Source organism: Candoia aspera, chromosome 2, assembly GCF_035149785.1.
Source record: "Candoia aspera isolate rCanAsp1 chromosome 2, rCanAsp1.hap2, whole genome shotgun sequence".
Lineage (NCBI taxonomy): Eukaryota > Metazoa > Chordata > Lepidosauria > Squamata > Boidae > Candoia > Candoia aspera.
Genome location: NC_086154.1, coordinates 157,306,890 through 157,411,577, shown reverse-complemented (window position 1 = coordinate 157,411,577; position 104,688 = coordinate 157,306,890). Strand labels below are relative to the sequence as shown.

At 46.7% G+C, this 104,688-nt stretch overlaps 1 protein-coding gene, 2 long non-coding RNA genes and 1 pseudogene across 3 annotated transcripts; all 4 read left to right on the top strand.

The window, feature by feature from the left end:
• Window positions 1-42,544: 42,544 nt before the first annotated feature.
• Window positions 42,545-48,259, top strand: LOC134491063 (uncharacterized). Its single transcript, XR_010067276.1, has 4 exons — window positions 42,545-42,621; window positions 44,564-44,699; window positions 46,732-46,846; window positions 47,970-48,259. It is a non-coding gene; the product is annotated as an uncharacterized LOC134491063 (long non-coding RNA).
• Window positions 48,260-49,300: 1,041 nt separating this feature from the next.
• Window positions 49,301-83,307, top strand: LOC134490147 (alpha-1-macroglobulin-like; annotated as a pseudogene).
• A 1,319-nt stretch (window positions 83,308-84,626) lies between these two features.
• Window positions 84,627-95,482, top strand: LOC134491061 (ovostatin-like). The gene is made up of 5 exons (XM_063294567.1): window positions 84,627-84,696; window positions 85,343-85,508; window positions 86,716-86,936; window positions 90,282-90,497; window positions 95,392-95,482. Exons 2-5 carry the CDS (start codon window positions 85,364-85,366, stop codon window positions 95,407-95,409), a joined length of 600 nt encoding a protein of 199 aa, XP_063150637.1. The 5' UTR covers window positions 84,627-84,696; window positions 85,343-85,363; the 3' UTR covers window positions 95,410-95,482.
• Window positions 95,483-95,940: 458 nt separating this feature from the next.
• Window positions 95,941-104,264, top strand: LOC134492485 (uncharacterized). Its single transcript, XR_010067445.1, has 3 exons — window positions 95,941-96,013; window positions 99,632-99,705; window positions 104,114-104,264. It is a non-coding gene; the product is annotated as an uncharacterized LOC134492485 (long non-coding RNA).
• The last annotated feature ends 424 nt before the right edge of the window (window positions 104,265-104,688 follow it).

Sequence of the window (104,688 nt, the reverse complement as noted above, 5' to 3'; positions counted from 1 at the left end):
AGGTAGCAAAAGAAAGTAAGTTTCTACACATAATGCACAGTTTAAATACAAAAATCCCTAATGCTATTCTAACTATAGCTAAATAACTTTCAGCCTTGCTTGAGGTAAGTTCCTCATCCAGGACTCCAGCCGACTCCCTCCAAAAAGACACCCAAAACAGTTCCCATCCAAACCAGACAGAACCCCCTTCTTTTCCTTTATTGACCCTCAGGGGTCAGGTGACCTCTGGGCACACCAGGGCTGGCTTTTGATTTAAAGGGCCAGCTGCTTCCCACTACACCCACCCCTTCTTTTTAAGATGAGACTGGCAGTTTGGGAGACTGGTCTCCAATACCCATGCCTCATCCTGAAGGGTCCAGAACTTTTTCTCTGCCAAGTTCGCATGTCCACTACACATAGGCAAACATCATTTAAGGAAGATTTAACATACAGGTAGTCTTCAGGTTACGACAGCAATTGGGACCGGGATTGCTGTTGCTAGGTGATGTGGTCGTAATATGCAACATCATGTGATTGCATTGCTTAGTGATGACTATCTGGGCAGTCCTAGTTGCCATCATAACTGAAAAATGAGTGGGTCGTTAAGTGGGAAGCAGCAGGAGTCCCAGGTAAGGTGCATTGGGGTACCGTGTGGGGGTGCCATGTGGGGATGGGGGAGGCCAGGGGAGGCCCTGGCAGGCACAGCACAGGCTGTGCATGAGCAAAGGGAGGCCAGGGAAAGCAGGGCACCACACCACACAAGCCCAAGGAGGCCAAGGGGGACTTACTGGAGTGGCTTACAACCTTCCCTTACTGACTTGCCCATTGACTTTGCTTGTGGGAAGACGGCAGGGAAGATTGCAAATGGCGACCACGTGACTGAGGGGTGCTCCCACCATTATAAATGCAAGCTGGTTGCCAAGTGCCTGAATCATGATCATGTGACCGCAGAGGTGGTGCAATGGCGGGAACTTTGAGGACAGTTTGTAAGTACCACTCGTTCAGCACCACTGCAACTTCAAACAGTCGCTGAATGAGTTGTCAGTAAGTGAGGATACCTGTATTTGGTGGCATCTTGGCCAAGCATGACTCCAGGGGTGGAGGTATGGCTGTGTTTATCTGTGAGTCTCTGGTGGCCTTTAGGGGCAGTGCCCCAGGCATAACCAGATATGAGATTCTCTTTGTGATGTTGGGTGTGATGGGAGGGCTGACATTGGGCCACAGAGATCACCTGGGTTTGCTGCTTGCTTACCTTCTTCCCTGCAGCATACAGTGCCACCCCCTGAGCTCCTCAAGTCCGTGGCCGAGTTGGCAGTGGAGTTCCCCAGGCTTGTGGTCCTGGGGGACTTCAACCTACCTTCTTTGGGCCCAGGGTCAGAAATGGCTCAGAAGTTCATGACCACCTTATTAACTGTCCAGCGCACAGTGGAAATCTCACATACCAGATCTGGTTTATGTCTTGGGGCATGGGTGTAGTGGTCTTGGTTAGGGGAAGCTAACATCATTCCCTTGTCATGCCATCTTGGTCCTGGATTTCGTCATGCCAACCCCCCACCGCACATGCACACTACAGGGGGGTGGACCCTATTTGATCAGCCTGTCCCAGGTGGCTGATGGGCCCAATTGGGTTTCAGAAGGAGCTTCGAGTTTTGCCTGAAGCTTTGGTCCATTGTTCATTTGAGGCCTTGGTCACTGCTTGGAATGAATATGTGGTCGGGATTCTCGACTAGGTTGCGTCTGTGCGGACTCTCTGTTCATGGATCTCATAGACTCCTTGGTTTATTGAGTTGATAAAGCAACACAAGAGATGCCTAGAGCACTGTTGGCGAAAGACAAAGAGCGGAGCTGAGCTAACACAGGTAAGAGCCTTTATTAGGATTTATCTTGTGGCCGTAAGGGTGGTAAAGCAATTGTACTTCTCTGCTCTTTTTGCATCTGCAGATAGCCAGCCAGCAGCCCTGTTTTGAGTGACCAGGTCCCTCCTGGGGAAGGAAGAGCCATGGGAGCATTTGCAGAGTCACTGTGAATAATATTCTCACCATCTGTCAGACAAAGTCACATGCCTTTGCTTGGAGTTAGATGCCAGCTGGGCAGGTCCAGTGGAAGTGACTGAGACACATCTGAACTCAGTTGTCTTGGAGGGGTTTAAGCTGGTTGATCCTGAGGAAGTGGACAGAGTCATTGCACCTTTGAGATCAGCTACCTGTGTTCTAGACCCATGCACACCTGGCTGGTTAAGGCCTCCCAGGAGGTGGCATGTGGTTGGGTCCATGCGGTGGTTAATGCCTCGAGGGAGCAGGTGGCGCGCCCCCTTCTCAAGAGGCTATCATTGGATCCAACCATGTTGGGTAATTTACGTCCAGTCTCCAAACTTTCCTTTTGGGGGAAGGCTGTTGAGGGGATGGTTGTGGTTGGCTTTCAGCTGCAGAGGGCCCTGCATGAAGCAAATTATCTGGACCCTTTTCAGTCTGGGTTCCGGCCAGGGTATAGTATGGAAATGGCATTGGTCGCCCTTGTGGACAACCTTTGAAGGGCTTGGGACAGAGGTGGTGCAGCTGTCCTGGATCTCTTATTTGCTTCCAATACCAGTGACCATGGTATCCTTCTGGCCTGGCTTTGGGGGTTGGGAGTGGGAAGCACTGTTTTGTAGTGGTTCTCCTCCTTCCTCTGTGGCCTGTACCAGTCAGTGTTGGTGGGAAAGAAGAGGTCCAACGTGGGTGCCTCTTGCCACTCCTTTTTAACATAATGAAATTTCTGGGTAAGGTCATCCAACGGCACAGGGTGTGGTATCATTAGTATGCAGATGATACCCAGTTATACATCTCCACCCCTGGCTAGGCAGGTGATGATGTTTTGGTGCTGACATAGTGCCTGCAGGCTGTGAGGGTCTGGATAGGAAGGAACTGTCCTTGGCTCAACCCTAGAACGACAAAGTAGCTTTGGGTTTTTTACCCCAAGCCTAGTGATATTTCATCTTTCTTGATGGGGTAGCACTTCTCCAGACAGAGCTGGTATGCAATTTGGGGATTCTCCTGGACTTGTGGCTCCTGCTCAAGGAGCAGGTGGAAGCCATGCCTGGTGGGGGCTTTGCACAATTGGTCTTATGTACCAACTGCTGGACTGGGAGGCCTTGCTCACAGTCAACCATGCCTTGGTCACTTCCTAGTTGGACTATTGCAATGTTCTCTACCTGTGTCTGCCCTTGAAAACCACCCAGAAATTGGTTCCGAATACATCAGCTCATGCAGTATTGAGTGCCACTCAGTTTGCCCATGCTACACCAAGAATGAATATCTTTGTTAAGGTCTTTGACCAGCCCCTACAATAAAAGAAAATGTTTTAACAATTTGTTGTCAAGAAAAAGAAAAACAATAAAACAGTGAAAAAATATGTCTAATTAAAAGTTTTGCGGAATTGTATAACTTGATAAAAATATTTGGCCATCTGGTGTGTGAGTGTAGAGTCAGCATCCCTTAAAAATAAACAAACATAAAATCTGTCAGTATGACTCTCAAATTTAGAGAGGATTGGGGAGATTGGAACACATCTTGGGGCATCATAAATAGGACACCGAAGGAGGACATGGGCAAGAGTTTCTACCTCCCTGGATCCACAAGGGCAAAGTCTCTGTGAATAAGGAGTCCCATGAAATCTTCCTTCCAGCAGTGCTGAAGGGAGGGCATCAAAGGCCTGTCTATATTTGCTTAAAGTTAGATTGTATAGATACCCTGCAATAGAGGGTTTGCAGCTCTCTAGAATTTGACGATAGAATTCGGGAGCACTGGTAATATCATTTTGGTGATCAATATCCCTAATTCTTTATTTTAATAATGATTTGGCCTTCTCCAGGGTTAATTGGCCTAAATATTCAGGAGAGAGGCCAAGACTGCAAAGTTCTTTTATACAGGCACTGTGCCAACGAGATTGGTAGCTGTCTGCCAACAGCAGAGGTGTCAGCCTGTAGGGCCAAACATGATTTTGAGTCCTGAAGTTAGAATCCTGATCCAGACCTGAGCCTTAATACTTGGCACGTTAGCTTGAAGCCTCAAAACTGCATTGGGGGTGCATTTTGGGTAGCAAACGAAGACCTAAGGAAATTTGATTGGATGGTTTCATAAGCTCTTAGGTTTGTATATGGGCGAAGTTGTATCCCATATAGTAGTTGGGCAACTGTTTTGGCCATGAACCGCTGGTATGTAATTTGCCCCTGTAGCCTGTAAAATGTTATTATCGCCTGTGAGCTCCTTTTTGTGCAACAGAAGTGCAGTAGAAGTGGCATAATTTACCTAGGCTGTTAATTTCCTAGAGGCCTGAAATACTATGCCCACGGATTTAAAACATTTAACTTGTTCTAATTCATGGGAGTCAATTGTCCACTTTTGCCTTTGTCTTTTATTAGAAAAAACTAGGACTTTAGATTTGTCACAATTGATTATTAATTGTTCCTCATTACAGTAGCATGCCAGGGTTCTTAGTGCCCATTGCTGTGTGAGCTGGGTCCAAGTTTCTTTCTGGGTGCAATTCAAGGTGCTGGTTATTACCTTTAAAGTCCTATATGGCACAGGACCAGTTATTTGCAGGACTGCCTCTCCCTGAAATTATCTACCCATCCCACTAGGTCAGATAGAGTGGGCACGCTCCAGGTCCCTTCCCTCAAATGCTGCCATCTAGTGGGACCTAGGAAGTGTGCCTTTTCCACAGCAGCCCCTGCCCTATGGAACAACCTCCCCCACTTGAGATCCAGCAGGCCCCCGCCCTCTTAGCTCTCTGGAAAGGCATTAAGAGCTGGCTTTTCCCCCAGGCACTGGGAAAGCAAGGTTGGAGCCTGTTGTGTTGAAATGTGTATGTAGGCAGATTCTTCATAGAAAGCAATGGGTCTAATCGATCTTTATTCATTTGCATGGCCCAGCAGTTCACCAGCTTAACAGTGTATTTTGTCCTCTGTTCTTTCCAGATAGTAAACAGCTTTGTAATAAACTTATCCTCCTTGCTATCATAGATATGTTTCTCCTGAACAACACAGAGAAATCTGTAAGGCTTTGGTTACAGGATTCTTCATCACGCTGACAACTATGCAACCTGACATGGAGAATTCCTGCGCAGCACCCAAAGAGAAAATGGTACAGGGGGAAGGACTTTGTGCAGAGAGTGATGCCAATCAGTAAGGGTCTACATTTTAGCTGGGCTGCTGACCATGTAAAAAATGTGAGTTGCTCACGATCCCTATTTATCAAGACCCTTCCATTCCTTGTCCTCTGCCCTTCTTGTCCTGGAACAGGAAAGGCAATAGTGTAGGGAATCTATTTGAAGCTTCAGAGTATAATTGCTGTTTCTGACAGGGTTGAGTCTTTGTGTCCTCAATCCATCTTCTCCACTTAGCTTTTTTCTATCTTCTGGGGGCCCTCATGGTATTGTTGTCCCACCGTAAGCACTTCCTGTGTCTGATTCAAGAATACCCATTTTCCCTGATGTGCAGTTTTACCTCTAGCCCCTCACTTTTCTTCCAGGATGGCAACTAGCTTGCACTTATAGCATGTATAGTTATCTTCAGAGAGGAAAACAAACATGGTACCTGACCTGCAGGTACAGGAGATAATCCCTCCATCTCTGATGAAGAACAAAACAAACAGCAATTCCTTCCCTATCAAACTTCTGTTGGCTCTCTTTGTTTGCTCACTCAGGACAGGAAGTTCTGCTTTGAAATTTTGCAGTGAATCAACGAGGTTCAGATATAGAACATGCAGTTCTGTTCTATCACATCACCACCAGTGTTCATTAATATAATACCTACAAGGGACTAAGGAATGACTTTGTTGTGCTTTCCTTCTATATCTTTTAAGGGTCTATATAGCTTTGTTGCTTTGATTCAACAGGGCAAATCTCATTTTTTTAAAAATAAGTTCTAGGTCAGTGACGGCAAACCTATGACATGTGTGTCAAAGGTGACACGCCATGACGTTTTGGGTGACACGCCAGCATTCACCAATACCTGACAACAACTATTCTTTCTATTTGGGTTACCAAAGAAACTGAACGAACAAAAGGCACTGCAGTTCCTCCACCCACCTATCTTCCCCCCAGTCCCTGCCCTTTGGCCGCCCTGCACCCTGCCTTGCAGGGCAGCAAGCAGCCCCAGAACCATGCAGCTCTGGGGCTGCTTGCCACACCCCTGGAAGCCTCAGCTGCCCCAGCCCACTCCCAGCCACAGTCACCCTCGCCACCTCTGTGACCCCTGCTGCCCTGCCCAGCTCACCTGGCCATCTTCTTGTTCCCTCTTGTGTGAAGCCAGTTCCTGCAGAAGCTGCTTGCAATTTGCTTCTCCAGGAACCGGCTTTGCACGAGGGAGCAATACCAATTATTATTATTGTTATTGCCCCTTAGTGCAAAGCTGGCTCCTAGAGAAGCCACTTGCAGTTTGTGCAAAGGGGCATGCCTTGGCACAAAGGGGCACCTCTGAGTGAAGTGGCGTGCTTTTGCTGGCTTAGTGCAAAGCTGGTTCCTGGAGAAGCCGCTTGCAATTTGCACGGAACTTCAGAAAGGCTGGTGCAGGGAACAGGGAGAGTAAGCAGCTGGGGAGTGAATGCTGCCACTTTATGTAATTATTTGACATTTCTTTATATAATAGCACCACACATGATTGTATTGTATTTTTTTTAAAAATAAATGAATATGTAAAAAATCGTTTCTCTTTTGTTCGGACGGGGGGTATGTGACACGCCAGCAGAGTCAAGTTAGGCATTTTCTGAATTTTTGACCTTTTGAGCCCAAAAGGTTTGCCATCACTGTTCTAGTTCAACAAACACAAGAGAGCTAAAAGGAAGCTCTTCTCATTTATCGAGCCTTTGGGTTAGTTTTGAAATAAATAACTATGTGATACAGGGAAGACTTTAAGTAATGAATAGAAGGGGTAGTCCCTAGAAGATGAGACTGCAAAATATATATGCAAATTTTAAAAAATAAGCAGGGAATTCAGTCCCCTGCAACAGAAACCATTACATAGAAGATTTCATAATGAAGAACAAATGATAAACAACTAGGGGAAGAAGTAGTGCAGCTTGAGACCGGAAATAGAAAGAACATCAGTTCACATAAAATTGATTTTATAGTCTACAACTTTTATTAAAAACAGTTGGGGGAAGGGTCAATAAAATTATCTTGTTATAAACTTGACATAAAACCTGTCATACAGGTACTGTCAGGGTCAGTCTCGCTTCGCAATAAGACACAGACTCACTTAATGGGTATTAAGGATTTCTGGTTTATTGGAATGATAGCTGACAGAACGAAAAACGGGAACAGGGGTGGTGGTGTGGAGGTGCCCCTTTTATACCCTCTTGTAGTGCCCCGGGCTCCTCCACCCTGCATTGTCCCAATCCCTCTTGATGGGACCCTTGATGGCTGCCTGGGCGTTTTCCCGGTGTCCCCCTTTGTCCCCCGGATTCGGTTGTGTCCTCCAGGGCACCAGGTGCGGCTTATCTCCGTTCTTCCGACGTCCTTCTTTTCAGCTGTCTATGGGTCCGTGGGCGTGGGTGCTTTCGGGTGCTTGTGTTAATCCCTGGTTTAATTATCTCCTTCCTCTATTTCTTAATGATCATGATCTACGTTGTGAGGCTCTTTGTGCCTTGCAACGAGGTCATGACAGGTACTTATATACAGTACAGTATATAATAAACAGATGCACCACTAACTAACATAAGACAGTTATGGGCCAAATTTAATTTAATACATATTTACCTTGCCTTTCTTCATTTATGTTCACAGTTTCACCACAATAATGTTTTTAAACTATTCCTCCTGCACCCCTTTTACGACAGAAATAGCTGGGATGAGGAAACAGGAGCATAGCAGCTGCCAAATTATCCAACAAAGAGCTCACAAACAACGCCCCCCCCCAAAAAAAACTGATCATACACAAAATATGTATTGGTTCAGGGAACCAAATATGTCACTGAATATTTATACTAAGCTCCTGACTTCAAAGCTTAGTGTACATTGTTCTAATTTTCATATAGTAAATGTCCATGGAAAACATTCCTTTCCTGACACGATTTTCCTCTTTCTATCAAACCTCAGACAAGATTTAGGAGGGTTCTGACAAGCTGGAACAAAGGGCAAGATAAATTGCAGTAGTACTTCTCAAATGTGAAGTACTCATTTGAGTAGGAAAAATCAAGGAATACAGGAGACCATATTGGGCAGCAGCACATGTGAAAAGAATTTGGTTGTCTTTTGGCCCCTGCAAGTGCTCTAGTACAGTAATGAATTCCTCACACAGAAGCAGATGCTATAGCAATAGATTCCTACGTGAAGCAGAGATTGAACTAGATCAGCCTTTCTCAACCTTTTGACCCTGGGGGAACCCTTGAAATATTTTTCAGGCCTCAAGGAACCTCTGCACATTCAGGCTCAGATATAGGCCAGGAGTTACAAAATTATTATATTTGTTTCATGGGTAGGCCTGTATATATATTTGCATTAACGGTGTTCTTAAACTGAAAATAAAGAATGAAACTTACTTCTGTAATGTGAAATTGCCTGAATTTGAAATAATTTTTTAAATAAATCATGATCTCCCAGGGAACCTCTAGTGACCTCTTGCAGAACCCTGGTTGAGAAATCCTGGTCTAGATGGTCTGCAATGTCTTGTCCAAGTCTTATATTCTATGAAAGATACATAGATGCTTTTCAAATACTAATATTTTGCACAAATCAAAAATAATTAAGATGGTGCCAAGTATTTTTAACTTAGGTATTCAGCTGAGAACATGCATTCACTGTAGCCAAATTGCTGGAAAATACTTGTTTAGGTAAGTAAGTTTTTGCTGTCCTTCACCTGACTATCCTCAACTACCTTTGCCTAACCAGCATCACAGGCAGTTATTAAGAGGCTTACAAGCATTCAGTATGATGATGTTGTTGACAAAATTGAAGAACAAAGGTAAATGATGCTGAAAATAAGTACATGGACATAGTTCTTGATATTTATAAAAAATGAACCTAAAACATAACCCATAAAAAGTATCTATTTTAAAATCAACCATCCACGGAAAATTTCATATACCTATAAATTCCTTTAGAACTGGAAAGGATGGATAGCATTGCCAAACTAAACTAGTTTGACTGTTTTTTTCCCCCTGAAATGTTTTCTTTCTTGCAATCTTTTCTGCACAAATCACAACCAGACATGCATGGTTGGGTAGCAGAAATTTCCTTCTCTTTTGATAGTGTCATGCGCTGCCTACCTCTGAATAACGTTCAGACACTGGTTTGCAAAGCAGGCTCTGGTTTATTTCAGGGTAGGTACAACGTTGGTAGAAAAAAGCTGAGAGTGACAGGAGCGCGCCGGTGCGGGGTTTAAATACCCCGCGCCGGTCAGCGCCCCCTCGCTCTCGGTCACGTCACCCCCCTTTGTCCCATGCGTTGCCCTGCCATTGGTTGAGGGTTTCCAGGATCGCCCATCCTCAGGTTTTCATTCTTCTGCTGATTGCTTTCAGCTGGGCGATCCCCGTTGTATTGCCGCTGATGGCTTGGGTGGCTCCGTGATCCGTTTAGCTATTGTTTGTTAGCCGTTAGTCGTTGTGGGTTGATGGCTACTTAACTTGTACCCCTTCACCTATTTCCTTGTCATTGTCATGAGTGCCATTGCGCTGATGACTTTAGCTCAACGGCACTCATGACATACTGCCCCCTTTCCGAATAGTGTTCTCCCCCGGGTTTCTGGGTTTTCCCCATGGAGCTGTCAAAAGGCCCTTTTTTTTTTTTTTTTTTTTCAAAGTTCCCGCCGGAGTAGTTGTCGCCCCTCCCTTTGCTCCTCCCTCTACCACGTGCCTTCCCAGGGTGTGTCCATGGTGCGCACGCTCGGGTTCTGACCTGGCGTGCGCATGCTCCAGCCACACCCTGTTTGTTTGGCTCAGTTCGGCGAGGCGAGAGGCGTGGCTGGTCGGGTGCTTCTCAGCTCCAGGTAGGGCCCTTCTTTTCTTATTTAGAGTGCGTCGCCTTTGTTGTGTCTCTTGGGCGTTGCCCCCAGGTTGCCCTGTTGACTTGCTTGCCACTCCCCCGCGGCCGGGGGGCGGGGGGAGGGTGCTGGCGATCGTTTGTCACCACCCCGTGGGCCCGGGGCGGGGGGAGTGAGTCCCGGGGGGGGGAAGGTCCACCCAAGTCGCGGGCTTGGGGGGGGCCCTTTCCCTTGGGGCACGGGAGGCGGGGGGAGGCCTGCGGGGGGGGGTTTGGTTTTGCTGACCTTGGTTGCGGTTTGTCGGGGTATGCCCGGTGAAATGCTCTGGTCAGGTCAGGCGCGTTAACGTTGTGCGCCGCCACCCATTCCGGGTGGGGGAAGTGTTTCCACCTGACCAGATAGTGTAGGGTTCCTCGTTGCTTGCGGGAGTCGAGGATGTCCCTTATCTCGAAGTGGTGTTGCCCGTCGATCATGAGCGGTGCGGGCTGTGGCGTGCTTGGGTGCCATCGGGAGGTGGTTGCCGGTTTTAGGAGGCTGGTGTGGAACACCGGGTGGAGCCTCCGGAGGTTGTGTGGCAGGTCCAGGCGTATTGCTACCGGGTTCACTATTTGCGTGACTCGGAACGGCCCGATGTACTTAGGCCCCAGTTTTTTCGAGGGTTGGGTTGACTTTAGGAACTTGGTGGAGAGATAGGCCATATCCCCCGCCTGGAACGTCGGTTGTAGGCGCCGGTGCTTGTCGGCCTGCTCTTTGTAAGCAGCCTGTGCCTCCTTTAGCGCCGCCGTGATTACTGGCCATGCTTCCGCAATCTTCCGTCCCCAGTCGCTGGCGTCCACCTGGGGTTCCGGGGGTTGAGGTAGCTCCGGGATGGGGACGAAGTCGCGCCCCGAGACTACTTCGAACGGGGTTTTCCCCGTGCTCGTGTGGACGGCGTTATTGTATGCGACTTCGGCGAACGGGAGCAGTTCAGCCCAGTCGTCTTGGTGGTAGTTCGTATATGATCGTATAAATTGCTCTAAGGTGGCATTAAGAACCTCAGTGGCTCCGTCCGTCTGCGGATGCCAAGCCGTAGATAGGGCCTGTTGGGTCCCCGTCAGCTTCAGGAAGGCCCGCCAGAATTTGGAGGTGAACTGTGTGCCCCTGTCGGTCACCACACGTGCGGGACATCCGTGTAGCCTGTACACGTGGATGAGGAAGAGTTTGGCTAGTTGTTGTGAGGATGGGACCGACGTGCAGGGGATGAAGTGGGCCTGCTTTGAGAAGTAGTCCTTCACCACCCAAATAGCCGTTTTCCTCTGGCTGGGTGGGAGGTCCACTATAAAATCCATAGAGATTTCCTCCCATGGGCGGGAGGGTTCTGCCACCCGTTGCAGTAGCCCCGCGGGTTTGCCTGGTGCCCGTTTGGCCCTAGCGCACGTTGGGCAGGACGCCACGTAGGTTTTTACGTCTCGCCTGAGCGCGGGCCACCAGAATTGGCGCCGTGTGAGGTGTAGGGTCTTGAGGAACCCAAAGTGTCCCGCTTGCTTGGCGTCGTGTGACCTATGCAAGATCGCCTGGCGTTGCGAGTCCGGGACGTAGATTCTGCCTTCCCCCCATGCTAGGTCTTGCGCCATCGTTACCTTGTCGGGGTTTGCCAGGAACCAGGGGTCGGTTTTGAGGGCGGCGGCGAGGTCCTTGCGCATTCCCCCTGGTAGTTGCGGTTGGCTTCTTTCCGTCGCCGGTTGTCCCGCCGTCGGCTGCGCCGTAGTGTCGAGCTGCCTCCGTGCGCCGCTTCGGGTGGTCACGGCCATCCCCAGTTGCGAGGCGGATAGGACCGTCCCAATGGTGTCCGGGGCGGGGTCTTCGTCTTGGGGCAGCCGGGAGAGGGCGTCGGCCAGGAAGTTCTTCTTGCCCGGCATGAACTTCAGTTGGAAATCAAAGCGGCTGAAGAATTGGGCCCATCGGACCTGTTTTGGGCTAAGGCGTCTAGGCGTTCGTAGGGCCTCGAGGTTCCGGTGGTCCGTCCAGACCTCGAATGGTTGGGTGGCTCCCTCGAGTAGGTGTCGCCACGTCTCTAGTGCCGATTTCACCGCGAAGGCTTCTTTCTCCCAGACGTGCCATCGCCTCTCTGTCTCGGAGAACTTCCTTGACAGGTAGGCGCATGGTTTCAGGAGCCCCGTGGAGTCTTTTTGTAGCAGGATGGCTCCCAGGGAGAAGTCTGAGGCGTCGGCTTGGACCACGAACGGCCGTTCTGGGTCCGGGTGCGCGAGGATTGGCTCCGTCGTGAACAGCGCTTTCAGCTTGTCGAATGCGGTCTGGCACGCGGGAGTCCAATTCAGCACTGTGCCTGGGTTCTTGGCGCGTCGGGTGTCCCCCACCCCTTTGGTTTTGAGGAGGTCCGTTAAGGGGAGGGCTATCTCAGCGAACCCCCGGGAGAATGACCTGTAGAAATTCGCGAATCCCAGGAAGCTCTGTAGTTGCCGTCTGTTGCGGGGCCGCTCCCAGTTTAGCACCGCTTCGACTTTTGCGGGGTCCATTTCGATGCCGTCCCCGGAGATTCGATACCCCAAATAGTCTAGGCGCTCTTTGTGAAACTCGCACTTTGTAGGCTTTGCATAGAGCTGCGCCCTTCTGAGCTTGTCGAGGACTTGCCTGACTAAGGTTACGTGTTCCTCGTGCGTTTTTGTGTAAATGAGGACGTCGTCGATGTAGACCAGGACCCCTTTAAACAGATGTTCATGCAGTACCTCATTGATGAGCTGCATGAACACCCCAGGGGCCCCCGCGAGTCCGAAGGGCAGTACCTTGTACTGGAACGCGCCTAGGGGGCAGTTAAACGCCGTCTTCCATTCGTCCCCCTCCCTGATTCGGATGCGATAGTACGCCTCGCGAAGGTCCAATTTGGAAAAGACTTTGCCCGTGGACAGGTGGGCGAGCATGTCCTTCACCAGGGGTAAGGGGTATTTGTTGGACAGGGAAGCCGCGTTTAGGCCCCGGTAGTCGGTGCAGAGCCGTAGGGTCCCGTCTTTCTTCTCCCGGAATAAGACGGGGGCTCCGACCGGTGAGCATGCTGGCTCTATGAATCCCCTGTCTAGGTTTTTATCGATGAACTCCCGGAGGGTTGCCATCTCCTTCGGGGTCATCGAATAAATCTTTGGTCTAGGTAAGGGGACGTCGGGCAGTAGGTCAATCCGGCAATCCGTCTTGCGGTGGGGGGGTAGTTGGTCGGCTTCTGCCTCTCCGAAGACTTCGGAGAAGTCGGCGTATTGTTCTGGTAGGTCTGCTGTGGTAGCGGCATTGTCTTGTGTGGTCGCCTCCGCTCGTCCTACCGTGGGGTTGCTTTTGCCAGCTGGTACTGGTGCTCGATACTCGCCGTCGCCGAATGTGAAGGTGCGGGTCGCCCAGTTGATCCGCGGGTTGTTTTTCGCGAGCCATGGCATCCCCAGGACTGCAATGGGCCGTCCGATGGGCGTGACTACGAACGATGTGCGCTCGGTGTGAGTGCCCATTTGCAGGGTGACCGGCTCGGTTTGTAGCGTGGCTGGTTTCCCTCCCGCTGTAGAGCCGTCCAGCTGGTGGAATGCCAGCGGCGTGGGGAGGGGGAAGCAGCGGAGGTCGAGTTTGGCGACTAGGTCTGGGTGGATGAGGTTTTTTGAGCACCCCGAGTCCACTAGTGCCGCGGCCGTGGTGGCTCCGTTGCCGGCAGAGAGTTGAATTGCTGCCAATATTACGGAGCTTTTGTCGTTTCGTTGAGGTGGTCCACGTTGTTGTCCCACCGCCTGCCTCGCCACGCGTCTCAGAGCAAGCGGGGAGCATTTCCCGCCGGCTGGTCGGGGTCGGTATTGTCCTCTTCCCCCCAGTAAGCGTCCCAGCCCTCTTCCGGTGTCGCTGTGGCCACGGTCATTCGGCGGTGAGGGGGCGGCCCCGGGTTGGGTGGTTTGGGGCTAATTTTCGGGGCGGGCTTGGGCGCGCTGGTCGGCGGTCGGTTGGCGAAGCAATCCGCCGTCTTGTGCCCTAATTTGCCACACCTCCCGCAGGGCTCCCGGTTGAACTTCTTTTTTGGGTATATGGGGCCGGCCATCCCCCCGTGTGGTGCGGGTACCTTTTTCCCGACATAGTTTGTGTCTTCCGTGGTTGTCATCAGGAAGGTGCGGTGCGCGTGTTCGGCTTTCCCCGCGAGGTGGATCCACCCGTGTAACGTTTCTGGGTCGTCGCGGTAGAGGGCCCATTGGAGAACGTCGCGGTTGAGCCCCCTTTTGAAGATTTCCAGCAGGGTGGTCTCAGACCAGTCGCAGACCTTTCCCGCGAGGGCTTTGAACTCCAGGGCGTAGTCAGGGACCGTGCGTGTGCCCTGTTTAAGTCTCTGGAGTGCGCTTTTCGCCCGTACTTTAGCTAGGGGGTCTTCGAAGTAGGTTTTCATCTCTTTGATGAAAGCAGGGAAGGTGGCGAGGGCGGGGGAGCTGGACTCGTACAGTTGGACGTACCAGTCCGCCGCCCTGTCTTGGAGTTTGATCGCCACGGCGGCGATCTTGTCGGCCTCGGAGTCATAGGAGTGTCCGTGCCTCCCCATGAACTCCCTAGCGTTGGTCACGAAAAACGAGAGTTTTGAGGGGGTCCCATCGAAGAAGATGGGGAAGTCCTTTGGGGCCCGGGCGTTTTGTGCGGCCCCGCCTCTCGCTTCCCGGGGTGTGGTGTCGGCCGCCTGTGCCGTCTGCTGGCTCTCCGCTGGCCCGTGTGGGTTCGGTGCTTCGCTCGGGGTGTGGGCTTGTGCGGGGACGTCGTTGGGTGGCGCGGGGGGCATGAGCGCCTGGAGCATGGTCCGGAGTTCCGTCAGCTGAGCCCGCATGGCCGCGAGTTCAGCTCGTGCCTCCTCGTCCACAGCCCGCGCCGCCGCTGGGGCCGGTTCCGTTGGCGCGTCCTCGGGGGTGGGTTGCCGGTGGGGTTCATCGTCCCTCCGCCGCGGGTCCGCTTCCTCCTCCGTCTGATGGGTGTCTCCGTCGTCCTCCTCCGTGTCGAGCATCGTGGGGCTGTCGCTCCACGCCCGTTGCTGGGGTGCGATGTGGGGCGCGGGGTCCTCCGCTGGTTTCGGAAGTCGTGCTGCTCCCTCCCGCGGTCGGGTTGCCTCCGTCGCCATCTCCCCTTGGGGTTGGAGCTGAGGCTCGGGTCGGGTGGGGTGGGCGTCCATGGCTCCGGGAGTCCGCGGTGCCTCTGGCCTCGGTCGGTCCTCCTCTGTCTCTTGCCGCGCGGCTCGCCCTCCTTGCCCGCGTCGTTCCGGCCTCATCTTGCTGGTCTTCTCGCCGTCTACTCCTCCCGCGGCTCGTTGTCGTCCGGTGGGGCTCGGCGAGGCTGAGTTTATGACTCTCAGCTTTATGTCATGCGCTGCCTACCTCTGAATAACGTTCAGACACTGGTTTGCAAAGCAGGCTCTGGTTTATTTCAGGGTAGGTACAACGTTGGTAGAAAAAAGCTGAGAGTGACAGGAGCGCGCCGGTGCGGGGTTTAAATACCCCGCGCCGGTCAGCGCCCCCTCGCTCTCGGTCACGTCACCCCCCTTTGTCCCATGCGTTGCCCTGCCATTGGTTGAGGGTTTCCAGGATCGCCCATCCTCAGGTTTTCATTCTTCTGCTGATTGCTTTCAGCTGGGCGATCCCCGTTGTATTGCCGCTGATGGCTTGGGTGGCTCCGTGATCCGTTTAGCTATTGTTTGTTAGCCGTTAGTCGTTGTGGGTTGATGGCTACTTAACTTGTACCCCTTCACCTATTTCCTTGTCATTGTCATGAGTGCCATTGCGCTGATGACTTTAGCTCAACGGCACTCATGACAGATAGGTTCAAAGAGTTATCGGGGGGGGGCGAGACTGAGGATGGACTTCTTGTTTGCTGGGGTTATAAACGTCTTACAAGTAGTCAGAGAGGGACAGGGAGCCTGTTCTCCTGTGGAAGGCAGGTCCAAGGTGTATAAGGATAACAAAGAAGCAGACATCCCAACAGGGAAGACTCTGCTAGCTTTATGCCTACTCGCATCATTCTTGGCTATGATGTGGCTGCAAAGTTTTCTTAGCACACTTCTCTTTCATTTTAGCAGAGTTGCAGCAGATGGACAGAGAGAGCAGTAAGATGCAACCCATTTTAATTATGCTTTTTTATTTTTAGCCTGCCCTTGAACAGTTGGCGCTGCTCCAACGTCTATTGTTGAATTTTGAACAATATTGTTGAAAATTAGCTTAGGATCAGACTGTTATTTCAAGTGAGATGTACAGAGGGTTGTTCTAACTTTAATAATTGGTTAGAGTGATTTTATTTTATCCCAAGTAGAATGCTGTGAGGTTTTATCAAAAAGTCAAGTAGTCAGCTACAGAAGTATAGACAGTTTACTTACATTTACCAGTGGTATAACCTTTCTGTTGGCAGGAAGGTTTTCACACCTGACAATGTCAAAGTGTACCTGCTGAAACTCCTTTAATTGTACAGTTCTTAAAGGTGCATAATAAGTCCTTGTGCTAGATTAGGATAAGGGAAAAGAGAAGCTAATATCTTTGATCTGTGGATGAATAACTTCAACCTGAATATTTCTCTTTGTGGTAACTAATATGATCCAGGGTTTTTCATGAATATGAAAGCAAACCTGAAAATGAAAAATTTATCATAAGAAGATTATAAGCCTTTTAAACAGACTGACATGGTTCTTTCTCTGGGATTTCATAGGCAGTACCTCTTAGTAGTCCTTCCGTCTTGCATGGCAATGCCCCAAATACTGTATGTATACATCTTTTCAACTTCAATGAGTCCATAAATCTGAACGCTGTTTTGGAATACAAAGGGCAGAACACCAGTATTTTGACAGAACACGGGATAGGACAGAACTTCTTCAAATGCCACAGCTTCCTTGTAAATCTTTATTTCTTTACAGTTAACCAGAGAAGAGAAGTAAGGAAAAATGAAATTATAGCACCTAGGAGGAGGCGGAGCAAGAAAGGATAATTTAGCAAGAAGAGAAAATCTGGCAAAGAGATGATAACTTTTAATTACTAGCATTTAAGGTATTAAATGTATTTTGCTCAATAATCCTTAGAAGAAACTATGAAAGCTACCAAATTGCATCTGTAGAGCTGAAGCTGAGGGAAAGGAGACTTGGTCCGTCAATGAATTCCTGCAACAAGAATTTTCCAACCAATGGTTTTACTTCTTCACTGTCCTAGCTTATAACTCATTGTTTTAGCTACTGCACTACTAAATGCCTCACTATCCATAATAGTGCAAGAATAAGAGAATCAAGGGAATATTTTACTCCAGAGAAGAAATACCAGTAAGAATGCTGGAATTCCCATTTATATAGGTGGGAATTGGCATATGTTGTGTGCAAACTAGATGCAAGACCAGGCCTCCACAGCATACAGCTGGTGAGCCACAGGCGGCCCATCAAACAGCCCTGCACAGACTTCGTTTTTAAAAAAGTCAGTAAATTTGCCACCACCCTGAAAGACGCGCTGCCAAGTGCTTCCAACATCTCCAGGTCTCACCAACACTGCCAGCTCCAGTGCTGCCACCATTCCACAAGCCACCGAAAAGCCAGGTATTCTTTTGCAGCCTGTGATGATTTTTAATTTACATTGTGGCCCTTTTCATTCTATAAATTTTGCAGGCCTGTGTGCCCTGGGTGTTCAAAAGAGTGAAAGAAATGCAAAATACGTAGGCAGTGGACTGGGGACAGCAGAACTATGGGCCTATGGTAGGAAGTCTGAAAGGGCTCCTTTTAAGCTATCTATTTTGCTAGATGATGCTTAGAAGTCACAGAATTTGCACATTTATCATAGAAATATCAGCAATGCAAGATTTGGCTCAAGAACAAGCAAGAAACAAGAATAAAGAGAACAAAACTACTTCGGTAAAGAGGATGACAGTGTGTTGCATCTTTCAGCACTATACCTATATGAAAGCTGCCTTTGAATCTTTCAAAGTACAAGTCTGACCTAATATATTTTGGCCCTTGGAATCTAATATCCAAATGGCATCCTCTATATTAATTGACTCAACCCACCAAAATGGGTTCTATTTAGAAACAGAATTCTACAAGAATGGAATTTATAGTATTTGTTTTAATTATTAGATTTATGTTCAGAAGCTAAAAGTTTGTGTTTGTGGCACTCCTTCCTTGTTCCCAATAACAACAACCCTGCAAAGTAGGTTGGGCTGGCCCAAAATCACCCAGGAAGGTTCCATGGCAGAGGACGGACTTGAACTGATCTCCCCAATGCCTGACCAATATCTTAACTTTTACTGTAATCCTTGTTCATTTCAGTGGGGCTAGTGCCTGATTATGGGTGGACTCTTGCAAAAGATGTCTAGAAACCACAGTAAAAATACTTAAGTAATGAAGCCTGCCTCGTCATTGGTTGGTTTTCTCCCAACAGATCCCTTCTGCTAGCTCCAACCCTCTGGCTTTCACCCTCATGTCTATCAATGGAGTTTATAACAATATGTTGGTGAGGAGAGCCATTGCTATACAGAACAGAGGCAGTATTGTCTTTATCCAAACAGACAAACCCGTCTACAAGTCTGGACAGAAGGGCTGAGTAAGGGTCATTTCTGTACAAAGAGGCTCACAATCCTTTTATTTATTTTCATCCATTTTCAGAATAGTCTAATATTGCAACTAAAGAAACAGGGCAAGAACTGGATACGCAGCAGAGATCCAGGCCTGGAAAGGGAGACCTTTTTGTAAAGAGACCTCTTCCCTTTCTGAAGAACTCTGGAGAGGGAAGGGATAGAGGAAAGCAGCTCTAGAGCCAGGGGTCCTGGGTTTATATTTGCCCTCAGGAATGGAAATTAACTGCTTCTGCTCTCTAAATGTCTCTCTTACTATGTGGCAAATTCCTCAGATCCAGCTTTGTAAATAACCACATAGATCTGTCCTAAGCTTCAGTGCACTTATCAACATGGTACTTGTTATAGTCTCTGAATGGCAACTACAGTTTTAAGCATGAACACCAGGTACTACAGCTCCCTACCACCAACAGTTCTGATAGCTAAGGGTTGCCTGTAATGTGTCCGTAAACCTTCCTGCTGCTCCTGAGACATTTTTAGAAACCATTAGAAGGGATTATGTGATGCAGCAAAAATCCATCTCTTTTGTGTATGTAGGAATAAATATACTGTAGGTCAGTGTGCCCAGAGGCTCCCTTAAAGGCAGACTTTCGAGTCATTTCTGCATACAGGTACTGACCCTGATGAAGTGATAGCATGAATTGCTTTAACATCATAGAATGTCACTATATGAGTTGGAAGTGAAGCCAATTTAGTGGCCTGCTAGAACCACTGAAATGGAGCAGAGCTTAACACAGCTTAGAAGCTGGGACAGAAAAAAAATTATCTTAGATAGCTTCAATGAGCATGCCAGAGAAACACAGGTTATTGCTCTTACACATTCAGCCCTCCCAAGCATAAAGAATTGCACACTTAGACACACTAGGTTTAGAAATAAAAAGCTTACTGACTTTATTCGTTGTTGCTTCTGCTACATCCATCTTGGTGGAAAAAGATGAAGTTCCTTTGTTCTTCTTTTCTTACTAATTACATAGTTTGCCCTACACTCAGCCCTACAGCTGCCAAGAGCTGTGTGGAAGAAAGGGGCAGAATCCCTCATCAAGGCCCAAGCACATGGCCCTGATGAAGAGAGCAGCATCCATGCAGCATCCATGCTGCCTCCTCTTGGGTGGACAAGAGAAAGAGAGAAAGAGGAAGTGGGAGTGGCAAACAAACAGCTTCCTCAGAATTGCCTTGTGGGACAACTTAATTTACATGAGGCATGCTGGATTTGCCAAAACCTCCAACAGGAAGGACTTTATTGTCCATTTGGTCTGACCTCCTGCTCAAGGCAGGAATTCACTAACCCAAAAGGTTAATCCAGCCATTTGAAAATCTCCAGCAAGGGAGGTAACTACCACTGTTCGAGGCAAAACATCAGGAAATTCCTCATAATAGTTGGCCTCAACTTCCTTTAATTTCAGACGATTGCTCCTTATCATGCTCTCAGTTTCCAGAGAACAAGAATGCTCTCTCTTGCCTCTCTCTCCCTCATTCTTCTCTTTGTGTGCCCAGCTTCTCTTCTCTTCTAAATGTTCCCAGCTCATTTAGCTGGTCCTCACAGGGTTTGGTTTGATCCTCCTATGAATGTGGAGAAACAAGAAATCCATCCATGTTCTGTTTTGGTAAAGATGAGGAGTGATCAGTAGCATGCAAAGTTCACTCCTATTCTTTCTATGCACCTGTTTGGTCTTGTGGGATTCAGGCAGGATCAGGTATGAGCGTACACTAGGAAGATAACGTTGCTTCTCTGAAATTGCAGTCTCCTTTTGGGCCTTGTGGGTCTTTTTATAGTCCCCACTATGCCATTCATGCTAGGCAGACTCTGAACAGAAGTGTCAAACCTGAATGGGTAAGGCAACCAAACTACTTGAAAACAACCAGTTTTAATAGGGTAAGGCATACATTAAGAGCAACCTTAGCCCTGAAAACATGTTTTTCCTAACTGAATCCAATATGAAATGCTTCCCTGACCCATAAAAATCCCTTGGTACGCTGCCCAGGTTTATTTGAAGATCCTGTTCCTAAGCCACAGAGAGATGTTAGTTATACAAATAAAAGCTATAAAATCCTGTATCAGTACCAACAGTCTGGGTATCTTGACAAAGTATCAGAGATGAATAGGAGCTGTCTGTTGGATAAGGAAAGAAGGAGGAGGAGGAGGAGGAGGAGGAGGAGGAGGAGGAAGAGGAGAAGAAGAAGAAGAAGAAGAAGAAGAAGAAGAAGAAGAAGAAGATAGAAATAAGTATTAAAAGGGCTGATCATGATTTGAACATAAAAGGAAGTGGGCAGGTAACTCACAAACATTTCAAAATTCAGTGTGTTCCACAAAGCCATTATTGGTGCAAGTGGTCATGTGAGTCAACGTTATGTGAATGCGAATGCAGATCCAGCCATTAGATCTCATTCTATCATTATATTATTAGAATAATAAAAGCTGAACGACCGTGTTGCTTGGTAGGAAAAATAAACACTGCATTTCCCCCAAATAATTCTGTTTTCTTTTTCAGTGCTCTTTCGAGTTGTTGCTTTGGATACACACTTCAGACCAGTTCCTGAGATTGTAAGTATATGCCAGGAAGAAAAAAAATGCTAAAAAAGAGGCATCCTTATTTACTGGTAAATTTTAGCATTTATTTAATCAGATCTAACCCCCTGAGAGAGAGAGATGTAGATATATATACATATAGCTGTTGACCAAGAAGGCGAAACAAGTACCCCCAAATGTGCTAATAATAATGAGTGCTGGGGGTACAGCAGCATTTTTGCTTTGGGGCTAAAAGTTGAATTGCAGCATTTTCCACAGCAGGAAAGCAATTGTCAATCACTTCCCCTCCAGTGGACAGGTCCAGTACTGTGCTACTACATCTTTTTTCCAGTCACCTTCAAGTGTAACAAAGGAAAATGTATCAGGCAAAACAGGGAGGAGCACTCAAGGGAAGAGAGTACTTTAATAGGGAAGAGAGTACTTTAAAACCCCACCAGGAAGACCTCAGCGGTCACATTTATGATGAAAGAGAGTGAATACAGAAAGACAAGGTCTGTTTCCTTGCTCCAAAAATTGTTGCCAACCCATTCTGACAATGGGGTAACCAAGTACTATGAATAAGCCCTAAATGTCTCTGCTTGATCAAATCTGATCAAAGCACTCTATCTGAGTGAAAACTGAAGTGGTTATGTTTATGCATGCCTCAGAGTGTAATTCTCTGAGAAGTGAAATAAACTTTATTCTTGCTAGAAAGACAGTGAATAAACTAAAATTGTGGCAGAGAGAATAAAGTATCTGGGCCTAAATAAGGGAATAAAAGAAATAACATTTGTCTTCTGGAAACCTATAAAGATTTGAATTTTTTAAACTCTGGGTTAATTATGATTTCATTAATACATTTGGCCATTTATGAGATAGCATAATTCTATGTAGCTGATTGCTTGGAGAAAAGCATATATTTAATGTTGTCTTCAGTGCCACTCAGTTACATTAAATCTGGCATTTTACTGCAGTATTTTGGCAACAAAAAGTGCTAACAGATGACTGGCTTTTAAGTTTGCTTATTGCCAGCAAAGTATTCTCACTTTTTTTCTACCATAATTGGAACCTGAGTTGCATTCTTTTTTATAAACTGTATAACAAAGCCAGCATATGCAGTTTTCATAGAGAATTGGGGCGGAAAAGGTTTCCTTGAAGATTTGACCATGAGAAAATCTGATGCTCAAGTTTTAAAAGTTGTCAGTGTCAAAAGCATGCATCCTAATAAACTTTGATTTTTCATTCATCTTTCAGTACCCATTAATTACCATCCAGGTAAGAGACTGTTTCTTTGTTTTTAGCTATATTGTATTATGCTTATTGTGCTGACGTTGACTGGCTTGGGACCAAATCAAGAAACAAATAGATGCAACATGAAATGCATCACTTAAACATTTCAGGATTAAAATAAAAGATTAATAAGTACGTGAACAAAAGAAATGTGCAAAAAGGAGGTTTAACTCTTCCTTACCCCATCATGGTTCTTAATGAAAAACATCCCTACCCTATGCTTCTTTTAGCTAAAAACTATCCTCTTTGGTGGCTCTGAGAATTGTAGTCTAAGTGCTGTCAAACTCAAATAGAAACGGGGGCCACTAAACTGTACGTAGGGATCCCTGCTGTCTGCATAATCTTAGAAAACCACACATTTATATATTTTTATTAATATATCAATACATTAAAATATGATGGGAATACCTGACATAACTAATACATAAAAAAGAAATGTATTATTATGCATTTCACTATTTGTTTTCAGTATTTATGTGTATTTATATATATTTGTGTATATATATAAATACATAGAGCCAGTTTGGTGTACAGTAATGGTTGAGGCACCAGGCTAGAAACTAGGAGTCCAGGAGTTTTACTCCCACCTTAGGCACGAAGCCAGCTGGGGGACCTTGGGACTGTCCTTCTCTCTCAGCCCTAGGAAAGAGGCAATGGAAAACCATTTATGAAAATCTTGCCAGGAAAACTGCAGGGGCTTGTCCAGGCAGTCGCCAGGAGTCAAAAACTGACTCAAAGGCACAAATAGACATATAGAGATAGACAGACAGATCCCCACCACCCCACTCTGAGCTTCCTCCTGGCCTATTATCAAATTATCTCCTCACCTCTTATTCTCACTTACCACCTTCCTGCAATGTTCCCTCTAACTTCTGATGTCCCATTTGCAGAAAAAAAAAATGTTTTGTACAGCTTTTCCCAAGCCATGTACAAATTTGTGCACCATATGAGTAAATTGCAAATACATGTAATGGTGACGTGTTAAAATATTTATGTATTTCTTAGTTAAAGTACAGAAACTAGAATACAATAGTATGTCACATACACTCTTAAAAGTTGTGTCTTCAAGTCATCCTGAACACCAGACAACTGCCCCTGCACTTTTCTTGGCAGCATTTTTCAGAAGTGACTTGGCAGTTCTTTCTTCCTGGGGCTGACTGGCCCAAGGTCACCCAGCTGGCTTCATGCCCAAGGCAGGCCTAGAACTCACCCATTCCTGGATTCTAATCTAACCTTAACTACTATACTAAACTGGCTCCACATATACAGGTTTACAGATTACAGTATAATATAAACTCACTAGTCGCTGATAACTTCAGTCAATATTTTGTAAGCATTTAAAATTCTTTCTTTCCTTGGAATTTGATATTGTAATGAAAGATTTTTTAAAAAAACAAGAAAAAAGAAAGCATTATACAAAAAAACATTTAGATCATCCCCTCTTTTTCGTTTTCTCCCCTCCCCACAATTCTTTCCTTCTTCTCTGGATATATTCTGAACTTATCTAAACTTCAATTGCTATTAATTTAAACATTGAAAATTTTATAAAGTTAACAATGATTATGAGCCCTCTGCAGCCTGAAACTCAACAGATATTAATTAAACCTCTTTTGGAGGGAGAAGAAAAATGAATGCAACCTGTTTTAGAGAGAGGTGCTCTTTGGTATGCTGGAGGCTCTGGGGTCCGGAGCAGGTTGGCTACCACTGCAACGCTGGCTGGCTGGCTGCCTGCTGCCTGGGGAAAAGCACAAGTTCGCAGCCTGAACTTCTTGTAGCAGCAAGGTCACTTGGTGCTGCTGCAGTTCGGACAGAGAGGGAATTCTGGTCGCATGGTGCGCCGAGGCAGCTCCGAGCTATCTTTGCTGCTGTGATAAAGCTTAGGCAGCGAGCTTGGGCAGGGCTCCCCATGAGTCACGAACCTGGAGTTTGTGTGATTGGTGACTAAATTTATTATTGTTTCAGTTTAAAATGTAATATTGTGTATGTTTTTTTATATTTGTATTTTCTTAAATATTACTCAGTTGCATTTTAAACTGATTCGGGCTGCGCTCAGGAGTGTTGTGGGCCGCAATCAGCAGATAGTAAAGGTAAAGGTTTCCCTTGACATGAAGTCCAGTCGTGTCCGACCCTAGGGGGCAGTGCTCATCTCCGTTTCAAAGCCGAAGAGCCGGCGTTTGTCCGTAGACACTTCCTCCATGGTCATGTGGCTGGCATGACTACACGGAACGCCGTTACCTGCCCGCCGAAGCGGTACCTATTAATCTACTCACATTTGCATGTTTTCGAACTGCTAGGTTGGCAGGAGTGCTAGGTTGGCAGGAGACAAAAGCTTTATTTACTTCTAAATCATTGGCTATTTTCTGCTACAGAAATCAGTTAGCATGTGTATTTATTTGCATAATAATTAACAGTCAGAAAATTTGATTTAAATACTTTTTCTTGGGTATTCTAAGTCAACTCTTACAGGATACTGAATGGCAAGAATTCTGCTCTTGCAAGGGAGATTGTGGCTGGATGCTGGATCCGGGCCAATGTAATCTCTACGGAGCAAAGGAGAGATTATTGAGATCATCCATGTGACTCTAGACAGCCACTACTCGTGAATAGACTGCGGAAACCGCCATTTTACAGTCAGCCTTTGAGTGGCTGGGAGTCAGGATTACATCAAGCTCACACTTGCAAAATACCCTTACAGACATTAAGCTTGACTGAGCCTTATATCTTAATACTTTTTTGGATTAATTTTTTAAATTTGTTATATACTGGAGAGATTAAGACTCTTCAGACTGGCAAGGTCTGTGTTCATTGGGTGAGTCTCTGCCTCCTTAAAAGACAATGGTGTAAATTTGATTTTAAATGTTTTGAAAATACATGATTTTTCTGGACTGTGCAGCAAAAGGGCACTTAGTATAAGGATTTTGGAAAGTTAATAATAGATTAAGGGGCCAGAGGGATTTGGAATTATAGTTTTGAATTAATTGGAAGATATCTTCTCACAGGAAAATGTCAATTGCTTTGGGGGGGGGGGTTATGATAAGGATACCTTGAAAATTGGACATTGCAGGGAGCCAGAGGATAAAGTAAATGCAGCAGAAATCCTTAGCACAAACTTTTGAATACCTCTTAGCTGAGTTACTGGACATAATGGATCAATCACTTGAGAAACTGGACAGAGCATGCTCTAATTAAGTTGTAAAACAAGAACAAGTTGCAATGGACGGCTCTGAAATTAATTTGAAGGGGGATTTAAATGTAATGCAAATGGATCTGATGGATGACTTATTCCCTAAAGAAGATGAACAGATACCAAACCAGGAAATTGATCTGGATAATTTTTTTCTTCTGGATATACAAAAGAGCTCTGCTAAAGTTTGGAAAGACATTTTTAGAAGTAACAAACAAAATGGACCTACAAAGAAGTTACCTAATGGGCATACAAAAGAAATCTGTTAAAGTTCTGAAGGATTTTTGCCTGGATACACAGATGACCAGCAAATTACCTCTGGGACTTTTCTTGAAGGGATTAAAGAATAATTTTAAAAATATATTTACAGATTGCTGGAAGAATAAAAGTGACCTCAAGAAAGGAGGTTTTTTGTTTTTTTTTAAATGACAGAATCTGAAACACCTATTAAGACATATATAGTAAAGGTAAAGGTTTCCCTTGACATGAAGTCCAGTCGTGCCCGACTCTAGGGGGCGGTGCTCATCTCCGTTTCAAAGCCGAAGAGCCGGCGTTTGTCCGTAGACACTTCTGTGGTCACGTGGCCAGCATGACTACACGGAACGCCATTACCTGCCCGCCAAAGCGGTACCTATTAATCTACTCACATTTGCATGTTTTCGAACTGCTAGGTTGGCAGGAGCTGGGACTAGCAACGGGCGCTCACCCTGCCACGCGGATTCGAACCGACGACCTTCCGATCGGCAAGCTCGACAGCTCAGCAGTTTAACCCGCGTCATAGTAGTGGAGAAATATCGTTCATGCTATTCTAATAGAATATCCAGCAATAAGAAAAAAAATCCATGTTAGGGTAAATAAGAAATCTAGGATATAACTACTTGTCTTTCAGATCTGCTTGAAAGGGAAGAAAATTATTTGACTCCTTGCCTTTCTTAAATCAGGGATAGTGAGCTTAAATGAAATGCCATTCATTTAGCTCCATGTGAATTGGAGTCCCCTGCTTCTTGCATAAGAGTAAATGCTTCCATTCCACCTTTCCATGCAAAGGGGATAAGTCATTTTGATTGGAACCTCATCTGACAGAGAAAGGCAATGGATTCAAGCTTCCCAATCGTTATTGCCGTTCCAATTCAGATCAGTTATCACACATTTACTCTTTACTTTTAAATTGCTCATTTACTTTTAAATTGCTAATTAATCAAATGCTAATCTAGGTTGTTCTTGAAAAAGGATACTCTGAAGTTCTTTTTTTTTTAATCAGACATTAATTAGTATTACCTAGAACCAATTTATGCTTATAGTATTGTATAGGTTGTAGGTGTGCTTATTTTCTTCTCATTCCTTTTTTTCTTTTTTCTTTTCCAATAATTTTATTAAGAATTATATTAAACAGATAAAACTAGTAAAAGGACCTAATACAAAGACACATTAAAAAGAGAAAAAAATTAGTGCAGAAAAAAAGTCCTCCCAAAAGGGAAAGAAGAAGAAACTTCCCCCTTCATCCCCAGCAAGTATATTCAACACTGACAACTTACAACCAAATACATCTTAATTTCATACCTCAGCCCATTTTCTCGTCTCTGTCATGTTCACTGATTCAATGTAGTTTGTACATCGTAACGTTTCACATGCCATGGCGCTGACGTGCGTTTCTGTTTGGGAGGGAGCTGCTGTGAGACCTTGTACCAAGCTCTGTATGTGAAATCAGGACAATGGAATGTGTTTGGGTTATGTTCTCTGCTCAAGGACTTTTCCCATCAGACCATCAGAAACCGTTAGGAGTGCCTGGGATTGTGGACTTGGGAAGATTCTACGGGGGGAGGGATTTCATTTGCACCGGGGGGTTTTAGTTTGCATTTGGCGTGCTTTTATCATTCTCAGCTTTCTCTGTGACCCTGCATGCTGTTCTTTAATAAATCAGATATCTTTGAACTCCTACTTATGAGTCTGATGATGTTTTAGAATAGGCAATCATTACAATCTTCAAGTCTGCAGCTCTCCTTATTAATCAGCAAAGGTCCAGTAAAAATTAATGGAAATACCTGACAACATAAGTACAGAATCACCCTTTCCATTTAATCAAAATCCTCCTAATCCCTCTCTTTAGTAATCAAAATCTAATCCCAACTAACAATTAAACATTAAAAAAATTAAAGACTATTCAACATTATCAGAGATAGGAACCCCTTATTTACATATCAAAAATCATAACATAGAGGTTGCAAACTAATCCATTAGACCCAGTTAAACATTTCCAAAAAGAACTATCCATTATCCACTATTTCCCAGTTAGCAACTTCTCCACTTAGCAGCCAAGTTGTTGATCCCAATTAGGATCATTAAGTGAGAACTGCCTGTACATATTCAGATGTCTGTGTGCAATGCCTTAAAGCAGCCATGCCTTTTCCTGGAATTACATGGCTCCTATTTCTGCAGTCCCAAGAAAAGATGCAGCTGTTTAAAGACATTGCAAACAGGTGCTTCTGCAAACTTCAAAGCATATTTTGCAGATTAATGGCCCTAGACAACATCATGTTAAGAGGGGATAAAATTGGAGTTGCCACGTTTTTTGATACCATTAAAATTCACCAGTGAGTAACAGTTCAGATTGCTGATCTTCATTTTGCCAAATCTAAGCAACCTAGATTGGATCTTTTTCTTTGTGTCTGAACTTGCTTTCATTCTCCCTTTCCAGGATCCTCACAGAAATCAAATATCTCCGTGGACAAATGTTACATCTGAGGTTTACATTGTCCAGCCGTTTTTCACATTAGTTTTAGAGCCGATTTTAGGAATCTACCAAATCACTGTGCAGAAGAAATCAGGGACCAAGATCTCCCATTCTTTCACTGTGGATGAATATGGTAAATATCTGTAGTTTCTGATTTCTAAGATTTTAAAACTACGAAGATATGATTTGTTAGGAATTTAAGGTGGTTAATTTCCCAGGCCTTTGAAGAGGAAAGGCCAGGTACAAAAATCCCATATGGATTTTTCCCCATGTGGATGGAGGAGAAGGTAGTTGTCATCATCATAACATAACATCATAACATCAGGGCGCTGGTACACCCCCTCATCAAGAAGCCATCACTGGACCCTACTGTACCAGACAATTTTTGTCCAGTCTCCCACCTCCCCTTCTTAGGGAAGGTGGTTGAGAAAATGGAGGTGTTGCAGCTCCGGAAGGTTCTGGATAAAACAGGTTATCTAGACCCCTTTCAGTCAGGTTTCAGGCCCAGATATGGGATGGAAATGGCATTGGTTGTGCTTATGGATGATCTCTGGAGGGAGCAGGATGGGGGTAGTGCATCCATCCTTGCTCTTCTTGACCTCTCAGCAGCTTTCAATACCATCGACCATGGTATTGAAAGGTGACGACTGGGGAAGGCAATGGCAAACCACCCCGCTATAGTCTGCCAAGAAAACATTGCGAAAGCGGCATCCCCCCAAAGGTTCAGACATGACTTGGTGCTTGCACAGGGGAGCTTTCACCTTTCACACACATTGTTTGTTTATATACTGTATTTTATATATTGTAATTAATTAATTAATTAATTAATTAATTTCTATCCCGCCTTTATTATTATTTTTATAAATAACTCAAGGCGGCAAACATACCTCATATTCCTTCCTCCTCCTATTTTCCCCACAACAACAACCCTGTGAGGTGGGTTGGGCTGAGAGAGAGTGACTGGCCCAAGGTCACTCAGCCGGCTTTCATGCCTAAGGCGGGACTAGAACTCACCGTCTCCTGCTTTCTAGCCTGTTGCCTTAACCACTAGACCAAACTGACTCTCTACAATTATATTGTATGTTTAGTGTTTTATTGATTATTTTATTGTAAACTGCCCAGAGTCCCTCTGGTGGGAGAGATGGGTGGTGAGAAATTTGAGATAGATAGATAGATAGATAGATAGATAGATAGATAGATAGATAGATAGATAGATAGATAGATAGATAGATAGATAGATAATCACAGCTGAGGAAAGAAATTCGTAGAGCCAATTGCTAGTCCTTCATGATGAAAACTAACAGTAATGTAAGGAAGATAAGGGAAGGAATGGTGTTCGAGTCCTCTGTTTATGAAACCATTTGATAGCTAGTTTTAGCTTGTGACTAACTAACTAACTGACTAACTAACTAAATATGGAGCAATACTACAGAAGGGGGATTCCATATTGTGGACAGGTAACATGAGAATTGGATATGTCCCAGGCTAAATGGTTGTTTCAAGAGATACTGAATATGCCTCAACTACCAAAGGTGCTCCAGGAAAACCTATAAATGGTTGAGTAATGGAATTAGATGCTCTATTGAAACTTTAGCTATATTTGAATGAAATGGGGGGGGGGAGCGTCCAGGAAAAGTATTTTCAGCATTAGCATGGAGATGTGTTTAGCTTTTAGGGCTTTCTGCGAATCCTCAAGTTGTTGCTAGATTTTTAAAAACTTATTGTGAATTTGAGAACTTCGTAGCATGATAACAGAGAATGTGAGCATCAAATTTGAAAATCCCCAAGTTAAATCCCAGTCCATTTTCACAGTAGTGATTTATACCATTTTGCTTTATTTATGGAAGTCTTTGTATTCATAGCAAAGCCCAGTTTTACTGCGGCAATATAAAATCTGTCTTCATTCATTGTCACAGCAATGGCTGGATGAAGCTGTAAGATACTATAATGTACCAGGCTAGAATCCAGGACACTGAGAGTTCTAGTCCCACTTTAGGCATGAAAGCCGGCTGGGTGACCTTGGGCCAGTCACACTCTCTCAGCCCAACTCACCTCACATGGTTGTTGTTGTGAGGAAAATAAGAGGAGGAAGGAGTATTAGGTATGTTTGCCACCTTGAGTTATTTATAAAAATAATAAAGGTGGGATTAAAAATTTTTTTAAAAAAAAGACCCCTATGTCAGGCATTATTATTTTTTCTTCAGCAGGTAACATGTAAATAATACTGATTTCCTTTAGAGAGCTATTGTTAAGGGTAGCTATGATTGTTGTTTATTCGTTTAGTCGCTTCCGACTCTTCGTGACTTCATGGACCAGCCCACGCCAGAGCTTCCTGTTGGTCGTCAACACCCCCAGCTCCCCCAGGGACGAGTCCGTCACCTCTAGAATATCATCCATCCACCTTGCCCTTGGTTGGCCCCTCTTCCTTTTGCCCTCCATTCTCCCTAGCATCAGCATCTTCTCCAAGGTGTCCTGTCTTCTGAAGTATTTCAGTTTTGCCTTTAATATCATTCCCTCAAGTGAGCAGTCTGGCTTTATTTCCTGGAGGATGGACTGGTTTGATCTTCTTGCAGTCCAAGGCACTCTCAGAATTTTCCTCCAACACCACAGTTCCAAAGCATCGATCTTCCTTCTCTCAGCCTTCCTTATGGTCCAGCTCTCACAGCCATATGTTACTAAGGGGAGCACCATTGCTTTAACTATGCGGACCTTTGTTGTCAGTGTGATGTCTCTGCTCTTAACTATTTTATCGAGATTTGTCATTGCCCTTCTCCCAAGGATGTAGCTATGATACTAAATGTTATAGTTGTAAATATAAAAGCAGTTAATTATACATGCCTAATTACAAAGTGTTGTGGGATCAGAAGTTAGTTTCTGATGTCTCTGTGGTTTTCCTTTCTCTTTAGTTGAAACTGGTTGATGTTGATAACTCTCCCATTGCAAACGAGGTCATCCAACTATTACTTTTTACTCTTTTTGCTTTTTTAATTTCTTTTAGTTTGTATTAGTTTTTACTATTGCAATTATAAACTTTAATAAAATTATTTAGAAAATACTGGGAAATATATTGATTTTTACAAGATGATCTGTTCATTCCCCTCCCCTTCCCTACAGCTAATATATAAACCCAACAAAAATTGCAACAGTGATGGCTGGATAATACCATACTATCCAGAGGCCTTTTATTCAGTCCAACACTTCTACTCCAGGACAGAGAGTTTCATAAAGATACAACGGGTCTTTGAAGATCTGCCTTGTGACCAGTTCAGACTACTCAAAGTGTGCTATATCCTGAACAATATCTCAAAGTCACCCCAAAACTTAAAAGGAAGGAGGACAGCAACCTTCTACTACTTGGTAAGAACCAAACCTCTGCCCAGTTTTTCTTAGGGCGTTTACTAGGGTTGAAACACATGACTACAAGCGAACAAAAAGAACAAAGAAATTTCAGCAGCACGGTACCAACATCTTAAAGGTTGTTGTGGATCCTGAGAAAGAAGCTAAATGTTTATTAAGTTACTGACTTGCTTTAGTGAAATCTTCGAGAAGTAAGATAATTTTATCATCTTATGTAAATTTGGAGATTCCCCATAGCTGAGAAACCCTACCTCAATTTCTTTACTGTTTCTATTTCAACAGTGACTGAAGATTAACAGATTTCCACTGTTCAGTGCCTTCACTGTTTTATGTACTGTTTTATTAAAAAAGTTTTCTTTTTATGTTGACAAACACCAAACATACATATCTAGATTAAAAAAAACTCCACCCATGTTAGTCTTTTAAAGCAAAAATAAAGCCAACAACAACAACAACAACAACAACATAAATAAATAAATAAATAAATAAATAAGAGTTATTTGGACTGACATGGCTACTTCATTAGAAACAACATTTTCTGTTGTTTATTTATTATCACTAGCTCAGTAATTCCATCTCCCACACTAAAGCAATTCTACCCTTCTGTCTCTAACTTCCCTTCTGTCTCTAACTCATTGTTTCTGCCCTGTTAACGCTGCCATACCAATAACTGAGCATATGTAAAATGCTTCTCTCTCAGAACCATACCACATACATCTGATGGACTGTAATTCACAAAAACTTAAATGATAATAACATTGACAAATATCTGACAAAGTTTCTATTTCACATTACTGTTCGCCTTAGCACTCCTTTCCTCTAGCCCTTGCCATGGTTACCTCTAGGCACGTGCCACTGACTTCAGTGGTACCTGGCTGTGGATAGTCAGCAGGGTAAGCAGTCCTACCTGGGATACTTACCACTGAATTTTGCAGTAATGGGAGGACAAATGGCAACTTCTAAAGCATATATACTGCAAGATTTATGTGTTTACCATCATTCCTCCATTTCTATGCACTAAATAAGGATTTACTGAGCAAAAGAGAAAAATGTCAATGCGGGCATTATAAAGAGCTTCTGTTTTCAGGCTTAATATGAGCTCTTGCTATGTGCATGTTTTAATGAGCAGCAATCCTCTTACTTTTTTCATTTTAGCTTCTTCTTCTTGTTTACAGGTATTGGTAAAGAACAAAATTGTCCATTTCAACACGTACACTGTCTCCCTTGGTCATGGTAAGCATTACTGTGCTGAACTTAGGCTTCAATCTTACACCCACTTACCTAGGAGTCAGCCTCGCTAGTCAGGCAGTGCACAGGACTGAGATTATTCATTTTCAATATGAAAACCATCATTTTGAACTGCAAAATAGCCCACCTCATCACTCTGTGCCCCTTTATGTTTCACATTTTCTGCAGCAGTTCATAGTAATTATTTCCCCATCCTGTTTCTGATTTGCTTTCATCATCATCTTAATTGAAAACAAGGATGGATCAATGTGCCACAAAGACTACAGACTTCTTTGTGAACAACTCTTAACCTCTGGGGCCTTTTCCCCAATGCCTGCTTGTTGCGACTTGAGCATATTCATTCACACACATTTATTCTCATAGGAAACCCTTAGGCTAAGAGTCCTGGAGAGGGAAGGATGGAGTGTTTTTCTTCAGAAGCATTTTTTTTTCCTTCTGAGGTCTTCCAGTCTTTCTTTCAATATACAGTTGCTGAATTTTTCACCTGGGAGAAAGGAAAAGATGAGCAACCATCAGAAAGTGAGAGCAGGTTTGAAATAGTGACAGGCCTTCTTGAGGTAGGCAGTGCCTGCCTTGATTCAACTCCCAATGGCAAGGGTTCAGCAAAGATACTTTCAGAGCAGGGGATTCATTCTTGACCCTTTCATATTTGAATGGACATTACCATTTTTAACAGCCATTGTGGGGAATGGATGCTTCTGCATATCTCCTTGCTGTGCTTGTGTTGCTGTGTGCTGCAGATCTGAGTGTGTACCAATGACCCCTTTTTAAAGCCAATTACTATGTACCAATATGTATACAAATCTGGGAAATCCTTAAGAAAGTTCTCATTTGATGCCTTCTGTCAAAAGATTGGCAAAAATGAGGAATACAAAACTTGTTTGAGAAATTCATCCTCCTAATTTGGTCAATGTGAAATATTTTTCAGTTTTTATGCCAATAAATCTAAAAATGATGAGTCAGAATATATGAAGCTATGAATGAAGCTTTATGCTACATTGCAATCTTGGCAATTAATTTTACTTCTGTTATACTCTGTTTCTAGTGTTTATATACTGCATATGCTTATTGGCTATTGACTTTCAAAATTTAAGATTTTTAAGCATTTGGAAGCCACCTTGGGAACCCTTTGATTTGAAGGATGCTGTATGAATTTATAGAATAAATAAATGTTTGCTTTTGCACTGCAGGTCATGTTTCTTATCTGATCACTAACAGTGATTGGCAAGTTTTCCTCCACCCTCCCAACTTGCTTTGGATTTGTTCAAAAATGTCATTGATCAACAATCAGAAAATATTGAGCCAACCAGAATAAGATACAAAACTCAGGCTGTCTGCTGAGTCCTACTTTCTCCTCCATGACCGGTTCCGAAGGCTCCTTCAGTATCCGACTCCACGTCACTCCAAGCCTGGCTCCAGTTGCCACGCTGCTAGTCTACACTCTTCATCCAGAGAGGGAGGTGGTTGCTACTACTGCCAGGTTCCAGATAGAAAAGTGCTTCAAAAATAAGGCCAGATAAACACAGTGAAACAGGAATAACAACACAGATAAGTCAAGCTAGACTATTATGAACACAGTCCACATAGAACTGAGGGAAAGATGGAATTTAGCCGCCAAGTTAAATGTCCGCTTCTAGTGCACATTGCAGGTTCTTTGGGGTCTTGTATAGAAACACAACATCTGCTAAAATGTTCCTGTTTGCTTTTGTTTCCGTTCTGCTTTATGCTGATACATTTCTGTTTCTTTCTTCTGTTTTGTTCCACCTCAGAATAAGAATCTTCATTTCCTCTGTGGAAGAAATCAGTTGTTCTACAGAAATTCTATGGGAAGAATTCTATGGTCCATGCCGGAACCATAGGACAAGTGTCTCTTGTGGTTCTCTAATCATAATCACTTGAACTCCAGACCAGAAACAGCCATTCACTGTGGTTCATTCTCTGTTTCCAGAACAGTGACCCATCTAAGGGATGAAACCCATTTATTTTCCCCCTCCACTTTCATATTTGGCTATCAAAAAAGCTTGGACTGATAAAGGCAATAAAATCTATGTGGTACAATAGACTAGAGCAGTTGCATAAATCAGATAGATGGTAAAAATAGTAGTGGAGAGAGGAATATCCAAACCTTTCTTCCCTTCATATGCCTTTTGTCACACTTCCTGTCTGAGACAGAAAGAAGAGTCCATCATTCCGTTATTTGGAATTCTATGGATAATAAGATAAATTCCTACCATGACTTCTATTCAATTCCAGGTGAATCTTCGGTCTTCTGAGAAGCAAGCTCTCCCAGCTTCAAAAGTCAGACTTCATATTAAAGCTGCTGATAGTTCTTACTGTGCCCTGCGAGCTGTGGATCAGAGTGTCCTTCTCGTGAGACCAGAGACAGAACTGTCAGCTGAAAGTGTAAGCACTGACTGCTTTGTCTTTGTCAGGCCGTGTCTGATCCTGCACACTTAATAACAGAGAAGATACACAGTTCTGATATCTCACATGACTCATTATTATCCTAGGCTTGTGCAGTTCTTGAAGGGATATATTAAGAGCCAGATTGTCATGTTTCCCATTTCAATGTTCTGTTAACATTGTAACGTTTCACATGTCAATTCATTTTCCGTGTCCATTCACTCTGCTCGTTCAGGGTTTTTCCATTCCTCCGCCCTCCGTTGTTTTGGAGCTTTGGAATGTGTGTTTGGGTTTGCGATCCTGTTCAAGGTTACTTTCCCAGGCGTGTGTAACGGTTTCTCGCACCTGGGAGGGGGTGCGTACTGACGGGTGCTTGGGGCGGGACTAGCTTGCAGGCAAAGCTTTTAAGTTTGTATTTGGCGCGCTTTTGCTCATTCTCAGCTTTCTCTGTATTTGCATACTATTCCTTTAATAAATCAGTTATCTTTAAGCCCGAGCTTGTGAGACTGAGTATTTGGGATTAGGCAACCATTACACAGATTTGCTCTCTCTAAAGCCCAATTCATCCCAGTTTGTTCAGATGGTAAATTTTAGCCTTTGGGATGGGGGCATTGTGTGAATGTGTATCTGTTTGGCCTGATTATAACAAGGCTTTGCCTTTTTCCTTCCTTAGGTCTACAGTCTGATCCCCCATGATACATTTGGCTATTACTTCAATGGGCTCAACCTAGAAAATGACCCCAAAGAGCCGTGCATTCCATCTGACAACATGTCATGCGCTGCCTGCCTCTGAATAACGCTCAGACACTGGTTCGTGGATCAGGCTCTGATTTATTCAAGGTGCGGTACAGCTGGAAAGAAAAAAGCTGAGAGTGGCAGGAGCGCGCCGGTGCGGGGTTCAAATACCCCGCGCCGGTCAGCGCCCCCTCACTCGCGGTCACGTCACCCCCCTTTGTCCAATACGTTGCCCTGCCGGTGGGTGAGGGGTGCCGGGATCGCCCATCGTCCGGTTCTCCATTCCTCTGCTGATTGCTATCGCTGGGCGATCTCCGTGGTATTGGCGCTGATGGCTTGGGTGTGCTCCGTGATCTGCTTAGTTATTGTTTGTTGGCCGTTTAGTCGTTGGTGTTAATGGTTGCTTATCTTGCGCCCCTTCACCTATCTCCTTGCCCTTGTCATGTGTGCCCTTGCGCTGATGACTTTAGCTCAAGGGCACTCATGACATACTGCCCCCTTTCCGAATAGTGCTCCCCCCCCGGTTTTCTGGGTTTTTTCCATGGAGCTGCAAAAGCGCCACTTTTTTTTTTTTTTTTTTTTTTTTTTTTTTGAAGTTCCCGCCGGAGCGGTTGTCGCCCCTCCCTTTGCTCTTCCCCCTACCACGTGCCTTCCCAAGGAGTGTCCCTTTTGCGCATGCTCGGGTCCTGTCCTGGCGTGCGCATGCTCCAGCCACACCCCGTTTGTTTGGCTCAGTTCGGTGCGGAGAGAGGCGTGGCTGGTCGGGTGCGTCTCAGCCCCAGGTAGGGTTCTTCTTTTCCCTTTTTTAAAGTGCGTTGCCTTTGTTGTGTCTCGTGGGCGTTGCCCCCGGGTTGCTTTGCTTGCCACTCCCTTGCGGCCGGGGGGGGCGGGGGGAGGGCGCCGGCGGCCGTTTGTCCCCACCCCGTGGCCCCAGGGCGGGGGGAGTGAGTCCCGGGGGGGGGAGGTCCACCCAAGTCGCGGGCTTGGGGAGGGCCCTTTCCCTTGGGGCACGGGAGGCGGGGGGGGGCCTGCGGGGCGGTTTTTTGGCTTGCTGACCTTGGTTGCGGTTTGTCGGGGTATGCCCGGTGAAATGCTCTGGTCAGGTCGGGCGCGTTAACGTTGTGCGCCGCCACCCATTCCGGGTGGGGGAAGTGTTTCCACCTGACCAGGTAGTGTAGCGTTCCTCGTTGCGTGCGGGAGTCGATAATGTCCCTTATCTCGAAGTGGTGTTGCCCGTCGATCATCACCGGTGCGGGCTGCGGCGTGCTTGGGTGCCATCGGGAGGTTGTTGCCGGTTTCAGGAGGCTGGTGTGGAACACCGGGTGGAGTCTCCGGAGGTTGTGTGGCAGGTCCAGGCGTATTGCTACCGGGTTCACTTTTTGCGTGACTCGGAACGGGCCGATGTACTTAGGCCCCAGTTTTTTCGAGGGTTGGGTTGACTTTAGGAACTTGGTAGATAGGTAGGCCATATCCCCCGGTTGAAACGTTGGTTGTTGGCGCCGGTGTTTGTCGGCCTGCTCTTTGTAGGCTGCCTGTGCGTCCTGCAGCGCCGCCGTGATTACTGGCCATGCTTCCGCGATCTTCCGTCCCCATTCGCCAGCGTCCACCTGGGGCTCCGGGGGTCGAGGCAACTCCGGTATGGGGACGAAGTCACGCCCCGAGACTACCTCGAACGGAGTTTTCCCCGTGCTCGTGTGGACGGCGTTGTTGTATGCGACTTCGGCGAACGGGAGCAGTTCCGCCCAGTCGTCTTGGTGGTAGTTAGTATATGATCGTATGAATTGTTCTAAGGTGGCATTAAGAACCTCTGTGGCTCCGTCCGTTTGCGGATGCCAAGCCGTAGATAGGGCCTGTTGGGTCCCCGTCAGCTTCAGGAAGGCCCGCCAGAATTTAGAGGTGAACTGTGTGCCCCTGTCGGTCACCACACGTGCGGGACATCCGTGTAGCCTGTACACGTGGATGAGGAAGAGTTTGGCTAGCTGTTGTGCGGATGGGACCGACGTGCAGGGGATGAAGTGGGCCTGCTTTGAGAAGTAGTCCTTCACCACCCAAATGGCCGTTTTCTTCTGGCTGGGTGGGAGGTCCACTATAAAATCCATAGAGATTTCCTCCCATGGGCGGGAGGGTTCTGCCACCCGTTGCAATAGCCCCGCGGGTTTGCCTGGTGCCCGTTTGGCCCTAGCGCACGTTGGGCAGGACGCCACGTAGGTTTTTACGTCTCGCCTGAGCGCGGGCCACCAGAATTGGCGCCGTGTTAGGTGTAGGGTCTTGAGGAACCCAAAGTGTCCCGCTTGCTTGGCGTCGTGTGACCTATGCAAGATCGCCTGGCGTTGCGAGTCCGGGACGTAGATTCTGCCTTCCCCCCATGCCAGGTCTTGCGCCATTGTTACCTTGTCGGGGTTTGCCAGGAACCAGGGGTCGGTTTTGAGGGCGGCGGCGAGGTCCGTGCGCATTCCCCCTGGTAGTTGCGGTTGCCTTCTTTCCGTCGCCGGTTGTCCCGCCGTCGGCTGCGCCGTAGCGTCGAGCTGCCTCCGTGCGCCGCTTCGGGTGGTCACGGCCATCCCCAGTTGCGAGGCGGATAGGACCGTCCCAATGGTGTCTGGGGCGGGCTCTTCGTCTTGGGGCAGCCGGGAGAGGGCGTCGGCCAGGAAGTTCTTCTTGCCCGGCATGAACTTCAGCTGGAAATCAAAGCGGCTGAAGAATTGGGCCCATCGGACCTGTTTTGGGCTAAGGCGTCTAGGCGTTCGTAGGGCCTCGAGGTTCCGGTGGTCCGTCCAGACCTCGAATGGTTGGGTGGCTCCCTCGAGTAGGTGACGCCATGTCTCTAGTGCCGATTTCACCGCGAAGGCTTCTTTCTCCCAGACGTGCCATCGCCTCTCTGTCTCGGAGAACTTCCTTGACAGGTAGGCGCATGGTTTCAGGAGCCCCGTGGAGTCTTTTTGTAGCAGGATGGCTCCCAGGGAGAAGTCTGAGGCGTCGGCTTGGACCACGAACGGCCGTTCTGGGTCCGGGTGCGCGAGGATTGGCTCCGTCGTGAACAGCGCTTTCAGCTTGTCGAATGCGGTCTGGCACGCGGGAGTCCAATTCAGCACTGTGCCTGGGTTCTTGGCGCGTCGGGTGTCCCCCACCCCTTTGGTTTTGAGGAGGTCCGTTAAGGGGAGGGCTATCTCAGCGAACCCCCGGGCGAAGGACCTGTAGAAATTCGCGAATCCCAGGAAGCTCTGTAGTTGCCGTCTGTTGCGGGGCCGCTCCCAGTTCAGCACCGCTTCGACTTTTGCGGGGTCCATTTCGATGCCGTCCCCGGAGATTCGATACCCCAAATAGTCTAGGCGCTCTTTGTGAAACTCGCACTTTGTGGGCTTTGCATAGAGCTGCGCCCTTCTGAGCTTGTCGAGGACTTGCCTGACTAAGGTTACGTGTTCCTCGTATGTTTTTGTGTAAATAAGGACGTCGTCGATGTAGACCAGGACCCCTTTAAACAGATGTTCATGCAGTACCTCATTGATGAGCTGCATGAACACCCCAGGGGCCCCCGCGAGTCCGAAGGGCAGTACCTTGTACTGGAAAGCGCCTAGGGGGCAGTTGAACGCCGTCTTCCATTCGTCCCCCTCCCTGATTCGGATGCGATAGTACGCCTCGCGCAGGTCCAATTTGGAAAAGACTTTGCCCGTGGACAGGTGGGCGAGCATGTCCTTCACCAGGGGTAAGGGGTATTTGTTGGACAGGGAAGCCGCGTTTAGGCCCCGGTAGTCGGTACAGAGCCGTAGGGTCCCGTCTTTCTTCTCCCGGAATAAGACGGGGGCTCCGACCGGTGAGCATGCTGGCTCTATAAATCCCCTGTCTAGGTTTTTATCGATGAACTCCCGGAGGGTTGCCATCTCCTTCGGGGTCATCGAATAGATCTTTGGTCTAGGTAGGGGGACGTCGGGCAGTAGGTCGATTCGGCAATCCGTCTTGCGGTGGGGGGGTAGTTGGTCTGCCTCTGCTTCTCCGAAGACCTCGGAGAAGTCGGCGTATTGTTCCGGTAGGTCTGCAGTGGTAGCGGCGTTGTCTTGTGTGGTCGCCTCCGCTCGTCCTACCGTGGGGTTGCTTTTGCCAGCTGGTACTGGTGCTCGATACTCGCCGTCGCCGAATGTGAAGGTGCGGGTCGCCCAGTTGATCCGCGGGTTGTTTTTCGCGAGCCATGGCATCCCCAGGACTGCAATGGGCCGTCCGATGGGCGTGACTACGAACGATGTGCGCTCGGTGTGAGTGCCCATTTGCAGGGTGACCGGCTCGGTTTGTAGCGTGGCTGGTTTCCCTCCCGCTGTGGAGCCGTCCAGCTGGTGGAATGCTAGCGGCGTGGGGAGGGGGAAGCAGCGGAGGTCGAGTTTGGCGACCAGGTCGGGGTGGATGAGGTTTTTTGAGCACCCCGAGTCCACAAGTGCCGCGGCCGCGGTGGCTCCGTTGCCGGCAGAGATTTTAATTGCTGCCATAATTACGGGGCTTTCGTCGTTTCGTCGAGGTGGTCCGCGCTGCTGTCCCACCGCCTGCCTCGCCACGCGTTTCAGGGCAAGCGGGGAGCGTTTCCCGCCGGCTGGTCGGGATCTGCGTTGTCCTCTTCCCCCCAGGAAGCATCCCAGCCCTCCTCTGGTGTCGCTGCGGCCACGGTCATTCGGCGGTGAGGGGGCGGCCCCAGGTTGGGTTGTCTGGGGCTAATTTTCGGGGTGGGTTTGGGCGCGCTGGTCGGCGGTCGGTTGGCGAAGCAGTCCACCGTCTTGTGCCCTAATTTGCCGCACCTCCCGCAAGGCTCCCGGTTGAAGTTCTTTTTTCGGTACATGGGGCCGGCCATTCCCCCGTGTGGTGCGGGTACCTTTTTCTCGGCATATTTTGTGTCTTCTGCGGTTGTCATGAGGAAGGTGCGGTGCGCGTGTTCGGCTTTCCCCGCGAGGTGGATCCACCCGTGTAGCGTTTCTGGGTCGTCGCGGTAGAGGGCCCATTGGAGTACGTCGCGGTTGAGCCCCCTTTTGAACATTTCCACCAGGGTGGTCTCGGACCAGTCGCAGACCTTCCCCGCGAGGGCTTTGAACTCCAGGGCGTAGTCAGGGACCGTGCGTGTGCCCTGTTTGAGTCTTTGGAGTGTGCTTTTCGCCCTTACTTTGGCTAGGGGGTCTTCAAAGTAGTTCTTCAGTTCATTGATGAAAGCCGGGAAGGTGGCGAGGGCGGGGGAGCTGGACTCGTACAGTTGGACGTACCAGTCCGCCGCCCTGTCTTGGAGTTTGATCGCCACGGCGGCGATCTTGTCGGCCTCGGAGTCATAGGAATGTCCGTGCCTCCCCATGAACTCCCTAGCGTTTGTCACAAAAAACGAGAGTTTTGTGGGGGTCCCATCGAAGAAGATGGGGAAGTCCTTTGGGGCCCGGGCGTTTTGTGCGGCCCCGCCTCTCGCTTCTCGGGGTGTGGTGTCGGCCGCCTGTGCCGTCTGCTGGCCCTCCGCTGGCCCGTGTGGGTTCGATGCTTCGCTCGGGGTGTGGGCTTGTGCGGGGACGTCGTTGGGTGGCGCGGGGGGCATAAGCGCCTGGAGCATGGTCCGGAGTTCCGTCAGCTGAGCCCGCATGGCCGCGAGTTCAGCTCGTGCCTCCTCGTCCACAGCCCGCGCCGCCGCTGGGGCCGGTTCCGTTGGCGCGTCCTCGGGGGTGGGTTGCCGGCGGGGTTCATCGTCCCTCTGCCGCGGGTCCGCTTCCTCCGCCGTCTGATGGGTGTCTCCGTCGTCCTCCTCCGTGTCGAGCGCCGTGGGGCTGTCGCTCCACGCCCGTTGCTGGGGTGCGATGTGGGGCGCGGGGTCCTCCGCTGGTTTCGGAAGTCGTGCTGCTCCCTCCCGCGGTCGGGTTGCCTCCGTCGCCATCTCCCCTTGGGGTTGGAGCTGAGGCTCGGGTCGGGTTGGGTGGGCGTCCATGGCTCCGGGAGTCCGCGGTGCCTCTGGCCTCGGTCGGTCCTCCTCTGCCTCTTGCCGCGCGGCTCGCCCTCCTTGCCCGCGCCGTTCCGGCCTCATCTTGCTGGTCTTCTCGCCGTCTACTCCTCCCGCGGCTCGTTGTCGTCCGGTGGGGCTCGGCGAGGCTGAGTTTATGACTCTCAGCTTTATGTCATGCGCTGCCTGCCTCTGAATAACGCTCAGACACTGGTTCGTGGATCAGGCTCTGATTTATTCAAGGTGCGGTACAGCTGGAAAGAAAAAAGCTGAGAGTGGCAGGAGCGCGCCGGTGCGGGGTTCAAATACCCCGCGCCGGTCAGCGCCCCCTCACTCGCGGTCACGTCACCCCCCTTTGTCCAATACGTTGCCCTGCCGGTGGGTGAGGGGTGCCGGGATCGCCCATCGTCCGGTTCTCCATTCCTCTGCTGATTGCTATCGCTGGGCGATCTCCGTGGTATTGGCGCTGATGGCTTGGGTGTGCTCCGTGATCTGCTTAGTTATTGTTTGTTGGCCGTTTAGTCGTTGGTGTTAATGGTTGCTTATCTTGCGCCCCTTCACCTATCTCCTTGCCCTTGTCATGTGTGCCCTTGCGCTGATGACTTTAGCTCAAGGGCACTCATGACACAACATTTTTTATAATGGCTTGTTTTATGTTCCTGCTGCCATCAATTATGGCCCAGATGCCTATGAACTTATAAGAGTAAGTTTCCCCCTTTTCTTTTTTTAGCAATGATAGAAAATAAATCTTTAATATTCTCCATTGTCAAAAGGGGATTTTTAGATGAAATTATTCATAGCAATATTCTATGGATACATAAAAGTAAAAACAGTTACATGATCTAAATAGTTTTGATTACAAAGCAAGACAGTAGAACACATTTCTGTAAAAAGAAAGAAATGGGTATCTTTAGAACAAAGAGCATCAGGTGATTCATATATAGGAGTATTGTACGATTTAATCACATGAGTTACAGAAGTACTGGGGTCAGTAGGCTATGGATACTAAGGCACTAATTCTTCAGTAAAGAATTAAGAGCAATTAAAGATAGTATTATATGTGTGAAAATTACCTTGTACTAGGGAGGAATTCTAACTTTGAGAGTACCTCTCCTCTTAAGGGCATCTAGGTAGGTCTGATAAAGTGAAGTGAATAATGACAAGAGGGAACGCTAGGGGATAGGTGGCTCTCATGTCTAATCAATGGGTATGCAGATTGTGCCATTCCCTCTGAAACAGCAGGTACATTTGTCACTTGTAGTAGTCTCAGAGGTGAGAACTGTCTGTTACAAGCTTTGGCTGGTTTGCAGGCTGCAACCATTTTTAAATGGGGATAGTTGCTTCAGTACTCCATGCTCAGATGAATTGCTTATATTGTTCATTGGCTGCCCTTGAAAATGACTCAGCATCTTCAGGAAACACATAATCTGGCTGTCAGAATTGCAACTGGTATGCCAGTTGCCATGCTTTAAGGCTCTTCTGTAAAAACCTTATATTAATGGAACAACAAGAAAGAGAGGCTGCTGCTGCCATGTGGATATAACCCCCATGCTAACTGGAGGGTGTCCTGAATTCAGGAGCTGGTCTACACCAAGGGCCCTCTTCAGCTCTTATTATTTCCTATAAAGAAAAACCCAGCCTTTCACCATACCACAGTGAACTTGTGTGGGGGGGGATATCTTGAAAGACAGTGATCAGTGAAAACAGGGGAGAGAGCATTTCTGCAACAGTGCACCATAGCCAATTGATGGGAGGTGTTTGCCTAAAATGAACAGCAGGGGAAACAGGCGGTACTGTTTGAGCCAGCACCAGTCAGAAAATTCTACTTTTGACATACAGTTGGAAAAGATGAAGGGAAGGAGGTTGCTTCCTGATAGGCTGGGCACATTACATACTTCTGCCTTTGAAAAATGGTCAGTGGCCTGGATTCATGTTAGAACAAAGGTGAGGGTTGCCCTCTTTCTCCTCCGTCATCATCAATCCCTTCTTCCCAATTTTTTTGTCATGCTCACCTTTTATCTTCCTCCTATCCCCACCCCCCCAAAGGCATCCTAAACCTCTTCTTGCTGTACTTTAAACTTCTCTTTCCCCTCTTCCACTTGATCTCTTCTTTTTTGTTTTTCCTTTTTAATCCCCTGGAAAACCTCCTCTCTTCCTAATCTTTTCCCACAAAAACCTCTTTGCAATAAACTCTAACTTTGTAATGCTACTAGCAATTTCATGGAACACAAACTCCCTGTGGTTAACAATAATTTTTCATTCTGGTAGACCAGGCATTTTTAAAAGGCTGATATGGTATTTTAATTTATTTGGCTTACCACATCTTTTGCTGTTACTGTAAACTATTAATGATTACATGTTTTTATTACTTTTCTTATATGTTATGTGACCGTTTTTATACATAGCTGCATATGGGTTGCTGATGTTAATTAACAAGTTTTTTAATGTTACTAATGAATTTTTAGACAATGGCCATAAGGTTTCTATTTGTTTTTATTGAACTTTTTTGATAGTTTTATGGTACTGATATTGGAAGCCACCTCAGAGGAGTTAATACTGTAAAGGTAAAAAGTGGGAGAGAAGGAGTCTAATTATGATAATAGTACTGTATAAGAGCACCCTTCATATCTTTCTTTATTTTGAAGAATTCAGGTATAAAGTTTGTAACCAATTCTCGGATACAACAACCAGTTTTATGTTCAAGCACACGCTTTCCATCTTCAGTTTCTCTTGAAACAGTTGGACGCTTCCCTGCAACTACAGCTGGTCCTTCCTTTGCAGGTAAATTGAGGCTACAAGGAACTACAGTCCTGCAGAAGAGGGGGAAAACAAGACTACAGCAGCAGCAGTCAGGGAAAAGAAGAGTACTGCTGTATTATATGGGCACGGAAGAGAATTGTCACAGGGAGAGAAAAATATCAGATGCCTTGATTCCTCTCTAATACTGTAATGGGAAAGTTGGCTCAAAGTTTTAATTTGAGTGTAGTAAGAGAAACCAACATTTAAGCTACATTTATAGACTTCCTTACCTAGCAGTTAGTGCCACAGAACACAGTCAGGCTAGTTTGTTGGTATATTTCGGGTAGCAATTTAATGAAGTTTTCTTTAAATCTGAATAATAACAGTAATAATTAATTCCAGGCTAACCATACATTGGACTGCCTTCTCTCACGAAACTCCAGATTTCTTAAACACCATGGGAACCATGAGCTGTTCCTCCAGGACTTTTGTAGCTTAGAAATCATTTCCCCAAGTATCTTTAGATTTATTTATTTATTGCTGATTCCTGATGTTCTTATTAGTACCTTTTGATTTCTGAAATTCAGAGATGACTTTGGCTAACAAAATTACTACTCTTGATTACTTCTGCCTCATAGAACCAACTAATGCTGTTGCTGATTTGAAGATAGAGCCAGTGTGGTGATGGACTGTGATTAAAGTGTTGGATTGGGGCTGGGAAAATACAGGTCCCAGCCCCCCTGTTTGACTTAGTGCCAGTCACTTTCTCTCAGCCTAACCAACCTTACCAGGTTATTCTGGTGAAGGTAAAGTAAAGTATATAAGCTGCCTTAGACTTCTTAGAGGAAAGATAGGGTATAATTGTAATACATAAAATAGAGTAGATTAGATTAGATCCTGATTTGAGCAGAGTAATAGTTAGCATGCCAGTGGCAGAATCATAGAGTTGGAATTGACCTCAGAGGTAATTTAGTCCAACCCCCTGCTTGGATCTGTTAAAGCATTTTGGACAGATGGCTGTATAACCTCTGTTTGAAGACCTTCGGTGAACATGCCACTTTACAAGGCAACCTGTTCTGCTGGTTGACAGGTCTTACTATCAGGAAATTTCTCCAACTATCAAATCCAGGTATTTAAACAGAGGCTGAATGGCCACTTGCTGAGGACTGTAGGAGTGGATTCCTGCACTGGGAGGGGTTATACTCAATGATCTCTGTGGTCTCTTCCAAACCTTACATATAGTCATTGATTGTATGATTCATAAGAAAGTATTGTGGTCTTGCACCAGTAACAACCTATTGATCTTGAAGAGCAACAAAGATGATAAGTGGTCTGGAGGCTAAATCCTATGAAGAACAACTAAAGGAACTAGGTATGTTTAGCTTATTGAAGAGAAGACTGAGGGGAGACATGATAGCAGTCTTCCAATACTTGAAGGGCTGCCACAGGGAAGAGGGCATCAATCTATTCTCCATAGCACCTGAGGGTAGGACAAGAAGCAATGGGTGAAAGCTCTTCAGAGGGAGATCCAACCTGGAAATAAGGAGGAATTTCCTGACAGTGAGAACTATTAAGCAGTGGAACAGCTGGCCTCCCAGAGCTGTGGGTGCTCCATTGCTGGAGGTTTTCAAGAAAAGATTGGACAACCATTTGTTTGAGATGGTATGAGGACTCCTGCCTTGGGCAGGGGGTTGGACTAGAAGACCTCCAAGGTCCCTTCCAGCCCCATGATTCTATTATTCTGTTATTTTGATTAACTCCATCTATACCTGCTCATTGCTCAGTGAGACTATAAATAAACAAGGCTTTGTCTATGAAGAGAGTGGCAGCCCTGTGTCACTCCCTCCCTTGCAACTTCCTTCCAGGCAGCCAGTGGCCATTATGCCAAACAATATCTTCCTCATCTGTTGGATTACAGAGCGTTGACTGGCAGTCCAAATGGGTTAGGAGTAGGAAGGCAATCAAGAAAAAAGAAGTGTTTCCCCACAGAACAAATAATTACACCATAGAGAGGAGCTGTTTCCTGCCATTTTACAAATCCACATAATTTAATACATTTTTCTCTTTTTTTTAGAACCTGTTCCTCCTCCACCACCAAGTCCTGGAGATGTAATTGAAGATCATGTTATTGTTGAAACTATTTGAAAGTTGATGCCATAAACTTGGATTTGGGACATTATTCCTCTCAAGTGAGCTGCTAACAATCATGCCTTTTTAGAAGAAGTTGATACCTGCAGATTCTGCAGAGCACAATTAATGTCTACTTGCTACTTTCTTGGGATAGTTTCATATCATGAGGAGCATTCACTTCTGCATAACCATTTTGGGGCATGGGGGATAATATGCCAGCAGTGGGTGAGACCAGAGCTGCATTCTCTATCACCCCCTTCTTCCCTTTCCCTCAGCCTCTTTAGCACAGTGCAGAACCACAGTGAAGTAATGGTGTCAGAAAGATCCACATCTACTCATCTCCTCTTCTGTAGCTCCCTTTCCCCTATTTTCTAGCTGTTTTTCAACCTCTCAGTTGTAGGAGCAAAGGGACTAGAGGATATGGGAACGGGGACAGAAACCAGGGCTGAAGCAAGTTGCTAAGGAGAAGTTGGCAGGCTGGGGGAGAGGGTTGGCAAGAGGCCTCAAGCCCATAGCCCAGAGCGAGGTTCTACTTCCTTTCCTGACGGAGTTCTCTAAGTGATGCCACTGGCACATAGCTTCCCACAGCAGTGGCAATTCTTCCAGCTAACATGTGAGTCATTTTTAATTTTTGCCTAAAACATTCAATCACTTTGAAATGGTAAAAAGCCATTTGAAAGGGTTAGAAACCAAACCAAACAATCTGCATGTCTCTCATTTACCAAGTTAAGAGTATGTTGCTTTTGGAGGTAATCTTAGTCTTTGGATTCGTATCATAATCTGGAAAAATCTGCTGTTTTATGTAAAGCATAGAAGACTTTCTCTGGGCCCTTTTTGTCAATCTCTGCACAGGTTCATGTTTCTTCCTCTGCAGCCCTAAAGTAGGATTGCAGTGTTGCAGTTCCAAGGATCACTGTTGCTGATATGCATCTAGCTCCTTTTATTCCCAATTTCTTTTAGCTAAAGGGAACAATGGCTTCTGTTTTGCTCCAAGCAAGCAGAAAGGCCATGGAGCAGGAAGCACAAAATGAAAATGTCTCCTGCTCCAGAGAGGAAAGTTAAAAGCAAAGTGTCATTCCTTCTCTCAAAAGCATGAAAAATATGGCCATGAATAGAAAAAGTCATTGTTCTCAGTCCTGTGGCCACAAATTAAAAAGGTATCTTTTTCCTTTCACTTACTAGTTCAACTGGCCACGCTGACCTCACCTACATTGTCCCTGATACAATCTTGGAGTGGAAAGCCAATGCCTTCTGTGTGGCCAAGGAGACTGGGTTTGGCATCTCAGAGCCTGCATCCCTGATAGCCTTCCAGCCATTCTTTGTGGATCTGACACTGCCATACTCCATCGTTAGAGGGGAAGACTTCCTCCTTAAAGCTGTTATTTTTAACTATCTGGACAGATGCATCCAGGGACATTCTCACACTACCGCTTTGTTCTCCTTGCTGGCTGAAACTGTTAGGATGGATCAGATGGGAAAGCTGCACCCCTTCAAGGGCTATGGACTACAGCTATCGCCGTTCTGGCTGGGTTCGTGGGTGATGGAATCTTATCACATCTAGAGGACCATCGATGTGTCCTTTGTTCCTGGAATAGAATCTTGCTCATTATTTCTCTCCCAGATTTCAGCTATATGGCCAGAAATAGAAAAAGTATATATTTTATTGAAATAAACAGAATAACTATAACATACTGGATCAGTTTAACTTACAGAACTTCCCTGGACTCCCGGGAACTGTTGTACCCAAAGCACCCAGCTCCTCCCCTCCAGCCTCTGCTATGATTTCCAGAGTTCCTTAATTAGAGGAACTAGAGTGATAAAACAGTTGATTTAATGCTCTGTTTAAAATATTGTAAAGCAATATGTCCCTTTAATTGTATGACATTGCAATTCTGTACATATCTATGAGAGCTTTGGATTCAATTTTGGAAAAGGTGTTCTGGAACATGCAACTGCACAAATGCAGTTCCTGTTCATGATTCATTAAAGAAACCATACCATTTTCCAAAGTTGCATATGAAAACCTCCTCGCAATCATCTTAGAAACAGATATGGCTGCTTTAATGAGTTATAGACAGGTGCTACATTTGCATTTCAAAGCATTATGTCTGAATGAAATTAAATCAAGTTTTTATTATGGTCAAAGAGCAGCATAAGGAAGGGGGGTACAGTCAGTTAAAAGCATAAAAAATACATTAAAGTCTAAAAATATAATATAAAAAGCTAATATATATATAAAGTCTAAAAGAAACCTAAAAGGAGGGGTAGGAGCATTAAATGGGTGTAGGAAAGCATAAAGGTTAGTATGTGACAGACCACATCTGTCAGATTAAAGAGCACTGTAATATGATGAATTAAGGCTAGTTTATGGCACCGATCATCTTCTGAGGAATTTAAGTGCTGCTGCACAGAACCTGGTGACATTATATGTTGTAGCAGGGTTGATATCTGACAGCAGCAGGGAGGTGTAAAATTGTCCTGTGCGCCCTGGGTATTTATACCGTAACGGTAAGATGAGGCTAGTATGGATGTCTCTGTAATACAGGCACTGGAGGAGCACGTGCTCTGTTGTTTCCATGTGACGAGAGTCACGGGCATCGTCTCTCTGGGTAAGGAATCTTCCTGTATAGGCCTTCAAGGACAGCTGAGGGGAGGGCATGACATCGTGCCAGAGTAAAGGCCCTCTGATGGTTAGGTACCTCGAGTTTACTTAAGCGTGTCACAGGGGAAGCAGGGTACCTGCTGGATTCACTGGCAATAAAGTCTGGGGACCTGGCTAGGTCCAATTGGCACTCTGTGTCTGCTACACGCTGTTTAATGAGTGCTTTGGCCTGATCATATTCCATGCTGAGTAGAAGACCTGGAGAGAAGCCCAGGGATGAGATCTTAGTTGCCACTGCCTGTTTCCATGTGGGCTGAAAGTCATCCCTCATTGTTAATGGGGCAAGGCCAAGGGGAAAAAAAGGATAATTCTTTCGATTCTTTAGCCACTTGGAGTTTTTATTTTTTACTCTTATTTATATTATTTATTACTGTAATTTTATACTGTATATTTTATTTATTGTGTGATTGTTGTTTTAATTAATTATTGTAAACCGCCCAGAGTCCCCTGATGGGAGGAGGACAAATTGGATAAATAAAATAAAATAAAATAAAATAAGTAAATAATCTGAGCCAATAGTTGAATATAGTCACCTACACTCTAGCCCCCATTTTCATGAGGCCTGTCTCTAGTCTCTGGGTGGCATTAGAGACACATTTTGGGACTTGAAAGGCCGATCTTAGAAATTTGGATTGAACAACCTCTAATGGTATAAAATTGGAGAAGGGGCCCAGCTGGGCACCATAAAGAAGTTGTGCTATTGGCTTGGTATCAGATAATTTAAGTGCTGCAGGTATACAATGGCCACCTCTTGTCTTGAGGATTTTTTTTTAAAAAAATCAACCTCTTACCCCAATTTTAACCATGCTCAATCTTGTGGCCATCTGTGGGCCTTTTGGCAAATGCTATGATTTTAGTTTTCTGATAATTCAGTTCTTCTTCCTTGGAGTACTGTGTTAGTGCTGTCAGTGCTCTTTTAAGCCAATAGGTGTTCTTGAAAGTATTGGTGCATCATCTGCATAGAGAAGAACAAAGATATGTCTTCCAGCAAGTTTTTGGGCGTGAAAATTTGCTTTGTGGAGATGGCCCACCATGGAGCTGATACAGAATTTGAATAGGAGAGGGGCCAATATATAGCCTGACTTGATGCTTCTCAGTTCCAGTGGCACTAGTGAGATGACACTGGGGTTACATCTTACTTTGAGTGAGGCCCCTTCATGAAGCATACCTATTAAATAAAGTAAACATTGGTCAATTGAGGAGGCCTCCAGTTTTTCCCATAGTTTGGCTCGGGATATGAAATCAAAAGCTGCTTTGAAGTCTATGAAGGTGGCATAAAGGGAGGTTGTGTTGTGGGAGGAGTATTTTTCAATGAGATGTTGGAGTACTGGGAATTGATCAATGGTAGATTGGCCTTCCCTAAAGCCGGCTTGCTCCTCTGCAGGTGTACTTCCTTGTTCCAGTCAATCCTGGAATTTCCACTGTAGATGTCTTGCATAAAGTGTGCTGATTGTGTTGAGGAGGCTGATTGGTCTGTAATTAGCAGGATCATCCTTTCCCCCTTTTTTATATATAGGGACATTGATCACAAGCCCCCAATCCTTGGGAACTCAGCCATTAGGTGTTGATGCAGGTTAAAAAGTGAGGCCAGAGTGAAGGATGAATGGAATCCAAAGCATTGCAGAACCCTATTGTTAGTTCTAAGCTGTTAGTTCCACAGAGTGGGTATCTCCTAGTAAGCAGTGTAAGACTGCAACCTGAATTAGATTTTTTTAATCGTATTTTGATTTATTCTCAATGCACACTTGTGTAAGTGGTTGGATGTAAATTGTATGCGAAGTACAGACCATGAACATGTTCAATAACTTCATGGTTAATAAAATGAAACTGAAATATTGTCTTCTTGATTTGCCACAAGGCACCTTTCTTGTACCATTAATTCCACAAATTATCGGTTTTGCCTGGCAGTTTTTTTGTTTTTACCTTATTTTCCAGGCCAAGAGTTTCAATTAAATATTATCATATGTTTAACTTAAGATCTGCTAGATGCATAATGTGAAAGGCTTTCTATAATTATGAATAAATAATTCCTCATATAGGAATTGGTAACATTTTATTGTTCGTAGAGATTTCAAAGAAATCTACAGAATCTTAAATTAAATTTTCCCTTTTTTTTCAAAATCTGTACAAATGGAATGTAAGACAAGAATGCAATTTCTTACTAAGTCAGGATCCGGGAAATATTCTATCATTTTAGATTCATTACAATAAAAATGTCATTAGATCTAATGTGTGTTTCATTTGTGGGGCTCTGTACTACAATATATGGGGAATGGGAGTTAAGTCTTCGTTAACATTCTGTTTTCTCCTGTTTTTAGGTCACTGCCTCTCTAGCACGGTCCCTGGATTTTCAGGCCCAGCTTATATCACCTGTGGGTGATGATGAAGACTCTGTGTGTGGCAATGAGAGGAAGACCTACATTTGGAATATCATCACTGAAAAACTTGGTAAATCCTCCCCCCCCTTCCTTCTTAAATGAAGACAGGTTACACATTACTGAAGTGATACTTGTTTTCTGAAAGGGTTTTCCCTTGGTGGTGTCTGAGTAACACAAATCTGAAGCACGGAAGACTAAAAGAGATTCCATTGATGAATCCATTCAAGCTTTATGCTTTGGTGAGATAAACCTCAAATGTTGTATAGGTAGACTTGCATCACCCTAAAGAGAATGAAAAAAAAATCCAGTGACTTTCTCTTGTATGATTTTTATATGTAGTATTTATGGAAAAACAACTAATTCAGAACTCAAATGTAGTGGCTTTTTTTGTGGGTGTTTTTGGTGGGGAGGGTTTTTTTTTGGTAATTTTCAAACTCTATTTCAAAGAATTCTAGAGTTCTCTGAAAGCAAATCAGATGCTGCTTGGTGTCATGACTGAGATGCTGCACACATGTTTTCCCCTCCAATTTTATTCTCACAACAGACTGTGAAGTAGGTTAGACTGAGAGATACTGTAGTTAAGCCCAAGTCACCTAGTGAGACTCATAGCTAAGTGGGGCTTGAATGGTCTCTCCAGGGCTAGTTCGACATGCTAACTACCTTTACACCACTGTAAAGGGCAGCTTGCCAACCAGGATCCATCTTTTCCTTCCATTTTGGTTTCCTTGAAATATGGTAGGATGTTTGAAAACCAGATAATGGACTGTCAGTTCAACCAATTTCAGCTGCTGCTACTTGTTTGGAAATAATGTAAATATTAGCCTCCAGTTTGCAAATGCAATTTATTTTAAATTTGACAAAACTCTTACAAGATTGTTTGTGCAACAGTGTTTTATAGACTCTTCCACAATAATGAACTTTTATCAGCAAACAACATCTGTGATAAATCAAACTGTGGAAATATTTGGTAAGAAAATCTCTTAGGAATTAGATGAGGATAATTCTGAGTAAGGTCCACCTCAGAGCAGTGCAGTTCATTCCCTACCTCCTCCTCGTCTTGCTGCACTGTTGTGATCTTGAGGGACTTGCTCCTGAAGCATGAATTCTCAACCCCAGGACTCTGGGCATGCAACCTGGTAAAGCTCCAAGGGCTGCCTTCCCCATTCCTTAGCCACACAGCTTAAAGCTTCTTTCCAGCTACTTTCCCATTACTGCTGTTTTGCCACCATGATTAGTTGCCTTCTCCTGCTTAAGATACCACACCTGCACTGACTGCTAGATGGCAGCAAAGCCTAGGCAAAAAGCCTTTCTCCCTGCACCAAATTAAGTGAGGAGCAAACAAAAAGTTCTACTTGGCCCAGCCTGTGTTTGTACGGCACAGCTGTAAAGGGGAGCTCCAAGAAAGATGGACCAAACCAGCAGCAGGGGAGGATGACCTTATGAAGGCTGCTTCTGTGCCTTCTGTAGATGCACATTAGCATCCCAGATGTTAGAGCCCTCCAGATACAGGGCTGCACCTCCTTGCCCTTCAAGGAAGAATTTACAGCACAGAAGAAATTGTACTTCCTTTCTTCTGGTTTTTTGCTTTCAGGTGATGTGGTCTTCTCTGTTACTGCTGAAGCTCCGCAAACGAGTGCAGCTTGTGGGAATGGAACATCAGGGGGCCTGGATGTGGGGTGAAAGGACACCTTGATCAGGACCTTGCTAGTGGAGGTAAACTTGAAAGACTTGCCTTGAAAAGGTACTCTAAAAGTATCACTAAAGAGAAAATGATGATCCCTCTCATAATAGCTTATGAAATGATTCACTTGTAGCCTCCAATCTGATGGTGGCTCCTTTATGCAATAGTAGCTTATGTTTTCCTTGTGCAACACTGGCCACACCAGGAGAACTGGATGCTTTTTTTTCTTCCGCAAGTCTGATTTTTTTTTTTACATGTAATTTTTATTCTGCCTCGTTTTAATGAAGGAAAGCAACATTATTTATTTATTTATTTATTTATCGTATGGCAGCACATCATACATATTACAAATATATTATATTAAAAAATGGGAATATAAAAAGGTACAGTATATAAAAATTTATAACTAAAAACAAACATTGAGATTACAAATACAGTCTTTTGCAGCATCAGTTGCCATCAGGAAATCAGCAAAGTTCCCATCGTAGGCTCTAGTCTTACATTCTTGTATTATGTGTTTAACAGTCACAGTACCTTACCTCATTTATATAGGGAATCTGCACACCTGCCATGAAGGGAGGCAACAGACAGGATCAAATTGTACGCCGTTCAGGTTAGGGAAATTATAGAAATAGCTACTGTTCATTGACACTATTATAGTCTTTAATTGTAGCCCTAACCCACGTGGGCAAGAGCACAGCATCTGCAACTCCGTCAAGCAGCTGCCTCTTTTCCCAGGATTGTATGGCTCTGTTTTTGCAGATGCCAGGAAAAGACCCATTTGGTTTAGGGAGTTGCAACCACCATCTACTCTGAAGCATCGTTTTGCTTTCAGATCCAAAGCACTGCAGAGACTTAACAGAAACATTAAACTGTGCAGACATAGATTGGAACTAAACAACAACAAAAATTATTTTGATTTTCTAAATGGCCCTGCAAAGAGTGCATTCATCTTACTCCAATAATTAATTTGTATGGTATTCTCTTACAATGCGGTGCAAACATGTGGCCTGCCAGCATCTTTTTGTGGCACCTAAGAATGGGTGGTGGAGGAAAATTCTGAGAGTGCCTTGGACTGCAAGAAGATCAAGCCAGTCCATCCTCCAGGAAATAAAGCCAGACTGCTCACTTGAGGGAATGATATTAAAGACAAAACTGAAATACTTTGGCCACATAATGAGAAGACAGGACACCCTGGAGAAGATGCTGATGCTAGGGAGAGTGGAGGGCAAAAGGAAGAGGGGCTGACCAAGGGCAAGATGAATGGATGATATTCTAGAGGTGACGGACTCGTCCCTGGGGGAGCTGGGGGTGTTGACGACCGACAGGAAGCTCTGGCGTGGGCTGGTCCATGAAGTCATGAAGAGTCGGAAGCGACTAAACGAATAAACAACAAACAAGAATGGGTGGTATCAAAGAATTCTGCCTCTTTTTTTTTGCATGGCAGGTATTTTTTGGCATTCTAAAAGGCAAGAAGGATGCCTTAACTCTTGCAGAACCTTAAGCTTAAGGCCTCCATTTCCCCTCTTAACTTATTTTCTAAATAAGGCCTTAGTTTCCTTGGGGGCCTTCCACATTTCATGTGACCCACTGATCAATGGAAGTTGCATACCCCTGTCATTTGAGAAATGTCAGGTTTATTTCTTTTCAGTGATCCAATTATATATACTTAATGTATTGCTAATCCTTAAAGATCATATGGACATATTGCAAATAAATCTCTTGAAATTTATGTGCTGTCATGTTGCTGCCATTTATTCAGTACATTTTTTGTGAGAGAATTATTTGATAGCTTTTTGCACCAACAACGTGAATGAATTAATAATTACAAATATGCACACTGAGTGTATTCATTTTCTGTCCAATAGGGTTGTACAAATCTTTTGAAAGGGTTGCTTCAGAAGTTTTATCAGCTGTGCGAACTCTGTGTGAAGGACATGCTGCTCTGCTGTTTGTATCTTGCTTTTCTGGTATAATTTGTTTATATAGGTTGCCTTAGAGAGAGAAATTATGTTGTTGTTGTTTGTTTTCACTGATTCATTGTGAACTTTTATTTAGTGTTTCTTACACTTTTTTCCCTCAGGACCCCTTTTAAAAATTATGGAGGACCGCAAAAGAGCTTTTGTTTGTATGGGTTATATTTATCAATATTTACCATACTAAAAATTAAAATTGATGCATTTGCTGCCATTACCTCTTCCCACGATTGATGGGGTTTTAATATTGTATTATTTTTCAACATAGGCTGGCAAATAATTTTGATTTTGTGGACCCCTGAGAGGCCCACACTTTAAGAAACACTGCTCTAATCCATACCGCTTTATGCTTCTTCTTTAATTCTCGATGTATTTGCCTGTCCTTTAGCCTCTGCTAGACTAAACAGCTGCTTCATTCCCTCTTTTTATTCCCTTTTCATTCTGCCAAATCACTCCGTTTTAAAAAAAAAAATCCACTGTTTTATTTCTCTATTTCTGGCTTCTACTCAGAACGATCTGAGTAAAGGTGCTGGCTTTGAGACTACAAGTAGTCCTCATTCAGCGACAACACTTAGGACTGGCAACTTGGTCGTTAAATGAAGCAGTGGCTAAGTAAAACTGTAACTGTGCTTATGATCTTCCTGCAGGTTTCCTTTGCTTTGCAGAGCTGCAAAGGTCATAAATGCAAGGATTGGTCCTAAAGTTACTTCTTCATCACCATCATAACTGCAAACATTCGCTAAGCGAGGCAGTCACTAAACAAGGACTACCTGTATTGCATAAAATAAGGACTATTTCTTTATATACTGTATTACAGAATCATAGGAATGGAGGGATCTATTTAGGCTACTGAGTTCAACCACTTTTCCAGTGCAGGAATCTAAAATAAAGAATCCCAACAGTAAAGGAGTGTTAAGAGATTGAACCACCTCCCTGGGTAACCAGTTCCACTGTTGAACTGCTTTTACCATTAGGATTTTTTTCTAACTTACATTCAGATTTTGCGTTTGTGCTTGGTTAGAGTTTCACTTTATTCTGCTTTGGTCAGACCTCACCTTGAGTATTGTGCTGCCTTCAAGGTAACTGATTGCTAATTGAATGTGAGTCACTTTCACTTAATAAGCAGTTACAATCCCCAAATCTTTCCAGTAAATAATTTTACCAGACAAACTTCCTGGATATTTTTTCAAAGTTCCAGTCTAATGAAAGAGAGATCAGACCTGTAATTTGGCACCCTGCATCCATAACAGAGTATGCGTGTGAAGTCTTGGTTTTGGAGACCCTGAGATTTCCATTCCACAGTGTCATTTTCATAAGAGACTAACCTTTCAAATGAGTCATGCCAAAGCTGCTAGCTGAGAAAAACAAGTGATGAAAGCATAGTAGATTCTTCAATCTTGTATTGTTTTGCTGTTTTTATATTGTTTTTAACTATTTGTGAGCTGCCCAGTCATATATTGAGATGGGCGGCTATATAAATGAGAGAGAGGGAGGGAGGGAGAGAGATCTTTATGAAGACCTTACATTTTAAACAATTTTTGAAAGATCTTATTTTTAAGTTATTGTAGGACATTGCCTTAGCACAGCTTTTGTATAGGCCCTTTGCTGGATAACTGCGGGGGCTCTCAGTTCCTCATCCCTGCAAAGAAAATATTTAAACAAACTATTGCATGAAACCTTGAAGTCATCCAGCTGACATGTTAAAGGGTTGAACTATCCCTCTTATTTTCAACCCGTGCTGCTAAAAAAGGAAATACAAAAGCAAAAAAACCCAGCAACAGCCATTCTGATACTTTCATATTATATCCCACATCCCACCCATGGATGAACTTTTATCAAACCAAAAAGCCTTTAAATTTAAATCAGTATTGAATCAAATCATGCTAGATTCAGATGTCAAATCTGAATCAAATCTTGGCTGATTTGCACATTGTCATGAGTGCCGTTGAGCTAAAGTCATCAGCGCAATGGCACTCATGACAATGACAAGGAAATAAGTGAAGGGGCACAAGTTAAGTAGCCATCAACCCACAACGACTAACGGCTAACAAACAATAGCTAAACGAATCACGGAGCCACCCAAGCCATCAGCGGCAATACAACGGGGATCGCCCAGCTGAAAGCAATCAGCAGAAGAATGGAAACCTGAGGATGGGCGATCCCGGAAACCCTCAACCAATGGCAGGGCAACGCATGGGACAAAGGGGGGTGACGTGACCGAGAGCGAGGGGGCGCTGACCGGCGCGGGGTATTTAAACCCCGCACCGGCGCGCTCCTGTCACTCTCAGCTTTTTTCTACCAACGTTGTACCTGCCCTGAAATAAACCAGAACCTGATTTGCAAACCAGCGTCTGAACGTTATTCAGAGGTAGGCAGCGCATGACATAAAGCTGAGAGTCATAAACTCAGCCTCGCCGAGCCCCACCGGACGACAACGAGCCGCGGGAGGAGTAGACGGCGAGAAGACCAGCAAGATGAGGCCGGAACGGCGCGGGCAAGGAGGGCGAGCCGCGCGGCAAGAGACAGAGGAGGACCGACCGAGGCCAGAGGCACCGCGGACTCCCGGAGCCATGGACGCCCACCCCACCCGACCCGAGCCTCAGCTCCAACCCCAAGGGGAGATGGCGACGGAGGCAACCCGACCGCGGGAGGGAGCAGCACGACTTCCGAAACCAGCGGAGGACCCCGCGCCCCACATCGCACCCCAGCAACGGGCGTGGAGCGACAGCCCCACGGTGCTCAACTCGGAGGAGGACGACGGAGACACCCATCAGACGGAGGAGGAAGCGGACCCGCGGCGGAGGGACGATGAACCCCACCGGCAACCCACCCCCGAGGACGCGCCAACGGAACCGGCCCCAGCGGCGGCGCGGGCTGTGGACGAGGAGGCACGAGCTGAACTCGCGGCCATGCGGGCTCAGCTGACGGAACTCCGGACCATGCTCCAGGCGCTTATGCCCCCCGCGCCACCCAACGACGTCCCCGCACAAGCCCACACCCCGAGCGAAGCACCGAACCCACACGGGCCAGCGGAGAGCCAGCAGACGGCACAGGCGGCCGACACCACACCCCGGGAAGCGAGAGGCGGGGCCGCACAAAACGCCCGGGCCCCAAAGGACTTCCCCATCTTCTTCGATGGGACCCCCTCAAAACTCTCGTTTTTCGTTACCAACGCTAGGGAGTTCATGGGGAGGCACGGACACTCCTATGACTCCGAGGCCGACAAGATCGCCGCCGTGGCGATCAAACTCCAAGACAGGGCGGCGGACTGGTACGTCCAACTGTACGAGTCCAGCTCCCCCGCCCTCGCCACCTTCCCTGCTTTCATCAAAGAGATGAAAAACTACTTCGAAGACCCCCTAGCTAAAGTACGGGCGAAAAGCGCACTCCAGAGACTTAAACAGGGCACACGCACGGTCCCTGACTACGCCCTGGAGTTCAAAGCCCTCGCGGGAAAGGTCTGCGACTGGTCTGAGACCACCCTGCTGGAAATCTTCAAAAGGGGGCTCAACCGCGACGTTCTCCAATGGGCCCTCTACCGCGACGACCCAGAAACGTTACACGGGTGGATCCACCTCGCGGGGAAAGCCGAACACGCGCACCGCACCTTCCTTATGACAACCACGGAAGACACAAACTATGTCGGGAAAAAGGTACCCGCACCACACGGGGGGATGGCCGGCCCCATATACCCAAAAAAGAAGTTCAACCGGGAGCCCTGCGGGAGGTGTGGCAAATTAGGGCACAAGACGGCGGATTGCTTCGCCAACCGACCGCCGACCAGCGCGCCCAAGCCCGCCCCGAAAATTAGCCCCAAACCACCCAACCCGGGGCCGCCCCCTCACCGCCGAATGACCGTGGCCACAGCGACACCGGAAGAGGGCTGGGACGCTTACTGGGGGGAAGAGGACAATACCGACCCCGACCAGCCGGCGGGAAATGCTCCCCGCTTGCTCTGAGACGCGTGGCGAGGCAGGCGGTGGGACAGCAACGCGGACCACCTCAACGAAACGACAAAAGCTCCGTAATATGGGCAGCAATCCAACTCTCTGCCGGCAACGGAGCCACCACGGCCGCGGCACTAGTGGACTCGGGGTGCTCAAAAAACCTCATCCACCCCGACCTAGTCGCCAAACTCGACCTCCGCTGCTTCCCCCTCCCCACGCCGCTGGCATTCCACCAGCTGGACGGCTCTACAGCGGGAGGGAAACCAGCCACGCTACAAACCGAGCCGGTCACCCTGCAAATGGGCACTCACACCGAGCGCACATCGTTCGTAGTCACGCCCATTGGACGGCCCATTGCAGTCCTGGGGATGCCATGGCTCGCGAAAAACAACCCGCGGATCAACTGGGCGACCCGCACCTTCACATTCGGCGACGGCGAGTATCGAGCACCAGTACCAGCTGGCAAAAGCAACCCCACGGTAGGACGAGCGGAGGCGACCACACAAGACAACGCCGCTACCACAGCAGACCTACCAGAACAATACGCCGACTTCTCCGAGGTCTTCGGAGAGGCAGAGGCAGACCAACTACCCCCCCACCGCAAGACGGATTGCCGGATCGACCTACTGCCCGACGTCCCCCTACCTAGACCAAAGATCTATTCGATGACCCCGAAGGAGATGGCAACCCTCCGGGAGTTCATCGATAAAAACCTAGACAGGGGATTCATAGAGCCAGCATGCTCACCGGTCGGAGCCCCCGTCTTATTCCGGGAGAAGAAAGACGGGACCCTACGGCTCTGCACCGACTACCGGGGCCTAAACGCGGCTTCCCTGTCCAACAAATACCCCTTACCCCTGGTGAAGGACATGCTCGCCCACCTGTCCACGGGCAAAGTCTTTTCCAAATTGGACCTTCGCGAGGCGTACTATCGCATCCGAATCAGGGAGGGGGACGAATGGAAGACGGCGTTTAACTGCCCCCTAGGCGCCTTCCAGTACAAGGTACTGCCCTTCGGACTCGCGGGGGCCCCTGGGGTGTTCATGCAGCTCATCAATGAGGTACTGCATGAACATCTGTTTAAAGGGGTCCTGGTCTACATCGACGACGTCCTCATTTACACAAAAACACACGAGGAACACGTAACCTTAGTCAGGCAAGTCCTCGACAAGCTCAGAAGGGCGCAGCTCTATGCAAAGCCTACAAAGTGCGAGTTTCACAAAGAGCGGCTAGACTATTTGGGGTATCGAATCTCCGGGGACGGCATCGAAATGGACCCCGCAAAAGTCGAAGCGGTGCTAAACTGGGAGCGGCCCCGCAACAGACGGCAACTACAGAGCTTCCTGGGATTCGCGAATTTCTACAGGTCCTTCGCCCGGGGGTTCGCTGAGATAGCCCTCCCCTTAACGGACCTCCTCAAAACCAAAGGGGTGGGGGACACCCGACGCGCCAAGAACCCAGGCACAGTGCTGAATTGGACTCCCGCGTGCCAGACCGCATTCGACAAGCTGAAAGCGCTGTTCACGACGGAGCCAATCCTCGCGCACCCGGACCCAGAACGGCCGTTCGTGGTCCAAGCCGACGCCTCAGACTTCTCCCTGGGAGCCATCCTGCTACAAAAAGACTCCACGGGGCTCCTGAAACCATGCGCCTACCTGTCAAGGAAGTTCTCCGAGACAGAGAGGCGATGGCACGTCTGGGAGAAAGAAGCCTTCGCGGTGAAATCGGCACTAGAGACATGGCGTCACCTACTCGAGGGAGCCACCCAACCATTCGAGGTCTGGACGGACCACCGGAACCTCAAGGCCCTACGAACGCCTAGACGCCTTAGCCCAAAACAGGTCCGATGGGCCCAATTCTTCAGCCGCTTTGACTTCCAGCTGAAGTTCATGCCGGGCAAGAAGAACTTCCTGGCCGACGCCCTATCCCGGCTGCCCCAAGACGAAGAGCCCGCCCCAGACACCATTGGGACGGTCCTATCCGCCTCGCAACTGGGGATGGCCGTGACCACCCGAAGCGGCGCACGGAGGCAGCTCGACGCTACGGCGCAGCCGACGGCGGGACAACCGGCGACGGAAAGAAGCCAACCGCAACTACCAGGGGGAATGCGCACGGACCTCGCCGCCGCCCTCAAAACCGACCCCTGGTTCCTGGCAAACCCCGACAAGGTAACGATGGCGCAAGACCTGGCATGGGGGGAAGGCAGAATCTACGTCCCGGACTCGCAACGCCAGGCGATCTTGCATAGGTCACACGACGCCAAGCAAGCGGGACACTTTGGGTTCCTCAAGACCCTACACCTAACACGGCGCCAATTCTGGTGGCCCGCGCTCAGGCGAGACGTAAAAACCTACGTGGCGTCCTGCCCAACGTGCGCTAGGGCCAAACGGGCACCAGGCAAACCCGCGGGGCTATTGCAACGGGTGGCAGAACCCTCCCGCCCATGGGAGGAAATCTCTATGGATTTTATAGTGGACCTCCCACCCAGCCAGAAGAAAACGGCCATTTGGGTGGTGAAGGACTACTTCTCAAAGCAGGCCCACTTCATCCCCTGCACGTCGGTCCCATCCTCACAACAACTAGCCAAACTCTTCCTCATCCACGTGTACAGGCTACACGGATGTCCCGCACGTGTGGTGACCGACAGGGGCACACAGTTCACCTCCAAATTCTGGCGGGCCTTCCTGAAGCTGACGGGGACCCAACAGGCCCTATCTACGGCTTGGCATCCGCAGACGGACGGAGCCACTGAGGTTCTTAATGCCACCTTAGAGCAATTTATACGATCATATACGAACTACCACCAAGACGACTGGGCTGAACTGCTCCCGTTCGCCGAAGTCGCATACAACAACGCCGTCCACACGAGCACGGGGAAAACCCCGTTCGAAGTAGTCTCGGGGCGCGACTTCATCCCCATACCGGAGCTACCTCAACCCCCGGAACCCCAGGTGGACGCCAGCGACTGGGGACGGAAGATCGCGGAAGCATGGCCAGTAATCACGGCGGCGCTGAAGGAGGCACAGGCTGCTTACAAAGAGCAGGCCGACAAGCACCGGCGCCAACAACCGACGTTCCAGGCGGGGGATATGGCCTATCTCTCCACCAAGTTCCTAAAGTCAACCCAACCCTCGAAAAAACTGGGGCCTAAGTACATCGGGCCGTTCCGAGTCACGCAAATAGTGAACCCGGTAGCAATACGCCTGGACCTGCCACACAACCTCCGGAGACTCCACCCGGTGTTCCATACCAGCCTCCTAAAACCGGCAACCACCTCCCGATGGCACCCAAGCACGCCACAGCCCGCACCGCTAATGATCGACGGGCAACACCACTTCGAGATCAGGGACATCCTCGACTCCCGCAAGCAACGAGGAACTCTACACTATCTGGTCAGGTGGAAACACTTCCCCCACCCGGAATGGGTGGCGGCGCACAACGTTAACGCGCCTGACCTGACCAGAGCATTTCACCGGGCATACCCCGACAAACCGCAATCAAGGTCAGCAAAACCAACCCCCCCCCCGCAGGCCCCCCCCGCCTCCCGTGCCCCAAGGGAAAGGGCCCCCCCCAAGGCCGCGACTTGGGTGGACCTTCCCCCCCCCGGGACTCACTCCCCCCGCCCCGGGCCCACGGGGTGGTGACAAACGATCGCCAGCACCCTCCCCCCGCCCCCCGGCCGCGGGGGAGTGGCAAGCAAGTCAACAGGGCAACCTGGGGGCAACGCCCAGGAGACACAACAAAGGCGACGCACTCTAAATAAGAAAAGAAGGGCCCTACCTGGAGCTGAGCAGCACCCGACCAGCCACGCCTCTCGCCTCGCCGAACTGAGCCAAACAAACAGGGTGTGGTTGGAGCATGCGCACGCCAGGTCAGAACCCGAGCATGCGCACCATGGACACACCCTGGGAAGGCACGTGGTAGAGGGAGGAGCAAAGGGAGGGGCGACAACTACTCCGGCGGGAACTTTGAAAAAAAAAAAAAAAAAAATGTGGCGTTTTGACAGCTCCACGGGGAAAACCAAGAAAACCGAGGGAGAACACTATTCGAAAAGGGGGCAGTATGTCATGAGTGCCGTTGAGCTAAAGTCATCAGCGCAATGGCACTCATGACAATGACAAGGAAATAAGTGAAGGGGCACAAGTTAAGTAGCCATCAACCCACAACGACTAACGGCTAACAAACAATAGCTAAACGAATCACGGAGCCACCCAAGCCATCAGCGGCAATACAACGGGGATCGCCCAGCTGAAAGCAATCAGCAGAAGAATGGAAACCTGAGGATGGGCGATCCCGGAAACCCTCAACCAATGGCAGGGCAACGCATGGGACAAAGGGGGGTGACGTGACCGAGAGCGAGGGGGCGCTGACCGGCGCGGGGTATTTAAACCCCGCACCGGCGCGCTCCTGTCACTCTCAGCTTTTTTCTACCAACGTTGTACCTGCCCTGAAATAAACCAGAACCTGATTTGCAAACCAGCGTCTGAACGTTATTCAGAGGTAGGCAGCGCATGACACACATCCTGTTTCTTATTATTTCTTTATTATGTAACCTAACCAAATGACCATGGGTAATGATTGTCGATGATAATTTATAAAGATCTAATTTTTTGACATTACATTCATTCATATGATTTATATCCACTTCTTAATTCCATTAGCCGGAAGGAGTTGAAAAGGAACTGACCCAAAGCTCCTTTGTCTGCCCCAAAGGTAAGAGGATTGTTCTGCTTTCTACTGCTGGATTATTAAGAGTGTAGAAGCAGGAGAAGAGTAAGTGGTTCTGGTAATCAGGTGTGATTAATTAATGATAATTACTTCCAACTTCTTGCCAGCTTCCCCACTGACTTTCCTAGTGGGAAGCTGGCAGGGAGTGTTGGAAATCATGTGACTGTGACTGAGTATGGCAGTGCAGCCGTGCTGAAGCGGCCACAACTTTGCCAAATTTCAACCCCATGGGAGTAATGGGTCCCGGATTTTGGACACATTTTTTAAGTTAGCCTATTTGAGGTACCTTGGTTCAAAAATTGTTGCCCTTTGATGCACTGTTTTGCCCAGCTGATGATTACAAACAGACAAACAGGAGAGTTTTAGTAGTATATAGATGTTGTATCCAGCACTGTGCAGGCAAAAGTTTCAGTTCGTTTATGTCATCCCCCTTTCATGTTCAGTGTAGATTTTGTTGTGCTCATATTTTTGATTATAGGATGATTCATTTTGTGTGACATGTTCTACTGTGCAAGAACATCCACTAAGACCCTGTACAAAAAAGTGGTATAATTATTTACATCATATTACTTATATTATGATTATCACCTGTACATCAATAATGTTCCATTATGAGAAGATTGTCAGGGAATCGAGATTTACAATAAACAATATATTGTTGTTAATATATTAATATAATATATATATTGTTGTTAATTAACCCAAATCAATCCACAGCAGAATGAAGGCCTCTTTTTGAAGGTTATGGAGTATAATTGTCAGCCCTCTGAGGTAGGCCAGGTCAGGAAACAGACACCAAGGATTATAGGAATACTAATTTATTGTTTAAAGATATAATAACAGAAACTTGAAAGCCTGCAGGAATTTTTCTCTGCCCCCTCTTAGATCATACAGAATCAAGGCAGGGTTCTTTTTAGTCTCTTTCACACATTCCTTCCTTTCCCAGGATGGAGTTATTGTTTACTTTTCTTAACATTTCATCTAATAATGCTTGCATTTCTTTATCAAAGTTATCTCTGCAGTCTTCTACAGTAACCTACCACACTGGGTTGGTAGGTAGATGTTTTAAATTCCCTGTCTAGGGTTGAGAGAAAGTGACAGACCCAAAATCACCTAGCCAGCTTCTGTGACTATGTCATGAGTGCCGTTGAGCTGAAGACATCAGCGCAATGGCACACATGACAATAGCAAGGAAACAGGGGAAGGGGCTCAAGATAAGTAGCCATCAACTCACAAAGACTGAAGGACAAGAAACAATGGCTAAACGGATCGCGAGGCACACCCAAGCTGTTAGCGCTAACGCAACGGAGATCGCCCAGCTGACAGCAATCACCGGAGGAATAGAGAAACCGATGATGGGCGATCCCGGAACGCCAGCGGGGCCTCGCAACCCCTCACCTACCGGCAGGACAACGTGTTGGACAAAGGGGGGTGACGTAACCGCGATTGAGGGGGCGCTGACCGGCGCGGGGTATTTAAACCCCGCACCGGCGCGCTCCTGTCACTCTCAGCTTTTTTCCTATACTGTACCTACACTGTGAATAAATCAGAGCCTGTTCCACAGAACCAGTGTCTGAGAATTATTCAGAGGTAGGCAGCGCATGACATAAAGCTGAGAGTCATAAACTCAGCCTCGCCGAGCCCCACCGGACGACAACGAGCCGCGGGAGGAGTAGACGGCGAGAAGACCAGGAAGATGAGGCCGGCGCGACGCGGACAAGGAGGGCGAGCTGCACGGCAAGAAGCAGAGGAGGACCGACCAAGGCCAGAGGCACCGCGGACTCCCGGAGCCATGGACGCCCACCCGACCCAACCCGAGCCTCAGCTCCAACCCCAAGGGGAGATGGCGACGGAGGCTACCCGACCACGGGAGGGAGCAACATACCTTCCGAAACCAGCGGAGAACCCCACGTCCCACATGGCACCCCAGCAACGGGCATGGAGCGACAGCTCAACGGCGGTAAGCACGGAGGAGGACGATGGAGACACCCAGCAGACGGCGGAGGAAGCAGACCAACGGCCGAGAGAGACTGAACCCCACCGGCAACCCACCCCCACCGACACACCGACAGAACCGGCCCCAGCAGCGGCGCGGATCGTGGACGGGGAAGCACGAGCTGGTCTCGCGGCCATGCAGACCCAACTGGAGGAACTCCGGACCATGCTTCAGTCGCTCATGCCCCCCGCGCCGCCCAACGACGTCCCCGCACAGGTCCGCACCCCGAGCGAAGCGCCGAACCCCCACGGGCCAAATGAAGGTCAACAGACGGCCCAGGCGGACGACACCACAGGCCGGGAAGCGAGAGGAAGGGCCGCACAAAACGCCCGGGCCCCAAAGGACTTCCCCATCTTTGATGGGAACCCCGCGAAACTGTCGTTCTTTATCACGAACGCCAGGGAGTTCATGGGGAGGCACGGACACTCCTACGACTCCGAAGCGGACAAAATCGCTGCCGTGGCGATCAAATTACAAGACCGGGCGGCGGACTGGTACGTCCAACTGTACGAGTCCAGCTCCCCCGCCCTCGCCAACTTCCCCGCCTTCATCAAGGAGATGAGAAGCTACTTCGAAGACCCACTAGCCAAAGTGAGGGCAAAGAGCGCACTCCAAAGACTTAAACAGGGCACACGCACTGTCCCAGACTACGCCCTCGAGTTCAAAGCCCTCGCGGGGAAGGTCAGCGACTGGTCCGAGACCACCCTGCTGGAAATGTTCAAAAGGGGGCTCAACCGCGACGTACTGCAATGGGCCCTCTACCGCGACGACCCAGAAACTCTACACGGGTGGATCCACCTCGCGGGGAAAGCCGAACACGCGCACCGCACCTTCCTCATGACAACTACGGAAGACGCGAACTACAGCTGCAAAAAGGTACCCGCACCACACGTGGGGACGGCCGGCCCCACATACCCAAAGAAGAAATTTAATCAGGAGCCCTGCGGGAGGTGTGGAAAACTTGGGCACAAGACGGCGGATTGCTTCGCCAACCGACTGCCGACCAGTGCGCCTAAACCCACCCCGAAAGCTAGCCCCAAACCACCTAACCTGGTGCCGCCCACTCACCGCCGAATGACCGTAGCCACAGCGACACCAGAGTAAGGCTGGGACGCCTACTGGGGGGAAGAGGACAACGTAGACTCAGACCAGCCGGCGGGAAAAGCTCCCCGCCTGCCCTGAAACACGTTGTGAGGCAGGCGGTGGGACAGCAGCGCGGACCACCTCGACAGAACGGCGAAAGCTCCGTGATAATGGCGGCAATTAAACTCTCTGCCGGCAACGGAGCCACCACGGCCGCGGCACTAGTGGACTCGGGGTGCTCAAAAAACCTCATCCACCCCGACTTAGTCGCCAAACTCGACCTCCGCTGCTTCCCCCTCCCCACGCCGCTGGCATTCCACCAGCTGGACGGCTCTACAGCGGGAGGGAAACCAGCTACAATGCAAACCGAGCCGGTCACCCTGCAAATGGGCACTCACACCGAACGCACATCGTTCGTCGTCACCCACATCGGACAGCCCATTGCAGTCCTGGGAATGCCATGGCTCACGACAAACAACCCGCGCATCAACTGGGAGACCCGCACCTTCACATTTGGCGACGGCAAGTATCGGGCACCAGTTCCAGCGGGCAGAACCAACCCCACTGTGGGACGAGCAGAGGCGACTACACAGGACAACGCCGCTACCACAGCAGACCTACCGGAACAATACGCCGACTTCTCCGAGGTCTTCGGAGAGGCGGAAGCTGACCAACTACCCCCCCACCACAAGACGGATTGCCGGATCGACCTGCTGCCCGACGTCCCCTTACCTAGACCGAAGATCTACTCGATGACCCCGAAGGAGATGGCAACCCTCCGGGAGTTCATCGATAAAAACCTAGAGAGGGGATTCATAGAGCCAGCATGCTCACCGGTCGGAGCCCCCGTCTTATTCCGGGAGAAGAAAGACGGCACCCTACGGCTCTGCACTGACTACCGGGGCCTAAACGCGGCTTCCCTGTCCAACAAATACCCCTTACCCCTGGTGAAAGACATGCTCGCCCACCTGTCCACGGGCAAAGTCTTTTCCAAATTGGACCTTCGCGAGGCGTACTACCGCATCCGAATCAGGGAGGGGGACGAATGGAAGACTGCGTTCAACTGCCCCCTAGGCGCCTTCCAGTACAAAGTGCTGCCGTTCGGACTCGCGGGGGCCCCCGGGGTGTTTATGCAGCTCATCAATGAGGTACTGCATGAACACCTGTTCAAAGGGGTCCTTGTCTACATAGACGACGTCCTTATCTACACAAAAACGCACAAAGAACATGTGACCCTAGTCAAGCAAGTCCTCGACAAGCTCAGAAGGGCACAGCTCTATGCAAAGCCTACAAAGTGCGAGTTTCACAAAGAGCGGCTAGACTATTTGGGGTATCGAATCTCCGGGGACGGCATCGAAATGGACCCCGCAAAAGTCGAAGCGGTGCTAAACTGGGAGCGGCCCCGCAACAGACGGCAACTACAGAGCTTCCTGGGATTCGCGAATTTCTACAGGTCCTTCGCCCGGGGGTTCGCTGAGATAGCCCTCCCCTTAACGGACCTCCTCAAAACCAAAGGGGTGGGGGACACCCGACGCGCCAAGAACCCAGGCACAGTGCTGAATTGGACTCCCGCGTGCCAGACCGCATTCGACAAGCTGAAAGCGCTGTTCACGACGGAGCCAATCCTCGCGCACCCGGACCCAGAACGGCCGTTCGTGGTCCAAGCCGACGCCTCAGACTTCTCCCTGGGAGCCATCCTGCTACAAAAAGACTCCACGGGGCTCCTGAAACCATGCGCCTACCTGTCAAGGAAGTTCTCCGAGACAGAGAGGCGATGGCACGTCTGGGAGAAAGAAGCCTTCGCGGTGAAATCGGCACTAGAGACATGGCGTCACCTACTCGAGGGAGCCACCCAACCATTCGAGGTCTGGACGGACCACCGGAACCTCAAGGCCCTACGAACGCCTAGACGCCTTAGCCCAAAACAGGTCCGATGGGCCCAATTCTTCAGCCGCTTTGACTTCCAGCTGAAGTTCATGCCGGGCAAGAAGAACTTCCTGGCCGACGCCCTATCCCGGCTGCCCCAAGACGAAGAGCCCGCCCCAGACACCATTGGGACGGTCCTATCCGCCTCGCAACTGGGGATGGCCGTGACCACCCGAAGCGGCGCACGGAGGCAGCTCGACGCTACGGCGCAGCCGACGGCGGGACAACCGGTGACGGAAAGAAGCCAACCGCAACTACCAGGGGGAATGCGCACGGACCTCGCCGCCGCCCTCAAAACCGACCCCTGGTTCCTGGCAAACCCCGACAAGGTAACGATGGCGCAAGACCTGGCATGGGGGGAAGGCAGAATCTACGTCCCGGACTCGCAACGCCAGGCGATCTTGCATAGGTCACACGACGCCAAGCAAGCGGGACACTTTGGGTTCCTCAAGACCCTACACCTAACACGGCGCCAATTCTGGTGGCCCGCGCTCAGGCGAGACGTAAAAACCTACGTGGCGTCCTGCCCAACGTGCGCTAGGGCCAAACGGGCACCAGGCAAACCCGCGGGGCTATTGCAACGGGTGGCAGAACCCTCCCGCCCATGGGAGGAAATCTCTATGGATTTTATAGTGGACCTCCCACCCAGCCAGAAGAAAACGGCCATTTGGGTGGTGAAGGACTACTTCTCAAAGCAGGCCCACTTCATCCCCTGCACGTCGGTCCCATCCTCACAACAACTAGCCAAACTCTTCCTCATCCACGTGTACAGGCTACACGGATGTCCCGCACGTGTGGTGACCGACAGGGGCACACAGTTCACCTCCAAATTCTGGCGGGCCTTCCTGAAGCTGACGGGGACCCAACAGGCCCTATCTACGGCTTGGCATCCGCAGACGGACGGAGCCACTGAGGTTCTTAATGCCACCTTAGAGCAATTTATACGATCATATACGAACTACCACCAAGACGACTGGGCTGAACTGCTCCCGTTCGCCGAAGTCGCATACAACAACGCCGTCCACACGAGCACGGGGAAAACCCCGTTCGAAGTAGTCTCGGGGCGCGACTTCATCCCCATACCGGAGCTACCTCAACCCCCGGAACCCCAGGTGGACGCCAGCGACTGGGGACGGAAGATCGCGGAAGCATGGCCAGTAATCACGGCGGCGCTGAAGGAGGCACAGGCTGCTTACAAAGAGCAGGCCGACAAGCACCGGCGCCAACAACCGACGTTCCAGGCGGGGGATATGGCCTATCTCTCCACCAAGTTCCTAAAGTCAACCCAACCCTCGAAAAAACTGGGGCCTAAGTACATCGGGCCGTTCCGAGTCACGCAAATAGTGAACCCGGTAGCAATACGCCTGGACCTGCCACACAACCTCCGGAGACTCCACCCGGTGTTCCATACCAGCCTCCTAAAACCGGCAACCACCTCCCGATGGCACCCAAGCACGCCACAGCCCGCACCGCTAATGATCGACGGGCAACACCACTTCGAGATCAGGGACATCCTCGACTCCCGCAAGCAACGAGGAACTCTACACTATCTGGTCAGGTGGAAACACTTCCCCCACCCGGAATGGGTGGCGGCGCACAACGTTAACGCGCCTGACCTGACCAGAGCATTTCACCGGGCATACCCCGACAAACCGCAATCAAGGTCAGCAAAACCAACCCCCCCCCCGCAGGCCCCCCCCGCCTCCCGTGCCCCAAGGGAAAGGGCCCCCCCCAAGGCCGCGACTTGGGTGGACCTTCCCCCCCCCGGGACTCACTCCCCCCGCCCCGGGCCCACGGGGTGGTGACAAACGATCGCCAGCACCCTCCCCCCGCCCCCCGGCCGCGGGGGAGTGGCAAGCAAGGCAACAGGGCAACCTGGGGGCAACGCCCAGGAGACACAACAAAGGCGACGCACTCTAAATAAGAAAAGAAGGGCCCTACCTGGAGCTGAGCAGCACCCGACCAGCCACGCCTCTCGCCTCGCCGAACTGAGCCAAACAAACAGGGTGTGGTTGGAGCATGCGCACGCCAGGTCAGAACCCGAGCATGCGCACCATGGACACACCCTGGGAAGGCACGTGGTAGAGGGAGGAGCAAAGGGAGGGGCGACAACTACTCCGGCGGGAACTTTGAAAAAAAAAAAAAAAAAAATGTGGCGTTTTGACAGCTCCACGGGGAAAACCAAGAAAACCGAGGGAGAACACTATTCGAAAAGGGGGCAGTATGTCATGAGTGCCGTTGAGCTAAAGTCATCAGCGCAATGGCACTCATGACAATGACAAGGAAATAAGTGAAGGGGCACAAGTTAAGTAGCCATCAACCCACAACGACTAACGGCTAACAAACAATAGCTAAACGAATCACGGAGCCACCCAAGCCATCAGCGGCAATACAACGGGGATCGCCCAGCTGAAAGCAATCAGCAGAAGAATGGAAACCTGAGGATGGGCGATCCCGGAAACCCTCAACCAATGGCAGGGCAACGCATGGGACAAAGGGGGGTGACGTGACCGAGAGCGAGGGGGCGCTGACCGGCGCGGGGTATTTAAACCCCGCACCGGCGCGCTCCTGTCACTCTCAGCTTTTTTCTACCAACGTTGTACCTGCCCTGAAATAAACCAGAACCTGATTTGCAAACCAGCGTCTGAACGTTATTCAGAGGTAGGCAGCGCATGACACACATCCTGTTTCTTATTATTTCTTTATTATGTAACCTAACCAAATGACCATGGGTAATGATTGTCGATGATAATTTATAAAGATCTAATTTTTTGACATTACATTCATTCATATGATTTATATCCACTTCTTAATTCCATTAGCCGGAAGGAGTTGAAAAGGAACTGACCCAAAGCTCCTTTGTCTGCCCCAAAGGTAAGAGGATTGTTCTGCTTTCTACTGCTGGATTATTAAGAGTGTAGAAGCAGGAGAAGAGTAAGTGGTTCTGGTAATCAGGTGTGATTAATTAATGATAATTACTTCCAACTTCTTGCCAGCTTCCCCACTGACTTTCCTAGTGGGAAGCTGGCAGGGAGTGTTGGAAATCATGTGACTGTGACTGAGTATGGCAGTGCAGCCGTGCTGAAGCGGCCACAACTTTGCCAAATTTCAACCCCATGGGAGTAATGGGTCCCGGATTTTGGACACATTTTTTAAGTTAGCCTATTTGAGGTACCTTGGTTCAAAAATTGTTGCCCTTTGATGCACTGTTTTGCCCAGCTGATGATTACAAACAGACAAACAGGAGAGTTTTAGTAGTATATAGATGTTGTATCCAGCACTGTGCAGGCAAAAGTTTCAGTTCGTTTATGTCATCCCCCTTTCATGTTCAGTGTAGATTTTGTTGTGCTCATATTTTTGATTATAGGATGATTCATTTTGTGTGACATGTTCTACTGTGCAAGAACATCCACTAAGACCCTGTACAAAAAAGTGGTATAATTATTTACATCATATTACTTATATTATGATTATCACCTGTACATCAATAATGTTCCATTATGAGAAGATTGTCAGGGAATCGAGATTTACAATAAACAATATATTGTTGTTAATATATTAATATAATATATATATTGTTGTTAATTAACCCAAATCAATCCACAGCAGAATGAAGGCCTCTTTTTGAAGGTTATGGAGTATAATTGTCAGCCCTCTGAGGTAGGCCAGGTCAGGAAACAGACACCAAGGATTATAGGAATACTAATTTATTGTTTAAAGATATAATAACAGAAACTTGAAAGCCTGCAGGAATTTTTCTCTGCCCCCTCTTAGATCATACAGAATCAAGGCAGGGTTCTTTTTAGTCTCTTTCACACATTCCTTCCTTTCCCAGGATGGAGTTATTGTTTACTTTTCTTAACATTTCATCTAATAATGCTTGCATTTCTTTATCAAAGTTATCTCTGCAGTCTTCTACAGTAACCTACCACACTGGGTTGGTAGGTAGATGTTTTAAATTCCCTGTCTAGGGTTGAGAGAAAGTGACAGACCCAAAATCACCTAGCCAGCTTCTGTGACTATGTCATGAGTGCCGTTGAGCTGAAGACATCAGCGCAATGGCACACATGACAATAGCAAGGAAACAGGGGAAGGGGCTCAAGATAAGTAGCCATCAACTCACAAAGACTGAAGGACAAGAAACAATGGCTAAACGGATCGCGAGGCACACCCAAGCTGTTAGCGCTAACGCAACGGAGATCGCCCAGCTGACAGCAATCACCGGAGGAATAGAGAAACCGATGATGGGCGATCCCGGAACGCCAGCGGGGCCTCGCAACCCCTCACCTACCGGCAGGACAACGTGTTGGACAAAGGGGGGTGACGTAACCGCGATTGAGGGGGCGCTGACCGGCGCGGGGTATTTAAACCCCGCACCGGCGCGCTCCTGTCACTCTCAGCTTTTTTCCTATACTGTACCTACACTGTGAATAAATCAGAGCCTGTTCCACAGAACCAGTGTCTGAGAATTATTCAGAGGTAGGCAGCGCATGACATAAAGCTGAGAGTCATAAACTCAGCCTCGCCGAGCCCCACCGGACGACAACGAGCCGCGGGAGGAGTAGACGGCGAGAAGACCAGGAAGATGAGGCCGGCGCGACGCGGACAAGGAGGGCGAGCTGCACGGCAAGAAGCAGAGGAGGACCGACCAAGGCCAGAGGCACCGCGGACTCCCGGAGCCATGGACGCCCACCCGACCCAACCCGAGCCTCAGCTCCAACCCCAAGGGGAGATGGCGACGGAGGCTACCCGACCACGGGAGGGAGCAACATACCTTCCGAAACCAGCGGAGAACCCCACGTCCCACATGGCACCCCAGCAACGGGCATGGAGCGACAGCTCAACGGCGGTAAGCACGGAGGAGGACGATGGAGACACCCAGCAGACGGCGGAGGAAGCGGACCAACGGCCGAGAGAGACTGAACCCCACCGGCAACCCACCCCCACCGACACACCGACAGAACCGGCCCCAGCAGCGGCGCGGATCGTGGACGGGGAAGCACGAGCTGGTCTCGCGGCCATGCAGACCCAACTGGAGGAACTCCGGACCATGCTTCAGTCGCTCATGCCCCCCGCGCCGCCCAACGACGTCCCCGCACAGGTCCGCACCCCGAGCGAAGCGCCGAACCCCCACGGGCCAAATGAAGGTCAACAGACGGCCCAGGCGGACGACACCACAGGCCGGGAAGCGAGAGGAAGGGCCGCACAAAACGCCCGGGCCCCAAAGGACTTCCCCATCTTTGATGGGAACCCCGCGAAACTGTCGTTCTTTATCACGAACGCCAGGGAGTTCATGGGGAGGCACGGACACTCCTACGACTCCGAAGCGGACAAAATCGCTGCCGTGGCGATCAAATTACAAGACCGGGCGGCGGACTGGTACGTCCAACTGTACGAGTCCAGCTCCCCCGCCCTCGCCAACTTCCCCGCCTTCATCAAGGAGATGAGAAGCTACTTCGAAGACCCACTAGCCAAAGTGAGGGCAAAGAGCGCACTCCAAAGACTTAAACAGGGCACACGCACTGTCCCAGACTACGCCCTCGAGTTCAAAGCCCTCGCGGGGAAGGTCAGCGACTGGTCCGAGACCACCCTGCTGGAAATGTTCAAAAGGGGGCTCAACCGCGACGTACTGCAATGGGCCCTCTACCGCGACGACCCAGAAACTCTACACGGGTGGATCCACCTCGCGGGGAAAGCCGAACACGCGCACCGCACCTTCCTCATGACAACTACGGAAGACGCGAACTACAGCTGCAAAAAGGTACCCGCACCACACGTGGGGACGGCCGGCCCCACATACCCAAAGAAGAAATTTAATCAGGAGCCCTGCGGGAGGTGTGGAAAACTTGGGCACAAGACGGCGGATTGCTTCGCCAACCGACTGCCGACCAGTGCGCCTAAACCCACCCCGAAAGCTAGCCCCAAACCACCTAACCTGGTGCCGCCCACTCACCGCCGAATGACCGTAGCCACAGCGACACCAGAGTAAGGCTGGGACGCCTACTGGGGGGAAGAGGACAACGTAGACTCAGACCAGCCGGCGGGAAAAGCTCCCCGCCTGCCCTGAAACACGTTGTGAGGCAGGCGGTGGGACAGCAGCGCGGACCACCTCGACAGAACGGCGAAAGCTCCGTGATAATGGCGGCAATTAAACTCTCTGCCGGCAACGGAGCCACCACGGCCGCGGCACTAGTGGACTCGGGGTGCTCAAAAAACCTCATCCACCCCGACTTAGTCGCCAAACTCGACCTCCGCTGCTTCCCCCTCCCCACGCCGCTGGCATTCCACCAGCTGGACGGCTCTACAGCGGGAGGGAAACCAGCTACAATGCAAACCGAGCCGGTCACCCTGCAAATGGGCACTCACACCGAACGCACATCGTTCGTCGTCACCCACATCGGACAGCCCATTGCAGTCCTGGGAATGCCATGGCTCACGACAAACAACCCGCGCATCAACTGGGAGACCCGCACCTTCACATTTGGCGACGGCAAGTATCGGGCACCAGTTCCAGCGGGCAGAACCAACCCCACTGTGGGACGAGCAGAGGCGACTACACAGGACAACGCCGCTACCACAGCAGACCTACCGGAACAATACGCCGACTTCTCCGAGGTCTTCGGAGAGGCGGAAGCTGACCAACTACCCCCCCACCACAAGACGGATTGCCGGATCGACCTGCTGCCCGACGTCCCCTTACCTAGACCGAAGATCTACTCGATGACCCCGAAGGAGATGGCAACCCTCCGGGAGTTCATCGATAAAAACCTAGAGAGGGGATTCATAGAGCCAGCATGCTCACCGGTCGGAGCCCCCGTCTTATTCCGGGAGAAGAAAGACGGCACCCTACGGCTCTGCACTGACTACCGGGGCCTAAACGCGGCTTCCCTGTCCAACAAATACCCCTTACCCCTGGTGAAAGACATGCTCGCCCACCTGTCCACGGGCAAAGTCTTTTCCAAATTGGACCTTCGCGAGGCGTACTACCGCATCCGAATCAGGGAGGGGGACGAATGGAAGACTGCGTTCAACTGCCCCCTAGGCGCCTTCCAGTACAAAGTGCTGCCGTTCGGACTCGCGGGGGCCCCCGGGGTGTTTATGCAGCTCATCAATGAGGTACTGCATGAACACCTGTTCAAAGGGGTCCTTGTCTACATAGACGACGTCCTTATCTACACAAAAACGCACAAAGAACATGTGACCCTAGTCAAGCAAGTCCTCGACAAGCTCAGAAGGGCACAGCTCTATGCCAAACCTACAAAGTGCGAATTTCATAAAGCGCGCCTAGACTACCTGGGGTACCGAATCTCCGGAGACGGCATAGAAATGGACCCCGCAAAAGTCGAGGCGGTGCTGAACTGGGAACGCCCCCGCAACAGACGCCAACTCCAGAGCTTCCTCGGCTTCGCGAATTTTTACAGGTCATTCGCCCGGGGGTTCGCAGAGATAGCCCTCCCCCTAACGGACCTCCTCAAAACCAAAGGGGTGGGGGACACCCGACGCGCCAAGAACCCGGGTACAGTATTGAATTGGACTCCCGCGTGCCAGACCGCATTCAACAAGCTGAAAGCGCTGTTCACCATGGAGCCAACCCTCGCGCACCCGGACCCAGAACGGCCGTTCGTGGTCCAAGCCGACGCCTCAGACTTCTCCCTGGGGGCCATCCTACTCCAAAAGGACCCCACGGGACTCCTGAAACCATGCGCCTACCTGTCGAGGAAATTTTCCGAGAGAGAAAGGCGATGGCACGTCTGGGAGAAAGAAGCCTTCGCGGTAAAATCGGTGCTAGAAACATGGCGACACCTACTCGAGGGAGCCACCCAACCATTCGAGGTCTGGACCGACCACCGGAACCTTGAGGCCCTCCGAACGCCCAGACGCCTTAGCCCAAAACAGGTCCGATGGGCCCAATTCTTCAGCCGCTTTAATTTCCAGCTGAAGTTCATGCCGGGCAAAAAGAACTTCCTGGCCGACACCCTCTCCCGACTGCCCCAGGACGAAGAACCCGCCCCGGACACCATTGGGACGGTCCTATCCGCCTCGCAACTGGGGATGGCCGTGACCACCCGAAGCGGCGTTCGGAGGCAGCTCGACTCTACGGCGCAGCCGACGGCAGGACAACCTGCGACCAGATGAAGCCAACCGCAACTACCAGGGGGAATACGCACGGACCTCACCGCCGCCCTCAAAACCGACCCCTGGTTCCTGGCAAACCCCGACAAGGTAACGATGGCACAGGACCTGGCATGGGGGGAAGGCAGAATCTATGTCCCGGACTCGCAACGCCAAGCGATCTTGCATAGGTCACACGACGCCAAGCAAGCGGGACACTTTGGGTTCCTCAAGACCCTACACCTAACAAGGCGTCAATTCTGGTGGTCCGCGCTCAGACGAGACGTGAAAGCATACGTAGCGTCCTGCCCAACGTGTGCTAGGGCCAAACGGGCACCAGGCAAACCCGCGGGGCTATTACAACAGGTGGCAGAACCCTCCCGCCCATGGGAGGAAATCTCTATGGATTTTATAGTGGACCTCCCACCCAGCCAGAAGAAAACGGCCATTTGGGCGGTGAAGGATTACTTCTCGAAACAGGCCCACTTCATCCCCTGCACGTCGGTCCCGTCCGCACAACAACTAGCCAAACTCTTCCTCATCCACGTGTACAGGTTACACGGATGTCCCGCACGTGTGGTGACCGACAGGGGCACACAGTTCACCTCTAAATTCTGGCGGGCCTTCCTAAAGCTGACGGGGACCCAACAGGCCCTATCCACGGCCTGGCACCCCCAGATGGACGGAGCCACAGAGGTCCTTAATGCCACCCTAGAGCAATTCATACGCTCATACACCAACTATCATCAAGACGACTGGGCCGAACTGCTCCCGTTTGCCGAAGTCGCATACAACAACGCCGTCCACACGAGCACGGGGAAAACTCCGTTCGAGGTAGTCTCGGGGTGCGACTTCGTCCCCATACCGGAGCTACCACAACCCCCGGAACCCCAGGTGGACGCTAGCGACTGGGGGCGGAAGATTGCGGAATCGTGGCCAATAATCACGGCAGTGCTGAAGGATGCACAGGCGGCCTACAAAGAGCAGGCCGACAAGCACCGGCGCCAACAACCGACGTTCCAGGCGGGGGATATGGTCTACCTATCCACCAAATTTCTAAAGTCACCCCAACCCTCGAAAAAACTGGGGCCTAAGTACATCGGGCCGTTCCGAGTCACGCAAATAGTGAACCCGGTGGCAATACGCTTGGACCTGCCACACAACCTACGGAGACTCCACCCGGTGTTCCACACCAGCCTCCTGAAACCGGCAACCACCTCTTGATGGCACCCAAGCACGCCACAGCCCTCACCGGTGATGATCGACGGGCAACATCACTTTGACGTAAGGGACATACTCGACTCTCACAGGCAACGGGGAACTTTACACTATTTGGTCAGGTGGAAACACTTCCCCCACACAGAATGGGTGGCGGCGCACAACGTTAACGCGCCTGACCTGACACGGGCTTTTCACCGGGCATACCCCGACAAGCCAAAACCAAGGCTAGCAAGCCGGCACCTGCAAAACCCCTCCCCCGCGGGCCCCCCCCACCTACCGTGCCCCAAGGGAAAGGGCCCCCCCAGGCCCGCGACTTGGGTGGACCTCCCCCCCCGCCCCGGGCCCACGAGGCAGTAACAAGCGTTCGCCAGCACCCTCCCCCCACCCCGGGCCCACGGGGGAGTGGCAAGCAAGTCAACAGGGCATCCTGGGGGCAACGCCCAGGAGCACACATAACAAAGGCGACGCACTTTGAATAAAAAAGAAGGGCCCTACCTGGAGCCGATAACCATCCGACCAGCCACACCTCTCTCCTCGCCGAACTGAGCCAAACTAACAGGGTGTGGCCGGAGCATGCGCACGCCAGGGTGTGACCTGGGCATGCGCACTAAGGACACACCCTAGGAAGGCACGTGGTAGAGGGCGGAACAAAGGGAGGGGCGAAAAATACTCCGGCGGGAATTTTAAAAAAAAAGTTTCTTTTGACAGCTCTCCTGAAAAAAAAAAAAACAAAAAACCAGAAAACCGGGGGGGGGCACTATTCGGACAGGGGGCAGTATGTCATGAGTGCCGTTGAGCTGAAGACATCAGCGCAATGGCACACATGACAATAGCAAGGAAACAGGGGAAGGGGCTCAAGATAAGTAGCCATCAACTCACAAAGACTGAAGGACAAGAAACAATGGCTAAACGGATCGCGAGGCACACCCAAGCTGTTAGCGCTAACGCAACGGAGATCGCCCAGCTGACAGCAATCACCGGAGGAATAGAGAAACCGATGATGGGCGATCCCGGAACGCCAGCGGGGCCTCGCAACCCCTCACCTACCGGCAGGACAACGTGTTGGACAAAGGGGGGTGATGTAACCGCGATTGAGGGGGCACTGACCGGCGCGGGGTATTTAAACCCCGCACCGGCGCGCTCCTGTCACTCTCAGCTTTTTTCCTATACTGTACCTACACTGTGAATAAATCAGAGCCTGTTCCACAGAACCAGTGTCTGAGAATTATTCAGAGGTAGGCAGCGCATGACAGACTAAAGCAGGATTGGAACCTGTGTCTACCCCCTTCTAATCCAGCACCTTAACCACTGTACCACGTTGTCTCTCTTTTTTTAAATAACACATACACAGATGCTTCATTTATTTAATGAAACAGAACAAAAAGAAAATAAAACAATAGTGAAAAGAGAAAAATGGTGAGAAGGTGAGGAGGGTTGAGGCCAGAAAATGTTGCTTTTCAGTCATGGGCACCAACACTGTGGAACAGCTTCCCCCTAGAAGCAAGATTGGCCCTTAGGGAAACTGACAAAAACCAATGGTTTCTATAGGACCTTGGAGAGTGATTGCTGCCACTGAAACTATTTTGGTTTATTTTTTATTTGTTTTGCATATTGTTATGGTTTTGGGGGTGGAGTACTTTAGTGGTTACCATGGATGTTTCAATTTTTATTACTTGTTTTCTATACGTCATCAGGAGTTTTGTATGTTTTTGTACGTCATCAGGAGTTTTGAAGGATTGGTGACATATACATTAAATATCACACATAAATAAAAATTGCCCAGGCAAGTTTCCCTAGGTAAGAAATTACAGAATTGGGGCACTGTCAGAGCTGAGCTATATAAACATCACTCCCAGCCTTGGAAATCAGCTGTCAGAGGTGAACCAGGAACTGGGAGCCAGGATGTCAGTGCCAAGGAACAAAGCCAAGAACGAATGCTGAGGAAGTTACTCAGGCAAGGTCAATTCACACAAGAAGGTTTTGAGTGTATTTTCAGTACAGGAAAGCCCAATAGCTGGCCTGAATGGATGGGACTTAAAAAGATGTCACTTTCAGAAAGACCATCCAGGCAGCAGTTATGCTCCTATTTACCTGTACATGGTTATTCTTGAGATGTACTTTCTTTGCACTTAAATACATTTAAGTTAAACTATCTCATTACAGATGCTATGGTCTCTGAGCCGGTATCTTTGAAGCTTCCTGAAAATCTAGTGGAAGGATCAGCCAGAGCGTCTTTCTCCTGTATTGGTCAGTTGGTAGTTTTTTTATATAATGACAAAAAAGTTTGTCTATCACAATTAAAACCTATTTAATTTTACCTGTAAGAATCAGAAGGCATTCTACTTGCTCAAGAAAAATTAAAGTATAACATGGGAATAAGTTTTCTTTCTTTATGTAGGATTAATTCCTACTTGTCTCACTGTAATTCCTGCTGAACTAGATAAACATCTAAAATTTCCACCCCACATGCAGCTCCCTTGAAATGATTTCTACATTTATGTGACCATATTGATTATAAGCAATTTTTCCACATGGATAATGGTCATACAGAAGCAGTTTTGGCATTTTTCTGAAGGAATGCACAGTAGATAATATTATTATGAGAAAAAGCCCTTTGGCCTTTAAGCAAGTTGTAAATCCTATAGATTGCTTCTTTGGTCATTAGTAAAAAAAAAAAAGATGAGGCTTTGGCTATGATAGGAAGAAAGAAGTGTGTTTATACTTTTACTACATCTTCTATAGTTCTCTAATTATAGAATCGTAAAGTTGGAAGTGGCTTTAGAGGTCATTAGCTCAACATATTGCTCAGTGCAGAATCCACTAGAGAAGCGGTTCCCAACCTTTTTGGCACCAGGGACCGGTTTCATGGAAGACAATTTTTCCACAGACTGGTGGCGGCGGGGACGGTTTCGGGATGATTGAAGCGCTTCCTCTTTTTTCCGACCTTTTATTCTTTTTTCTTTGCGCCATTTGGAGATAGCAGCCAATGGGCTTGCTTTCTCTGACAGGAGGCGGAGCTCAGGCGTAATGCGAGTGATGGGGAGCGGCTGTAAATACTCAGCCTGTAAATTCGCTCACTCGCCCACCGCTCACCTCCTGCTGTGCGGCCCGGTTCCTAACAGGCCACGGACTACTTGGGAATGTGCCATCAAAACCATGTCCTCTATGCAACAAGAGGATGTTGATATGTCTGTTGAAGATCTTTGGCATGTGAACATCCGTAGAACAGAGGAATCCTGGAATGTCGTTAACATAGAGATTAAACAACATCGGGGCCAAGATGCATCCTTGTCTGACACCTTTATGGGTAGGTATGCTCTGTGTAAGAGAGCCATTGACTCCAGTATGGACTTTCAGGCATGTATTTGTATAGAGGGCCTTTATCAAATATAAAAGTCTGCGTTCCATATTTAACTTGGCCAGCTTTTTCCATAAGATATCTCTATTTATGGAATCAAATGCCACACTAAGATCAATAAAAGATGTAAACAGGTGCCTTCCATCAGTTGTATATTTCCTTCTCTCATTAGCTACCCCACCCAGTTTAGTGTCATCTGCATAAGGATCCTCTCAATTCTCTCATCCAAGACATCGATAAAAATGTTGAACAGCACAGAGGACAGAGCCCTGGCACTCCACCCAATAATTACTTCCTTAATTGAAGTAGAACCATTGATGAGCATTCATCTAGCCCATATTTAACCATTTTATTAAGACGAATATCATGGGAGACTAGCAGAGGCTTTGCTAAGATTCAGGTGCACTGTGTCTACCACATTCCCTAATCTGTTAAGCTAGTACTTCTGTCAAAAAAGGAAATAATATTAGTTTGGCAGGATTTCTTTGTGACAATTTATTCTGGCTCCTGTTAATTATAGCATGCCTATCCAAGTGTTCACAGACATGCTGTCTGATAGTCTGTTTGAACTGACAAGGCTGTAGTTTCCTGGATCCTCCTCCTCTTCTTTTTTGAAGATGGGGATGACATTTGCTCTCCTTCAGTCTTATGGGACCTCACCAGTTCTCCAGGAGTTCTCAGAGATTACCAAGAGTCATTCTGTGATCACTTCAACTAGTTTCTTCAGTATCCTAGGATGTAACTCATCTGGCTATGGAGTCTAGAATTCATTTGAATTAACTAAATCTTCTCTTACCCTCTCCTTGTGTATTCTAAGCTGTAGTTCTCTCCTTCTCTCAGTGGCATAACAATGACCAAATGGGAATTCAGAAGTTTTGTCTTTTCACTACCACCCATTACTCATTTATTACTTTCTCCTCTCAGAGCACCTACAAGTTCTTTAGCTTTCCTTTTGTTTCTGCTGAACCAATGTATTCTTCTGCAGGTCAGGCTTGATTCCTGGGGAAATACCCATGTAGTTCTCTTGACAACACAGAAGTTGTTTGACTTTATTTTCAGGCATCTTTTTCAACTTCTCAGTGTAGCCCACAGTCCCGGTATTCCCTGGAAGCCTGCCATGCAAATACTAACCAGATCCAACTGCGCTTAACTTTAAGTTCAGGTGAAATGTTACCATCTGCTGTAGACAAAATAAAGCTGTTGCCATCTGCTGTACCCAGAACAATGAAATGCTTGCTGAATGGCCATTCCATTGTATTATGTTCACAAAACAATATATTTTTGATAGGAGATCTCATGGGCACAGCCATGCAGAACCTGCAGCAGCTTCTCCAGATGCCCTATGGCTGTGGGGAACAGAACATGGCCCTCTTTGCACCCAACATCTACATCTTGGAGTATCTGACTGCAACCAGGCAGCTGACTGAGGAGGTCAAATCCAAAGCTACTTAGTCACTGGTAGGACTCTAACACTTGCTTTGTCTAAAACTCAGCTCAGGCAGATGCCTCCCAAATCCATTGAAGTATAAAGAAAAGGAGGTACAGCACCATCGAACTTGCAAGATTCAGTTATTACGGCCAGTCTAAATAAAAGTAGTTTTAGCCTTCCTGTGGAGTAGATTTCCTGGTTTGGCCTAGTTGGTGGGGCTGATAGGGTCAGCAGAAGTGAAGATGTTCATTGGTTGGCCAAGTTATTTCTGAGGGACTGGGGAGTTGGAACAGTGGTTGGTTTTGTAGTCTAATTTGCTTCATAGTGATTTCCATAAGTGCCACTTTGAAATTATCACTTGACTTGTTCAGGAAAGGGTGGATTAGGAAGCCTACTTCCACCCTCCCCTGCAATCAATTGTGCTTTGAGGATAACGAGCAGGGGCCAAACAATGCCTGAGCCAGCAGTGTGTTGCAACTATCAAAAGAGCCAGTGCACTTTTGGTAATGTATCAATGGAGCTATAGTGTCAGGATCATGTGAAGTGATAGTACTGCTGTGTGCTGCACTGGTCAGATCACACCTGGACAGTCCTGTGTCCAGTTCTGGTCACCACAATGCAAAAAGGATGCTGAGGAACTTGAAAGAATGCAGGGAAGAACAACAAAGATGATAAGGGGCTTGAAGGCTAAATCTTATCAAGAGTAGTTAAAGAAACTTGATATATTTAGTAAAGGAGAGAAAGCTAACAATCAATTCATGGTTGTTGTTGCTGTTGTTAGTTGCTGTCGAGTCATTACGACTCATGGCAACCTATGTATAACAGAACGAAATAGCAGCCTTCTAATACACGAATGGATATCACAGGGCAGTGTGTGTGAATATATTCTCCATAGCACTTGGTGGTAAGACAAGAACCAATGGATAGAACCTTTGCAGTGAGAAATACAAGCCTGAAATCAGGAGGAATTTCCTGACTTTGAGAGCAGTTATAAAGCAGTGGAACAGTCTACCTCCTGTAGTTGTGGGTGCTCCATCACTGGAGGTTTTCAAGAAAAAACTGGACAGCCATTTGTCCAGGATGAGATGAGGGTTCCCGCACTGGGCTGGGAGTTAGACCTCCAAGGTCCTTTCCATTCTAAGCAGGGTACATGTTTGAAAATAAACAAAAAAGCTGTTGTAGGGGTTGATTTTTGGAAAGACACTGCAGCACATGAAGAGGTAATTAATATTTTCCTTCGCCACTGTTGTCTGGATGAAAATCTTCCTAAATTTTATTTGCTTTTGTATCTTTCCTCCTCTTTTTTCTTTTTTAAATGCACCTATTTTGTTTTTCCGGGAGGAGAACAGGATGAGCTTTCACTGGCTGCCTATATCACCTCTGCTTTTCTTGAATCTGGATTTCCTACCTCGGTATTCATTTTCTGTTATCTAGCTGATTAGGATTTCAGTTAATTTACTTTAGGATCCTGCTAGCCAGTGTCTATATGATGGATGTGGAATAAGCATGATGAATATACAGAGATGCATAATATTGAAAAAAAGGATGTATTCAAACTCTATTTTGGATTTTCCTGTACTGAATGTAGTACCTTATACAAGACCTAAACTAGGTATTAAATGTTTCTCCCATTTGTTTCAGTCCTCCAAAGTCTTTAGATTAGGGATCTTCAGACTTTTTTTCATTTAGGGCCATAAAATATATTTATTATTAAACAAATTATTATTAAGCATTTATTAAAATATTAATAATAATCTTTTATTATTAAAGGATAACATTTGGGGGTAGTACAAGGGCCACAGGGTACATAGCGATGATGCAAAGCAGAGGTAGTATATCACAACTGTAAGCAAAGTCATAATTAATCTGTTGTTTCCTAGAGTTTGCGGGGAAGGGTTGTTGTTTTTTAATTTATACAAATGGCAGTAAATTGTGCCACCAGTTTGGCTGATTTTGGGCGGGGGGCGGGGGTAAAATTTACTTGAAATTGCTTACACCTTAATTTGCCTAATATTATCATGATGCCTACAAACTGTTTGACAACTTTTTTCCCACCAGCATTCAGTGGTCCGAAATGCCATGTACTGTTTGGAGGCTGGATTAGAAAAAGGAAATACTACTATTTATGACCAAGCTCTCCTGGCCTATGCCTTTGGCTTAGCTGATAATAAACACAAACTGGATTTGTTACTGGATAAACTGATTGAATCAGCTAAGAAGGAAGGTGAGTTGCCAATGGTCTCTTTTTCTGACTTTCCTACTATGCCTGCAACCCAAGAGGCCAGTTCAGCATGTGGACTATTATCCAAAAATAAACAGTATGCCATTATAAATCTGCTGGTTTTTATGATGCTAGAATACTCTTTATTTTTGCTGTAGCAACTAACAAGAACTCCCATACTAAAATGTGAAGAGATTAGCAAATTTGATAGATGGAACTATCTATAGAAAAACAGAACTCAGAAGTAGGTCATATGAGGCTGTGGTCACTGAGCTCTTCCAGACATTCCCTACCGTGAGGTGAGATGCATCCTTGATCACATTATGCCATAATGAAGGGCTTGTAATTTCAATATATTCCTATGCTACCGGCATTGAATCCATAGATAGAAAAATGCTGTTTCAAGCAGTGAATGTTGCTTCAGAAATGCCTATTGTACTTACCGTTATTTTCTGTTTCAAGTTCGTGCAAGATTTCAAGGCAAGATTTGACCCAAGACTGCATACTGGACTGGTTAACTTACATGCTCATGTGTAGAGTGCTGATTGCAGTGTTGAACAACTCCCAGTTGTATCAGCAGGACCAGCATTGCATTAGCACAAGAACGAGCAAAAGTCGGGCCTGTGACTGACTACAGCAATGAAGATAAAAGCTGAGACAACTGAACAAAGGCCAAAGCAAGGTTAACTCTGCCACCTCAAAAGAGCTCCAATAGGCCGAGTTTAATGAAGAAATAAGTCTCATTGGCCATCTAGTTATGTCACTGTTGGGAGCCCATCACATGCTCAGTGTTTCTCTGCAATTGCCATGTTTAGCAATGAAGTTGCAACATTGTATGTTGTCTGTAACAACCCCAGTAATAGCAGGAAGGCTACAGTGTGTTTCAAAGACACCCGATTCAATTCAACTTCAAAGCATATCTGTGCTTTAAATGGTGAATTTGCATTGATTGGGTGATTGGATCAAAGGTCCACCAAACTGAAGCACTTCTTCAAAGCTTTGCATGGTTCTGATCAATAGCACATGAAAGTTTTAAAAAGCATACAGCCCTAACAAGTGGCAGTTCTAGCACAGGAATAATACAGATTTCATGTAGCAAAAGACAAATCTCAGATGCTGTTGCATTCCCCTTCCGGAGAGGATAGGACTTAAGTTTGTGCATGGAAGCAGTGACCTGAACTATTTTTGGGCCTTTCTTTGCAATTATCAGGTGGCTCATTACACTGGGAACGAGATGACAGGCCACCTGCAGAACCATCTCCCTCTTTCTATCCACGTGCTTCGTCTGCGGAGATTGAGATGGCCAGCTATATGCTTTTGGCATTGCCGACTATACCCAGCATAACTCCAGAGCAAATGACAATATCATCACAGGTCGCGCAGTGGATTTCCCAGCAGCAGAATTCCTATGGAAGCTCCTCTACCACGCAGGTAAAGGAACCCCTGTGTTCTCACTTATCTGTATTCTGCAAGAAAAATAACCAAAGTTGTAAGCAAAAATAGTCAGTGTGGTTCATGAAACTCAGAAGGCTTGTATTCTAATCCTTGCTCAACCATTAAAACCATAGGACACCTTGCTTTCTCTTATCAATCTTTATAGTTGGTACGAAGAATAAAATAGATTGAGATACACATGTAAATAAAAATAAATTATGCAGATAGAAAAGCTTTTTACAGTAAACGCATCACCGTATTTTCTTATGGGCAGAATGTAATCAAAACATGGATAACTGTTGCTAAGATCAACAAACACAGGAAGAGTTGTAGTTGGCACATTTGTTACAATTATGCATATGAACTCCTTGCCACAGCTGTCTCTTGAAAATCTCTTGTCCACTACATTTCTATCCCACCTTTCATACAGGAGCTGAAGGCAATGCACATGACATTTTTTCATATTTTTCCCCACCGCAACAATACTGTGAGATATATTGGGCAGGAGAGAGTGATTGGCCCAAAGTCACCTTAGGAGTTTCTGTAACTGAGGGTAGAGCAACATTCAACATTCAACATTCAAGATCTGACTGCTTCCTTGAAACTGGGTAGTAAAGAGTAGTAAGGGTTGGGTATGATCAGCATACTGATGGCACCCCACTCTAAAGCTTTCAGTGATGTTCCCCAGTAGTTTCAGATAGTACCAATCGAAGCGAATATTTGTAGCTCAGGGTTGAACTGTGGAGTGCTTGGTGCTCTCTGAGCCTTGTTGTTTTCTTGTAGACATTTCATTGCCAGACTAGGCAACATCTTCAGTGCGAACAGGGAGAGGGCCTTGCTCTCTGTTTATATACAGTGGCTTGCCCTGCTTGTGTTGTTGGGGGTGTTGTTCTCTCCTTGGGAGTTCTTTGATTGGGCTGTTGTTTGCTGCTTGGTTGACTGACTGAGTTAATAGTTCCTTGATTAGGGTGTATTGTGCTGTTTGGTTGTTCATCTGGTGTTAATCCTAGTGTTGATTTTTGCATATCTGGGTGTTGATTGCTGGTGAGGAGGTGTACTGGTCTTTCGGCTTTTCTACTGTCTTTTGAATGGTATGTAAATATTGTTTACCTCTATGTGTCTGTTGATGGCTGCTTTGTCTGAGTGCCAGGCTTCCAGGAATTCTCTGGCGGTTTTGGATTTGGCTTGGTTTAGGATGCTCACAGCTTCCCAGTTGAAACTATGGTTGAGTCTGTCCATGTGTTGTGAGATTAAGAAGTTCTCATCATGTCTTCTGACTGCTAGTTGGTCTTCGTGGATGTGCTCTGCTAGTCTTCTGCCTGTCTGTCCTACATAATGGCTGTTACAGTCTTTGCACTGTATGTTGTAGATAACTCCTGTTTTTTCTTCTTGGGCTACTGGGTTTTTTGGGTTACTTAATATGTTTTGAAGAGTTTTAGTTGGTTTTTGTGCTATGGTGATGCCATACAGTTGTAACAGTTTGTTGGTAGCTTCTGAGATGTTTTTGATGTAGGGCAGTGTTATCCTTTTCATAGTTTCCATTGGTTGGGTTGTAGTGGGTTGGGTGGTGAAGCACTTTTTGATAAAGTTGAGTGGGTATCCATTTTGTTGGAAGATGCTGTACAGATGATATTTTTCCTTTTTCTGGTGTTCTGGGTTGCTGCAGTGTGTAAGTGCTCGTCTGAATAATGTTCTTACACAGCTTCTCTTATGGAAGGTTGGATTGTTACTTTGGTAATGGAGCACTTGGTTGGTGTGGGTAGCTTTCCTGTAGACTTGTGTTTCTAACTTACCCTCATTTCCTCTACTGATGAGGATGTCCAGGAATGGTAGTGTGTTGTTGTTTTCTTCCTTCCTTGTGAATTTTATTCCATTAAAGGTGTTTTTGATGGTCTTGTGGGTTTCTTTCAGTTGTTCCTTTTGTATTATGACAAAAGTGTCATCTACATACTGGATCCATACTTTGGGTTGTATGTGTGGGGGTGCTATCCTTTTCAGACGCTGCATTACAATCTCTGCTATAAGTCCTGAAATCGGTGATCCCATGGGTGTTCCTTTGATCTGTTGGTATATTTGTCCATCAGACTGAAAGTAGGTCGTAAGGCAGAGGTTGATGAGGTCCATTACCTGGGTATTTCTATTTTGGTGTATTTGGCTAGGTCGGGTGTGCTGCACAAAACTGTGGCCATGGATTCTTTCGCTAGTGCCGGATCTATGGATGTGAAGAGCGCTGTAATGTCAAATGACACCATGTTCTCATCTTCTTCTATTTTTCTATTTTTTTCTATTTTTCTATTTTGAGCATCCTAAACCAAGCCATATCCAAAAACGCCAGAGAATTCCTGGAAGCTTGGCACTCAGACAAAGCAGCCATCAACAGACACATAGAGGTAAACAATATTTACATACCATTCAAAAGAGACAGTAGAAAAGCCAAAAGACCAGTACACCTCCTCACCAGCAATCAACACCCAGATATGCAAAAATCAACACTAGGATTAACACCAGATGAACCATCAAACAGCACAATACACCCTAATCAAGGAACGATTAACTCAGGCAATCAACCAAGCAGCAAACAACAGCCCAATCAAAGAACTCCCAAGGAGAGAACAACACCCCCAACAACACAAGCAGGGCAAGCCACTGTATATGAACTGAGAGCAAGGCCCTCTCCCTGTTCACACTGAAGATGTTGCCTAGTCTGGCAGTGAAACGTTGGCAAGAAAACAACAAGGCTCAGAGAGCACCAAGGACTCCACAGTTTCAGATAGATGTGGAATAGCATAGGGGACAGGATAGAACCCTGAGAGACCACAACAGGTCAATGACTTTGGAGTTGAGCTTGCACCACTTTCCAGATGACAAAGGAGGACTGGTCCCATAGCAGAACAGTGCCTTCAGGACCCAGTTCCACCAGGTGATCTAAAACGATGTCATGGTTGATGGTATTGAAATCTACCAAGGTTGCATATTCAGCATCAGTTATCAACTAAGGCAACTAAATGAGTTTCAGCATCATATCCTAGATGAAACCCTAATTGACATGGATCCAAAATGCATCTGGAGTTGCAAACAAAAGATTGGTTCTGACTGGTCTATTCCGAATTTGTGGTCATTTAATTATCTGCTTGCTTTTCCTGGGCTATTGTACAGAAGAGTTGCAAAGAAAGAAGACAGATAAATAGATTTATGTATAAATGAAGCAATCTCAATCAGATAGGTTGGTCATCTGGAAGTACCCTATGTAAGCTGCCAGTAGTGGTCAGATGTATGGGTCTTAATAGGTCTTTGGTAAATCAACAAACCAGATGTTTTCTCACTGCCAATATTCTTTTTCAGGACACAGTTGTAGCTATACAAGCTTTGGCTCAGTTTAGCCAACTTACCTTCTCTGAGGACAGTCAGAATTCTGTCAAGATCCACTCTAACAAACCTTTTGAGAAAGTCTTTGAGGTAGATAATACCAACCGACTATTGCTGCAACAGACTTCCTTGCCTGATGTTCCAGGAGAATATTCCATTGATGTGAAGGGCAGTGGATGTGTCTTTACACAGGTATCTATTCACATAGTCTACAGGGAAGAGCAGAACAAGGTTGCAAAAATTGTGGTTTGTTCATTTTTTTATCACATTTATATAGCTGCCCATCTCACATAGTGACTCTGGGCAGCATACACAATAAAACAATCCAAATAGATGAAAACTAATTAAAAATATAACCAAAATAAATTTAAAAGATTTTAAGAAATACAGAGAGTGCCTTCCGTCAACCATCATGTAACCATCTAGCAGGCTCCCCTCTATCATGGAATCCTCAGGCTGGTTGACAAAACCATGTTTTGAGGACCTTCCAGAAGCCCACAGGGTTGCAGCCAGCCTCACTTCAGGGAGAAGAATGTTCCACAGGACAGGGGCCATGGCTTTCTTCCTAGATCCCACCTGACGAAACTCCCTAGTTGATAGGACCTGTAATGTGCCTCTTCTGCCGGACCTGATGAGACGGGTAGATGTAACTAGGGAGAGGCGGTCCCTCAGGTAACCTGGCCCATGCCATGTAGGGCTTTAAATGTCATAACCAGCACCTTGAATTGCACCTGGAAGCAAACTGGCAACCAATGCAGCTCATGGAGCAGAGGTGTAACATGTACAGTTCTTAGAGCACACCTAACTGCCTGCGATGCCTCATTTTGCACCAGCTGAAGCTTCTGGATATTCTTCAAGGGAAGCCCCATGTAGAACCACATTACAGTAATCCATTCAGGAAGTCACTAAGGCATGAGTGACTGAGAGTAGAGCCTCCCGATTCAGGAATGAGCACAACTGGTGTACAACACAGCTGTGCACAGCCCCTCCTGGCCATAACTGCCACCTGCTCTTTGAGCAGAATTTGTGAATCCAGAAGGACCCCCAGATTGCACACTGGATCTGTTTGGGGCAGTGCACCAAAGATGGTAAATTCCCAGATACAGAAGACCACAAAACCCAAAGCCACTTTGTCTTGCCTGGGTTCAGCTGAAGCCTGTTGTTCCCCATCCAGACCCCGACAGCTTCCAGGCACTGAGAAGGGCCATCAGCAACATCACTTAGCTCACCAGGGTGGAGATGTATAGCTGGGCATCATCATCAGTAGATAATACGTTACCCGATGGTGACAGATGATCTCAGCCAGCAGGTTCATGTAGATATTAAATAGGAGCAGAGAAAGTACCGAGCCCTGCAGCACCCCACATAGTAGGGGCCAAGAGCCGGACCTCTCGCTCTCAATCAACACTGACTGGAACTGGCCTCGGAGGAAGGAAGTGCACAATTCAGTGCCACCCACTCCCAACTCCCAAAGCTAGTCCAGAAGGATGCCATGGTAGATGGTATTGAAAGCAACCAAGAAGTCAAGTAGAGCAAGGATGGCTGCACTACCCCCATTCCGCTCCTGCCAGAGGTTATCCAAAAATGCAACCAGTGTCATTTCCGTCCCATATCAGGGCCTGAATCCTGACTGGAAGGGGTGCAGATAATCCATTTCATCCAGGATCCTCTGAAGCTGTTGCACGAATGAAACAGAAATTGCTTTAAAATTCTTTCAGAGGAAGAGAGTGTCAGATAAATTTTCATAAGCAGAATAGTGCACATTTTCTTAGCAGTGTGGCCACATTTGTGTCTTTTTATTGTACAATAATCATACACATAGTCCTCGCTTAGCTACCACAATTGGGACCAGCAACTCCGTTGCTAAGTGCCACAGATGCTAAGCAGAAAATCATGTGATCACAATGGGCTGACAACCTCACTTCTCATTCGGTCATTAAGCAAATCACTGCAATTGTTAAGCGAGACATCACGTGACTGCAACTTGCGATTTTACTTCCACGTTCTCCATTAACTCTGCTTGTCAGAAGCCAGTTTTGAAGTGTGCAAATGGTGATACATGACGTGGGATGCTGCAATGGTCTTAAATTCGAGGACTGGTCACAAAGCTGTTTTCTAACACTATTGTAACTTCAGATGGTTGCTAAATGAGGCAGTCAGTAAGCAAGAACTACCTGAATTGTTTTCCAGATTTCCACATTTCAATAAATCCCAATGAAAGACACCATGACAGAGTTCTCTTCTGGATGTTTGTCCAGTAGACAGACTGTCATAATGTATTCAATCAATGATTAGTACCTTTCTAGTATAACAATGCTGTATTAATAATCACTGCTAGAGGGAGTTCTGCTCTTGAGCAACAACTGGAGAATTTCTTCTTCCTTTGGAGAATTTGTAGATGTTATCCCCCCAATTTGGAAAGGCCATTTGTGCACAGTTCTGTTAAAAAGCATTGCATTATGACTTAGGGTGGCAGTCTATTAAAATAGAGGAAAAAGGTTAAACAACTGTCACTCTTTGTTCCAATTTCCTACTCAATATTATCACCTCTCAAAGTAGCTTTGCACAGCTATTAGCCTTCATGCTAACAAAAATGTGGGCCATAATGCCTTCCATTGATTCCACGATGGTCTCTCTCTGAAACTGAAGCTATGCTGGAAGTTCTTAGAGATGTTCCTTTTCTCAGATGGAAAAATTGACAGCTATAGATTAGTATCTAGGCCCAGTCTAGTTTTTCTTCAAGTTCTAGTTTCAAAATGTACGTGCTTTTGAAGATCATTGATGTGTGTGTTTTGATGAATCAGCGATGGCTGGGAGTCTTTAGCAGGAGAAAAACAACTGAACTGAACCTGATATAAAGAAGAAATATATTCAGAAGCAATACTGAATATGTGTGCCTGTTGTGGCCACTGATACCCTGCCCATGTGGAAATCTTAACTTGTTAAAGCAGCTCTAGGCTCAGGCAATATAAATGTTTGGAATGGTTCAGGTGGTTTTTCAGCCCCATATTCTTTTTCCATTTTTTCCAGACAACTTTGAGGTACAACATAAACCTTGCACAAAAGTCTTCTGGTTTTTTTCTTTCTGTGCACATGGCAAATGCTTCTTGTGCAGGTGTTTCCAGACAATGTTTGCCATAAACATCTCAGCCAGGTACCTTTGATGTATCTAATTCATATTTATAAATGAACAAGGTAGCTAATACGATGTGTGCTGAAGCAAGATAGATGTACCAGTCAATCATCTAAAACCCTTGCCTGTCCTCCAGCCTTCTTTTCCTGCCTCCAAGAATGAAACGGTGGTTGCAGCTTGGGAAAGGGCTGCCTTATAGTATATGTCCCAATTGCATCTGAAGGTACTTCCATGCAGAAGTTGCTCACAAGCTCAGAGGCTTGTGTCCGAATGACAAAAGTAGGGTTGTGTCTTCTCAAGGCAGGATCCATCCCTGGTGTGTGTATATGTGATGTCATGGCTTACGTGCATTTCCACAAGACAACCCTGCTTTTGTTGTTTGCCCCTCCTTGATAACCCTGGGGATGTCTGCTTCCACATGATGCTGTCAGCAATCCTCAAACACTTTCCCAGACCTTACTCAGAACAGCTCATAATGATATTCACTACAGGCATTGCAAGTATAAATAGAGCCAACCAATGTGCCCTCCAGCTGATCAATAAGGGGGCACAAAAATAAGTTTCCAGTCAATGTGCACTCCCCTTATTATTGTATAGTAAAGAGGGAAAGTCAGCTGAAAAAAACAAAAAACGAATTCAGTCCAAAATTTCCATAGTGCTCTGGAAGCATTGCAGCCAGCCAAGGGAGAGCTAGGCACTGGCAGAAAAGCTGCCTACCCCCAAGCCCCACAGAGCTCCATGTCTCAGATCTGCACTTCTGTTTTTTGCAGATTTTGTGCAGCTGAGCTGGAAGAAAATAATCTCAGCTGCCCAAGAAGGACAAGTTAATGTGAATGCTGGGGTGTGATGCCAATCTCAGAATGGTTCAAACCTTATGTAGAAGAGTTCTTATCCCCAAGAACTGCCTGACCCATCAGTCTTGCATGTTACTCCCCCTCAACCTTGTAGCACTACAGCAGCTTTATATTTAGCAGTTTTGAAATATTGTTTTTTTCCCCCTATCTGCACTGCAGAAGATTCAGAAAAAAATACTAGTGCCTGAATCTTCTGGATGGACGTCTGAGCTGCTGAGGCAAATTGTGATGGCAAGAGATGAAGTCTGAGGTCTTAGTAAAAAACTGAAAATAAACAAATACCTTGGCCCAAAGGGTTTCCATCTAAGAATTCTGAGGAACTGAAATTCTAGAACTTCTAACAAAAATACATAACATGTCCCTAAAATTGGCTATTCATCCAAAATGAAATGCTAATTTTTAAACTAAACCGTTTGGTGTCTGAGGGCCATATTTGGGAAGTAATGGAAATAGCAGGGGGTCGTAATCAAAAAATTTTTTCTGAGCTTTGGGGAGGTCTTAAGGGGCTCTTCAGCTTGGAATGAAGGAGGTGATACAACTATATAAAATCATACATGGCAATTGGTAAGGTGGAGATAATTCTTCCCTCTTTCTCACAAGGTCATCCTACGAAAATAAAAAAAAAATTACCCAACACATAATGAAATTCTAATCTATAAAACAGGATTGGATGGACCCCTTTTATCAAGTTACCAAATGGCTATCTACTGCCTCCTGAATCGTATGTTTTAAATATTGATTGCTAGAAAGCAGCAGCAGGATTCTAGCTTGCCCTCCAGTCAAGGATGGTGACCTGCCCCACTGCATCCAGCTGGCCATGGTCTGACACAGAACATAAGGACCTTTAGCTTGATCTTCCTCTGTGTTTTTAAAGCTATGTTAATCCAATTTTGGACCTTATGCTGTGGTTTTAATGTTTTGTACTTCAAAATTACAGAAAACTATATCATTTCTTTTCAGCAGCAGCTCTGGGGGCTGCAAAAATGAGGCCACAGGTTGCTATCCTTTCTATAAGCAGTTAAAAATAATAATTTTTGATGGATCTGAAGATGATTTTAGTTAAGGAATTCATTTCAGTCTGGGCTTTCTTTCCATTCAGTTATACTGGGAAGTGTAATCATTCCAACATGGCCATCATCAATGCAAAGATGCTCACAGGATTTCTACCTGATCAGTCAACCCTGCAAAAAGTAAAAGTTCATAGCAGCCATTACATTATTTCATTCTGTAATGTTGCCTTGGAAGGATTTAGAACTTTATCTAACCTCTTATTAAAGAAAGCAGAAAGTGTGATGGAATGTGTCTCTGAAGAGGGAGGTTATGCGATGGACTTCAGTAATGCTGCTGGTTCTCAGAAAGGAGGAAGCACATGCCAAGGAGGGGAGCGAGATAAGAAACAACACAATCCAGAGCTGGAGTGTGGGAAGACTAAGAGGTTCAGAGTAGCCCCTCCCTCAAGCCTCCCAGGTTATTTCCCCTTAGGTTAGGTAGAGCAGCTTTAGTCTGGCAAGATTCTGTCTGTATGGTATGAGCAAATAAAGAACTGGAGTTTGGTTGGATTCTTTGTTGTTCTTGGGCTGGGCCTGACAGAAAGAAAATCTGAAGCCAACAAATATCCTTAATGCAATATAATCTGTTAATGCAATATAATCTGTTGCAAGAACTTAATGTTGCCAATCTCAAACCAGCATCAGTACGGATTTATGACTACTATGAAACAGGTAGGATTGGAAAAATGTTCCTTCATCTGGAGCCCTTTTCTTTCTGAAGATTAACAGAAAATTTGATTCTAGAATATGCAGTGCTGGCCACTAGCTTTACAAAACTGATAGACAGATGTATGGGGGATTGACTTCCAACAACTATTAGACATGAATTATACCAAAATGGAAAGGCCATGTTCAAGAACAGTATACCTTTGAATACTAAGTACTGGGATCAGCAACTGAAAATGGCTTTCATGCCTACTTACAAAGTGTCTTTCTGGACACAATCTGCCTGGCCGTTCTAAAAAGTGGGGTGCTGGAGAATGAAGCATTATGGTCTCATTCAGTGGGGTCTCTTTCTTTTTCTTTTGTTTTCTTGTCTTTTTCCTCAAGGTTATAATTCTGGTCTTAAGTTTATTAAACCATAGAAATCCACGGGATATGTGTGTTTCATTTCAACTTAGTTTAGGTCACATCTACACTGGCTGTTGAGATCCTTTTTTAATTTTTTAATGGAGAATTTAAACATCATTGCCTGTCTGAGTTCTAGATCTGTGTTGTCACCCACAATCTTACCAGGACTGACAAAAATTGCTCTGGGGTGCGAGTATATTAACTGCAGGTGGAGTACTGATTTTCTGAGGACTGATAAGGCATAAGGTGTTTTGCTTCCTTTTTCTTTCCAGGCCTATTTCTAATCCTGTCCATCTAGCAGTTTCCCATACAACAAGGCAGCCCTGAGGAATAGCTTCTTAATGTTATGGAAGTGGTGGTTTGCCACTGCCTTCTTCTGGAACATTTTTTGCTTTTCCAGTCTATCCAGAGTACCCCTTTCATCCAAATAATAACCAGGGCCAAACTTGCTTAACCTCCAAGGTCAGCCAAGTTGACTAGTTGCTGCCAGAATAGTGCTTTAGTTGCTCTTTAATTGGATAATTTCTATTCCCTGTAAAGCAAGATTGTTAACTTTTGATTTTACGTAATTATTTTCTTCTTTAAAAATTCACCATGGAATATAAGAGTTGGAAGATCTTGGAGAAAATCTAATCTAATCGAACGCCCTGCTCAGTGCAAATGTCTACTACTACAGCATCTCTGACAGATAGCTATCCAGCCTCTGTTTAGCCACCTCCAGCAAAGTTGGAGATGCCTTTATTATCCAGCTCTCGTGTCTCCCTGCAGTCTTCTCCTAGGTTTCTCCTGCCATGTTCCTTATCATCTGGACAGCTCTCCTCTGGACATGCTTGAGCTTGTCAATGGCTGTCCAAAACAGGATACCCAAAATTGGATGGCATCTTCTATGTGCAACCTGACCCACTCAGGATAGAGAGGAAAAAGGATTTATCTTGATCTCTACATATGTGTTAATATAGCCTGGGATTCCTTTTCCTTTTCCTTTTGCAACTGCATCACACTGTTTGGCTTAGGTTTAAGTTGTGATCCGTTAAGATATCCATATCCTTGGCAAGAAACCGTCAGCAAATTCATATGGAGTAGGGGAAAAAAAATAGAGTTAAACTAAAAATTTTACAAGATTCCAAAAAGAGATTTGGTCTTGCCCTTCCAAATTTTAAATTGTAACATAAGGCAAGTCGCTTTTCATGGATAACAGGGGATAAAATTCCTGAATAGTAGAATGGCAGTACTGGAAGGAGCTTAGCCAATGGACTACATAGATATTTATGCTGCAGAAATACAGAAGAGGATAAAAATTTTAAAGGACATATTATTAGACAAAAGATACTTTGATAAAAGTATCAAATTCTACAAAGGGAATAATAAGCCCAACAATTTCACCTCTAGCTTCTTTAAATGCTTTCCAGGTCGGAGATAATTACAGTAAGAAAAATGTAATTATGTATGCAGACACAGTTCATTCAGACTCTACAAACAGGTTAAAGACACAGCAAGGATTACTCTGTGGAGGCCACAATATACCATGGTTGATGTATTTACAAATTGCTGGAAGGATAAAACCAGATCTTAAGAATGAAGGAGGATATTAAGAAAAAAAACAAAATTTGAAACGCTCATACAAACCCAACGTATTTTGTTAAGGTGCCTCTTATGACGCAGATACTCAGATATGACACAGACAGAACAAACAAAAAACTGTATGATAAAATGGATGCAGAATTTCAAAGAAATAGTCACATTGCAACAATTGGAAGAATTATGGACTAAATGTTCTACAAATGGTATATAACTCCATTAATAATACCTAAGATAAGCAAATCATACAGGAAATGCTATGAGACAGAAGGAATGTTTTACCACATGTACTGGACATGTAGAAAAATTCAAAAGTACTAGAAAGAAATACATAGTACAATGCAGAAAATTTTGGAATTTAATTTTGAAATGAAACTATGATTTTTCTTACTAGATATAATCCCAGAAAAAATCAAAGAAAGAGCACAATTTAATGAGATACATGCTCACAGCAGCAAGAATAGGTTTTGCCCAGTATTGATAGAAAGACACAATTCCGACAATATCTGTTTGGGACCTTAAACTTGGAGAATACGGCAAAACTAACAGTATATATTCACAACAGAAGTTTAACCAAATTTAAGCAAAAATGGTTCCCATACGTACAATACATCATGCAGCATGGCAAATATAAACATTTAGTCTGGCTTCTAAGGGGGCCGAGATTTTTATAAATTTGTAAATTAGCAGAAGCACAACAAGGGGAAAGTTACCAACTGAATAGCCTTTTTCTCCCCCCCCCCCTTTTCTCTTCCTTTATTTTTTTGCATTTAATTGTCAGATTTGCTGTGTTCATCTTCTTTTTCCTTTTTACAATATGCGCAAATGACATTAAGTAACAATACAGTGGAAGCATTAATACTAAGTAATCAGCTTAAGACCAAAACCTTTATTATACAACAAATACTTTGGTGCAGTCTGCAGCGGTTTTGTAATGTTATATTTAATTCTGGATGAAAAAGCTGAATAATCTTATGCTCATTAACACTGACACTTTAAATCATAATTAATACTAATGTAATATTTCTTTTTTATTTTCAATGGTCTAAGTTGTTTAAGCATTAGAGTGTTAATAAACTTTAATTAATACTGTACAAATACTACTGTACTGAAATCATATAATGTATTATTTAAGTTTCACAACGATTTATACACACACACAGACACAGAGTATATACACACACGTATATATATTAACTATATCTTTATGGTTTTTTTGCATATACTACTTTTGGCAGATAAATATCCCAAGGTAACTCTTGCTGTTGCAGTTTTTTTTGTAACCTGTAGAATTTGTGCATTGCTGACAGCAAAGTAGATGATTATAGGTGTTTTTATTAAACATGCTGCACCGTAGTTTGTATTAGATATATTTTCTTTTATGAACTCTGAATCTATAACGCATAATAAAATTTGTATGTACTAATGCCCAATATGGTCCTCACAATTTCATAATCATGCCTTTGATTTTCTTCCCTACCCAAGTGTAGGCCTTTGCATTTGTCACTGCTAAAATTTAGTTTATTTCAAATCGCTAAATTAATGTTGAGAAGGTTCAGATTTATGCAAGATAAAATTCTTTTGCCCTAAGCTTTATGGGGTGGATAGCAAATAACATTGATACTATTTTCTGTCCTCCAGATGAAACCGGTTTTGCTGAATATAAATCCCCTTGTACTGCAGAAGTTCCTTGAGCCCTGTGGAATTCTTGGAGGGTAAGATGAACAACAGAAAAACTAGTTTGGGAGACAGAAACAAGGTGCCTGGCGTGGGGGGAAAAGGGGTGGAGAAGAAACACTTCAGGATCAGGCAAGAAGCTACTAGGCATTTCAGTTGATAAAAATGAGCTATGAGAAAAGTATAATTTCTTTAAAGATACTTGCCTTCACCTTAAAGAGAACGCAAAGCACTGAGATCATAGCTGCAGATCTGGGAAAGCTTTCCCACTCCACCCATCTCATTTATTCACAAACACTCACTCCACAAGAGAGTTTACAAATGTTTAGGTTAGGGAGGATGGAGAAAACAGTTCAAATAGTATTTTAAAAAGGAACCACTGACTGGGAAGTTTCTGTTGTCACCTTTTATACAATTCTTTCTTACAAAACTAAGTCCCTTAATTATGAAAAATAATTCCTGTTCCCTAGCAAAACATCTAAAGCATTCAGAATTTTTAATGCCTGGAGCACAGAGGGAAACTCCCCTTGGCTGTGGCTGGTGGAAATTGTAATTCAGGACCACAGGTCCTGTGTCTTAGGGAATGGCCTTGATACGTGGATTATTTTGGAGGCTATCAGATCCCCTCTAATAAAAGTGAGGCGATAGGTGTACATATAACCGCCCAGAGTCCCTCCTTGTGGGGGGAAATGGGTGGTAATAAAAATTTGATTGATAAATAAATAAATTACACTGAAGGCACAGCATTTTGGAAGAGAATAGTGGCTAAAAGTTGGAAAAGTTTACATATATACACCTCAATATGAGACTTGAAAAATCTCTTAAGCCAGTTCCATTTAAAATCCCATCCCAGCTATTCCTGTCTTCTTCCAGCATAGGGGAACAAGCCTTGGATGAACTTCACATAGTATTTTGTACTCAATCTGATAGTACAAAGCACTTGTTGTTTATTCGTTTAGTCGCTTCCGACTCTTCGTGACTTCATGGACCAGCCTACACCAGAACTTCCTGTTGGTCATCAACACCCCCAGCTCCCCCAGGGACGAGTTCGTCACCTCTAGAATATCATCCATCCACCTTGCCCTTGGTCGGCCCCTCTTCTTTTTGCCCTCCACTCTCCCTAGCATCAGCATCTTCTCCAGGGTGTGCTGTCTTCTCATTATGTGGCCAAAGTATTTCAGTTTTGCCTTTAATATCATTCCCTCAGGTGAGCAGTCTGGCTTTATTTCCTGGAGGTTGGACTGGTTTGATCTTCTTGCAGTCCAAGGCACTCTCAGAATTTTCCTCCAACAACACAGTTCAAAAGCATCTATCTTCCTTCTCTCAGCCTTCCTTATAGTCCAGCTCTCGCAGCCATATGTTACTATGGGGAACACCATTGCTTTAACTATGCGGGCCTTTGTTGTCAGTGTGATGTCTCTGCTCTTAACTATTTTATCGAGATTTGTCATTGCTCTTCTCCCAAGGATTAAGCGTCTTCTGATTTCCTGACTGCAGTCAGCATCTGCAGTAATCTTCGCACCCAGAAATACAAAGTCTTTCACTGCTTCTACATTTTCTCCCTCTATTTGCCAGTTATCAATCAAGCTGGTTGCCATAATCTTGGTTTTTTTGAGGTTTAGCTGCAAGCCAGCTTTTGCACTTTCTTCTTTCACCTTCATCATAAGGCTCCTCAGTTCCTCTTCGCTTTCAGCCATCAAAGTGGTATCATCTGCATATCTGAGATTGTTAATGTTTCTTCCAGCGATTTTAACTCCAGCCTTGGATTCCAGGCTTTAGAATAGTCAATAAAACAGAAATAGATGTTTTTCTGAAACTCCCTGGCTTTTTCCATTATCCAGCGGATATTGGCAATTTGGTCCCTAGTTCCTCTGCCTTTTCTAAACACAGCTTGTACATCTGGCAATTCTTGCTCCATGAATTGCTGAAGTCTACCTTGCAGGATCTGGAGCATTACCTTACTGGCATGTGAAATGAGTGCCACTGTTTGATAGTTTGAACATTCTTTAGTGTTTCCCTTTTTTGGTATGGGGATATAAGTTGATTTTTTCCACTCTGATGGCCATTCTTGTGTTTTCCAAATTTGCTGGCATATAGCATGCATTACCTTGACAGCATCATCTTGCAAGATTTTGAACAGTTCAGCTGGGATGCCGTCGTCTCCTGCTGCCTTGTTATTAGCAATGCTTCTTAAGGCCCATTCAACCTCACTCTTCAGGATGTCTGGCTCTAGCTCACTGACCACACCGTCAAAGCTATCCCCGATATTGTTATCCTTCCTATACAGGTCTTCTGTATATTCTTGCCACTTTTCTTGATCTCTTCTTCTTCTGTTAGGTCCTTGCCATCTTTGTTTTTGATCATACCCATTTTGGCCTGGAATTTACCTCTGATGTTTCTAATTTTCTGGAAGAGGTCTCTTGTCCTTCCTATTCTATTGTCTTCTTCCACTTCCACGCACTGTTTGTTTAAAAATAATTCCTTATCTCTTCTGGCTAACCTCTGGAATTTTGCATGTAATTGGGCATATCTCCCCCTATCACTGTTGCCTTTTGCTTTCCTTCTTTCTTGGGCTAGTTCTAGCGTCTCAGCAGACAGCCATTTTGCCTTCTTGGTTTTCTCTTTCTTTGGGATGTATTTTGTTGCCGCCTCCTGAACAATGTTGCGAACTTCTGTCCATAGTTCTTCCGGGACCCTATCTACTAAGTCCAGTCCCTTAAATCTATTCTCCACCTCCACGGCATATTCCTTAGGAATATTAGTGAGCTCATATCTAGCTGATCTGTGGGTCTTCCCTAATCTCTTGTATCTGATCCTAAATTGTGCAATAAGAAGTTCGTGATCGGAACTACAGTCAGCTCCAGGTCTTGTTTTTACCGACTGTATAGATGTCCGCCACCTTTGGCTGCAAAGGATGTAGTCAATCTGATTTCGGTGTTGTCCATCTGGTGAAGTCCATGTATAAAGCTGTCTCTTAGGTTGTTGGAAGAGATGTTTGTTATGCAGAGTGAGTTGTCTTGGCAGAATTCTATCAGCCTATGTCCTGCTTCGTTTTGTTCTCCCAGGCCATGCTTACCTGTAATTCCAGGAGTCATTTGACTGCCCACCTTAGCATTCCAGTCTCCCGTGATGAAAATAACATCTCTTTTTGGTGTGCTGTCCAGTAGGCGCTGCAGATCCTCATAGAACTGCTCTACTTCAGCTTCTTCAGCAACTGTGGTTGGGGCGTATATTTGGATCTCTGTGATGTTAGATGGCTTGCCCTGAATTCGAATTGAGATCATTCTATCGTTTTTTGGATTGTATCCAAGCACTGCTTTAGCCACTTTACTATTAATTATGAAGGCTACTCCATTTCTTCTGTGGTCCTCTTGTCCACAGTAGTAGATCTGGTGGTCATTTGATGTGAAGTGGCCCATTCCAGTCCATTTCAGTTCACTGACGCCCAAAATGTCTATCTTTAATCTTGACAGCTCACCAATAACCACATCCAATTTGCCCTGGCTCATAGATCTTACATTCCAGGTTCCAATGGTGTGTTGATCCTTAGAACATCGGATTCGCCATTCACCACCAGCACCGTCAGCCGCTAGCTGTCCTTTTGGCTTTGAGCTAGCTGCGTCATCACGTCTGGGGCTAGTTGAACTCATCCTGTGTTCCTCCCCAGTAGCATTTTGACCATCTTCCGACCTGGGGGTCTCATCTTCTGATGGTATACCGACATATCTCTGGTTGTACTGATCCATTTAGTTTTCACGGCAAGAATACTGGGGTGGGTTGCCATTACCTTCCCCAAGGATTGCATTTAGTCTGATCTCTCTGTCATGACCTTCCCGTCTTGGGTGGCCCTTCACGGTTTAGCTTATGGCATCATTGAGCTGCTCAAGCTCCAGCACCACGACAAGGTAACAATCCTTTGCTGAATTGACACATTATGTTAATTATACAATGGCTATATAGCTGGGGCAGGGAGTGCCATCTCCTTGGGGGATGGCAAAGAACCTAGGGAGGATCAGGAAGGGCAATGTGATTAGTGTTGGTGCTGCCAAGCACAGTTGCCCCCAGGCAGTCTTAGGAGAGGTAGAGAAGCCTCTTTGGGCGTGTAACTGCTGTTGCACCCTATTGAAGATAAAGAGACACTGCAAGGAGATGGCTCCAGGTCCTTTTTACCAGTGACAAGGTGTACTTCTTAACTACCTCTTTGAGACAATGGAAAAGCACAGAATTAAGGGGGGAAAATGCAAGAGGCAAAGCCAAGCCCTGCTCCTGCCTAGGCAGCAGAATAGAAATGTTCTACATTTTATATTGTGGTGTTTATATTTGAAGATGGATATTTGAAAGATCTACAAGTCGTTTTTAGAACCGAGTCATTATTCATTTCAACTAACGAAATCACTTTGTTATAATAATGTGTGTTTTTTGGGGGGTGTCCTCCTGTTTCTGCAGAACAAAGCTGCATCCTGGCAAGATATTCCACAACCAGTCTAAGCAGCACATGCAGGGGTGTGGTGAATGGAGGCACAAGTTTACCACTGCAGATGTCATAGTAAGAGATGATTGTAGCAGTTCTGTACAATAAAATCACATGACTATTAAAGTGACTGTCTTGTCCGTTCATTGCAGTCTCCGATACTGAGTGTCAGTAATATACATCAGTAAATTTAAGAATGCCACTGCGGCTAACAAAAAGAATTGTGATGACTGAACTAGCTGATCGACCCATCTCAAAGATGACCTTTTCATTTTGCCTCTATTTCAGGAATGGCTGTCATTTTTTATCCCCAAATGCTTGCTTTTTAAAATCTCAGGCAATTTAAAATCGTTGCTACCTCTATCTATCTATCTATCTATCTATCTATCTATCTATCTATCTATCTATCTATCTATCTATCATCTATCTATCAGACTTCACCTTAATATCTTTCTCCCCTCCAAAAGATAAAACATATTTAATTATTTCCTTCCTACCACTATTCTATACATTTCTGTCTACTATAATAAGAATCAAATAAGAATCAAAT

Bases quoted from the DNA above. Each gene is read 5' to 3' on its own strand.
- LOC134491061 (XM_063294567.1), top strand. From the start codon at position 85,364: ATGTACTGTTTGGAGGCTGGATTAGAAAAAGGAAATACTACTATTTAT. The intron at 85,509-86,715 runs GTGAGTTGCCAA...TGCAATTATCAG, and splicing joins TGAATCAGCTAAGAAGGAAG to GTGGCTCATTACACTGGGAA. The intron at 86,937-90,281 runs GTAAAGGAACCC...ATTCTTTTTCAG, and splicing joins GAAGCTCCTCTACCACGCAG to GACACAGTTGTAGCTATACA.